Raw genomic sequence first — 120,632 nt, 5'->3', positions numbered from 1 at the left:
ACTTGCCTCTATCCTCTATTGAAGACTCCGTGGTGCTGCTATTCAGCTTCCAGCCCGGCAATCATCAAGGCGCGTGATGAGTGTCTAACTGAAAATGGATAAACATGTATCCTCTCTTTCTTTTCAAATGACCGTTTGCTATTCATCACTCTAATACCTGACAGAAATATAGGAAAATGTCCCTTTGAAGATTCAATTACTGCAGAGAGGGAGAGAGGTGTCTCTCTTTGGCAGGCACAAATTGAATGGGCTATTTGCAGAACAAATTGGTGTTTGAAGTCCTTGCAAGACCTAATAGGTCTGAAGGAGGGACCCGGTAATGGCTGATGGGCTTATCTGCAGAGTCTGGGCCTCTCGTGAGCCTTCTGCTGTCACTGAAACAATACTGCTCTACGGGATAAGACTTTCATGCAGAAATCATCACCAACAGAAGAGGAAACACACCTCAAGAGTAAACAGACTTTTGTGTTTTAAATCAGCATTTATCTCAAAACTGGAGAAACTGATCTCTTGAATGCTAATGTCTCTGATACCTACAGTAGCCTATGTCTCCCACAGTATAACCCACAACCTTTTTATTCCCATTATTCATGTTTAAGTATTTTAACAAGAGTCCTGCATGTAAGTCTATCTTTGGTGAATATCAGCGCACACTAGACCCGAGGTCACTCACTATCAGCTCATATATTCCAGCAAAAGGAACAATGTCAGTGTCATTTTTTAAGTAGGTTGTGAATGAGCCTTCATATAGTAGCTTCACACATGTATTGATATCTAAATAGTTTAAAACAGAGAGACCAAGCTCAGATATTTTGACATCATAGGTGTAAATCATGAAACAAATATTGTCTGAAAATATATTTAGCTGCTTCAGTTTCAAGCTTCTGTTGTTGTGCTCGTCGTCACAACCGCGACGTCATTAAAAAAGTCTGTGTACATTTTCTCTTTTCTATTTGCACTCAGGTTTACACACCTGTGTGTTTCCTGTGAGGACAAGTCAAAATGATCAATTGATTTATGTCTATTGCATCTTTCATACACAGTGTCAATTATGCTATGCTCCATAAACAGTGCAATAAAAAATAGGTTGAAAAATTAAAAAAGAAACTCATTAAAAAAACCTTTAATTAAAATCAGATGAAAAGTGTAAAACTCGACTGGGGCAAAAGTTGAATTCCAGACCACAATAAACAGGAAGCTTGAGACGGAGATTTGTACATGGTCACATTTGATGGTGTGTGACATCATTAGAGAGGCTGTAGCAGACTGAGTGATTACACTTTCTTCATGTTTTATAAGTTTTCATGTGGACAAAGTGTAGAAAAATATAATTTGCCCCTATTAGAGTAAGTGATTTGCAGTTTTAAAATCAATGCAGAGACTTGAAAGTGGGTTTAATGACTCGGTACAAATGGCTGAACAAGTTGTAGTTGTCCATTTTCTGAAGTTTTGATTTAAGGCTGATATTGTATCTGACTGATTTGACTAAATGTAGGTCTCATTTCAACATAAGATGCATTTGTGATCTGACTTAGAGTTCATACAAATGGGGAATTAAGATGTGCAAAACCATTCCTACCTACACTCAACACCTCTGATACAAAGAAAACACATTCTATTTTGCTTATTTAATTTAGTCTGGAGGACATATGCACTTTTCTTTTTTCTTTAACAAACTAAATACCGTAAATGCAAAAAATAAGTAATATTTGCTGTGACACAGGCTGAGTCTGGGGTTGGACTCAGCCTGCATGTGGCTGGTAAACATTGGTGGTGTAAAATTGAACTTCTCAGAGCTGAATCACTGCGAATACACAAAAAGAATATGGTCAGATTTATTATGAATAAATAAATAAATAAAACAATCACATCACATGACATTCAAATGGAGCTTTGGCTAGAGGCTTTATACTTAAAACTGGAAAATTGTGGGAATAGCTATTGAAACATCAAATACAGTCAGCATTAATACTCAGATAACTGCAAAACGCTTCAAAACCATCATCCTCATTTAGCTTAACTGTTGCATTTGATTTAAGGAGTTTTAGGATGATTTGAGTGTGAATTATGAAACATGTTACAGTTGTCATCCATGTCCACTGAAGGTGATAACCACAGAGGCAGAACATGCACTCCACTTTCACCTTCCTATTAAACGACTGTCAAGCCAAAGACGCCTCTGAGTATCAGATTTTAAAAAAAATAAATTATCCTTTAAGTTGATTTGGGGTTTGATTTTGCTTTAAAGTGACCTCAGTAATCCACATCAGAACAGCACTGTGTCATGCTACACTAACGTTGGCCTTTTCCATTATGAAATCCGCTTGGTTCCATTAAGCTGTTTACTCTCTCACTCTCTCTGTCACACACACGCACACACTAAACACACATCCATTTACACATAAAAACACACACATAAATATACATAAGCTGTATACATGTGTGCACACAGATCCAAATTGCTCACTTCAAGACTCAAATTATTAAAAAACACACATTTTACACATAATCCATATGTGAAAGTTTGCTTTGATGTGGCAAACCGGAGTGAGGGCTAATGGATCTCACACACAACAATGGAGCACACTTAAATGGCATGTCTGCCTGAGGGAAATCACTTTGCCTCAACTCCAGCTCCTTCCTGCTCTCACTGGGGAGTCGGCTGATGCACCACAACTGGATTACTTATGATTAGTCACCTTGTATTTATTTGTAATTAGTTCATGTCTTCATTCTGCCGCACGCTTTTGATTATCATTTACCTCAGTGTGATTGGGAGATTTTTAGGGCAGACTAAATGTTGTGCTCCTCGTGACTTTAATTTTAAAATATCAGTTTCTGCTAAACTAATTTTCTGTCAGACTGTATCAGAAATAATAAACACAACACCTTATACAGGCTTTATTCATGGGCTGGGAAGAAGTGTTTTTTGTCTGGACCACCTTGAACAGATGTCACTGCTTACATAGTCATGAACTGACCTGAAAGCCTCGACTGAATATTCAGACATCATACTGTAGCTTTACTGTCCTGCCTTTTGTCACAAGCTCCTCCCATTTCAGAAACTGTTCTCAAAGTGGAACATCATCTTGGCACCACAGGTGGCACTATCCTCTACATTAATGGATCTAATTCAGTGATGTTTGGCAATCTGAGAGCTTTGTGGCACAGTAGCTATGAATTAGTTGGTTAACAGTATATAGCTAGCCTCTGTGCTCTGGTACAAAGAAACTACAACCACAGGCTTGAGTATTGAGTATTCTTGGTATTTTATTTATTGGTATTTTCTTGGTATTTTCTTTTCAGAAAAGTTTTAGAGAAACCTAATGTTGTTTTTTGGCCATGCTAGGTTGTATTTTTTTTACAATAAAGAAAAAAGCACACACACCAGAGGGCGGAAGTCATTTTAAAATTATTTTTACTAAAGAAAGTGACAAATTAGAGTGAAGAAGCAGCAGGTTAGCTTTGTGTAGCCTATAGCAACAAGACAGGGGAGGAAACAGCTAGCCCCTGTAAATATGAAGTCCACCCACCTCCAGCTCTACAGCTCAGAAATGAACACTGAATAACATGAGAATGTTTGCGATCTTCGTGATAAGCTAAGCTTACAAATCGCCTACATTAAAACATCATAAGTCAGAATGGTGCGAGAATATTTCCCAAAAATTCCCATAAAAATCAATGAGCATCTGGCTCATTTAACATGGTTCTCTCTCTCTGTGGTTAACTTTAGCCACTTTAGCACAAAGCTAATGTTGTCTGTAATTCAAAACATGTATTATTGCAGTACTGCAGCTTCTCATGGCAGATTCATTTCAGCTCATGTTTCCTTGCATATCATAAATAGCGTGTAATTAACCATTTCCTGTTATTTCCTATATGGAACTTCCATCAAATCATCACTCAACTTTCATTTCTTCATTTGTTCCTTCATTAGTTCATCCATCCATCTGTTTTCTTGGCCACTCTTGATCAGATTTTGCCAAAACCTGTGAAAATTATGCATCTCACCATCGTGTTCCAGCATTTCTGTAATTACGCTGATTAGGTCCAAGGGGTTTTGTCTGTTCCTTTGTATCTCATAAACCATTTATCACGTTTTGACAAAACTTGAGCAAATTATGCTTCTCAGACTGAACTCAATTTTTTTTTTAATTATAGGCCTATTGATTATAAGGATTTGAAGGTATTTTCTAAGTCAGCAAGAAAAGCCCAGTTGCAGGCACACATAATTGAAAAAATGTATTTCTGGAAAAGTAACATCTGGCAGGTCTAGGCCAACATCTACAAAGTCCATACATGTGCGTGGTATTCAGCAGGCCAGCATCCAAGCTCTCAGTGAAACCTGAGGCCACTTAAAACACCATAATGGTGTGAAATGCGGTTCATAATTGTCTTGTCTCAGCCCACCATGGAATCAGCAAACACCTTAAAATAGTGCCTTGGTTGGGGTGCTCAGTTACTTAGTGGGGTGTTCGATAACACAGAGAGGGACATGCAAATATTAGTAAGGCAATTATTGGCAGTCATGTTTGGCCTAAAGTAGCAGGTAACTCTATCCTCTCCATTATGTATGCTGTGAACTCTGGTGCAAGGAGCACTGTTAAAGCTTTGCTTTTTACTGTTAAAAGGCTTCTTACCTCCTGACGAAAAGAGGCTCACTTTACGCTCAGACGTCCTTTGCAGTGGAAATGCACTCATAATGCAGAGAGAGAAACTAAGCACCTCCTGCCCTCAGGATTCTAATCTACTGTGGAAAATGTAGTGCAGTTGTGTCTCTTTAAAAATAAACAACAAATACCCGAACAAATCAATCTGTTCACCTATAAAAACATATCTTGGATTTCCCCAAAATACATCCAAAGTATCAGTTTCCATTGTTTTTAAACTGAACTTCTATGTCATTATGACATCAGGGACAAGTGTTATGAGATTAGGACATTTAATCATTTTATAAACAAGTAACCTCATCATCTTTATTGCAGGAAAAAATAAAATACACAAAAAGAATAGGAGCACCTCTTCCTCTATCGACATTAATGTTTATTTCACCAGAGAATATTACAAACATGCAGGCTGCTTTTGTAAGATATTAGTGAGCATAAATACAAAGGAAATAACATTTATGTTATGTTTACACACACACACACACACACACACACACACACACACACACACACACACACACACATAGAGTTCTTCTCTCCTTTTACTGGTTTGACTCTTGAAAAGCATTCCTTGTTCCATTTTCTCCCATTCTCCTCAAGAATGTAGTAACAATAATAATGCATTAAGTGGGCTGAGTACTCTAAACACTCAGAGCTTCCTCTCACAATAAGTGCAGAACCAGTTTGCCTGCTGTTGAAAGCATCTTACACAGAGTCTTACAGAGAGTGGAGAGTTCACCCCTACACCCCCACCCCACTTCTTTCTTTCTCTCTCTCCCTCTCTCTCTCTCCGTCTCATACACTCACAAACACACACAATAGACTCCTGCACACCGTCCGTGACTCTGGATGATGAAACGAAAATGCTGTCAGACTCGGAGTCTTGCACTGTCCAGTGAATCAGAGGACCTCAATGTGTGATATCATCGTTTATGTGCAGGCGTCCTGTGATGCCATGCAGAAATAGTCCCATCTGAGTTTCAGTGCAAATTGTGCTCCTGTCTGCTGGAGCCACCAGCATGGCGCAGCTCTGAGCAGGGGGTTAAATCCCCCATAAGAACACCAAAAGGTCACCAAATGCTGTTGTTTATCAGACATCCTAAAATGAAGCGCTGAGTGGGTATCCTGTGGATTGATTTCAGCCCCTCTGTGCCAGCAGCTTCGCAAATGCACCATAATGTTTACCCCAGTGCTCCTTTTTACACAAATACTGCCTAAAAATAAAAAAGGGAGTAGAGATGTAATATTTCAGGGAACTTCAATAATTGATTACCAGATGTGTGATAAAACAATTAGTTGATTCATTTTTTAAGAAATGATGCAACAAAGCACACATTTTTCCATTATTGTGTCGTTAAAGTGTATTAATTTGGTACTGATGGTGCAGATGGGAACAGGGAACAAGGAAAAGACAGTGGGGCAAACATTTAACAAAAGTCCTCAGAAAGAATCAAACTTATTGCAATTTTGTGACCCATATGCCTGAACCATTTGGCCGGCAGGGCATAACAATAACAGAAGTTATGCTGACAAAATTCCATGTCTCTATATTGTCAGACTCATGAAGGACTTTTTTAAATTCAAAATTTCGGGGGGTGGGGGTTCCTACCAACTAAACCAACGGTACAAAAATGTAGCCCCAATACTGCTGAAACTTTTATCCACTAAAACTAATTACAAATTATTAAGTCCATCAGTCTGTTTTTTTTTTCAAAAACTATAAAACTTATAAAACCTATCTCCTCCCACAATTCGCTAGAGAGCTGTCCTTCACAAACGATCCACACAGATTTTTGATTGATCAAACACTGAGCCTACAGTGCATGAAAATGTTTGACTGTAAACAGTACTATAAACATATACCATCCAATTCTTGCTGAATCCATTTTCAATCCTTTCTGAAAAAAATTACAATATTGTGGAGTCATGGTTGATGAAGTTTGGCAAATATCAGAATTTTATCTCAAAAACTGAAATTTTGAAAACATTTTGAATTATGCTTTCATGAGAACAACTGCAGTCAATGTAAGAGTGGTATTTATTACAGTAAACATCACATTTTCTCTTGTGAAGCAAAACACTTTGTTAAAAACAAATCACCAACATTTCCATGCTGTCAAGATGCAATTTATGTATTATCAGCTTTTTGTTTAGATAACAGAATTTCTGACATTTTGACCATTTTTTAAATCTGCCTTGACAACTACTGCCTGTCTGGTGACTCGAGTCTATTTGTGAGGCCACACACCAGGATTCACATCCAGCCAATTAGCTCAATGAGTTAGGAGCTGTTTCTTGGTTTTAGAAGTTCTGAGTTCAAGCCCTAGCAATGATGATGACAGATCAAAATACCAGATGTCCTCAATTGGAATCACAAGACAGCACACCTCTAAATTTCAAAATTTTGAAAATTCATAACAAATCAACCATATATGCTACAGCTTTGGAACTTTCACTTTCAAATTGCCTAATTTTGCCTAAAATGGCCCGGTCCCGACCATTGCTGTAATTTATGGCTGGATTTTCCATTCCTGCCATACAAACATGGCGGCGCAAGATGGCGACTCTCTCTAAAGCAAGACCCTTGCTATATGTATCTATAAAAGAATAATTATAAGGCTACGAAAACCAAACAAATTTTATGTTATAGCGATTATACACTTATACAAGTACATTCATGGGTAGTTTATTTAGATTTTGCCAATTAAAGCAGAAGTAAGCGATCCAGTCGTTTTGGCTAACTTCTTGTCAGCCAATGGAGTTAGCAGTCCCCGCCCTCGTCCCTACATCACCACATGCACGCGCATCCCTTGGCTGCACAGAGAGGACCGCCCCTTTATGCCGTTCTCTCGCCTCATTGAATAAAGGTTGTAGGATACAAGGAAAGTTTTCTCCTTGGCTTACAGCAGAGCAGAGTGACTGACAGACCCGTATTTCAGACCAAACACTTTATATAAGTGATTGCTGTCGGAAGATATAACTATTTAAGACTTATATTAACACAAACATTCCGCTTACTTCTGCTTTAACTTTGTCAATTATTACACACTGGACCTTTAACCAACACTTGATTTCTGGACAGTGGGCTGAACTGTGATGTCAACAGACATGAATTTGGTCTGATTCATCACATTATGTGTGACTTTCTGTTGAAAAATTCTGTTGATAAATACAGAGTGATGGGATAACATATGCTTTGAACTAAACACCCTTTTTAAATAAAAGTGTGAAACTGCATTATTTTTCAGTTATGCTTCCAGGTCAGACAAGAAGCTCAATAGCAAGTAGAAACAATGAATTCTTCAGAGTCTACAAAATTGGAGCCATTAAAGAGCACTAAATCAAGTTTCCAGTTGTCTCAGCAAAGGACTGTGATTTGGCATTATCTTTGCAATTACAAGGAAGGGAGTAGGATCTGTGTTAGATTCCTCTGTCTATGCCCTTTACACACACACACACACACACACACAAAGAAAGAGAGAGTGAGTGAGTGAGTGAGAAAGACAAGCACTCCAGGGAGAGAAAATATACCTGAGGGATATCCTGTGTCTTTGATTTCATAGCGCTACACTGCCAAAGTCCTAAATTAACTTAAATACCATAGTGGTTTAAAAAAAGAAAGTGGGGGTGGTGTGGCATGTTTCAGGGTGTGTTCATCTAAGTTGAGTTATGTCTGTTAATCATGGATATTTTTTCCCAATGTGTCATCCTTTTGCTGCAGTTGTCACATTATATTAAAGGAAGTACATCATGGATGTAATGCACAACAGATTTCATAAATACACATGAACAAAACATGCAAAGACCTGAAAGTGGGATTTCTATTCATCCTCCAGTCAATGACCTATAAATGTAATTATGGGACCAGTTCAAGCAGCTTCCCTGAAGAATGTCCTGTACCATCACTTCATCGCCTCAGAACTGATGCTTTTTTTTTTGTTTTTTTGGCATTACAGCTCGTTGTTTCTTCATATGTCACAAAGATTCAGAATCTGCGACCTGAAACAGCCTGAGGAGAGCGACTTCACAGGCAGTTTCCTCGGGGACTAATGTGTTTTCAGAGCGGCGACCATCTTTTTCCCTGTTTAATGAGCTCAGTCATAAATAAATGCATGGCCTTAATTAGCCTGCGTGTGGCGGGGGCACTGGAATTAGTGTGGAGCTGTGGAGATGGAGGCTCCATGCCCGAGTTCTTCTGGAGATGGTGATCCGGGCGTGGGGAGGTGGCCTTTGAGCAGATGCTCTCCTCACTGTCTGCTGGTTGAGGCTTCCATGACTCCCTCTTTCATCTAAATCTATTAAGCTGCTTCGCACCAAGCTCTCCTTGGCTGGTGAAGGAGCTTATGTTGGACAGTTGGCCAAACCTGGATTTTTCTTTTTTTTTAAGGTGATTAGGTCAGGATGATGACATTTAGTTGTTACATTTTTTTATTTGAACGGCTTTGTGTGATATCTAATTTTGCTATCAAAGTGAAAGAAAAAGGAAAACAAAATTTCTTAGCCCAAAAATTTCTTGTACAATTTTGGGTTCACTTTAAAGCTACCTTTGGAGTGATGATTGTGTGATTGTCTTAATTCTCTGTATAAAAATATCCACCAAAACTTCAATGGTGCAGTAACTATTGCATATGTGAAAACTACAAACATATAGACATATAAATAGCTAATTTAGGCTGATTATATGTTGTAGTTAAGGTTAGAATGCATGGGTTCTCCCAAGTTGAATGTCTGCGCCTTTCTGCATGTCTGTTTTTCATTTTAAAGCTCCATGTGTGGCTGTCATCAGATTTTTATGTCTTAATTATAAGCTGTTAAATAAAATATGAACACAATCCACAGTAACAATGAGAAAATGTATGCTAAATGTAACATAAAAAATATATTACTTGACTTCAACATCAGCTGAGGTTGATTCAAACAGTGATAGTTGTTAATGCTGTGACGACAATCAAGTTAGGTGTTACAGTATCTATACAAAAGCAAAGTTGGTATTTTCGCTTTTTACTAAATTGGTTTCACAGCTGACAAAAAGAGGCATGGTTATAATCCTAGCCTAAAGATAGCCTGGTAGCTCCCACTAATGCTAAAATAATGCTAGCAGACATCAGCATTAATAGAAGCTCCTGCATCCTTTCCGATAGCGACTCACAGTAGCCTCCGATCTGCCCTGTAGACACAACGCTGCTCAGAGGGCACAACATGAACGCTTGTGTTATGAACCTCTTGTGCTTTATAAAAGTCTGTGCTGCTATACATTTTTGTCAAATACAGTTGAGTGGTGTTGAGAGTTGTCAAGTGGTGGTCCAGAGGTGAGATGAGGATGTGGGTGAGCAGCTGTAGGACCATGTACAGTATGCAGGTTAGGACAGAAACATGACTGACGTGGAGGAATGCCGTTTGGAGATGTGGTGACTAACTCTGCTCTCATGTTGCACTCTAAGTTACAGTGAAGCTATGAGAAGGCTGGAGGCTCCTCTCAACAAAGACCTGAATACACACACACACACACGCACACACACACACACACACACACACACACACACACACACACACACACACACACACACACACACACACACCCAGCGATGACTAACCAGCCTCCCTCTGATGAAAGCAGGGAGAGGCCAATCATCTCTCTTGACCAGAGCATTACTGCTGTTGACCATGTAAACAGCTCTGGTGTAGTACTCTTTGCCATCTCACCGCACATCAACATTTGTCCAAAACAATTTGTGGAGAGTGGTCCTGGATCGGGATTGTAAAAATACATTAGGAACAGACATTAGTAATATTGCCGGGCCATATGTGTGGCAGACCACTGAGGTCACCTGACACTGAAGGTCACCTTTTTCAGTTCAAATTATTAAGTGCTTCCCCTCTAATCAGATGAGACGTCCCACATGCTGCCTGTGCACATAGCAACCAGTTTATTTATAGGCTCCAAACTGAAATGACCAGTTGGTTTAATTTAATAGTGAGCAATAGGATTATACATGGAAACAAATTACCTAAGTGGGGGTACTCACTACCAAAATCTTTTAACAATGATGGAAACCACGGACATGATGTCTCCCAGTATTATTTCATTATTGGGTTTAGCCTCTGCATCTGTCAGCTAGGCCTGGCTTCTGGATGGGCCCAGCTTGTGTCCAGACTGACGCACAGCTGCTAGCAGGCTCACAGAGACCCACACCCCAGCCACCCCACTCTTTGGGGTTATGGAGGGGAAGGGCAGGGTCCTATCCCAACAGCCACCACAGACTCAGGCCTCTTTCCCCAATTTCAATTCAATTTCATAGCCCTCTATGGTCAAAAGAAACAAGCTGGATGTGGAGGTTTCACATGTTTACTGCACTATCAGAACCAACAGCGACTTTATCTGTAGATCATGTTATCTGTTATTGTGTCTCCCACATGCTCCTGCGAGGGAACAGAGGATCCAGTCTGACGCTGATGCTCTTAAATGTGAGTAAGCGCAGACATTATTTAATCTGATGGACTACAAGGGGCCAACATCAGCATACGAGCAGAAAGCTTAAAGATGTTGTAGTAAACCATTTCTCCTCTAAAAGAGTTGTGCTGGTGACAAGATTTTTTTTTTTTATGAAGGAATGCAATTAGATTTCAGCCTTAATATCTCAGAGGCTGTCACATTCTCAAACTACTCTGCTATGCTTGCCAACTGCAATCAGAAATAACTCTGTCCCTTCAACTTAATGAAAAACAAGTACTTGGCTATAAACTTGTAGTCATCCTCTATCCAATCACATTGTCTTGAGTAATTAAAATGATTAGCTTAATTAGCTTAATTAACTAAATTTGACTACAGGACATGGCCATATGGTGAAGAAAAACAAAGATGGGAGCTAATTAAAGTTAAAATAATGCAGGTTTTAATTAACTCAACCCTTAGGCATCAACATTTTCAAATTTATCCAAGCTGATAATTAAAAAGTCCTCTTGCCCAAGCAACATTTCTTCTCTGAGCTAATTAAATCTGGAAATAAATTAGCAACATGACGCTCCAAATATTAATTCCTGCTAGAAGATGACTTCACTTTCTAATGAAATTAATTAGCTGCACTGGACCCTCAATCAGATGCCAGGCGCTGTCCGTGAGCATAGACCTCATGTAATCTAGCGCTGGGCTAAGGGCCCGAGGGCAGAAATTTACAATTGTAATGAACACTCTTTAACTGTGTGTCTCTCTTAATACACCAAATGAACATGTAGATCTATTTATGCCAAGGGCTCCCTCATTTATAAAGGAGTGGTAAGACCAGCTAGTTAAAACTTTCTTTTTTTCAGAAGAATGTGTAGTGTGAGAGAGCACATAACCACATAGCTGCCAAAAGCAATGCCAAGACCAGCTTCAGCAGCCTGTAAGGTTCCACAGGCTGTGCCTGTGCGTATGCCAGCCTATTACAGAAGACCCTCATGAATTCACCCCCCTACACTCTCTTGGCAGCTTAAAGGGACAACACTGTGGATATGGGGAGGGTGCAGTAAAATGTATCCGTCTGCATTTTCAAGTCCTTACTGTCCCCATTGCCCATGCATATAATTTACTGTATATACTGGGGCAGTGTTGTAAAACAAACTCCATCATCCACCATTATGGCTCTGTTTAAACACATGTCTGCTGTGTGAGACACCTTATAAATCAGCAGTGCTATGTGATCTCATTTTATATTCTGATATATTTTTGAAGACCTTATAAGACTGATTTTAGCTCTGAGTATAAAATAAACACAGATTACTGCATTGGTGGAAAAGCAGGTTACAACATATTCAAACAGATTTTAGGATTATGATTATGAAGATAAGATCAAGATGAAATTTTAATGATCCCCATAGGGAAAATGCATAAAAATAAAATAATTACAGCTAAATCCAAAAGTTCTAGTGTGCAGCACCACAACAATGAGTCAGGTACAATACTTTTTATGGTAAAATATTTCACAAGTACACCATGTACTAGAACCGCTGCAGTAAAATGACGGTTAAGGTCAGCTTTATAATAAAGGCATAATTTGAATTTACACAAATAATTCATAGACATACACAGCACAGTGGATGCCTCGTGTTTCTTATCACACAGGAGGAAAAATGTCATTCACAGCCCTGTGATCTGAACTGATGCTGTCTGTAATAAGATAATGTGCAGGCACACAACGGTAAAGAACAGACTACACTAACCAGGAGTGAATGTGCACACCCATGTGCACAGCTGTGTCCACTTCCTTGTTAGCACACTGCTTTATTTTCAATAATTAAGTCAGGACAAGTCTCAGGCTCAATGACACTGATCAATATGATGCACTCTCTATTATTCAGGGCGCACTAACCACATCAGCAGTCTGACACACAAACAAAGATGCAGCATGTACAGTAGGTGGCTCTCCAGAGGCTGTACCACGTCCCCGCTCACATGCTTGTTACAGCCTATTGGAAAAGTGCAGCATGAAGGGCAAACCATCATTTCACTATGGTGACAGAAGATGCTCTGGCCTTTGTGTAGAGCATGTTTTCTCTCCGAAAAAAAAAGAAAAAAAAGCCAGCAATGCCTTTAAAATTGAGATAATTGTGTTTACTGGGCACAGAGTGGCTTTCAGTCTGTGCAGACAACAAACTATGAAGAGAAAAAAGCTGTTCTTTTGATTCTGTCAGTTTTTCAATAATTAATGCTCTCCTCTGGCAATTTTGATCCAATATGTAAATAGTTTCTCATCCCATTATGCAGAGCATTGATGAATATGACAAAATTCCAAGAGATGACAGTCCAGCACACAGTTGTGGGCAAACATTACAATACACTAATGACCCGGGCCTTTAATGTCATCCCATCTGAGACATTAGAGAATTTGAAATTAAAGGTACAGTTGGCTCACACGACAAAGTGGCCCTCATCTAAGTGGAATACTCACATCAGTCAGGATGCAGCCATGATGCGCCCGAGCTGAGTTTAAAGCTAGTTATAGCTCACATCAAAGGAACGTCATCATGCCCAACAGCTACCCTTGCCATTTGGATCCCACTGAATCCGATCCTTTAGTTACATATTTCAAGCTATCTCTCCTCCAGCTTCCACGCTTAAACACCATTAAAATGGAAAATATAGTGTTTTCTGCATCAGCCCCGGCCTTCGTTATTTCACAGACTTGTCCTTGTTATCTTGATCGCAGTAAACAAGCAGCATATACTCCTCTGAATTCTCGGCTCTAGTGTGGAGTTGTCTGACAAAGTGGTCAAGAATGTAGACACAATTAGTGCTACAAAGAAATGTCTAGATATCAACGAGGTGGTGCAATGACCTTTAAAACAAAGGATTCTAAACACTGGGATCATAGAAATGCACCGGCTGCTACCATAGGGGCCCAACTCATTTATTTCAGGTGGTTTTCATATGTTCTGCTTTGAAGAATAATAAATCTCAAAGCTCTAATCATGCCGCTCCAGGCTGTGATTCTTCCTTTAGATATTAATAACACAGGAAAATGAAGAACTGTCAGATTGGGTCAAATGCATACACAGCTTTTAGACAAAACTGAAGCATCTGATGGTGATTGTTTATTTGATGTTCATAGACCTGCGTTCCTAATTATCCTGCTGCGGATTATATTATAAGAGAGATTCCGCTATTTCCTCTTCCCTTTTTTTTGATGCAGATTCTCTTTAAACTAGTTCAACAGAGCATGACTGTGATTAACTTTAAAAGGTCATTTAAAATAGCTTTCAGGAAGCATGTGATGAAACCTGGTTGAACGTTTCTAAGTGATGTACTCGGAGATGAAGACACTACACCAGTCCTGCTCAGCGACCCCAAAAATACACTTTATGCTTTAATAACCCCTGACAGCGTACAGGAGTCTTCTCCAGACCTCCTGGCACATGTACCTGCAGAAAAAACAAGCCGTCTTTGGACAATAATACATCAAGATTCCCTTAAATGAGTCTTAACATGTCTCCAACTGCACGTTTTTTGACCTACCTCAGACATGAAAGGTTAATCCATGACAGGGTTAAAAACCTATCTGGCCTTTCTGGTCACATAACATCCCAATTACTTTAACAATCTCACAGTGAATTGGGGAGGGGGTGGTGGGCAAAGAGATGGGAGAGAGGGAAAATACAATAGATAAAAGTCTGTCTCAGAGAAAAAGATAAGTTCTTATCTTAATCTAATGACTCCACAGCTTTAATTTGTCAGACCTGGCTTGCCTGGAGGGAAGGAAAAAAAAGAGAGTTTCTTGTACACAGCGTTAATAAGGGACATCTCTCAAGCCTCAGTGTCTGTGAGCAGCAGAGAAAGGATCATCGGCGGAGGAACATTCAGTGGCAACAGCGAGATGTGCTTCATTCTGTGGATGTAGTTTTTTACTCCTGCTAACAGTTGCTAATTAGCACCTCATCACCCTCCAAGTAGCTCCATACTGTGGAGATGCCAAGCACAAAGTATTTATAACCCAACTCCAGTGACTGAGGAGATAAACAGCTCCGTGTGGCCAATGGCCAGATTAAACATTTTGCTATTGAGCTGCATGATTCTCCGCAAAAAAGCGAGATCCATAAAGAAAACATTGCCCTTTAGATCAATTTCACATGAGCTCAGTGCTCCGCAGTTTATGAGTTGTCACATCATCATAATACGTCTTTAAGATGTTTTTTTAGTTGTTGCTTTTCAGACAAACAACTAATGTGTTAGACCCCTGCCACTGCTAAGGGTGTATTCATTTATTGCATGGATGGATCCCTTTGGAGTCAAACCGGTAAACCTGGCAGCGTTGGTGACATGCTTTGCTAACGCAGCTACACAGGATCAGACTGACGTAAATGACACGAAGGGGAAAAAAAACAAAAAAAAAACATGCCTCTCGAGCTGCAATTTCTTTGATGAGACAAAGAACATAGAATATGAGCACTGTGTGAGAGCAAATCTCAATAGATTAATTTGAAGTGTTCACTGAATTGTGATTCCTTTTAATTAATGATAGAATTAACTGCTTTGTTAATGCGTTCCTGGAGGAAATGAGCTGCTGGCAAAGTCTGCAGCGAACAAAAGGAGGACACATCTCTCTTGACATTTATACAAGTCTAACTTTGCCAGTGTCAGGGTGCAACAGCTCATATTGGGTGAAATTTGTCTTGAAGGAATGTTTTTCTGCGCTGTTAGGAGACAGTGACTCCACATCACAACTGTGTTTGAAATCAATAACAAACTGAGAAGAACTAGTGTTTTCTTGGTAGCTGAAGGTGAGACATGTTTACAGGGGTGTTGCTGTCGTTTTATAATTGCACTCATGTTGGTTGTTGTAAATTATCAGCTTCCTGCTTTTGTGGTCATTCTGGTCGTCATCGCTGTTGGTAATGATTATGTCAAGTGAATCATGAAAATGTGAAAATGTGCTAATAATGGATTGCTGCCCAGTCGGCCCTCTGCTAAACCACGCTATTGTTGTTGTTCTCTTTGTCGATGCAAGGACTAGCAGGCTGTACTGAACAGAATATAGACATGAAACATGCATCAGTATTAATGTGATTCCTATTACTCCTAGGGATTAATAAAGTCTTTTCTATTCTATTCTAACGTGAGGGAGCATTTTGGATTCTACCCACAGACAGTACATAAAGATGGACGTAATGTCTCTCTTTAGGTGAATCACACAACAGCCCCCAGGAAGACACAGTAGAGCTGCAATAAGCCTTTTATAACAAATGCAATAACTTCTTAATCATCATTCACACTGGATACATCCCTGTTTATTAGTGTATTTGTTGTTAACAAAGGTGTGTTCTACCAGCCTGTGAAACCAAATGCAAATTTATTATTTATAATCTATCATCATTATCATTATAACAATGCCACCCACAGGTTTGTGATAAGAGGTTTTGAGGCTTCAGAATGGGCTGGGCCATTGTTGCCATCTTGGCAGCGCCTGACTCCGCCCATAATTCTGGGTTTATCTGTCACTTAAAGTGGCCACAATCTCAATTAGAATAAAAAACAAGTGAGTTAAATAAAAGTTCACCCTGTTCAGTCATGATGAATTAGTAAATTAACTATAGAGGCCAAAACTGTTTCTGTACCAGGCTGTAAACATGTTTACTTCTGCTGTAAAGTTGGACATTTTAACGGGGTGTAAAACTTTTACACTAACTGTATGTAACCTGAACAGCATGTGCGTTGTTTCCTCTCCTCTCATCTTTGTAAAGAACAAAAGGCCACATGACCACGACGTTTCATGTTTTGACAGGCGTGTGCTGGGTGCATGCGGAAACCACACGTCAGTCACACAATGTATGCAACAAGGATACAACCTGTGTCGCTCATGCTGTTGGACTTCACTGTGGCGATGTCAACAAACACGACCAACAGGAATGATGGAGAAAAGTAAATGATTATCCCTAAGTGTCTCCCCATTGACTCTAATTTAAAAGGACACAGGCAATTTGAAAACCTTTTACAAGTGGAAACGGAACTTTAGCACACAAACACATGTAATGCTCTGTAGCGGTGTTGAGAGGTGGATCTTACACTCACACAGGCTGTGAAGTTGCTGCAGCAGAGTGCTTCCCCTTACTAAATCTCAATGTTCGCTTAATTAAACATGGCCTTTGTGGCAAATGTCTGCATCTGCTTTCCTGTTTGGCGATGCACTTCTGACATCCAACAGTCTCCACTTCCTGATTGCCCACGAGGGAATAAAACAACACGATTACAAGGTAACACTTAACACTACATGCACCTTTAAGACAGATGAGTGTCTAACAGAGATAAGAATTATGAATGGCTTTTTCCAAGCACCAGAGTTGTTTGTATTAGACAACGACGAACAATATATATATATATTTATATATGTTTCACTAGCATACATACATGAACTGTCAGCGCAATGAAAAATCTGCTGTGTTAAAAGCATCTGACAACAAGCACATAGTTACAGCATTTTATTTGATTCACTTGTAGCAGCCTTCAAAAATGTAAAGGAGTTTTCCACACAGAATAACCTGAGAGTTAATAATGCATCAGTGTACCACTTTGACAACATCAGTACTCTGTGTGCTCTCTGGCAACAGCATAAGTGGATGTTTGGAGTGGATTCCATGTTTCAGAACATTTTCTTTTTGACAGTGTACTTTGTGATGATTTTGTGCTTGGGAAAGACACAGAGACAGAAAATCATTGAGATTTCAGGAACAGTGATATTGGAAGTGGAATTGAGTGAGTATTACAGGCTACATCCCTGCAGGAGCTTTTAACACATACTAAATTACTCTGCGTCCACGCCCATGCTCGATATAAATCCATCAAAGGCGAGAGTGTGTGCGTGTGTGTTGGGGGGTGGTGGGGGTACTAACACAGTGCTATACAGTATCTTTTCATCCAGTCATTGTAGGCATTTAATGAATTATTTGAAAAGTGTCTCTCCAGTGAGTTTGGCTATGCATCCTTTAGTAAGAGCAGATTTTGAAGCAGCTTGTTGCTCAATCCTGTGCCACCGTGTGTAATAGGACGGCCCGCTGTGCTCTATTAAAAGGACAGGTGACCCTTGTAGCGCCATATAATTAAAGGAAACTGGCATGGGATTTTAAAGCAGGAAAACCACTCCTCCTTTTGGACCATGATTTGAAGACGGTTCATCTATCAAGCTAGGAGGAGCACATGTTCACGTAAATGTCACCTTGTGTGAGTAGTGCTACCCCCACTGACCCTTCTAAAATAATAATAATAATCATTTAAAAAAGACAATAGCTGCATATTCTATTCAAGAGCAGGGCAACAGGGCATCCATACGAGCATAATATCACGGAGCAGGCGAATCCGCGCGCAGGCCTGTCGGGCATGATGTACGTAGTGGACCGGTATCTTCCCCACCAGAGCTCAGATTGTTTTGATATTTTTATTAGCATGTCCTCAATCATAAATCACCTCGTGGAAGTGAGGCCAATCCCTCCTCTCCGCGCAGCATCAGATTACAGGTAGAAGACAAAGTTATCAGACACCTTGCCACGTGTCTTGTGTTTAAGCTACAACACTTCTTCCTGTATGCGCGCATAAAGACTTAAATTCAGTTTACATTCAAACATTAGAATAGGAGCAGAATACAATATACATAATATTATGTAAATGGGCTTTTTGCCATATAGTAGCTGGAATAAAGAAGCAGCCTTCTATCCTTCATCTGCTTTTATCAAAGCTGGAAACAAAAGCAGTCGGACAGGCAGTAAGCACTTCTCGCAATGTCAGGATTTGATGTCATATCGCTTTAAATAACCTCGGAGGACATCATTTTGTGTTATTGTGCATCTTGTGATGTTATCTTCTCAAAAGAGACGTATTAATGCATTGTTTAAGCACAATGCTGTGTCCATTTGCATCACAATAAGACTTCTTTTTACTTCTCAGCAAGCCAGCCGAGCAGTGCCCTCCGACTCAGGCCGAGCAGCAGCCGAGCCTTTCTGCAGCCACACACATTTTCATGTCATACTAAGTTGCCAGTGTGCGCAGAACTGTCAGACTCTCTTAAAGGCTCTGGATGCTATGTGTAATTCCTTTAACACAAGGCCATGCAGATATCCTTATCATTGTTGTAATGGCGTGCTCATGCCACCCTGCATCCTGCAAGCTTGCACAAGGCAGCTGGTAATTCATTTAATTTATTCAACTCGACCCGTGGTGGATCAGAGCGATCCGCGCTCGTGTTGTGTTGACGGCCAGAATACATGGCCGGACACACAACAGCCTTCGTCCTTCAGAGGTGATCCCAGGGTCATATGTGATGCTATCACAGGCCAGAAAAACCATCATTTATGACTTCCTATCTGCAGCTGGGGACTTTCTATCTGATGCTTTCATGGAGAACGAATGTAGGAACACGTGGCAGAACGAAAAGTCTGGATCACAACTTTGACGGCTCTGTGAAAGACTATAGAACTGATGTATTACAGCTAATCAAGGTTTTTTTTTTCTCCTTTAAACTGAGTCCTCACTTGATGAAAGCATTTTTGCCCACCATTACAACAGAGCCTTTGTTTGTTTAATATGTAAACACCATCTGTATTTTGTTTAATCCTCCTCAACAGGTAGCCAACTCTAAAGCAGATCTCCTGTCACTCACAACCTAGGACATTTGGCACTCTGACACGCTGATTCAGATCTGTGTGTTGGTGCTTCAAAGCAAATATCTTGTTCACATGTGGTCTGAGGCACTGCGGGTGTGTTTAACTGGATCTCAGTCAGCGCAGAGTGGGAGATTTATCTCTCATGGCCGCTCATTATGAGGTGGACTTGTCTAATGAGCTCTGGTTTCACAAAAGCCTTGGCTTGACTTCAATCTAATGTGAGAGGGGGGAATTAATAAGTTTGGGTTGAGTTTTGCAATTTTTGAAATATAATCAATTTAACACTGTACACTGTGGTGTGCAATCTTACATCTATAATTAACGGTAAGTAGGTATACCTTTGTGACCGGTCTGCTCCTGTGGTGCAGTGGTAACAGACCAACTCACCCCAACCCCCACTGTCTCTGGCTGCCCCTAACTACATGACTTGCTTAAAGGGACATTGTGTAACTTCTCCTGTTATCTATTCACAAAAATCGATTATTTCGTTCAAAAGTCTGTTTTTCATTAATCAATAATCCCCCCCATCAACAAACTGAAGTGTTCCAGTAAGCTCTGAATTTGCCGTTCATATCATTCATATCTACATGGAGCGGGTAAGCTCGGTACTGGCTGCCATGTCGTGACGGAAACCACGGAAACTCAGCGGAGACACTGGAGCTGTCGGCTCAGGTCGAGGTGGCGTCTGTGAGAAGTCACCGCGGTAACGCAGTGAGGAGGAATGGAGCGTTACACTGATGCTGCATTCACCTGCAGTCGGCCGTCGGTAACAAACCAGACGTCATTTTAGTCACAGAAGTCGAGAGAAAGCCGGGAAAACGTGGGTCAGGTCAACAATACGATATCGCCATGACAACATATTGTCACGTATTGTTTTGCCTCGTGCTGACGGACCACTTGTTTACATAGAGGTTTGTTTATGCCGTTACATGCAGCGGCTGTCGTCCGTCTGCCGTCTGCCCAATTTCACGTGAATGCAGCATGAAAAATACGATTGAGTTGCTTGCGATCTACAACCGCAACGCTAGATGGGAGTCATTTCTACACAATGTACCTTTAATATGAAGGTAACATAATGTTGTACGGGACGTTGGTCTCTACATTTAGTTGAAGGCAACTTATGTTACACTTCCCCATGTTTTAAATGAAGTGTTGATTCATAAGGAGATACAGTATATTTGTGGTTTTAAGAGCCAAAATCTCCTCTCTCAGGCTTCTCTTGGGAGCTCTAGTGACAACAGGTCGGTGTCAGCCAATCAGAAGAGAGGAGGCTCTGACCCCGTCTTCTAATTGGCTGATTGTTTTGGCTGACGGCTGGCTCTGAGAAAGTAAATACTGCAAGATGTGGGGCATGGCTAAGAGTGTTGTTGTAACAGAAGACCTGAGAACTTGTTTTAAGGCTCAGGTTGTGTGCACCTGTGGACTGAGGTTTTTGATACTTTCACAGCATTTACATAGAACCTAGACCTGATCTATAATCAAACAATACATGGAGATCGACGTGTATGGAGATTCAATATAAACATCCATCTTTTTACAACATGATAGCGTCTACCAATATATGAACTAATTAAAACCAGCTCCAAGAGTAAAATGTTGTATTCACATTGATATCAATTACAGTATGTAGACGATCTACAGAGCAAAGTTCTGTTTGATGGCAAGATAAAAGGGTGAAAATATTTTAAGTGAAATGTACACCTCAAGTGATGTTTTGCTTCTTTTAAAGAAAATTGGCCAAAACATGTTTTGTGGAGGCCCCGTCCATGGAGGCACATCGCTCAGCTTCAGTACAGGTGCTCCCAGCTGCTTCTCCAAACTGCAAACAAAGCGATCTGGATCTACAACAGATAATAGTCACGTACAGACTGTCGATAACTACCTCACACAACCCCGTTCATTATTTTGGTTGTTATTGCAATGCTGCTGTTCTGTTGACTAAATAATTCATTGACTAATTGTTTCAGCACTTGTCCTGCTCAGCTTTACTTTCTATTGTCTACATTGTCACATGATCTGCTTGCCTGAGCCAGTGATGAACACCGACAACAATCATTCAGAACATAATGTGATAATGCGTTGATGGCGGTGACACGCTCACATCACAGGCAGCTGTAGCTCAGGTGGTAGAGTAGGTAGGCTATTAATCAGAAGAGTGGCAGTCCAATCCTTGGCTCCTCTTGCCTCATCCTTGGCACATCCAAATTCTTCCAAATGTGCAGATATGGCTAAAATGTCTTGGACAAAATCAACTCTCAAATAAATTAGTTGTAGTGTAAAGAAGCCTCATTCCAAAATTGTGCACCTGGAATCAGCGTGCTGTGGCTGCCAGACAGGAAGGTAAAAACAGGGGAAGGTGTTGAGCATTTGTCTTCAAGGATGGTCTTGTAACCTTTCAGTTTGCCATTTGCGGCGACGTCCTGTCGGTGGGTATAGATGTAAGAGAACCCACTGGAGGGGCGCCCTCCCTACATGCCCACCTGCCTCTCTTACTGCAGTCTGCTGTACCATGTGGAACCCCAGATGTTGCCGGCAGAATAATCCACACTCATACACTCATGAAAGTGTCCATCTGGCCCCTCACGCACACATTAAGCCCCGGAACCATACAGGCATGGGGACACTGGGAGGCCTCTGCAGGCCTGTTATTGTGGCATTTACCAGATACAGCAGTGAGATACTGCTGTACGTCTTCTATTCTGTCCATAGAAAGCCAAGGCTGAGGTAGTGCACAGCTGAGAGTCACTTGGCTGTGACCGAGAGGTGAAACGGAGAGGGACTGGGCAGGATAAGCCTGCAGATCTCACTGCTAGCAGAGCAGAGCAGAGTGGAGTGAGGAGGATCTTTTTACATTAGCTGTGCCTCAGGCACATGCAGATAACAGCAAAGCTGCTGCCTGGCAGGAGAGGCACCAACACTACAGCCCTGCATCACAGCTGGCAATGTTTATCCAATCAAAATAAAAGACTGCTTTTTGATTTCAGGCTTTTCTTTGCAGAAATGAAAAATATTATATGTATTTTATTTTGACTAAATACAGAGAGACCTGAAAATCATTCAATATAAACATCAGACTGAGGCCCGCCTCACTTTTTATTTGTTTTCACAAAAACTTCTTAACAACATAGTGGTTGAATTACCGTTTTCAGGAACACAACAGTTCATTATTCAACAGTATTTAATATACAAGATAGTTTCCTATGGAGTGCATTTATTTTATTTACAGTAACTTCCTAAGAAGCATTACAGGGGCCTTACAGGAGGTCTCCATTCTGTGGCTGTGGAGGGGTGGGTGAGCGACCCTGATGATGTCATCAGTTCATATCTGCTTGAGCAAATAAAATACAAAACTAATAGCCTCTGTTAACAGCTACTGGTTGCATTGTGGGTAAATTAGGCAGTGTTTGTGGAGTTTGACACATTTTCAGAACAGCAGGTCAGTATGTTTTGTCCCCTGTGGCGTTGCTTTTGACCACTATTCCAATGAAAGTACAGAGCGAACAGTACCGTCCTTTTAATTCTTTGAGTGAATCACAATTTAAAGTGAAGCATGTTGGTCATGCAGGCCCAGAATAAGGGGAACTCTACTACACCAAACACAGAACTGGTATAGATGATAATGATGTGCTCTGATCACCTGAAGCTCTGTGATCGCTATAACCCAATCAGTTATGTCTGTCATTAACCTGGTGGGCAAATGTTACTACTACTTATTGGAATCATTTTTCTCTATGATAATGATATTCCATAAAAAGACCAAAGTCTCTGACTCTCCAGCAAATACTGTGCCTGATATACAGTATCTCACCTGTTCCTTCATTTCCATTAACATACCTGCCATAGTTCATTTTGACTCCACTGCCGCTGCAGTGAAGTACTTACTCACTAGTGCACCAAATGCGCGTTAACAGTAGAAAACAATCCCAAAGACAAAAACCATTTACTGTGAGTTAAGTAATATTTACAAAAATCAGCTGTTTGGAAAATAACTGAACCTGTGAATTGTTATTCAATAAAAAAACAAAACAAAAATAGAACAGGTCACTGCTGCAATCTGATGCATTGTCAATTTTGGTTTTCACATTGATTTTGTGGTTGAATATACAGATCCTTTAGCCAAACGTTTCAGTTTCGCATCCTCAGCTATATCATTTCCAATACTTCTTAAGTGCACAAGCTTTATGACTACACGCCTGAAAAATGTTGGCTACGTCGAATATGAACGTTCTGTCTGATATACTGAAGTGTAGTGCGGCTTTGCATCTCTCTCAGAACATGCAGTAGATGCAATGGGAAAACTGCTACATTTGAAAATAATCCATAGACGATATGATGCTAATAACATGAGGGCTACTTGTTGGCACTTTTTCCATTTGTATGATAATGGTTTATGTTTTAAGAACTAGTGTCTCGCTGGGAAGCTTTACTCCCATTTCTGAAGCAGCAGTGGGACAGACGTTGCTCTCGCCCCCGTCCTCGTCACCACTTCACAGGCTATTCAATTAGCAGAAGAAGCATGGGAGATGGAGCCATAATGGAGCTGATGAGATGCACAAGGACAGGTGACACTAATCAGAGCGGCGCCCCATTGTCTCTGTGTGGGCATCATTAAGGATAGAGAGTGATTTCAGGCTTTTTTTTCTCTCTGAGCCTGAACACACTCATGCAAGCTGCGTGCATTCTCTTCCTTATCATCAATTTGCAATATGTGAGAATACATCCACTGAATAAAGTGTAAGGGTGTGACACAGAAGAAAACAAGAATATTTGACACCTCAAAAACAGGTTTTAAAGTGTAAGATCTCATAAATGCCACACTGATAAACAGATGTGATGTTTCCAATGGCTGTTAGACACATCTCATACCCAAAGGATTTTGTCTGGCCCTCTTTTCTGTAAAATCCCTCTGTTAGTGGTTCAGAAAAGGCTGAGACATCCACTCTTCAACGCGTCCACTCGACTGGGTGAGCCCGCTGATGAAGCATGACCTGCCGCAGCTGAAGAGGCCTCAGCCCGATCCCTGCGGCCCAGACTCGTTCTGTCTTCCTCCGAGCCGCGGGCCCGGACGATGAAGGAGCTGTGCTCAGCCTGCCGGTAGCGGCTGCTGAGGTAGCTGGCCAGACAACTGACAAAACACAACCAGTGAACAAACATTAGGGGAGAGAACTGACTCAGATATCCAGGGTCTGACTACGTCATCCCACACATTTCTGTCTTCCAAGTCCAATTAGGTACATTCACACTTCATCCCAAATAACTTTGTTAGTATAATAACATAATCCTAATCTCATTATTAAATCCCTCTCCTCCCATTAACTGAGTCTTTAGTGTATGTGGGAAACTACTGCTGAATCCTGAGCACCGCTTAGCTGCCTGATATGATGTGACAATAGAGTCTGGTCTGGACCCAGTGTCTCCAAATATTTAGGAAGAGGACATATTTTCTATGTAAACCAGGAACTGATGCCTCGTTCAGTCTCAAGGCCACTTTAAAAACACTCCACTGGGTCTCAGGAAAGGGCACAGGTGTCCACATAGGGGGCACAGGCACATCTACTGTCTTTTATGTATTTTCAGTACATCAGAGCCCTTGAAATTAAGATAATAGACAACAATAATGATTTGGATGAATACTATAATGTAGTGCTTCGTGTCTGCATGAAGCTGTCTTTCTCAATATTTAACGAACCAGGGGCATGACCAACCCCTGATAAACCTGCAGTAACTTTTGGACATTTGGGGACAGCACACCAAGGTGTCAAATGTCCCTGACATTAAAACCTAGTGAGCTGCCATGGTGAAGAGGTTAGTAAGCATTCAGGTTAGCCAACAAATCTAAGTCCAATTGTTTTAACTTTTAACTCTACTTTGGTCTCCACCAACCATGAAAAACCACCAGGGCCTGTAGGTGTTTAATGCTCTGCTCTGTATAAGGTAGTGTTCAGAGCTTTTTCACTGAAAACAACACATAAAATCAAATCAATGAGCTGAAACTGTCAGGATAAAATGTTTTCCTCGCAATACATTATTCTAAATGTAATCTTTTCGAAGGTATTGTAGGGAGAAAGTGGGTATTGGGATCTATTTGGATTTGATGGTTTTCCACCACTGTGACAATTTCAGAGTAGACTAAACTAGATTAATAAACGGAGCTGGACCAACATTAGCGTCATTTGCAGTCATATTTTCGGCCACCTGGTGAGTATCAGGCCAATGCTCACTCTATATTTAGCTCTATTTTTGGTCTCAGTGATGTGTGGAAAAATATCTGGATACCTTCACCGTTCATTGTGTAGTCTTGAACATTATCTGTGTGCTGGGCTGTGATGAACAGATGCTGTGCAGTGGGTTTTTAGAGATTTCAACAACACTGATTTGAGTGGTGGGATCAACAAAACTTAAGATGAGCAGAAAAAACAAAACAATGAGCTGGAAGATGGCTTAGAAATCCATGAGGTAACTTCAGAGTTAGGTGATAATTCCCTATTTTGTGACTATGAGCGACACTTTATACACACTGAGATTTCATCCTTTGTTGATTTAAAAACAGTGAACAGAGCAGCTTCAAGTTGCCTAAATGCAAGTCATGCTGTTTAGAAAAAACAGCTGAATGAAAAACAGTTTTGTTTTGTAAATTTGAGAGGAAATTCAATATTTGCAATGTTATTGATCAAAGTGTAATCCATTACATCTTTAATACATCTTAGCAATAGCTGCATGTGGGAGACAGAGTTGTTACTGAACATTACCTTCGGCTGATTGGCCAAATGGTTACAAGTACCTCTAATAATTTCCACCTTATGTAATGTGTGTTTAAGAAGTAATGAGCATGTGGACACACTGTGTTCCAAAAACTCTTTTAGTTTTATAGACCCCCAAACACAACCAAATGCTACACAATATTATAAAACCCTATGTGAAAAAAAGAAGGTATAAAAGGTGTAGTGTACAGCCTCCCTGATGATGTACTTAGCTGCTATAGATCATAAAAAATGTGCATATTTTAGTCTCTGGAGACGGTTAAGTGCAATCATGTGATTCTTTATGTTGGTGCACACCAACAATCCTGAGCTAGTTATCATGAGGTTGATATGACTGATGTGGGAGTTAATCATGACAGCTTGACTCTGACGCCATCATACTGTATCATTTTCTTCAATCAGCAGCCACTTAATATCAAGACAGACACTTTTCAGTAATACCTGGCAACCTGTGGGAGGACCACAGAAATCAAGGCTGATGCTCATTATTTCCACATGTACCTTTCCACCTATAATATTCAATAATGCATTGTAGTTTAACAGTGTGACATTTTTGGGAGCTGCTGTTCTGTACAAAGTAAAATGCTGGACAGCAAACACAAAATCCTTCTCCCTCCAGATTGACTGGACGCATAACCTCAGTCCACATAGTAATTGTCTACTGAAGCAAATCAATGCCTCCGATCAGAATTGAAGCATTCTGCTTGTTTACAACATCTATCATTTGTTCTTATCAAGTGTGATCAGAGCAATTTTCCCTCCCTTAATATAGGTTTGATGGGAAAGAGAAAAGCTCAATTCTCTGAGAATTGGAAAACACATTTCTTGTGCTTTGTGGTAACTAAACTGTCAGCAGATAAGAGAGTCCATAGTATCAACTTGTGGGTAATTCATCTTACAATTGTGCTGTTGTGTTTTCATTTGGAACAGCCTGGAAATATGGTTTGAGGCCTTTGCTCAAATGTCACAGCAAATGCTTTGTTCACATGTTCACACAAAGGACAATGTAAAGCTGAATGCAAAATGTGTTTTACTGTCCCCCCCCCCCCCCCCCCTTTCCTCAAATTCACATACTTCCCAGACAGGTGATGAATTAAAGGACAAACCCGCATCAAGTGTCTTTGTAAGGTGCTGGGCTGCCACAATAGTTTCATTGCTCCTGGGATTTATACTCTACCAGTCTGGAGGGGTGGACACCAGTCCTCCAAAAGATATTCCCTCATTAGATGTTTAGCTGATGGTCTGTCCAAAATCTCCCCAACGTGCTCCATTATGTTGATATCTGGTGACTGTGAAGGCCACAACATATGATTCACATCATTTTCAAACCCATTAAACCACTCACTGACCCCTCCTACCCTATGGATGGGAGCCATATCATCCCTTTCTCCACTCATTTTTCAAGTATTTCCTTTAATTTGTCACCCATCCATATGTGTAGTTGTTATTTAAAAAAAACAAAACAAAACAAAAAAAACACATTTGTACCCTTTGTGTAGAGTTATAGTATCTGCAAAAGGGCGATGAGCTACTCGTCCTCAGGCAGCTCTGCAAACTGCTGCAGACAGTAGCGTGAGGTGAGAGAGCAGTGTAGGCCACTTTGTATCATGTCAGCGCTAGCGGTTAGACGCCATCTCCACAGTGTCCCTTGTCACCAATCACATCCTTTTAAACCACCCAGGGAGCTTGACACCCCCCTTGCACACACACACAGACACACACACACACACTCCCTTATCTGTCAATGCTGCTTAAATAATGTAATTAATGACTTAATTAACATTTCCATAATCTATTTTAATAAATCTAACACGGCATAATGAGAGTTTCTAACCTCCAGGCAATGGCATATAAAAATTCACAGTGCGGAGCTGCATGGTCAGGGCACTGTCTCAGCACCGCGACTCCTGCCATGACAGTAAAGGAAGGAGAGGGTGCATATTGTGTGACAGCCTTCTGAAAGGCAGTTCAAGCCTGACAAATGTCATGTGACTTTGTGAATCTGTCCAATAAGAGACCTGTAGAAAGAGGGTCAGGGCTTCACAGATTGTTTTAGAGGTTCGAAATGTTGAAAGGACTTCAGGAGCTCCATAGACTTCCATGGAAATGAGACAGATTAATGTGAATGAAGTTGGTAGGCAGACCTTGAGGAAGAACAAATGATAGTGTTGAGTCTGAACACAACTCAGAGGGTCTATATCATCTTATTTTGTCACCTAAATCCAAAGCTGCAGCTCCCTTATCTCTTCCTGCATGTGTAATGATACAATATCTTTATAAAAGCAGGATGACTTACTGCTGCATCTCAGAGATAGATATGTAACTTAACAGAAACATACAGTAACTATTATCATGCAGTGTTAATCTAACATTCTTGTGTATGTTTTTTATTGTGATAGCCTGTCTCTCACTACTTTATAACTTGTCTAATCAGTATGTTACTGTACACTTAGCTACAAGCCCATTGGTTCCTGCTGAAGATGGAAATTTAGGTTAATTAAAAGAATTTCTTAGTTGAGCTGTGTTTTTTTGTCACATTACTCAAACAGGAGAAAACCGTTTATTGTTGTGAACTATTTTCAGTGGCAGATAATACACATTTGGTTGTCTTTTGCATTATTACCACAGCATCTGGATGGTGTATTAGCATCTAAGTAAAAACCACTATAGTGTGTGTGTCAACTGTAATACAGTTAGTTAGTAAAATCAATTCAGTCAGATTAATCCTGTTCATTTTGTCTTCTTGTTAAGGTTGTTTTTTTCTCGTGTTCAGACAAGGAGTAGAGAGTGTTATCTGCTTGACAGTTTCGACTGTGACTTCAGTCTTCCTCAGAAGTGTCATCAGCACGTCGGATGACGTCAAGCAGGTAACACTCTCTACTTTTTGTCGGACCACAAGAAAAAAAACCCTGAATCAATTCAATTCTGCCCCCAAGTACACCTCTGATTATTGGCAAAATATGCCCCCAATTGATCTGTGGATGGAAGCCTTGTGATCACCTTAAGGCTGACAACAGCGTTCACTATTTAAGCCGTGACACTCTGGTTCTCTTTCTAGTCTCAAATCAAACACTGTAACTAAATCTCTTATTTAAACACATTACTTTGTTTAAACATTTGGTAATGTCTAACACATGTTTGGTTTATATATATTTTTCATCTTGCCCCTTTTTATTTACTATTAAATCATTTAGCAATTATTTATTTATTTTGAATCATTACGATTACTATTGTCATTTTGCAATTACCTCAAATTTATTCAGGCTTGTCCTGCACTTACTCATCTTAGTGAGCAAAATATTAGTCTACAGTGTTTAATTGCTTTACAGCAAACCCAACGTGTCTCTAAGGTGTTGTAGCCATGGTAACTGACAACAGGTACAGTAACAGAGACACAGTGGTTCAGTCACTGGGAGGATGGCAAAATGCTTTAGCCCCCCCTGCCATTAGACAGACATTACTGTATGTTATCATTTCATCAAAAGTCACATGAGAACACAGCACAGGTCCAACGCAATAAAAAAGGTCAGTCCCAACTGTTTACTTGTTTATCTTTGTCTTGAAGCCTGTTTCAGAGATGAACAGGGTGTGTGGTGGGTGAGAGATGAGGGGGTTGTGCCTTACAAGGACTTCCCCCCTGGGGCTGAGGAGTGACTCAGATGCACCCTGACAGGGGGCAGCAGGAGGCTGGCACATCCCAGGCAGCACAGGCACCATGGGGCACGAGTCTGTGAGGCCCACCGATCCTAATAAGGGCACCCACCAACCCTCCTACTGCACCAGCAATAATGTAAGCATCAGCTGACAGCAAACCTGTTCACTACAGACAGATAGCTCAAAAGTTCAGCAAACTTAGGCATCAAACTACATAAATACACTATGTAATGTTAATATTTGTTGTTTATTATTTTAAATGATTCCTAGATAATAACAAAGTATCTCTATTTGAGCAGTAGCCTATAACTGTTAGCATGACAACATAGTTGAGCCTCTTTCAACTCAAACAATGAGCAAATACCTGCAGCTGAGATCAGCCGAGAGTGGAGCTCGTCTGAAGCTGCTGAATGTGTTGTAAACAAACCAATTTCCTGTCATAAAATTACAGCTCGTTGTTAGCGTGGATAAGGGCTTCAACAGCATAATGATGCAGAAGCACATTACCAGTGCAACCATATTTATTAATTACCAGTTCACTGGCCACATTCCTTGCAAAAGCGGTTAAAGGGGGGAAAAATGTTACGAGCCTTGTTGAGTTAATTACAAACAGCCTCTTATTTTAGTTGAGACAAATACTGGAGGACGGACAGATGGAGAACACAAAGATTGAATTGCTATTGGCCTGAAAAGGAGCTAAAGGTTGCATGGTTGTTTCTGCTTAATCTCTACTGTCAACATCATATTTTATGATGAATTACAAAGCAGGGGAGCCTGTCTTTCTCATATAGTTCTTCCTGTCTGTTCGTAATTAAGCATATAAGTATTTTTCAGCACTGTGTTTGAGTTACTACAGTTATAGATTACGTAATCTGTATTAGTAATCTGATTACAGTATTTGTCACATGTTGTTTTGTAATCACAGAGAATTGTTCATGCCAGGAATCTAATTCAGTATTTACAAGTTAGATGTTAATAAAAACAGACTGTTCATTTACTAATGGTTTACAGAACCGCAGGCATTGTTCCAATTAGCAATATCAAAATGGGAAAGAAGACTAAGTGAAAACAAGAGGGGTGGGGGTAGGGGTGAGGGGGGTGCTGGGGGTTGGACAACAGCATGTTTTCAGAGATGATTATTTGGGTGACACGGATGCTCGCCGCTTCTTGTTTTGAAACTCACATAAAAATGAAATATTACTGGAAAATACTGTTTGCATTTGGGAGATGAAAACACACATAAACCCAGAATACAATCATCATTTTAATCACTACTATTCAGACTGTCTTTGGCATGTTGTACGAAGATCAGACCAAGGGCACTTTATCTCTAACAGGTACAGATATGAAGCTTAATAAACACAGAGTTACAATGTAAACACTCACTTGATTAGCAGGATCTCTGTCAGCAGACCAAAGGAGGCTGCTGCCACTTTAAAGGTGCTGGGAGGGGGAGGGCTGGTGAAGGCGGTCATCATGCAGTGAACGACATAAGGCACCAGACCCAGCAAAACAAACACAGTGATCAGCACAAGCCACGTCTGCCACTGGAAGCTCACCGACCGCCATGGAGAACTCCACTGGAGCTGGTACTGGAGAATGACAGAGACACACGATATGCATGTGTGAGTCCTCGTGGTGTTACACGATCACACTGTTCAGCAACATGGTTACAGTTTAACATGAATAAACAGGAATGTAAAACCAAGGACACGATGGGAGCTGCAGCTACGTACATTAACACTGTGGCTCACTGAATCGACCCCCACTCTGTTAATCCAGTGTGCAACATTAAGTCAAAGTTTCACTTTTCTCCAGACTTTGGTTTATGATCAAATACTTTACATTAAATTAAATTAAAGCCTCTGTACAGACTTTTCATTTAGTGTTGATTTTGGCGGCCCCTGTGGCGGAATGAAGACTGCATTTCCCACTGTCATGAAGACGTTTGTAGATTTGTTTTGGAAACGTCAGAAAGAAGACGGGACTTGTTTTTTTTGTTTTTTTAGCAGCGTAACGGACCACTGACGAAACGACACGAATAGTCGCGTCGTTTCGTCAGTGGTCCGACCCGACCATGCCTTCCAGAGGTATAGAATTAGACTACTTAGAAATAGCGTATTTTCACACTGATGAGCTCATTTGCTGTTGTAGGTAACAGAGACACATCAGCAGAAACCAGAGACTTTTGCGTATCCAGTTAAAAGCTCCGTACAGGGACTTTAAGATTGAAATGAAATGAAATAACCACAAATTAGCGATAGCAACCAATCAGCTTCTAGTAACACACCTGCCCTTCTGACATCCTAACATTGAAGAAGTGATAGCAGTTGATAGAAGTTGTTACTTCAAACCTGTAATAACTCAGTTTTCTGAGAGGCAGCAGCAACAAGCTCCTTAATTTCCACATTCAGCTATTACAGATTAAAAGGGACAACGAGGAGTTTTGGAAAAGCGAATTGTTTTCACACTACATTTATGAGCCTCCGCGCGCACCGTAAAATTCTTTGACCGGCGCAAGACGGACTCATGTTTTCATTCATCAATAATTAAAGTCAGAGGTTCAAAGACGATCACACCCGTCGTAGTTCTGACCATAAACGGCGATTCAGCTGCGTTATTCTCATGACTCGCCACAAAACCGAAAGTAAGGAAACGCTGGTCGGCTCGCCCAGCATTTCCGCCACCACTAATAATAACAAAAAAACGATAGAGACAGAACGATATATTTATCGAAAATGGGCCCATTAACAAGTGTGGGTAGCGGAGATTCATCCACATTAACGTGAGACTTTTTTTATAACCGAATAGAAACTCCTCGTTGTCCCTTTAACATATTGATTCATTTGGACTCATGTTTGCATCCACCTGATGAATGTATGTCCAATATACTATCATACTCACTTTCAGCTGGTTCTCCTCTCTAGCAGCTAAACAATAGGCTGACATTCACTAACTATTATCATTTGATTTACTTTATAATATGTAGATTTAAAAACTGACTTATAACAACAACAACTTCAGCAGCTGTGACAATCATAGGCTAGGCTTGTTCTTCTGTTATTCTACTTAGTCTATATGGATGAAACTCTAGATACCTAGTTATGCAGGAAGATGACTAACCACCGTTAATCAGCCAAATGTATCGTCAACTGGCTGAAATAGTTGTTACTTAGGACAATGCCAAACTTCTCTGAGTCACACTTCAAAAACTGCACAAACGCTTAAAGAGAACAACCCCCCCCCCCCAGACACACACACATAACACATAAATGCACAGACAGGGCCATACCCATACATAAAAACAGTAAAGCATGCATGCAGTCATCAAGCCACATGCAAATACTGCCTTAAATCCTCGCCAAATATCGCCCTGCTCTGGAGACAAACCAAACCACTCAAACAGTGTTTGATTAGTGTCTGGAATTCATCTGCAAATGCACACTTGCCTTGTCCTCTTTCATGGCTGCTATTCATTAATTAGCTTCTTTGTGCAACTGAGCTATCCTCAGTGTTTAAGGTTACATCAGGCCCCAGTAAGTGGCTGCCTGATAACAGAATGCATCCATCTTCATTACTCAGCCCTTTCTGTCTAGGCTTACTCCTCCACAACTGAGCTATGTCAGTAGGTTCTAAGGAACTGGTCCATTTCATGCATTCAGATCCTGAACTTTTGCCTCCTTTGATTTTGGTCGCTCTGATTAAATTACCGAGTTTGTGGTTTCCAATTCATATTAGGTTCTTTTGTGGTGATTTTTCTCAAGGTGGAGCAGTGGTGCAGTGAAATAAAAACAACCTTTTTGTGTTTTTTGATTACAAATGATCTTTTTGATAGTACACCAAGAACTATCAGATAAACACTGAAGCCAATTAATTTGTAATTCTCATGCTAATGCCACATCCTGTCCTACTCGGTTAATTGGTTTGAGACTTTGGAGCCATATAAATCAGTAAAAGTGGTCATTTTGGTCTATTAAACCACACATTTTATATATTCTAGTTGAGGGTTAACATTACTCTGAAAAGTAAAAAGCTGTGGATCACATTCAGGTCATAATAATGAATAATTCTATTTCAATTCAATTGGACTAGGGAACTAACACTTCATAAACGATTACATCTGAAATTTGGTATCTATCAAATTAATTATTAAATTCATCATATATAAAATACAACTCTATGTTCAATTTATGGTTTTTATAGCATTTGGCTTCACATTACAAATATATTATGAGCAAATGTTTTCGTTGGTGCACCCAGAGAGACAAATTGTCAGCTTATTCCATCCTTTTTGCCAAAGAAACCCCAGATATTCAGATAAATGTCTTCTTAAACCAAAACATGTGTTTTCAATCTGAGAGGAAATATGAATAGACTCAAGCCCCAAGTTAATGACAGAGCGAATGTGTTGCCACACAATGAATGCCTTCTTTTGTAATTTAAGGAATGGAACCTGACAACACGAGCTTTCAAATGGGGACTAAATGTGGTGGTCAGTCTTTAAGGTTTTGGATGACTGAAAGCAATTGAACACAATTTGGTGACAATCCTGAAAAGGCACTTTTAAATGAAGCTCTTAGCGTCACATCCATCAGTGGGATCTCAGCTTTTAGTCATTTCAAGGTCAAGACACTTTGAATCAGGTTAAAAGCAGCGCAAAATGTTTATTGTATTCTCTCAGCCAAATTAATTATCTGTGAAGAAGCTGAGTGAAGTAGCCATAAGGAGGCAGACCATCACATCTGTCTTGTCTCCACGTGACTCTGCATGGAATGTAAGCAGGTTTTTAGTATTTTGGAGGCAAGTGGTTCAGAGGGAAAAGGAGACGTAATGGTCTATCTATTCCTGGGAAACCATGATTAAAGACACACTATATGAAGATATGTATCACAGGCCTGGCAGACTTACCTGACCCTTTTTGGTCAGGAACACCGTCTTGTCAGAAATTACATCTGCTCCGAAACTAATCTTAAATTCAAATAACACGTGGTAATCCAAACACTGCACTGAGAAGCAAGCCATAAAAGTCAACACTCCATACATTAACCACTGGTTAAAAATCACAGTGTGTTAATTACATCCTGATGTTTTATGACTATGACCTTTAAACACTATACCAATCAATCAATACAGGAGGGAGGCAGTCTATTGGGAATATTTAGATCCACAGATTCTGAAAGTAGGGCACTATTTATCCAAACACAATCATTATTAATAGCCGGACAGTCAACCCAAATACATTTTCTGCATATTTTCCACATTACCCCCTCTCCCTTTAGAAGTACAACCACATACACACTGTCCAGCATGGGGATAATTAATTCAGCTGAGCTGCCACATTAGTACTGCAAAGGGGATAAAGGGACAAATGCAATATTATCCTCATGGTCAGACATGTGTGACCTGCTATTTACACAACTGTACCAAAATAAAATAGATAAAATAACATCAAAAAACAATAAATAAAACAAATCAGCTCCAGTATTGTACTTTGAGATGTAATATTAAGAACGGAATGAACTGCTTCAGAAACAAAGTATTGATATGGCATATAGGCTGGTAGATTGACAAGAAACTTTTAATTTGTTAAACTTTGAGTTCAAGCACTTAATGGATGTTTATAGATAACAGTCAGGTACCACTTAAAATGATGACTTTGTAAAGAATGTGGCCTTGATTTCAGACAGGGATATGCTACCAGGTATCTCATTAGTTAGTGCCACTTCATTGCAGGGGAAATTACAAATGTTAGATCATATCAGATCGCTATCTATGTTGGATGACTGGAGATTTTTGGGGGTTTTGGAAGGCTTTTTTAATAGCTTTTCATACCTATATTTTTACATTTGATACAAGGAAGAATGTTGAAATATTTCAATATTTCCAATTACACATTACTATAGGAATATCATGTATACCTGCTGCAGTAGAGATCTGGATTTGTTTTCGCAACCTGGCTCAGTAGTATCCTTTAAATGGTAATCGGTGTATCGACTAACTTTAGGCAGATCTCCTAATTTCAAGTGCAACACAAATTAACTGTGGAAATGCCAAGCAGCTCCTGACACAGTCTCTTGTGTACATGCTGCCTGTTTGCTAACAACAGGGATGAAGTTCTACTTAGAAGAACCAGACGAGAAAGTCTATTAACTTATTGAGATTAAAAGCCTGATGCCTTCCCTCCCACACGTCCCTCCATGGCCCCATCCCCCGACCGGCATCACACCTCCAAAGGAGAAAGGTGATTGATGAGAGCCATCAGGTAGCTTGGAATCTCTTCTCTCATTAGACTCCTTATGCGTCTAAGCTGTTTCAACACACACTGGGAAACCAAGGCAGGGGGAAGGGTGTAAAGGAGGTGTCCATCCTCTGACTTTTTAAAAGATAAGTACTCATGCTAAAATATTTACTTTGTACATTAATCTCTCGGAAATTAATTTGCCATTATACATTCTCCCTTGGAAAAAAAAAGGCCTATTTTAATCAAGAAGTGTGGTTTCCACTCCCAACTCTTCATGCTCAGTGAGCTTTCCCTCTTGATTCACTCATGGGACTGCTTGGAAATTAATGTTCCTGTGGGAGCAGTGTTTGGACAGTCAGGGTGGATCCTATCATCGACCACAGAGGCTCTCTTGAGCAGGGCTAGCTGGAGTGGTGAAAAGGAAGAGAAAGGATGGTACATATGCATATCCATAACACAGTCATGCTCAATCACATTAATGGAGGTGGGGATTATATACTAATTGCTAATGTATAGCAGCATTACTGTAATGTGCTGCTGATTGCATGGCTGCAAACAGAATGGAGTCCATTCTCTTGAGATATATAACCTCACTGTATCTAACAACAACCAAGATCAACAGTCAGAATCAATGCCCTATATGGAAACAGTTTAACAGTTTGTGCTTGCAGCTGATCCCTGTTAACATTTATACCATGTTTTTTTTGGGGAGTCAACTGAAAGTTTTAGAGGCAGTTTTTTACAATGACCAGCAAATCATTGCAGTGTGAATAAGCAATAATCTATTGCTTGACATTAGAAGCAACCATTTATTAACCAGACATTGAGAACCAGACAGTGAAATGATTCTAGGTATCTGACGAGTTTGGAGGCTGGTGTCTTTTTCTTGGCCTATCAAAAAGAATAACTGTGGGGAACAGATTAAGCTGTGTCTTGATTGGCACTGAACTTGTAACCAGTAACCAGTGCTGTTGCAGAGCGATCTACATTATTTTGTGGGGTTTCAGGTCATGGTAGATTCAGAACTGGCACTACTTCCACAATGCTGAGCCATGATTTGATTTTGGTGCAATGGCTTCTCTGAGTATTGCGACTTAGAATGTTGGATTTTTGTCAGTATATGTTAATTTCTAATATATTTCAAACAGAAAACATCATTAAATGCCACTTTCTCCAAATGCAGCTGTTCTAACACATGCAGCAAAATGAATAGCTACACGTTCTGCAGATGTACGCCCTCACCGCACGCATACAGTGTGGTCATGGCCTGAGACAGTGCAAGGGAATGTGCTCAAGTGTCTGTGAGTGGGTAAGACAGAGAGTGCATTGTGTGAGACAGTTTGTGTGTCAGAGATGGAAAAAGAGGGCGAGTTTGTCTGTGACGGGTGGGGTTTTGGTCATCTGCCATCGGATAAGATATCCTGACAAGGCAATCAGAGAGAAACAAATTCTGCAGCCACACGGGTTCAACTCCGTCGTTCTTCACCCTGATGAGCTTTTGAAAAATGGAGTGCAGTTGAAATTGGTTTTGTATGAGAGGCTTCATATCTGTCTCTTGTCAGGATTATTGCCACCTGTCTTCATTGGCTGCAAAGGTCTGTTAATGAATCTGCCTCTCCTTCTCATGGCCGGAGAGTACGGGGTGAACAGAGCGCCACGTTCCCTCCACAGCGCCAGTGTGTCAGATGTACTATTCCAAATAAATATTCATCTAATTTAGGATAAGGCTACTGTGATGTTAAGCAACATCTCTAATCAGTATCATTAAAATACTACATCATGTCTTTCCACTCTAATTTTATGAGTGAAGCACTTTAATTGGAAATGTAATTTAATTTAGTTAATGAAAGTCCTGGGAAATGTTGTTTGAGGGACACTGATATCTCTTGTGATCAATGAAGCTGCAAATAGAGCTCTTCAGATACTTGCTTCTGAGATCATGTTTGTCTCTGACAGTGAAACCGCTTAGAACAGAATATAAATGAAATGGCGGCAAAATGGCTATTTCATCATTATTTATTACAGAAAAATATGCAATCTTCTATGGGAAGGTAATCCCTGATAAAACATGCCAGCTGATATTAGTAAAGGTAAGTGGAGGCCTGCTGTTAAGAGCACCAGCATTGATTTATTTGACATGGCTAGATTAATATGCCACTGGATACCCATGCCAAGCTTATCAGAGTAAAAGTGTTATTACACAACCATCAGCTGTGGTGCTGTAAATGAGCAGGAGGAAACTGATCTACCAGGCCAGATAGTATGAGGCTGGATGCAGGGACAAACAGCTTGGGCTGCTTTCTTTTGTTGCACGAGGCCCATCGCAATCCCACAGGAACTTGCCATTGGCCTCGGACCTGCAAAGTGTCAAATTGATCAAGTGTTAGCAGGGATTGTCTGCTGCAGAGTGTCTGCACCTGTGCATTCCTCTAAGTGTTGAGATCCCAGCGAATCTTGACATGAAGTTTGAACTTGGCCTGCTGTTTGTGGCTCAGGCGTATCCAGACATGCCTGGCTGAGAGCGGCTTGTATTGTACACACACTCCTGTCACTCTCCGCTGTTCTTTTGGAATGTAAACCACCAGTGTCATACCAGTGTGATGTACTGGGGCTGCACGTTTTTGTTGCAGTGCAGGTGCAGTTTGGAGTGCAGCTCTAAAGTGCTTTGCCAAGTTACAGCATGCAAATGATTCGGAAGAATCCAGGACCTAACTGCATGCACAACAAAGTTTTCTTTTCTCTTACAAGTCTGAACAAAGAAAATCATCGGATAACGTTTATTACATATTTCCCTTGTGAATGCATGCCACAGTACCCTTAATCAACAGCACCTTTACATATGTTTGATTAAAGTAAAAATGAGCTGTTGTTTCTCCAAGGACATCTTTTTATGTGAAGAATACTTTTTCATTTAGCAGATGCTTGTATGCAGAACAGTGTTGTTGCCGCCCACAGGTATAATCAACCAGAAAATTAATAATCATTCTGCAGCACTACAATAAATCATTATGCTTTGGACAATTAATAATGGAGGTGAAGCTTGGGATGTCTGATTACAATAGTTATGATGCATATCATCAATATTTAAATTTAACTTTTCACAATGGAATTTCAGACACCAGTGCACATTACTGATGTTTAAATTTGGCACTGGGGCGGGTCATGGCGGTTGAGGGATGGTGTGTATCTCCATTTACAACCCTAACCAAACTGCTATTACAAAAATTACAGTGCAGCACTTTTTGTAGCTATAAATTTACAGTTGATGCACAGCAAGAACAGGCTTGAGTGGTGATTCGAGGAAAAAAGTATAAATAAAGTGCTTTATGGAGCTTCTCATGCAACACATTCTGTTAGTATAAGTTTTACCTTGGAAGTTATTGAAACAGGTTTGACCATGTACTGTCACGACCTTAATGGAGTTGGTTAATTAGCAGTTGAGTGACACAGACAGTAACTGGTTGGTGCCGCACAGTTTTTATTTTATTTTTGTGCTGAATTTGATGTCATAGATAAAAGCTTCACAAAATTTATGTGGTTAGAAAGAATAGAACCCTGCGTCTCACAAAAGATCTTTTTAAAATCAAGGATTGTATGTTAAGGTGCCCCACAGGGTAGCTGTTTGGGACCCCAGCACTTCTCTTTTCTCAAAGCCAATTTAACAAGATTATACAAAAAAGAAAGGAACTGCAAGAATAGCGAGACTCCACTCCTCGCCACAAGCAAGTATAACTAAAATGAGATTTTTGTATATTTGGCTTTGATGTAATCTCATCACGTTGACCAAAATGCTGATATTGTAGTGGCAGTATAGCAGTTTATGTACTGCATTTGCCATCTAGAGAGAGCCGTTATGCTTTTAAATTTGTATTTCACATGTAAACTGGAGCCTAGTTTTTTCCCTTTGAAAAGTGGAACCTAGTTAGCCTAGCTAGTCACTTTTTTGTTTGTTTTCTTTCAACGTGTGCCAAGCCATCAGTAGCTTTGGCCAGCTTGTGAAAACTCCCAGCAACAAGTAGTCCTACAGCCTTAGTGTGACATGATTAAAATTTGGATGTCACCGATGGGATTTAAAAGATGTAACTATTTTAGTGGCCACCCACACAAAAATTACACTATCAAATGACAGCACTGGCACTCAGATTTTTTTTTTTTCAAATAAAATTGCAGTAAAATAAGTACATGAGTCAAAACAAACAGAGGATTAATGGATTTCTTAAATAAATTACACACCAGCTCCACCAGTTTAAGGCCAATTAACAAAACACCTTCTTTGATCCCTAAAATAATCATATGAAAATGAAAGACACTGCCGTCTACTAGCCGGCATCACCTGCACATGAACCTTAGCTTGACATCTACACATATTCCCACAAACGTTGTCCTGTTGTTTTTCCACTACCCGTGTGCAGACATGTTACACGCTGGGAGGATAACTAACACTGGGTCCACTCAGTTTTGACACCCAGCTCTCAAGAGTCAAAGAAGAAACACTGAAAAGCATGTGGGTCCCATACCTGAGCAGGGTAGTCAGCGCATTGAGTGGACATAAACTTCCTCCACCTGACATGTGGTGGGAAGAGGATTAGTTAAACACACTCAGCCTTGGCTGACTCACAGTTTGTGGAATCACAAAGTAATCTTGAGGCACATTCACTTAGGAGGCAGCTTGATGATCCCAGGCCAGTGATTTATTCATCTTAGGCACGTTGCGAGGCTGTAAGAATTTGTCAAGTTAGAATCCTAATTAAAACTGTTAATCACAGATTCCTGTTTGTTCAGCACTCGAGTGAAATGAAAAATGTGATCAAATTATTCATTGCTCCCTTTCAGACAGGTAAGTCAGCATAGCCCCAAGTGTCAATGTGCTGCAAAAGTTTATGAAAGCTTATGAAGACTTTATACCCAGGGGGCAAAATCCCAGTTTTTTGAAAAACGGACACGGAGCGTTGTAAAAGCTTTGACACCAGAAATGATATCTAGGAACTTCAAGGATTAAAACCTGGGTGGACAACCCGGTCAACTAGCTGCTGGAAAGCTACAGGGGGCCAAAACCCCTTTCTGGGGTCATTTTGCTGGCGAAATGATGTAAATGCAAATATTTAGGTACTACAATGGCATAAATAGTCATACAACTATAAAATTTGGCAGAGAGTATCTTGACACATAGGGGGAGGCATGAAAAAAACATTCTGGGGTTTGTTGCAACTCAATTTTAAGATATCACCCTCAACATCCCAAAAAAGACCAAAAAAAGTACTGTTCGCCTGACAAATTCTCATGAAAATTATTATTTTTCAGCACTTTATGGAGAATATCTATGCTTAACATGTATATAGAAAAATTCCTTAATTCATAAGCTTCCATTTGAGTCCAAGATAGCCTTTCTACTAGCTACTGGAAAGCTACAGGCTGTCTCCAAACAATGCAACACCTATTGTGAAAAACTACATGTTAACTGGCCTGATCAGAAAACATTCTATTTCTGGTCTCCCCAAAGTGAACAGATAGATAGAGAAGACTGTTGGCCACAGCAAGTGGGGCTTTTGAGATAGAAAGGCTATCTTGGACTCAAATGGAAGCTTATGAATTAAGGAATTTTTCTATATACATGTTAAGCATAGATATTCTCCATAAAGTGCTGAAAAATAATAATTTTCATGAGAATTTGTCAGGCGAACAGTACTTTTTTTGGTCTTTTTTGGGATGTTGAGGGTGATATCTTAAAATTGAGTTGCAACAAACCCCAGAATGTTTTTTTCATGCCTCCCCCTATGTGTCAAGATACTCTCTGCCAAATTTTATAGTTGTATGACTATTTATGCCATTGTAGTACCTAAATATTTGCATTTACATCATTTCGCCAGCAAAATGACCCCAGAAAGGGGTTTTGGCCCCCTGTAGCTTTCCAGCAGCTAGTTGACCGGGTTGTCCACCCAGGTTTTAATCCTTGAAGTTCCTAGATATCATTTCTGGTGTCAAAGCTTTTACAACGCTCCGTGTCCGTTTTTTTGCTTTGCCCCCTGGGTATTAAGCCCTGACTTTTTAATTTATTTGATATAGACAGAAATAATAAGTTGACATCAACAATTTAACCACCTGACCAGTTTGGATTTATCTTTTTATGTATATCAGTATAAGTTGAGACATTAAAAAAATCTGCTTCAGGCAACAGAAAGTATCAAGTGAACTGAATCAAAGTGCAAGTTAAGAGATATATAGTGAGAATGAAGCTTGCAGCTTTTACTAAGGTGAAACAATTGAGTGAAAACTGCTTTATTTTCTCACTCATAATATTTCATACAGCTCACACTTGGATTCTTATGAAATCATACATAATAATCTTGCTTTTATACTGTAGTTATGACATCGTCATTGAATCACTCACACTTAATCCACTATTATGCAATATGTTTTGCTGAGCCATGACCTAGACATGCACATTGGCCCTGACCATCTCAACACAGGGAACTGAAGGAAAACCACTGTATTGTTTACAGTTCAGTCACAAAGATGGAGACCAGTGAAGATCAGGGAGTCTACAGAAAGGGCTGAGCAACACAAATGGTAGTATTGCTACCTGCTGTGAAGACCCTATTAAAACAATGTAGACAGCAGCAGGCAGTCACTGTAAAGACCACTAGTAGGCCCCTTTGAAGTACAGTGGCTGCCTGATAACTTCAAAAATGGATGAAATAAAATAAATCAGACAGAATGGCTAAAGGAACCTCCTCATTGTACAGTGGATGGACACTGGTCATTGAAAACAATCTTCACCTCATGTCAGAATGCAGGTTCTCTTTACTCCATAAATATTGAATTATGGTTTAAAAATGTGCTGGATGTTCATGTGCAGCTGTCAAACTAAAGGTGATACCAAGAGTTGTCCATCAGTCTGATTTATTGTCCTGTATACTCCTGCAGGAGACACAACTGGGGCACTCAGAAGAGAGAGCCTAATAAATCTGCCAGCTGATATTAGCTTATCACAAATAAAAGCTACAAATTAACCTTTTAGCAGGGCTGTTGCTGCCCTAAAACTGCGCCTTTTCTTTATAATCTGCAGTACTGACCATGTAGTTTTTAAATGCTGGGACACCATCAACAGATTTAGATTATCTATTTCAACATGAATAAAAAAACATTTGAACACAACATTGAACGAGTAAAGGTTGAAAGACCAGACTTTTATTTTGGATGTCCCACCAAAACAGGACTTCAAGAGGAGATTATAAAGTGGGATCCACCTACTAATGTGCATGTACTGTAAGATGGTAATATGTTTTGTGGGATGTTGTGTGGTATTGCGTCTATCATGCTTGATAAAACTGCGCCAGTTAAAATGTGTGACAATCAGGGTGTTTTTTGGTCTTCCAAAGTCTGATTATCAGTTTATGTGTAATAATAACACACAGTTCCCATGTCATTGTAACCCAAAAACCACTGGACTTGTATTGCTTTATCTTTTTCATTCCCTTCAAGGTCGATGTATCAGATGAGTGAGTAACACCCATTCAGTCAGTCAGTGCATTAAAAGAAAATGCAATACACAAATCAGAATCACCAGAAATGATTGGGTAAATTACTATGATATTGCTTCCTTAGCTTTATTTATTGTATGTTATTTTGAGAATATGATGTTACTGATGCATTTCAACCTAATGAGGTGTGACAATGCTAAATTAGCAGTTAGTGAATAGATACATTGCTCTTTTAACCGACTGTCCCTTTGGGAAGCTGCTGCTGATGGTCCTGTACTGTGAGTTTAGAATTTGAATTAGTAGTGTATTTTTGTGCTTTTTTTGTATCACGTGAGTGCAAACCACATGGACATGGATAAAATGTTAAATGACATTAATATGATGGGAAAAACTTTATTTTTTTGTATATATTTTTTAAAATTTTCATTCTTGGACACTGTATGTTACACTAGTTTAAGATTTGCTTGGATTGAAATAATTGAAGGGGTAACAAATGATAACTGTCTTTAATCGGAATTATGGGCCTTAAAATTAAGCGCTATTGCCTGCTCTGCCTCTTGCTTTATTTGAAATAATTAAGCGGTTAGAATAAATAAAAACGGGCTTCCCAAAAATAAACTGAACATTTGAAAAAATAAATATCAGTTTGTGTATCATGTCATACATTTAATGCTTGCCTCTCCTGTTGATCATGTTGTCATCCTTCACGTAAATCTCTTAAACCTTGAGGGCCCCTGACTCTTTCAGGATGACAAGCAGTAAGTGGTGTCAAAATATACTATGTGTTCCTCCCTCCCATTGTTCTGCATGACCAAAGCCTGAAAGGTCTGACATTTTGAAAAAAGTAGGGAATTGCATGACTGATGGAAGTGAAGCTGAAATTGAAATTATGAACGAAGCATCTAATTGACGGAATTATTCTCAAGTAAAAGGTGTGCTTCATTTCCAAATTAGTCAGACCACATATCACTCAGGTCTTCTTCATCTGTGGCAAATATCTTACTCCTGAGTCTACTAAAGGTTTTTCTACCGTTGTTCTACCGTGTGACAGCCCCGGTAAGTGAGTGGGCCCCACTCTAAAAGCCCATCCAGACATAGATGTGTAGCACTGGTGACCTTTAATTTCATTCAGACTGTGTACAAATGACTTCAGCATAGCCCACTTAAGAAAAAAAAAAGCAGTGAAAGAAAGTCTGCAAGATTGTAGCTACTCTGGGTTTCGGCACACTGGCATTATCTACTCCCTAGCTTTAATGACTTCCTGCCGAGAGGAGCCACGGTGAGAGCCTTGGCAGTCAGACTAAGAATAGCATTAGACACAAGGTTATCTGGGCATTACACTCACTGTAACATGCAATTAACTCTACTCCTCCATTTTCATTACACAATTATTCATTAATGTCAATTTAATTTTATGCATTGTTCTACATGACCAAAGCCTGATTACGGGGCCCTTGCACTCCAATATCCCAAGTTAACTGGTGCCAGCCTCACTTGCAGGCCGACTAATTGCAATTTAGCCCTAGACAGCACCTCCCTCTTTAGGCCCTCCTTAATGGAGCAACTGATTCACAGACAGGTAACGATTGGAAAGACAAAGTGCTTCTCTCTGTGAATGGAAAACAAATGCATTGCTGCTAAGCTGTTTTCTTTGTGATAGCACTACGGTCTGCCCTTTGTATTCAGAGAGGGACAAAAGGTAATATGCTTCCTCAAATCCTATTTGTCTTCAAATTCTATCTCCATATAGAAATAACAAGACCCTATTAAACACACAGGAATGTCTGTACAGCCGGAGCAATGGAATTCAGTTTATGGGCAGATAACAATTAGCATCTGCCATGTCTAAATTATGCTACAATATATAATTTTTAAATTGTAAATTTTGTAAGTTTTTTGTAAGTTGTAAATTTTCTAAACTTCATTCATTTACCACTTTATTCAATACATTGATTTTTTTTCCCCCTTTGGGCCATAAATAATCCTTCCCAATAAATGACCTGTAAACAATATGTTGGAAGAAAGACAATATGATTTGCTGATTACAATTTACTTTTGAATTACCAATTCAAATGGAGATTAGGGAAATTTACATGGACCAAAGGAATGGAATCTTGGGGTGTCTGTAATGGTCTTCAAATACGACCACTTGTTTGGGACTTCTTGAGGTCACTCTGGGTGTCCCTTTAACATAATTTTTTGACATGCAGGATTGTACAATGTTTCTCTGCTGCATTAAAAGTTGGCCCGTTGGCTGCTGACATATACAAGATGAGCCCACACTATGGTTTTTGAAGACAGAGTGAACCTTTTCTGCATTAAACAACACCACAGTCTGTCTTTGACATTATCCAAGTGCTGTTCTTTCCAAAGATTAGGTTGGCTAATGAGGCCAGCTCTCTATCTGTTGCGACACTGGTTCATCTCTGCGTTTACTATTGGTCAGACAGGCATTTGAAATTACGTGTGTACGATTCAAGAAGCTTTAGTAGCCTTACACCGCTTAGTGTGACGCACAGGTTGACAGGAGACAGTTATGGGAAAAAGACTCATTTCTCTTTTAAATCTACTTCATGGGATTGTCCTATGGAGTCTTTGCCTGGTGCTGCTCATACATGATTTTCTGGTCAAGCCAAGAGCTAATTGGCCACCTGAAAACGCCCAGAGGGCATCATTCTTAGGGGACCCCTTTGTTCCTGTTCTTGAAGACATTCTCATAGACTTTATTGAACCAATCATGGTGGTACTGTTGAACCATAATTTGCTGGGCAGCTCACTGGTGAACGATCGGACGGTAGTGTTGTAGTTGTAGACTATCCATTCTAATTATCCATGCTACAACATCAAAACCAATAAAACTTGAATATGCACTTTGTTTCATTACTGTAGGTCAGACAATACTGTTAACTGATTGTCTGGCAGCCAGCCAGGCTGTAGTGTATCTCCTCACCAAACAGGACTGGTACACCTAAGTCCAATGAGACACTGTTTATAAGGCCTGGTGGACGACTGTGTCTGGAACAACTACGCTAAGATCAACCCTTTTCTTTTATCTGGGTCGTGGCTTAGGACAGAGACTAATTTAACTGGGCCTCCAACAGGGGATACTGACAAATTGTGGTTGGTGGTCAATGTGGCAGCAATCCAGATACCTTCTGGTGGACACTAGGAGCAAGGTAGCTGAAGAACGCCTTGTGCACCTGGTTGGACTGGATGAATTCGATCTCAGCAGAAAAGCTGGAAGTTCAGAGCTGTAGAAATTAAAATGCACTTCAAATATTTTTTTTTACCATGAGCTAAATTCTCCCATTTCAATTGTATAGGGGGTTTATAGGAGTGTCAGGCTTACAGATTCATCCAAGTAGCTGTAGAGTCAAATATGAATGCATTCTGTCGAGGTTAGCTCAACATTTACAAAGCATAACTTTCTTTATAGCATGTCTAGATTTGATCAGTCATTTTTAGAATTATTTGTGGTGGTGGTGGTGAGTATGATAGCTCCAGCTGTAATTGTCTTTATAGCAGAAGAAATCTATTTATTTAAATATTTATTTAACATTATATTCCTTCACACTGCTACTGCATGTCTTCAGGGCGGATAGGAGGCTCAAGCTGGTCAGCATGATAAATTCAGTAGAAGATGATAAGGAACTAATAACATTTCCTTTAGACTTGTGAGTAAACTTACAACAAGCTTCTTTAAACTTGATGCTGAGTTGCATGTTATGTTTTGGTTCACTTACCTATACTAGCATTAACACCAGAATCCAGATGAGGAGGATAAATAGTTAATGGAGTTTTGCAGTATTGTGTTCAGAAGTAAAATGTTGGACAGGTGGAAATTTCAATTGGCTGGTAGCGCTAGTTGAAATGTCAGGCAAAAAAAAGCTCATTAGGATTCATCCTCTGAGGACTCAGTATGGCTAAAGCAAATATAAAAGGAAATCCTTTCAGTCCGTCCCTATTGTTGAGATATTTCACTGTGGACTCAAATGTTGGACTGAGGGACAGGCCGACCGACATCACTATCCCCAAAGCCATGTTGGTAGCGTGGTTAAAAAAGGCTATGACTGACCTTTCAGTTCCATCCATCTGATGGTAATTAGGTGCTACAATCCCAGTGTTTATGAAGGTATTAACACAACAACTGTTAGGGCTTTTCCTCCCATCCTGTCTGTGTCCTCTACAAAGTCTTTCACAGCAAGCAGTGGTGTTTTTGTGCGATAACTACTATACTACAACTATACTAGATATTTAAGAGCAGCGCATTGTTTCACACTCTTCTGTCAGGAAATGTTGTGCCTCATACAATAATGGTAAAAAAAAAAGATAAACCACATGGGATCATTTTTTTATACACCTGACACGGAACACATGATTAAAGATGGCAAATTTGAGGGTCACCCCAGGCCAATTGGACCTGTCTTTCATGCACTGATTCACATCAAAGACTCTCAGGCAAGACTCCTCAAGGCATACAGTATGTGATCAAAGCCCTCTCCTCTTTGTAAATTCTATTTTATGCTTGTTGTTCATATTATGTCTCAGAGTAACCATACAAATCCCATGCATAATTGGAAGGGTAAAAAACATTTTAATTCTTCCAGAACCATGTTCCATGCACAAAACAAGAAACTGTTAATGTGAGATAATGATTAATGTTCTTCATTGTTGATTGACCATTGAAAAGACTACTCTTTTATTCTTCTGTTCAGCAGACTTTGTAAGCAGTAGGGCAGCAATTATTGCTCATTTTCAGACTGGGAATAATCAAGGCCTTCAAAAGAAAATTAGATAATAAGCATATAAAATATGAAAGGAAAGGAACAGCCAACTAGAGTCTTCACGCGGAATAAAAGAAGATGTGATTAGCATGGCCAAAGGTTTACAACATTTTGTTTGAATATAATAGATATAATTACTTTCACATTGAATTGAATTCATTTCACAACAATATATCTGAATGAGGTGAAATATGTCTGGATTAAAAGTGTGATATTTTTTTGTTCCATGTCTTTGCACAGAGTGAATGTGGACTGTATTGCACTCTGTTGTTATTGTTATTATTTTTATAACCACAGAAAAGTCTTTTTAAAAGGCATGATAATGAGATTAATTTTTTTGTTGCTCTTGTATCAACATACATGTCCACATGGGCGAAGAAAAATATCAGTCAACATGTACGTGTCTTTATGAATGTGTGTGTGTGTGTGTGTGTGTGTGTGTGTGTAATTCTACATGTATGAATGTGTTTAAAGGGTTCCACTGACCTCACAAGAGATTCTCATCTAATCAACAGGAGTGCTCTTCATGAGGTTTGGTAAATTTGCTTCTGCCTCGTACTTCCTCTCACATGTAGATCCATTTTAATTTAATATCAACACTTCAGATATGTTCTGTGTTTGGAAATAAGCCAATTAACGTGTGCTAAGCTGCTTTTTAACACATCTTCCCTCCTCAAGCACTGATTTGGATCAATCAGTGCAGACCTGCTATTACAAGCCTTATTACAAAGCCTTACATATAAGAAGCTGCTGTTTCCTAAAATCTGATGGTTTACTACAATGGATGTCAGGAATATCATCTCAGTACATCTTTGGTTTGACAAATGGCATTGTATGAAGCACATGTCATCTGGTACACTCATGAGAGTAATATGTGAATAATAACACTATCCCTTCCTACTTTAACAAACTATTCTGTGTAAGAACAGTTGATTATACGCAACACCTCAGGTCAATACCAGGTTAACAGAATTCTGAGGAGCTACTGAGTACTGAGTCCAGATAAATTCAGCAACTAATTGCTGATTCATAGAAAATCAGTTAAAAGTAAATCTTAATCAAGGACTATAGAAGATGCAAAGTTACCAAGAAAGTTAGAGGAGAATATCAATGCCTCATACTTCTGTTTTTAATGTGAAGCCAGGGCCAGGGCCAGGACATACTGTAGATTTTACCTCAGCATGGAGAATTGAAAGTGAGAGTGGAGGGGCTATGAAGTTCACAAGTTCAGACATTACCCGAGAGGGTGTGCTTTAACGAGGTTAGCTCAACATTTACAAAGCGTACAGTTTATGGCATATTAACTAAAAAAATGGTCATTTAATTGTTCTACAATTTGAGTTTGGCAGCTGACAGAAAAACTCTACAGGAGGTTGATTTAGTTTGTGATTTATTCTCACGAGTAACATAACTTTTCTAAAAAAAAAAAAAGAATCCATGGCTGGTTACCATGGAGATGGATACAACATGACATGGTGGAGTAATATTTTTAGTGATGAGTCAGGCATGCTGTCATGCTGAGAGGTGCTGCTTGGTCGGAACTACTTGTATAATATTTCTTTAATCCATAATAAATTGGGGCTTTAAAAGGATAGTTTGTGGTTATGTGCTAGTGAGCAAAGTGAGTTAACAATATTATTATTATTATATTATTATTATTAATAACTAATATATAGTACAAAGAATGTATGTATATATATATAGCTTATTGTGGTTATTTAAATGTAATACTGGAATTTGAATTTCAAAAATTACTTTATTGAATTGGCAGTTTAAAAAGCGTAATTAGTCTACATTCCACTTAATCACTTTTGTCATGAAAACAATGATATGAAACATCTCTGACGTCATTTTCCCCTTTTCCTAAACACATATTTTGATTTGTCATGTTAATGACAACAATAACAATTGCTCCGATCTATTCAAGTGTCCAAAGAAGCGATGGCAGTGAGGCAGCATGCAACATCAGGACTCTGGAACTGAAGCAGATAAATAAAATTACATTGTTTACACTTGTGCTGCAAAACGCGTTCCATGTTCTCAGTTCTCATTTGTCTTCTCTGTTTAAATGCAAGTTAAAAATAAAATGCTTAGTGTATGGGTTGTGGTTGCTAGGGTGGTGCCGTACAAAATAAAGCTAATTTAGCAGACATAAACGCATTCATCATGACTGCAAATGTTGATTTAGAAAACAGTTAACACTCTCTGCTCTCTAGTCTATGCACTTCATTCTGTCGACAATTGTTGTGCCATCATCACCTTGGCTGATTGGAAGGGATTGATTAACAGATTTGTGCATCTCCCCCAACTTCTAATTTCTTTTTTGTCATTTAATTAAAACCCAGTTCTCTTCACCTCTGGCTGTAGTGTGCAGCAGTATAACGAAAATGAATGAAGTGCAGCCTGAGGGAAAAAGCGCTCCTCATAAGATTATAATTGTCAAGACGAAACTCTCCTAAACAAGCTTCAGCGAAACAAATTTTCAAACATGAATTAGATTGAGAGTGCATCCCCTTGTACAGTGAATACATGCATACGATATTTAGTTATTGTTGTATTATTAATTCAGGCTATTAATCATAAATGCCACTGTAAGTGTCTCAGAAAATGAGACTTTTTTCATAGATTTTCCTCACTTTCTTAATCCATAATTCTGAAGTGTCTGCATAAAATACACACACACACACAAAAACACAGAAAAAATATTTTCATATCAAACCATAAATACACTAAGATGTGTTGCTCCTTAAGATGCAGTGTTCTTGTAGTGCAGAGTGATTTTCTGGGTAATCAAGACAATAGGATAATTACAGCCAGAAGAAAATGTGCAGCAGTTAAACTCAACAGCAGCTCATATTCTGCATGTCGGGGTCTCTGTACAATTAATGGACGTAAGGGAAACAATTAGCAGAAGCGCGGTCGACTGAACTCTCTCTGTTCTCAGCTCTCCAGTTGGAGTGTTGAGATGGCTCCTCTGATTGTCCACTGAGGGTTGTTTACATTTCTTCCATAGCTCCATTTAGTTTCCTCTGACAAGGTGGAATAAGTGACTTGGCCATGATGGATGGAAGCACCTGTCCTAATGGTGGCTCAAACTGTGCCCACTAGTGCACAATACATTGATAAATTGACAACAGTTGGGACATGTTCTGCTCGCACGGAGAATGAGGCTACTAGGACATCCGACCGCTCACTATGTTTCCGTGTCAGCATTACCAAACCTCACTCTCTGGAAGTCCCCAAACAGCTGCAATAGAGGAATGAGCGCGCAGAGGGGTATTTGATGATTAATGTTTGATCTTTGTCATTGCCAAGGAATGAAGATGACACTTAAACTGAAAGAGTTTCAAGGGTCTACAAATCAGAATATCCACAATATTCTTAAACCATTTTAATGTGGACCAAATGAAAACCAAATGAAGGTTTTGTGATGAATAAGATTGATTGAGATCAATCAATAGATTTCTTTAAATTAGAGATTCTTCGTCTTAGTAATGATTGAAAAGTCCGTGCTGATCCAAATTTGGCTTTGAAGTTGCACCAATCTGTGTATTTATACTAACATTGGATCAAGTTATTTATTACAATAACCAAGGTCTTGAGACTCAATGTCGGTGTTTCTTTCTTTCTTTTTTGTGTTTTATTTTATTTTCAGCTTAATTGTTTTGCGTTTCCACCAGCAGCAGGCAACTGTTAGCAAAAAAACAAAACCTCAGTCAATGGAACTCTGAGGATTTATCATCTTGATGATACTGATTCCATGTTCATTAACGTTTGTGGTCACAGCCTGTATACTGACAGCATCTTTAACAACAAAGCTGAATTGTCTCAGGAGCTGGTGGAGACCAAAACAGAGCTGAAATGAGACTGAATGTGTGATTTATGTTTGCCAGAAGCAGAACTTTTTCCGTTATTACTAGATGTGTAAAACAGCTATTTGCTCATGGCTATTTGGCAATATAATTATCCTCCTGAGACCCGAGTTTTGTTCTGGTGTGCATTTTTTATTTCTCCTTGCTATCTGGGATAAGTAGGACCTAATAAGTACAGTACCTAAAGTTTGTCTTTGTACAGGAAGTAGTTTTTGCAAAAAATGATGTCCTCATATGAGGACACTGGGACTATCTCAACATAAAAAAACTGTATTTGCTGTTTGGGACCAGAAGGGAAATTTCAGCTTTCTACAATAAGTAGTTCTCTCAAAAATCAGTGTCCTCATACGAGGACATCGGGTCGAAAAACAATGACTCCTACTGTATATAGAATACAGTGACATATGGAAGTTCAAAGGGGTCTTATTCTAAAATGCCACATCAGATTGGCCTGATTTTTTCTGAGTGTCATCCTGAGGTCAAGTACTATCAGTCTGAAGTGGAACGGTCAAGTAATAACAAGTAGTTTTAAAGAAATGTGAATCCTCCTGAGACCCTGCATCCTCATACGAGGACATTATTTTTTGCCTCTTTGCACCATGATACTCTCATTTTTAAAAACTTATCTTACCTAGTGACTTATTAGCCACATTTAGGGACACTGCCTGTGCCATCTTGTGGTGATATCACAAAAAAAGACAACAACATGTTACTTTAATAACATAACATAGTCCCAACGTCCTCAAACGAGGACGTGACATTTATTGATGTCCTAGTCTGCTACTATTACTAAAATGTGTCAAATTTTAATGCCATATGAAGACAGAGACATTGTTGTACATAAATACACTGGTTTCATTCATAAAATTTGGATTTAATTCTTATCTTGGTCTTTTATCTTCTGGCAACTGCCATAGAAGGCTCCGGCTGAAATTCCCGCCATTTTTTTCCCCCAAAGAAATTGGTGTAATTTGTGATATCACCATAAGTTGGTGCAGGCAGTGTCCATAAATGTGGCTAATAGGTCAAAGTTTTTAAAAATGGAGTATCATGGTGCTAAGAGGCAAAAATGTAATGTCCTCGTATGAGGACGCAGGGTCTCAGGAGGATATACACACAATAGTGTTTTGTTTAGTGTGTTGTTTCTCCTGCATGCCTTCCAAATGACAAGCAGACAAAACAAAATAAAAACAAGTTAAATATGTCAAACGATCAATATGATTTTTTTTGTGGTGAAGGCAGACTCTTCATACTGCATTTATGTTTCTTCGTGGCTTAAGACATCGTCATGCAAAGACTAAGTGTTTCCATAAAGAAATTCAGTTCCTCCAATAATGACTCAGAACCTGCTAATGGTTGTTTTAAAAGCTCCAGATAGTTATATAATCTGTATTGCTGACTATCTCCTATACAGTTTATAATGAGTGTTCAGTTCAGCTTACGCCAAATGAGACTCATAAAGCTTCCTCTGGCATCCTCCCTGCTGTCTGTTTTGCCTTAGTGTGATATAGGCTCCATAACAATCAGCACCACCCTAATTATTTCTGGCACTCCAAACTTGCTCCGAAGGAGAAAAGACCAATTTGAGGCCTTTAAAATGTCTTAACCTTCTTTTAAAGAGCCAATTAGCCAGCATATCTACCCATGAAGCCCAGTATTACACTATTTCTGTCACTTCTTTGGAGAGAAACCTATTTTACACTGTTAATGAGGATACTTTGCAGCTTGCATTTCAAAGTCACTTTGTCTTTCAAGATCTCCTGCATGTGTGTCAACAACACATATTCTTCATTGAACAACAAGCTCCAAGATTTAAAGTGTGTTAATAGTAATTAATACAGAGGCCAAACTCTGAACGCATATCCATGTGGTACAATAGCAGATGCCTTTACAGACTGCAGCAGGTCATGTTACAATGAGAGAGGTCAGCTGCACATCAACCTGCTTATCACCCCTCATACTGACTGAGTAACTTGTGCTAATCTAAATGAGGTTATTTGGAGAGGCCTGTCTCTGCAATTATCTCACATCTGCAATAGTTTACTTGGGTTACTCAGACTGATTAGTCAAACTCCTCAGGCCTTATGTGATTAAATCCAGATGTGTTTGTTTACAGCTATGAGACCTTAACAGAAAAAAACCACATATCTGTATATCTGTTTAGCAAACTACAAAACAGATCTCCATTATTCAGAATGAATTTACACAACTAATCGTCTATTGAGATGGATCTGTATGGTGGGAGATTATCTCATGGGGAGCGCAGAGGAAATATTCATAATCTTCCACTTTTACCCGTGATATGTTCCAGCCTTATGCTATAATACGTAAAAAACACTTTTTTCTTTTCTTTTTTAAAAATATCCCAAGTATTCAGACATTTTGATCAGAGATTTGAAAATTGCCTCAGGAGCTTCCTATTTACTTGATTCAACTTAAAGATGTTTCTGATTGGATGTGAATGGGAAAGTCTCCAGAACAACAACCAAACCATGAGGAGGAAGGAACTGCCTGCTGAGCTCAGAGACACGAGTGTGATCTGGGCTTTATAGCAGTGTGGTCAGACTAGAACCGCTTGTCTTGTAAGCAGGAAAACCTTTACAGAAAGGTTTTTGGCTAAAAAGATGAGACCAAAAGTGAACAAAATTGTTTGGCCTTTGGTCATTTTTGGAGGAAACGAGGCATGTACGTAGTTTAGAATCTCCATCTCCACACAGGATCATAGAGGTCAGCCAGGTCACCATCAGGTTCTTGGTCATCTCTCTTACTAATGACCTTGTACCCTGAATCCTCAATTTGAATAGGTGAGAAACTCACAGTACTGCCATGCACAGTAATAAGCAGTAGCCTTGACCTCATGCTTTGGTTTTTGTTCTGATGGTCTGTATCGTGTGGAAACATTCCAGAGATGATCGAGAGAAAAAAGAGGTACATTTGTCACAAGAGCAGGTCTTAATGTGTATTTCAGTGTGATATTTCAATTTATCTTTCAATAGATTCTCTTATATTGGGTTATTTATTAGAAAATGATGGGTGAACACACACATTTTAAACATTTTGGCTTTTAACTGCAATTACCAAAATGGGACAAAAGTGAAGGAGTCTAAAAACTCTGTATGTAATATTAGCCGCCCCACAGGGGATGATTTTTGTATCACAGTAACATCACATTTGGAGCCATTCTACACAACACATGACTCATGTTTGTTAGTCACTTGTCTTATGGAAATAAATGCCATAAATGCTCTCATAACAGTTAAAGCTGTTGTCAGTTGGCTTTGTACAGGCCTGCATTCAGCTTTGTCACACATGCGTCACTACAACCTGCTGCGCCTTGGAGCACTTGACTTCATACATTCACCCATTTTCTGCACATTCTTTGAACAGATCTGATTTATTTGAGATTTGGAATAGCTTGAACACAAAATCCTGTCTTTCAAATCAAATCTAAAAAAAAAATCCTTATTGATTTATCAAGTGAGCCAAACACCATTGAATCTTATTTCACATATATGACTAGTTTACAAACAGCATACGTCTGTAGATAAACTGAAATAATGTCTCAACAGATTGGACTCATAGTAAGAGCCGTTTAATACTCCTTCAACTTGCTGACAGAAAATGTGATAAATGCAGTGTTACGTGACACTATAACGCCACGTCCAAAGCTTTACCTCCTAACGCGTTGTTATACAACATACAGTATGTTGTTATATTTTGTGTTCTTTGTGTACTTTATTGCTTTTTTCGGACCCCAGGAGGAATAGTTGCAGCTAATGGGGATCCTAATAAAAAGAAGAAACAAGAAACCCACCCAAATGCATGCACCCTGTGTCCAAATCACACATGATCACGTAGTCATGCTGTGTAAGATGGTGCTGGGTTGTTTTTTTTTTTGTCTCAGGCAGACTTTGACTCCACAGTTAAACTCTGAGATTTCCTCTTCTACATTTAGTCATGGAAAGTTTAAGTCTCCTTAGTAACATACAGTGACATTTTTAAATGGAAATAACAGTTGCATAACAGATCACATCACATCAGAAAATGGCAGAGCAAAATTCATCTGCATGTCCTTTGAGAAAATATAGCTAATGTGTGTTAACAATTAATAAACTAACTTGTTTCTGACATCTGAGTACTCAATCAAAATGGGTTTCTGTCACAGTCAAAACTGTCAAACTGTTGCTAACATGACATAAGCATGCATTCTAGAAATATCCTTGTATCATTTATCTGTGTGCCTATTATCTGGAGCATCCCATAGCCAGGTAATGGAGAATTTAAGGTCACATATTTTATACAGGTAGATGTAGTTTTTGATTATGAAAAACACAACATACACAGTCCACAGAAAGATGCTTAAAGCCTGTATTCAATAACCGAGCCTTAAAATAAGCTGAGAGGACTTCTGTAGCATTCATGATGTCACAACAAAGCAGCCATCACTCTCAGACATGCCACAAACCTCACCCCAACCTGGCAACATTTTATTTTCCCTGAACTCACCTCTATTGTCATTTTCATTTGTCAGAAAACAGCTCCAAAGAGAAGTTAAACCACTGTACATTCAAATGGTTTTTGGTTCTTAAAACTACAAATACATCTTCTCATGGATCAACACTTTCAATAGACACAGACAAAAGACTACAGAATACAAGTAGGTTGTGCCTGAAAATACAGAAGCCCTAGGTAACTAGAAAACCTTTTAGCTATTTCTTAATACATGGTGGTTTTAATTTGTCCCAAATTAATCCCTTGATTACAATGGTTCCATTGAGGTTCATTTTAAATGTTTATGTCCAGGCCTTAAGCTAAAAGAGATGTGAGGCAGCAAAGAGATCATAAGAAAGTGAGTTAGTTTTTTGTTTTTATCTCCGGACTCTGCTCCTCACTTAACACACACACACACACACACATTTAAACTAATGAATGTGTAATTGTTTTCCCCATTTTATGAAAAGTTTCAATAAAAGTGCAATTTTCAGAGATTATAAAGGATTATATATTTATATATATTATATAATTATTTTATTTTTAAGAAAACTTGAGCAACTTGAACAATAAATACAGACCAGAGCCTTTCCAAACCCAAGGGAGCATGATGCAAGAAACATTTTATTACCTTGCTGCAATTTTATCTACAGTATTAAATTTAATTACAATCAGCACAGTGTCATTTCCCAAAACTTGCTCTCATAATGGATTTTGTTGTGAATTTTATTCATTTTCCACAATCGGTACAGAGGTGTCATGGTGTCTCTGTGTTAGGCTTAGAATTACTGCCATCCAATGGAAATCTGCAGGTGGGTTATGTGTGTGAAATCAAGAAAAGGAGAAAGATGGAAAGAGTGTGTGTTTTTTTTTTGAGGGGGCGGTGTTTGTGTAATTTGAATGTCACACATAGGTTTCACCCCCACCTGCCCAACCCACCTTCAGCCTGAAATCATTTATAGGCCTACAGTATAAACAGGCTGCCTTGACTTTTGTGATGTTGTCATCAGCTTAGCTTAGATGCTGGGAATCATTGGAAATTTTGAAAAACACACGACAAGCTTTAAAGTATCACTAATTCATCCCCTGAGCTTATCATACCTTTCACTTTTGTAAAGCCACATAACCTACATGATTTCTCACTGTGTCAAACTGTTTAAGCTCCAGCAATCAAACAGCATGCAGAGGTTCGCCTTAAAAGTGAAGAAAAAAAAAAAAGATATAATAAACAGTGTACGTATGAGCGAGGTGTCCCAGCTTAGTAAACCAGCGCTGAATGAATCAGAGCGAGAGTGGAGGTGATCGGCTTTCTCACTCACAGGTGCAGGGCAAAAGTTGCATAGTACAGGGCTAGACAAAAACAACACCTAAAGGCTGATCTATTTTCTTGTTTGGAAGTAATATGAGTTCCTACATACCGTCTCGTGATTTAAATCAAGGTCATTAACTGTGATGTGTTGGAGGATGCAGAAATTGGGACATTAATCCTGAGGAAATAGTTATCTGCCCGAAGAGGTGTGATCAGAATGCAATGGGACTGGATAGTAGTGGATGAAAAATGTGACAAAGTCTATGTCATCAGACATTATCTTCCACAACTTTGGCACATAACTCCTGAACTCTTCAAGATGTCACTGAAGGAGGGAAATCTAGGACCATACCTCTTGTTCCCAGGAGCCTCATTTTCTCAGCTATTTGCATTGCTGAAATTCTACCTCTGTTGTGGGCCTACTTTTCAAGCAGAAGGACGTGTTAACAACAGGCTTTACTTGCATGTTAGGTAAGAATAATATTAGTATCACAGAGTTATGGGCTTGTACAAGCGAGGCAAGCATTTCTTATTTCTAATGTTTTATTTTGTCACATATTCATAAGAACCCTCAAAATCTCCTCATTTCTGCATGCTGACAATGCAAACTCCTCTGTATTATACTATACTATGTCATATACCGCCTATTTATTTACTGCTATTTTAGTATTCAGTATATTGTACATTTCTACAGCTTTAATTCATACTTTATACAACATAGTGCCACAGACGCATGTCTTACTCATCCAGATTCCTTCTGTTTTTTTTTCTTTTTCCAGATACTACAGATAGTAGCACCTTACCAGATCACTATAATATCAGCAGTAAGTTCACAAGCTAAAATTTCCTGATATTGACCAACGATAGAGGAAGAGCTACAGTGTCCAATAAAATGACATCACTGAGGACAAAATGCCTGAAGGGACTAAATGAGCCAACACAGATAAATAAGAAACTATAGCTAACAGTTCACCGACAAGTCTTATACAACAGTAAGCCTCTGGCCCCACCTCTTTCTTTCCTTCTTGTAAACATATAACATAAGAACCCTGGCATGTGGCTGACACCTTTGCCACAACTGGAGGCCAACCTGGACAGTTTCCACAGGAGAATTAAGGTAAATAGTTCCTATGTGACCTGATCCAGCAAAATGAGTCGCAGTGACCCAAATTTCAAAATTGAGATTTTGGTATCAATGGAAAGAGGAGAAAATAAGCTTTAAAATGATACCCTAGTCAAAGTCATACATTGGATAGTTTTTAAGATATGGCGATTTTAATTATGGTCTTCCACTCACTGCTTTCAACTGAAAACCTGAGAAAAATGCGTTCAAAAAATTTAGAACGTCTCTGGTTTAAAGCCTTCCGTGAGTCTGGCGTCTGTTCAGTACCATGTGATTACACGTACCTTGTAGAGGCACCGTTCAATGACCCTCGGAAAGCAGAGTGTATCTATTCAGATGCTGTTTACAGCTCGTCTCTATCATAAACGGTTCAGAAGATATTTCATGTTTAGTAAAACATCTGCAAGCGTTAGCATGCTACGTTCGGTTTAGCATCGATGCTAACGCTCGGTTTAGCATCGCTGCTACCGCTCAGCTGAGCATCTGGCCCCGTACTACTGTGATTTCACGTGGCTACCCTTGTTGTCATAAATGCACCATTCAAGGACCCTCGGAAAGCGGAGAATCTGACGATTCAGATGCAGTTTACAGCTCGTCCCTATCAGGTTCAGAAGTTATTTAGCCTAATGTTGTGCTCCTCTCTAGAGGGTTAAAAGTTGTAAGTCAACTTCAACAGTCATTTACGTGCCTTTCCTCAATTATCTGGACTATGAAACTTTGGGAGATTGTTTTTGAATGTCATTTCTTTGAAATTAGCAAAAAAATTTTTTTTTGAGTTTTTATTGATTTTCCACGTTATCAGCTGATTATCTAAAAATAGAACGTTGCGACTTCCGACTCATTTCGCCAGAGCGGGTCACCTATATGTAATCCAGTAATTCCATGTCACTCAACCTCCCTGTAGTTGCTGTGGGGTCTAAAACTGGGTGCACTGATGCACACATGATTTAGGAATCCATTCTCGCACAAGTTATTGGTGAGCAGAGACTTTCCTTTGAAAAGCCCAAACCCACATTCCCTTTATTCACTGATGTAAAAGCTCTCCTCAAATGATTTGGATTCACTGTTACCTAACGATGAGCTGAAAGCAACATGAAGCATGTTAGTTACCGATTCCTGTTAAACACCAGATTAGTCAAATGAAATCCATTTGCTTGTTCTCCTTACTTTATGTGCATTTGCTGCCTTTAAAATCACGTGATTTCATGTGTTGAATAACATACAGACTTCGCTCTGTTATGAAGACAGTTAGGTATTCTGTGCATGTATTAATTAGACAGGTGCACCTGCAGCTTGTGGCAAAGGTAAATCCCTTTGTTGGGAATTGGTAGTTAAATGAAATGTCTGATAGGTTTAAAGCTGTGTGGATTTTGTGAGGCTAAAATCTTACTCTAAAAATGTAATGGTGCCTTTACATTTCCTACCAGTAGATTCTGTGCTGTTGGTTAAAAAGCAGATTAGATCTGTGTATATAAAATGGGATCCTTCTCTAAATCAAACTTAAATTGTGACCAAAGAAGATTAGTTAAGCTAAACCCAATCTAATTTCAGCTTTGCTCTCCACAGTCATACAGTCATTAGCATATTATGTGACTATAAGATTGGATGATTCACCTTTTACACGTTCACAGATGGGATCATCAAGGATCAACTAATGCATCAGTGTATTTTGATTTTCCTTTTTTCCGGCATTAAGTAGCTTTTGATAAAGTCTTAATTTCCTTACTACATCATTATTAGCTTTTGATACCAACCTGCCATCTGGCAAATGTTAAAGCACTAGCAGATAAGAATTCATAATGAATATGGTTGACTCTATGACAGATTGTAATAAAAGAGAGGGGCTGTGACAATTATCGCAGAGACAGAGCGTGAGGGCATTTGACAATGTGGCAGGCCTGCACTTGCTAATTGCAAAGCTGCTCATACATTCCCTCTATCTCACCAACCATCAGAATTCCTTTATGTGTAATCACATTTTTTTATGTTTCTGCTCTTAAAATCCGACTGTGATGCATAACTTAGATTGTGTATTTAAATGGGTTTTTATTTAGCGGTAAAATCGGGTTCAGTGATATATAACAGAGGACCTATAACACTTTCCCACCTACACATGGTGAGAATGAATCCAAATCGTTCTATTTCACAGCCGTGTCAACTCCTCCCCAGCACCACCTGTCATCGGGATATTTTGCAGCAATATCAGAGGAAACACTTTGGAGAATGTACGAGCTGTGTGCTTTCATCAGTGTCCCTTAATTAAATCTACCTTTCCCCGGGCTCTTCCATGATCTCTGCAAATAAAATACAGAGTAAACACACCTAATTAAAGAAGTTAAAACACAACCCAACCAGGTTCTGTCTCAGTGTCAGTGGCTGGCATATCTGCAGAGGCTCTGCAGTGCACTGTAATTCCTCCTCGGCTCACAGTCAGTGCAGGCTAAAATCATGTGTCATTAGTAAATTACACAGGTGCCAGAATGAGTTTATCATCTTGAGTATGAAAAGCTTCATAATAACCTAAGGAGGTGCTTCTAAAACGGTCCTATCTTTTAAGCTAAATGAACATGCCACACTGATATGAGATTATCCAGCTTTAGAGCAGACACTGTTGCCCCGAGGCCTGCAGCCAGTTTATGATGCACTATTTTCCTCTAATCTTTTCAACCTCAACAAGCACAAGTACAGGGCAAAAAGAAGAAGAGAACAGAACAGAGGAAATGTGTTGTATGTGTGTAAAATTCTACTTTTCTATGCTGTTTAAAACACACTGTTATTTCCAGAAAGAACTCTTTCAGACTGGTTGACAGTGGTGGGAGGGTTTGCTGTTGTAAAGTTCCAGCATGCAACACGAACGACATGGAGGTTTATTTTTTCTCACTCAATACTGACAGTTTAAAAAATAATTATGAATCTGATTTGACTAACAAAAACAAACAACAAACAAACCAAATAAATAAATGAAATTATATATATTTTTTAAATAATACAGTCATCACTTTGAATTTTTCAAAACTTGGATTACATGTTTTACCCATTTAATTTTATAATCATTTACATTTTTTGTAAAAACAACAAAAACATTTATAAAACCCCAAATTCTGTTTTGCAAAAATACAGGGGGGATTCTAAAGGGAAAGTTTACTTACTAGTCACTATGTTGAGTGGGTGTAAAATTTTTATCTCTGAACAAACATGTGTGGGATTTTTGTTAAAGGTACATTGTGTAGGAATTACTCCCATCTAGCGTTGTGGTTGTATATCGCAAGCAACTCAATCATATTTTTCATGCTGTATTCACGTGAAATTGGGCAGACGGCAGATGGACGACAGCCGCTGCATAAACAAGCCTCTATGTAAACAAGTGGTCCGTCAGCACGAGGCAAAACAATACACATGACAATATGTTGTCATGGCGATGTGGTATTGTTTACCTGACCCACGTTTTACCGGCTTTCTCTCGACTTCTGTGACTAAAATGACATCTGATTTGTTACCGATGGCCGTCTGCCCGACTGCAGGTGAATGCAGCATCAGTGTAACGCTCCATTCCTCCTCACTGCGTTACCACGGTGACTTTTCACAGACGCCACCTCGACCTGAGCCGACAGCTCCGGTGTCTCCGGTGAGTTTCCGTGGTTTCCTACCGTCACGCTGCCACTGAACGTAAAAACATGGCGACACGACATGGCAGCCAGCACCGAGCTTACCCGCTCCATGTAGATATGAATGATATGAACGGCAAATCAGAGCTGAAAGGAACACTTCAGTTTGTTGATGGGGGGATTACTGATTAATGAAAAACAGACTTTTGAACGAAATAATCAATGTTCGTGAATAGATAACAGGATAAATTACACAATGTCCCTTTAAGGAATGGAAGCTCTCGACATTTAGTGAGTAAAACCAGTCGATTCACAGAAAGAACTGAGGACATGACCTCATGTGGCTGCGGCTCTGAGTTCAAACCAGTCTAGTCAACACCTCTGTGATTGTCTCAACAAGACTCTAAGATTACAATCTCTAAACAGATACAGTTCTTTGGATTACACAACTATTTACCAAATTCATTTAGATTGTACAGGTGTTGTGTTTCTTGTGTTGTCTTGCCTTGTGCTGCCTCTTGGTTTGTTTGTCTTTATCTGTGACACAACTGGGACAGCTATGTCTGCTCTCACCAGTTTCCAGATCAGAACAGAAGATTTTAATGTGAGTCAGCTGTAAGGTTTATAAATAGATGAGTAGATTAACAAAGTGACTGCCTCTATCTGAGACTGTGTTTTACGAACTCAAGTTGGATTAGCAGTCTATAATTCAGTCCACAGTCCTATAGGCCTGGGTGCATATTTCTCTAAGCAACAGTCCAGCAGCTCAAACACTGTCAAACAGAGAGAGTGGCATATTTAATCAAGATTAAAAGAGAAAGGGCAGAACAGGTGACTGTGAGAGGATCCAGGAAATTTACAGGCCAAACGAATATTCAGAGCTCATGAGACTGATGTTAAATGAGACACAGATTCCCCTTTTCCACCTAAATGAACCTGGTGCTAGTGTCAGTGCTTAGCTGGTTTAACTTGGATGAACATTTTGATGTTTTTTTTTCCTGACCGATTACCAACGCTCGTTAACCAATTATTAACCGTTAACCAGTGAGATTAAAACACTCGCAGGGGCCGGTGTGAAACGCACACACATGCGCTGCAACAGCTGAGCAGCGCCACATCCACTGAGCTCTGGCTCAGCTGATCGGAGCTCAGATGGAGGTTAGATCATCCAATGTTTAACTGTTTTTAGAGCCACTCTGACAACTCTCTGTGGAGCTGCAGGTAAACCAGCGCTTTAATTTTTTTTTTTTTTGCAGTGTCGTTGTTACAGGTGATGCACATCTAGGAGTTTGTTGTCTGACCTTCCTTCACGGGGACTGCGCTGCATTGAGTTTGAGTTTGTTTCGATCAGCAAAAAATAAATAAATAGAACCACAAAAAAACAGTTACACATCCCTCTAAAAGCAGGGCTGCATGGCTGATCGAAAGGGTCAGGGCTGAAGCTACAAGCTTATAGATGCCCTAACCTTTACACCATACATGTAAATATATGTATATACAGTACCTTTACATAAACAAACAAGCATGCATGCGATCTACACCCATATACACACACCTACAGCAAATTCCAAGCAAAAAATAGACATTTAACATTTGTTAAATCATTCCTACCTACATTTAAATCATTCCCCACCTTCAAGACTGTATCTTTCCAAAATGATGATGAGTTGATGACATAAGGAGCTAATAAATAAAAAATTAACCGATAGCATTAATCGGACAAAGTCCTTGTCATCGGTTAATGGTTACGCGGTTAATCATGTGCATCCCTAGAGTGACCAAAGAACCAGTTTGTCTTTCCACTGGCAAGGAGCCAAGTCAGAGCGACACTCCCCAAACAGGTGCTGCTCCTGTCTTTACAGGCCTGAGCCTACATTGTAATCCAGAACCGGAAAATACAACAATACTGGCTAGCCATCTTCATCGTGATTACGTTTTGATTCAGATGAACGCTAGCCGTTGTTTGCCATAGCCTGTAGCTCGGCTACTTAGCTTGGACTATGCTTGCACCGATTACATAGCAGTTAGACAGATGTAATGAGATATTGATTATGTATATCTTTGTGGTGGTTCTGTTGGTCAGCTAACCCCGACCCCAGCCCCTGGCAAAACTGTTTCTTGGCTCTAGACCAGCAGGGAGTTGGTGCTTGACTGGAACCAGTTTTGAGAGCCAGGAGTCGGTGCTGGTGGTTGAAAAGCAAAGAAGTGGTGCTAAGTCAGGCTCTGGCTCCGAACTAGCACTGGAACAAGCTCATTGGAGAATGGGTAAGAGTAAATATGTTGAATAAAAGATCCATGAAGTTCAGTTTTAGTTGCCAATTATAAATGTAGTTTTTTAACAAGGCCTGTGTGGACATGACTGAGATGAAGGACTGTATGAGGCTGAGTGTGTCGGTAACATGCACCAGACTTCATTAAGGCTGTCATACATGTGAAAATACATGTGAAAAAGGTCTCTGCATATCAATTAAGGAAAATATGCAACAAAAGCTCATGATTTTTTTGTCCATACAACCTGATGCCACAGTTTCTGCCACTGCCTCCACTGTAAAACTTTCATGCTGAACTGAGACTCTGATCCATTAGAAAACACAAAGAGCAGAGTTGTTGGGGGCTTACACAACCACAAACCTGTCACCTCCCTCTACTACAGCTGATAGAAACACTACAGGCTTGCTTGATCATCACGACAGCACCAATATCTTCTCACAGAGGTAGATGATTACACTATAAAATGTATTTTAAGTAAGTAGTCAGTCATTCATGTAACACTTATTTTAATGGAAACATAACTAATGAGCAGCAGTTAGATAAAACATAAAACAAATGATCTGTATATCTACGTATATCAATCTTGTGCTCATCAACTACAACATATAAAAATTCTTAATTTAACTTAATTCAAATTATAGAATATTTATAATTAGAGGGATAAAATAAAAAGTATTTTGCAATTATACAACTGGATGGATACAGGAAGTGGCTGAGGTGAGAGGGAGAACAAAAAGATAAACATAAAAGAAGAAAGAGAAAGGTTTATTTGACTACCTAACATTGTTTCAATAAGTATTTACAATGTATTCTCTACTGATCTAAATGGTCAACTAACTATTATTAATAATACACTGTGAAACAACAATAGAACAACAAAAAATCATCCAATTCATAGTATTTCAATATGACATTGTAAAAACAATGACCAATGCCCTGCATGTAGTGGGTCAGAGAGAGGTATACATTGATGTCAATAAATATGTTCTGCAGTTTGTTTTTTGCAGTCAAGTGTCATTTAATTTTTATAATAATCATATTTTTTAATTACCTATTGATAATCAATCTGACTTCCAGTTTGTTATGTGCGTGCACCACCCCGGTACAACACCCCCACTGGGCAGATCAAATAAACAATATAAAATGTTGTCTCCAAATAAAGACCAATATAAAAACTATAATCTGTGTAGCTCAGTCTGTAAACATGTTTGTCAGTGTACTGCACTTCCACATGTAAGACCTCTAAACATGTGACTGTCTGACCATTATCTCTCCAGGAGTTATAGGAGTTAATGAGAGCAGCTTGACAATGTGAGACTACCTGGAGCCCGAGGGCCTGTCGGGGAGTGAGTAAACCATTAGCCCTAGCCCCGGGGCAAATGGCACCTAAAAAGTGAAGAGTTCTGCAACACCATTGTATTCCTCAAGTCTGCATGCAAAGGCTGATACTGTGTTGATATTTACTGGAGTGAGAGGGACAAGCCACTTTGTCCTGCCACTGCCACTGCAGATATATAATGCTGTATACAGTTTGAAACCTGAAGCCACGACTGGTCAAAACAGGCCAGATACACAACAGTGACATACAGTAATCCCTGCAACCAACACACATGCACAGGCTTTTTAGAAAGGCAGTGAGAGTTGATACAGACAAGAGTAATGGGTCTCTCCACCTGTAACATGATTCTGTCTTTAGAAGGAGGCCTGAGGATGGGTGGGTGTACCCACCCTCCGCCCTCCCAGTTGGACACCACTATTCTGCAGCTCATTGTCTTTGTGTGATGGGTCAAGAAGATAAATCCTCTTACCGCTCTGGTTTTGCAAACAGCTACAGAAAAATGATAGCCCTGGGAGCATATTTTTGGCATCATATAAATAAGAAATGAAAAAAGGAGAAATTATACTCCTGAATGAATTATCTGGTTTGTGAGCCAGGTAGGGATGTGCAATCATGGGCACGTGATTCCATGACCATGTGTGTGACATTTTATTTTTACTAGTATTTATTTATATCTGCACTTATAAGAAGTGTACAAACAATTAATAAAAAGGGATCACAAGTTTCTTCCTTCCTGTAAATGGCTGTTTTTCATTAAATCTGCAGGATTTTTCAGATTTTGGTGACCCAGGCTTGTTCTTTTTTGTTGCACCATGGCCAGTTTAGTGCCTGCCTTTGTTAAAGCAGAAGTAAGTGATATATTTGTGTTAATATAAGTCTATATTAGTATAAATAGTTATATCTTCCGACAGCAATCACTTACATAGAGTGTTTGGACTGAAACACGGGTCTCTCAGTCACTCTGCTCTGCTCTGAGCCGAAGAGAAAACATTTATCGTATCCTACAGTTTTTATCCAATGAGGAGAGAGAACGGCATGCAGGGCTGTGTGTGCAGCCAAGGGACGCCGTGAATGTGGCGACGTAGGGACGAGGACTGTTATGGTGCGTTCAAGGAAACTCGTATTTTTCCGACCGTGAAGTTGTACCAGTTCGATCTGGTTCACCGGTCGGAAGTTACGAGTGGCCGTTATAGTGACTTTCACCGGTAAAACAGGTCGGAAAAACACGAGTGGGTTGCCTGAAACGCTACAAAGTCGTAAGTTGTGACTTGAAGCTGTAATTTATGATTTCAAAAGCCTGCCTGGAACGCAGCATTAGCGAAAACGACCGGACCACTTACTTCTGCTTTAATTTTAAATCACTGAAATAAAAAAAATAAAAAAAACTGAATAAAAAACAAAAAAATTTTGCTGTTCCAAAACTTTTGACATTCTGACTTGTATTACCCTACCCTATAAAATGTTTCATTAAAATATTCTGGAAATACTCAGAATTTATTCAGGATTACGTACTTGGACTGTATAGTTTGTCAGACTAACAATTTATTTTCAACCTACTGGTTATGAATGGATGAGTTTGGGGAGTTAAAATGATCCATGAAGTCTGAAGAAAGTCTAAAAAATCTTACCAACCAAGCACTATTCTCATGATAAGAAGTTTGATGTAAGGTGGAAAGTTGAGCTAAACTTTCCAAATCTTAAATCTGCAAAGGTGGTGGATCACCACATCTTGGGTTCTGTTGAGTATATTACAATTACGCTAAAATATTATACACTAAATGAAATAATTCCAAATATGGAGGTGATTTATTACATTAGCTGAGAGCAGTTGAAACCAGCACAAAGGGAGATTGTATGAAGATTATAGTGATGAAATAGTCAAATTTATTATCTTGACAGCTGGATATTCCAATTTCTTTGCCACTGAGCCATGTAGATTTTCCAGAGTGCAAACACGTTTAAGTACTTCTTCAGAGTCAATTAAATCAGATACTAGTTAAATTACCATTTTTATTAACCTACAGGTTCACATTTCTGTAATTTTAATCACTATTGAAAGACTATTAGAACAGCTTTCCTATGAAGACAGAACTAAGGGTCATTTAGAGAGCGGCAGAATTAATCACACAATGTCACTTCAAATCTACCTTTCAATTCACTTTAAAGCTTGCTCTAAGATTTACATGTGCATGGGGAATTATCTGTGGTACGTTAAAGGAGAGATCAGGAGTGGCGATGGGCTGCACCCACCTAAAGCTGCGGGAAACTTGAACATCACACCTGAGCCAAAGTAAGATTATTAAAATGAGCGGTGCACAGTATTTCAGAAGGCTTAGAGCAGGGCCGTTAAATATCCAAAGTTCAACAACTGTCAATATTATGCTACAAATCATTTTCCGTTTTCTCTTTGTACCTGTGGAGTTTTCTCTTCCTCCTCCACTGAGTGTGGTTTGAGCAGCTTCTGGAGTGTGGACGGTAAATAATATACCTAGAAAACGTTAACCTTTACAGTAGTTGTGGTGTTAAGATGCAGCCTCAATTAACAAGAGTAAATAATCCTTGTGATTACTTTTAGCTGGCCTTTATCTCGTACATAACCTAATTAAATGGACCATCCAAACATAAAACCACAACTAATCAAGAGCTTTGCTGAGGCACTGCAGTATGGTTGTGTGGGATTTTAAAAACGCACCAACGCATGTGTGAGCGTCCATGCGTCCCCTTCACACACACACATAGAGAGAGAAAAAGACACACACACACACACACACACACACACACACACACACACACACACACACACACACACACACACACACACACACACACACACACACCACACACACACACACACACACACACACACACACACACACACACACACATTTAGTTTTAAAAAGATTAAATGGACAATAAATAACTTTGGTTTCAGAATAACTTCTCAATTCAGATGAATCGAGGGTGAAATAAAATGAATTTGTCACCCTCTCTGATTTCCAACTAAGTTAATTAAGTTCAATTATTAGGATAGCTAATTAAAAGTACATCTACTCTCCATTTATGAAGGTTGTTTTATTAATTTTGAAATAATCAGACTGACCTTATGATCAGTGAGTTGAGTGAGTTGTGTCTTTGGCCTTTAAAAATAAAATAATAACTGAGTTGAGGAAATACACTAAATAAACTCACAAATACTTCCAACCCGTTTGTACCTGAAGACTGTGTGTGATGTATGTATTAATGTGTGATGTATGTATTAATAATGAGGCAAAATATCATGTAGTGTGTGAAGAAGAGGTAGTTGCTGTATAAGAAAGCTTGCATTCCCATTATTTTTGAAACTAAAATGTGTTTGTATTTAATATTAGGTATACCAATGCTACATTAACATTAAAAGTCAGTGCAGATTATCAACCTCTAAAACTCAGACTCAAACTGCTTCTCTGTGGCGAGTTTAACTTATTTGAAATCTTGGTGTGGTAATATAAGATTTGGTTTCATTGTGTTTGCAGGTTTAAATTGGTTTAAATAGGCCATAGGAAATTGACTCCATTTAATCTGGAGCATTGAAATGTAGACCGTGTAATCAGTTCTCGTTCACATGTGGGCCAAGATAAGACTGGTTTTATTTGTGTGTAAATCTATCCTGAGAGGCCTCATTCCTGGCTGTGGCTATAGTAAGCCATGCCTCCAAGCTATAGCAGTGTGTGTGTGGACATAACTGGTCCTTCACTTGGGTCCCCACCCTCTGCCTCAGGATCCTTGTGTAATTGAGAGATGATCTGGGCATCGCACACAAAGCATGGTCACACTGCCTCAGGAGCTGAGCACAATAATCTTTGTAACAAGGCGAGGATGCCTCTTCCTCTCATGGTGGAAGTATGAAAATGTAACTCAAGGGAAGATAATATAATTCCTTAAGTGTATTGTTCAATGAGAAAAAACAAAACAAAAAAAAAAACAGAGGTCACCCATAAGCAAACCAAATCTGACATGTATTACACCTCAGAGCCACAGTCATGTCTGTATATGAACAGTGTTTTCTTTGTTTCAGCAAAAATTTGCAGTGTAATATGAAACGTGTGTGTATTCTTAATCATTTACATCGATATCTATTACTTCAGCTGGGTAGTGGCACAATGCATTATGGAGAAAACTTGATTGCGAGTTGTCACCAGAGCCACATTCCCTTTAATTACAGCCTTTGCATGGATATATATGCATACAAATGGCTTATTTGAAGAATGGATGAAAGGGAGTTCATTTCAAAAACTACAACAAAACCATTTGTTCCCACCAAAACAGCACTCGCTGTATGACAAACGATGCTTTAGTCTTATGAATAATTCTCAAATTCTAAGCAATCAAGTTTTAAAGATATCGTAAATCCTGTTTAAATGGCCTTATTCATTACACGGCAGAGATGGGAGGGATACTAATAAAGCGTTACGTCTGAAATTGTCACTGACTTCATGCGTCGCTGGGAGATGTTCGGCACAGAGCTGATGTATGGTGCGACTGACTGTATGGTGATGGAAATGTCGCTGTGGCCTCGTTAGCATTCTGCTGTAACCCTCGGGCTGGGGTGTCAGATTCTCTCAAAATTTACAGCTCAGTTTGGAACCAAAAGATTCTGCGCATAATGGCTGTGGGGGCCCTTATAATGAAAATACTGATCCTCACTAGCAAGGTCTGCTCTGAGGACAATGTTGATTAATGAACAGCTACATATGTGAAAGGTTAGCAGTGGTCAAAAACAGCAAAAACTTGAAGCTGATATAGCAGACATTTACTGCACTTTCTGTTGGTTTGCTTCCTCACATTACTTTAAATGGGCTCAGTTGATGAGACAACCAAAGCCCTGTTGGGTCTGCTGCTTATGTATTATATGCACTTTTTAAAGCCAACAAATCATTATCATGAGACATCTATCATGTTGTCTCAAACCATCCAACTGTAAGCAGGAAACAAAACAAAAACAGTGTTTACTGATACAAAAATCTGTAAAACCGAAAAAAAAAAATGAAAAAAATGCTGTTGATAATAATATAAATAATAATAATAGAGTATTTGATGGAAATGTACAGCCATAAAAACAACCATTGTGGTATTAAAAAAAAAATCTTTTGTTTCGCTGCTAATAAACCCTGAACGTTACACAGACCTCATGTAATTGATACTGTAAATTAAGTTTACATTAAATGAACACAGGCTTTTAAATGATCCTGCATGCGGTGCTCTCCTGTACTTCTTTGAATGTCTCATTCCTGGAGCACTCTGCTAAGAAGGAGAGAAAATGTGAATTACAACTAAGCTACTTAACCACAATGAATTAAGGCCGAACATTTGAAAATTTGATACTGAAATTACTGTCATTATGGTGCATTATGTCTGAGCATAATGATTGCTTTGGCGCGGTTTGAAGACAAAGGCAGACTCCGGGGGAAAGTATAGTCAGAGGAAAAGTTGATTTCATGGCTGTTAATGATATGTGAACTTCAAACCTTAATTTTAGCAGCCATCATTTCCTGCCATTTCACAACTCGTCTTTTGTTAGCTACCTAAACAGTAACGCATCTGCAAATGATTTCTCTCTCTCTCTCTGGACAAAGAGTGAGCCATACCCACAGAGATCTACTTGTCAAACAGAAGAATAGCTCTTTTCTCAGCTCATGTTTAATTTGTAGAGCATGCTTCAATGCACAACAAATAAAAGAGAACATACTGTAGAAGAAATGCATAGACTTTTAATCTTTCATCACTAATAGATGGATGTGACAGCAGTAAACATTTTAAAACCGTAGGCATCTTTTAGAAAAAGCAGGGATAGTAAAATCTACTGTCCTTGTGCAGGGCTGTTTTTGGCGTCTGCTGTGTTTTTGTGGGTACAAAGTTTGCACTAAACGTCTAAGGGTGTTGACAAAGAGATGAATTGCATACCAAGAGAAGGGACCACACAGTAACTGTGACCATGTTTTCCTCACAGCTGTATTATCGACCTACCAAAACAGACACATGGAAAATGGGACCGACTTTGCCTCCAATTTTTAGGACGTTTCCTTGGTTGCAAACAGTGTGGGAGACCAACTGGAGATGTTATTAATTCTCCATCAGTTTCAGTTTGGCTGCCTGAAAGCCAATTAAAGGAGAACTTAATTGAATCAGCCTCAGTACCCTTCTGAACAGGAACTCAAATGAATTGTGCTTGGGGATGGATGGCAGGAAAGGAAAGGAGGCCATGGAGGTTAAATAAAGAGGCTAAAATTACGGAGAGTCCAAAACCCAATCCCAATTCCTGCCCTTGGCCCTACCCCTCCATTTTGTAAGCTCCCACAAAGTATAGTATGTTCTGTCTCTATGAATGATGACGGGGTGATGGTCGTCTTGGCCCTCAAAATGACCCTGCATATGAGACATTGTTTAATGCAGAATAAAAATCGAGTTTTGGAAGAAAACTCAAAGACCACTTTGCCAAATAAGTGGTGTCCCACTTCCAAGGTAAAGGTCCTGCTGTTTGTAGCTTTGTTCTGAAGGTCCACTACTCCGGTGAGAGGGTATTCGCTGTTCAAAAATATTGATTAAAGACCAAGCCTCAATGATGGAAATTATATATTTTTAAAACTCATCCACAAAAACCAGATTGTAGTTTTGCCTTTTGTCTGCTGGCCTTGTGCTCTTCAGTCTGAACCAGAAAGAAATTCCTGTTCAAATTTTGTTTGGTATTTACATCCAATACAGATGCTTCATTGAACCTACTATTACTATAGAGAGGAAAGGGGGTACAGCTTGACAATTACACTGAAATTAAAAAAAAAAATAAAATCTTTGTGTATATTATGTAAGCATAAAGAACACAGCACTGAATATCTGAGATCTGTCCATGACTCAGCAGATGTTGATATAAGATAATAAGCTTCCAATTTCCAATGTGCTAAGTTGCAACTAGCAATGCACTTGCAATATTTTCACTTAATTTGTTTGCTAACTTCCACTTTCTGCATGAAATTTAAAGCTGTTTTTGTAGGATATGTGGTATCACCAAAATGTATAACACAGACATTGACCGGACCTTCTCCAATCTAGAGAGAAGGCGTCTTAAAATACAATGACAACAAATGTACAGACTAACTTGCTAGGTTATTTCCCAAGTGACATAACACAGACACTAAATATGAGAGGAGAAATGTTAAGTGCACAACCTTTTCTAATTACCTGAATTAATTGGCATTCAAATTTAATTTTTTGAAAATGTGACCATCTGAAAACTTTGCAGCATTCATTAGTTCGCCCAAATGCTTAAAGGGACAGACGTCTTGAATCACTGGAATCAATAATATAACACAAGTGGGTTTGCACCAGTGGTTATAGAACATATGATAATGACTATGTCAGTAGCACACCATGTAAACATGTCTCTTAGCAGCTCTGGCTCTTAGACCTCAGTCATTGCCATTGGAAACACGCTCGCAGAGGTTTGAAGACGCGGTTTCCACAAATCCATCCAAAAACAGTTTTATCCCCGTTTAAAACTGGAAACTTATTCACAGTAGGTGCAGTGTCAACAGAGTTTATATTTCCTTAAATAAAAAGCTCATGCCAGTTCAAGAAAGTTTATAAGAAAGTGACAAAATCATGTAAAATACCAGAAGAAAGAACACTATTTCAAGAGATATGAGGAGAAAACAATTTCTGAATTTGTGTCCATTGTTGAATTGAAATGGTTCACTGCTAACCATCCTACACATGTGCACACACACACACACACACACACACACACACACACCAACTCACACAAACACATGTACTACCTCAAGGCCATGCTCCATTGTCCTGGGAAAGCCATGAGGAGGAATTCCTTTCATGTGTCATCTCCTGTCACAGCACTGTCCTGACAGAGGCTTAGTGACATACGAGAGGCCTCGGCAGAATGTCCTGCTTTTAGTCAAATGAAGAGTCTGGCAGCTGCTGCATTCATCAAAATCAACGGATAATCTGCTTTCCATATAAAATCATGTGATGATTAACATTTTTTTTCAAAGAGGGGGATGGGAGTGTAAATGCTTGCACCTTTAAGGAGACACTTGAGAGACGTGGGGCGGGGAAGGTTGGGGAATGGTGTCAGGAGATTTTAAGTTGCATGAATGCCAGTGAAAACTAAGATTTCAGGTTACAGTGTTGCTCTGTCTGGACTGACTTCACTGTTTTGATTTGAAATGTCTACTGTTTGTCAACGGCCGGAATATCTAAAACTACAAATCTTATTTGATTCTTTACTATGGAGTATCTCAAAATGCATTTACTTCTAATCTTTTGTTGAAAACAACACATTTACCCCTGGAAGACTACAATCTGTCACTAACATTAAACACTAGCTCCCAAACTGAAACACTCACACATATTCCCTGTCAATGAATGTCTATGTAGAAGTTGGATTTAGAAAAAAAAATAAATGTATAAAATTACACACAACATACAGTGATGTCTACTGTATTTCTGACTGGTAGTTTAATGTAAAAATGAAATGTTGTGTTTCCTATTTGTTACTTAATTCAGTATGATTTACTACAAATCATTTCCATGAGTAATCAATTGTATAACAAATTCTGACATCCTGGAGACCTCTCACTGCCAGAAACTCCACTTTTCATTGAAGGTGCACTGATAAAACCAGTTTTCTAAATGGTCAAGTCCTCATCAGCCTCTGTTTGGTTGCCATGGAAAGTGTCATACACTAGAGAAGTCACTGCACATATGTTTACTTAAAATGAGTTGACATGCTTTTAGTGCTTTTAGTTTTCAATTAGACTCTTGTCTACACAGCAGAGTCGGCATACCCAAATTAACACATCTGTCGACATTTTTCTACTGGCATTGGCAATTAACCAGTTGGGTGTTCATGTCTTTAAGAAACTAAATTAGCACATTGTTATTTCAGATAGACATCATTATTGTTAACGAGTAATGGACATTTTAGATTAGAGTGCTCTCTTTTTGCCATACAATGGATTACAATCCCTGACATTATGTTTGCTGTCATATGAAACTGGACTTGTGAGCTTTACCTGTCACAACCAATTTAAGACAGTCACATTAACAGAACTTGTCATTTCCTTGTGCTACCATATATTGCTAATGAAGCTCATTTTCTAATTCTTATCTAATTTGTAGCAATACTTAATATTCAGGAAAATTACAGGAAATTCAAATTCAAATTTTGTACCCAACGGGTATGGTAGAAGTGAAGCAGCAAGCCACTGGTACCCCATTACTTTTGAAAACAGTTTCCTATTATACCAATACAGCTCCTACAGTTATCAGGTGAGAAACCCCTCCTGGTACCAAGAAACACTGTTTTTTATTAAGTATGCATCATTAGACACATAGTCTGTCCTTCTGACCCCAGCTCTGTGTTGGACAAGGGCTAATCAGGGCCAAGGAAGGCAGCTGTGAATCTCTTCCTCCTTCAACACTCCCCACCAACATCTTCTCCACCGGACTCCAATCAAAGGGAGCAGAGGCCATTAGGCAGCTCTGGACCTCCCTTTCTTTATAATTACACCCTCCTGGATTGACCGAGCACCAGCTAGCCCTTTGCTATTTGTGGTAATTAGTCCAGAATGTGAGCTGTCAACATGCAAAAATCGTGCCAGTAGGCCCACAATGCCACGGCCACCCCCACAGTGTTCAACAACAAGCACCTAGCCTCGGCCACTGGAATGCATTAACTTTCTCTTCTCTTTTTTTCCCTCGGCGACTCATGTCAAATCCAGGTCCCTCAGAACAAAATCTTAATAATTAACTGGCAAATTTTAACATGATTGCTTGTGACACACCTACTCTGGTAATTATTGCTTTGAGGCCATGTGCTAATGAAATTAATGCATTCATTGCCCCAACAAATTAGCATAACTCATACAAATGGCCCACATTTGAGACCCCGTTGCAAAAAGGAAAACAACATGCAGGAAAAAGGCAGCATCATCAACAACAACAACAACAACAACAACAAAAAAGGTTAGAAAATGAAATGAACATTGAACTGGAGATGATATGATGAGCACTGCTTGCTCAAAGTCTTAATGGCTAAAGCCTCTTAATGTTAACCAGCAGTGATTGCAGTAATGCATTACAGAGTGATAGTAGAGCAGGACCAAATGATTATCACTACCATCATTACAGTCATTCCTGATCTACATATACATCTCTCTGTGGACAAATATTAAATGGCCATGCCACTGCAGACATTAAAATGTTATTATAATGATGCATTAACTTACTGTAGCAGAGTTCATATCAATACAGTAGAAGCTTCCCAACAATCATTCTCTAAATGGCACAGCTGCCACTTGCAGCAATCACCAGTCCTGCCACTAACCCCTGTTCGTGGCTGTTTGGTCTCACAGTGGGATGTCTCTCAGACATTTACTGCTTTCCATTAATAATTGATGACGATGCCATCGGTATAATAGACGGAGACAAGTGCAACAGTCAGTTGGAGATGGTGCAAAAGTACAAGAAATGTCCCCTCGTAGGTGAGAGAAGAGCAGGGAGGGTGTAACACCTAAAACGTGTTTGCCTGCGGCCAAATACTGGCACGGAAACAGGAAAAATTGAAAATGGCTCCTATTTAAACAACACTGACTTATATTATCACAGTCCAGGGAGAGTCTGCAGGTCAGCATGACGCTTTTGGTTGTGTTTCCAAAGACTTTCTTGAAACATCGAGGGGACCTCATTTTGAAAATAGGGGGGAATCTGTTAACAACATCATTCAAGATTCTCTAAGCTCTGATCCAGAGTATTCAATGCATTGTGATAATGTATGACATTTTGAGCTAAATTTCCCACATTTGACACTTTCCCAGTGCTTTCTCTGAAGTTACCATGAGAAGATATAGTTGTAGTTGTAAGCATCACAAAGCATCTTGTTCTCCTCTCTCAGTCTTCTCTCTGGAGCTCTAGTAACAACTGGACAGTGAGCCAATCAGAGGAAAGGATGCTCTGGGCCTCTCCTGTGATTGGCTGACTGTTGGCTAAGTGACTGAATCAAAATATCAGGTTGACACTCAAAAAACCTGCAAGATAAATCAACAATATAAACGACAAGAGAGCGAAAGATATAGAATAAAGTTTGCTTTTCTCACGCAATATTGCATAAAAGGAGATATTTGTGTGTTTTCAATTTCTTATGCAACATCCACATTTAGAGATCCCGGGAGGATGTGAATTTGTTGCAACAACTCATGCTAGTTAAACCCCTCCCTTTGAGCAAGAGCAACGAAGACAAAGAAAAGAAGCTAACTAGCCTGGCAAGGCAGACTAGCTGGACTTGTTGGAAAGTGAAAGCTAGTAAGCTAATAAGCCTGGCTAAATACCAACCACGTCCTGAGCAGAACGCAGAATAAACAGCATGATGCGTCCTCCAATTCCTATTTAATGACTGATAACCGATGCTATGTGTGATTGTATCAACCGTCAGAGGATGTATCATTACGACGCCACAAAAGCATGTCTCCTAGCAACCATGACTCTCAAATGTCAGTTAGCTGCTGCTAGGGAGAACCCCCACCCCAATCTCAAATGGTGTTACTACAAATATGTCCACATCCCACGTTACAAAAATGAAATTATATGCACAATTGTTATTGATTATATTTCCCTGTACAAAAGAATTCAAAGTTCAGTTTGACTTCTGCCCTTGGAGCCTAACAACATTATCAACATCATCACCTCCTTCGTAACAAAGTCCAGTATATAGCCTAATGTAAAGACATGGTATACTCTATAAATAAAAAACAACATCACACTCAAGAACAATTGTTCTTTGACCCCAAAAGTAGACAAACACATGTTCCTAGATGAATAACAACATCAGAGACATCACTCACACTAAATGTTTCACTGACTTCCATTAGTGTATGAATATAGGTACTGTACGTGTGTGTGTGTGTGTGTGTGTGTGTGTGTGTGTGTGTGTGTGTGTGTGTGTGTGTGTGTGCGTGTGTATGTGTATGTGTGAGTGTGTGTGTGCATGATTTCATGTTTAAAATATCTTAAAATACTGAAAGGTCGTTGTCAGAGTTACTGTGACATTTTCTTCCACAGAGTGGAAACCTACCATACATACACACATTTTCAACTGATCGCTGTAGCGCAAACAATGAATAAAACACTGCGTAGACAGCTTGTGATGCTTTGACCCACGGCGCAAGCATGAATACATACAACACATCAACACTATACTTCCTAATCTGAGATGGTTAGTAATGTGGCCACCTTATCCAGCATGCAACCCCATCTGTGATGACACATCAGCTCCACCACTTCATACAAATAAACTCACAAACACCAGACACAATGTGTTGACGGAAAATTTGCATTAGGAATGTACCAAAGGAAAGCGTGATTAATTTCTGCTCATGAAATGAATACAGATTTTGTCATTACATGGCTTGTATCCTTTGCCAAATATTGTAATGTTTCTCCCTCCTTCTCCACAGTGAGTGTTCTGCTGCAATAATAAGGAATAAAAGGCAGCTTACAGCTCATAAGCAACACAACTGCTGGCAAATCAGCTAAATCACAGAGCAAAACAAAGACCTGATTGCTCATTAGTATTATGGATCTGCTCTGTTTAAATCTGCTTTGTGAGATGCAGCCACTGTTTAATGACTTAAACGGTGTTTGTTTAAATGCTTGCTACCTACATTTCACACAGTAAGATTAAAAGAATGAGACATCATCAAATATCTCATTGAATTCTGATAATACCTCCCTATTAAAATACACATCAGTACACTTACCCTGGCTTTGCAGATGATGCATCGCAGTCTGTCTTCACTCCCACATCCCTGTAAGTAAATTATATTTTTAAGTAATTTAGTGACAGTGAATGATCAAAACAACAGATCTAAAGCTGAACTTAGTGCACTATGATAACTATGAGTTTGTGTTTTGATCAATAAACTAATTATGTTTGTTAGGAAAATGCTATTTTATTTTTAATATAAAGGTGCATTATACAAAAAAATGTTAATTCAATTACAGTGACACCAACATGTAAAACAAACAGTGGTGCAAAACATGACAACAATAGACAACACACAATTGAAAAATGAGCAATGCAAAAAAAAAAAAAAAAAGGACACAAAATATTGATATTAATTTCCTAAATGCAATAAAACACAATGCACAACCAAACAGACAACGACATTTCACATTGTTGTATTTTCTCTATAGGTATTGTGTTGTTATGTTTTGCACCACAAGGCCTCTCTGCAGATCAGTAAACACACATGTTGTTGTAATACATACACTTACCCTACTGTACCACTTCACATGACAGTGCAGCACAAGAAACAAAAATAAGATGCTGGCAATAATCTTCAAGCTGGTGCTAACTAACTGAAGAACAAGAAAAGCATTTGTACAAACACTAAGTGCCAAATCCACTGCTAATATGCATGGCATGTAGGAGCACATTTTGATCGATGTTAATGGCATATAATTATAGAACACTGCTATTAGGCAATGTGATTTTATAAAGAGGACCATTGCCCCTGGCACTGTGGCCTGATTGCTGTGAGTGTTGAACTAATGAATGTAAACCAAGTCTGTTTGCAATGATGAGAGTTATCAACCCATGAGAGGGAGACAGGGTAAGTGTGTGGGTGTGTGTACGTGTGCAATTAAGGGGATATATAGGCAAGCATATATAGTCAAGGGCATGCTTGCTAACATAAACACACACACACGCGCGCACAAACACAAACACACATATATATCACAAGAGAAACATAAACTCATTCTCTCATTATCTTCTTCATCTGTTGAGGCCTGGTTCGATACTTTGCTCTCTACTCAGTGATATGTTCAGTTAGCAAGTTGTTAGCATTTTCACTGCTCCTCTTCTCACTTCTTTTTCTTGCTGTAACTACAGTGGTTTCCATTTCAGATGGATGGGATTACAAATCATGAAGGGCATTTTTTCCAGAATACCACTCCCTTTTACTTCAATAGAGTGAAACCAGATGTATAAAAATGAAAATTTGTATTTATCTGCTGGGTTAACAACTGTATACCATTACTTTCCAAAAGCCTGTGTCCTTGTTCTGTATTTTCTCAAGCCTGTAGTTGGGCTGGGCAGTGAGACACACCAGGCCACACTCAGCTGGTGCGGTGCAAACCATACAGTCCTCCCATGCCCTTGTACTTTGTGCTGTGAGGGGTTTCACCCCTCTAGGAATGCACTCCCTATAATGAGGGTCAGGGGTCAAAGTGCTGCCGCGCCTGGAGGCCGGGATCTCCTAGGCACACTCAGTCACTGACTCTGTCCCTATATTTAAATCCTGCCTCAGGACATGTTTTTCAAAGGGCATCTCCTAACTAGTTCCTGGTTACTAATTAGTTTTGTGCCATGCTATTTGTCTTTGGGAACCTGAATGGGGAGGGATGGGAAAGAGGGGGGGTCTAAATGAGGCGGTCTAAAAACAGATAGCGTATGGTTTGCCTCAGTGCAGATGATGATGATCATTCAGATAATCCTCTGCTGCAAACACACTGAAGTACTGTAAGTATCAACAGTTATGGAAATTAATGCCAGTACTTTTTTTGCTGTGTTTGAATTCAGCCTGTCTGTTGTTTAGTGACAACATCTGTGTCACACTGTTGTGGCTGAAATTAAATAAGGACTTGGAATTTGCCCTTTTTTGTTCAAGCTGCTTTTATTGGTGGTAACAGTGCATGCTATCACTCCCAGCTGGCTGGCTCTCTCTCGCAAGTCAAATCATTATTGGATTACATTTTCTGGCTTCATAAAATGCGGTTAAGAGGCACTTTAGACATATGTGCATGACCTGCTTTCCAGAGATGGCTATCAGAGCAAAAGTGACAGGTCAATTGCTGATTTCTGTTCCGTAAAAGGGAAAGGGGCTCCCTACCCTGAGCACTCTAAAAGGTCGCACGCTGTCTCTCTCCCACTCTCTTTCCCTCTATCTGCTCTTCCTGCACACAAAAACTAGAGTAGTCTTGTAGCAGCAGCGCACACTCACAGCAGAGGCCGGGGTTCACTCTGCGTATGTGTGTGTGTCCATGTGCCTGCTTCATGAGTGTGTGTGTCTGTATATAATTGTATAGTGGGAAGACACACACTTAATGGAAGTGGCTCTTCACTCTGACATCTGGGTGGTACAGATGAAAGGTCTGCTGTAGCATGTTGTCTACCACTTGTGGAGTATCCAAGTTCACAGGAGTGGATGGCACGACAACAAAGGTTTCAACAACAGACACGATTATCTTGAATGAATATACAGTGACTGTATGAAATTAATTATATAAATTAATAACATATATGTTTTATGTACAGTTTAGTGTGGCACCATACAACTGCTATATATTTTGATGTTTTTACTTAGAGTTGTGCTCGATGTTTACTTCATTTGGAAAGAGGCATTCTGAAGAACCAGAAGTGAACATTATAGAATAGTACAAAAGTGTCCAAGTGACAAAGACTGAAACAAATTTCAGTTCTTCCTTTCTTTGGCTCCTTGTTCAAAACGGTACTCCAGTGATTAAACACAGCAGCAGATTCTGAGATATCCTGTCTTGAAATCCCTACTACTAGAGCCTACATTTCCCACAATGCAATATCACTGTCTCTTTGGTGGATTCTCAATGTCTGGTAAATGCACATTGACATAAGGACAGTGTTTGCCAGTTTGAAACACTAGCTTTTGTGTGAGATAATTTTTTTTCAAGCTCATTTAAAGAGAAAATACATTACACAACTGTTTTCTCAGGCTGACAAGGACTTTCCCATCACATCACATTAAGCAAACCAACCTCTGTATGTATGTTTTGCCTTCAGCTGGTTAACTATAACAACATAAATGCAATCATGTATTTTCTTTCCTTGGTTACGTGGGGGAAACACAAAACAAGCTAAAGACTTTTATATGATATGACACAAAGTCAAGTTTCTAGTCACCTGACAAGTCCAGCATTTTAGCTGTTAAGAGAACAGTAAAGTTATGAGGAAAAACAGCTTTGCAATTTAATTAGATTAGTGATGTTCACTCAGAGGTCAGGGATAATTATTGGAGACAATTGACTCTTTACACTTTACTCAGTTGTTAATATAAATGATCTATAAAAAAAAAACAATTAGTGCAGCTTTAACCTTTAGTATGAATGATAGGACATTTAGTGCTTCAGGCATTGCTTTTAGTAACATAATGTGACTAGTATGATAGCCTTTAAAGTAGCTGAATAGTAATTACATTATGTAAAACAGAAAAGTGCATTCATGTATCATCTGTCAATATGGAGAGATTTTGTAATGTGACTGGATGCAGCTGAGATTTGTAATTGTTGGTGGTATGATTTCCATTTCCATAAGAGCCTCTACCACCTCTTCTGTTACTTTGGGCTTTCACTTTTTATTTCTGGGGAAAATACTTGGGTATACAGAAGTGATTATACAATTTTACTATCATGGCAACAGCAGCAGCAGTTGCTGGGAATTAATGATGGAAGCGTAATTAGCATGAGCTGCAATAAGCGCCAAGATTGCACAGACAGAAATCCATGCCACCCACTGAAACAAACATTTCATGTGATGAGATAAATCTATTAGTGATCTTTTGACACCAGTGGCCGCTGCGTCAACACAACCCCTGGTTCAAGGAGCAATACGGACGTTAAAGAGTCAGTTTGCTGCAGGTTGGCATGTGTCAGGTGCATGATATCGCTCTGGATTTTTGCCAGTTCATTATGACGCACCTCTCACTGTTTCAACCCCTGTGTTCCAACTGTGTAACGATGACGTCTTATCATTGCTAGCAACCCTCATTAAGACTAATTGGTATTGCCATTTGAAAGGTAGCTCATTAACTTGAAGCAAACAGCAATGTTTTGTCTCAATAAGGAATGATCACATGGCAAACACATTTGTTCACCATTAGAAATCCAACCCAGACATTTCCCCCCTTACCTCTCACATTTTGACAAATGGCTGATTAGTTTAAAATATATATATATATATATATATATATATATATATATATATATATATATATAGAGAGAGAGAGAGAGAGAGAGAGAGAGAGAGAGAGAGAGAGAGAGAGAGAGAGAGATACAAATTCAAAATATCAAGGTTCCCTACATGGAAAGTCTCTCTTACCCTCTGGATCCATGTGGATAGACACACGTGATGGGCAAGTAAATTCTTGCAGTCGCAGAAATTCCTCAGTGGGTCACTGGCTTTAAGTTCAACATCCCTGCATATAAAGCACTCTGGTGTCTCTGCAGAAGAAGAGGAGAAGATAGAGGTTATGAACACTTTAGCACTGGCTTTACATCACATGCTCATTGTGTCATTGTATTTTCTTTGGTAAAAGACCTTTGCAAATATTCCTACTTACTCTACAACTCATTTGGTATTGCAGCATTAAAGACTGTAGAGCTCCCATGAGCATTAGACTTTTATTTTCTTCCCAGAGGGAGAGTGGCAAAGTGTATCTGTGCTTTAAATGTAATTGTAACAGGTTGACTTTTTTGACAAGACAATAAACACAACGGTGCAGATGTGAGGCCGATAATGAGAAATAAGATTCAGCTATCTATTTAGTTATTATCATTGCCTTCCTGGATCATGTGCATTATTTGATATGTTTTGTTGTTGACCCTGCCAAGTCAGTGTTGTGTGTCATTGTGTTACTTCAGATGATGTCTTTTACTTTACAGACATCACAGACCTTAACCAGGTCACCTGATGGTTTGCATTACAATTTTGAGTATTGTCCTTGGTAAGCTATATGTAATAAAGAAAATACATCTAATCCTTCTATGTCATCCTCACAGCAATTATAAATGGGCCAGTCTATTTCATGACTTTTACAATCTGGAGAGCTATTTCAGCAGAAAACATCTGGCTATGTCCTTTAAAGGTGCATTTTAGTTGGGTGATTGTTCTCTGTGGGTTTGTCACTGTGAACAGACACAGCACAGGTAGCAATTTAACCCATTATTAAGATAAATAAAAAAAATAGTGGAGCTTCAAGTGCCACATAGCAAACCATCCAATCTATCCTGATATTTATTCCAGTTAAAGGGATACTTGAACCAAAATCAATAATTCACCAATTTTCTACTCACCGTCATGCCTAGGAAGGGTTTGGAGAACTTTTGGAGTCATCAAAATGCTTTTGGAGTTCCAGGGGGGGTCCGGCTGGCAACAGATTTTCAAATAATGGCGGTGGATAGTGCTCACTTTTGAATCGTCCAAAACACACACTATGAAACATCCAAATACCAAAATTAATTTGATCTCCGTTTTTAGTCTTGTTGTAGCAGTAGCTCCCAGTGGCTCTGTTGAAGTTTGTGCGCATGCACACAAACATCAACAGAGCCACTGGGAGCTACTGCTACAACAAGACTAAAAACAGAGATCAAATAATTTTTTTCTGAACAACTTTTTCATGTGGCGGCTTCAGGACACTTGGGTCAGTACGGACAAACAGTATGGAGGTATCTGGATGTTTCATAGTGTGTGTTTTGGACGATTCAAAGGTGAACTCTATCCGCCGCAGTTATATAAAAATCCATTGCCAGCCGGACCCCCCCTGGAACTCCAAAAGCGTTTTGATGACTCTGAAAGATCTCCAAACCCTTCCTTGGCATGACGATGAGTAGAAATTTGGTGAATTATCGATTTTGGGTGAAGTATCCCTTTAAGTGAGCAAAAATGATGAAACGTACCAATGGGACGGAAGTGTTAATATTATTAACCACAACCTAACCTGCAACCGCGTGTAAACAACAGTCACTTAACGATTACGCCGCGCCATGCGTACGTCAACATCGCTAGCTAACATCGCTTAAAGGTCTTAACTCATTGAGTGCCAACCACGTAATTTCTCGTTTTACGTTACCATGCGTTGAGTGCCAAAAATGTAATTTTACATTTTTTGCTTTTTTTTTAAATTATGAAAATAGACACTTTAACACGCCTTTATGTGTACATTTGGGGACTCTACGATGAGCAGAACTGAAATAGATGACGATCAAAAACTCATGACAGCTCATGATCTGGAAGTTTTCATCATAACTTGGCTTTTGCCAACGGAGTTCTGCATGTGGATGCAGCGCAGCTGCTCCGCTCTCACCCGCGAGGCTCCAGCAGCTCGGAGCCGAAACAGGAAGCTCTCAGCCGACAGTCCCGCCCGGTCTTCATCTGGAGCAACACCGTGTCCTCCCCAAGGTCCTCCCGCGGTAAAATGTGATGGTCTCTGGGCCAAAGCAGGCCACCGGCACCGAACCGTACCACAGAAGGACCGTGACCACCGGTGGGGCCGGTGTTCCTGACCTGCTGTGGCCGAGAGACCATCACATTCCGCGCCGAGAGGCTGTGCCACGGCACGGTGCGTCTGTGTTACTGTTGTTTAGTCCAAACTTTGTGCAAAATTCTATTTTCGAGTAAATCTGGAGTGAAAGTGGAGTCGTTTTTTTCGCATTGGATAATGCAGGCATAAATTATGCACCATGTTGCTCACGATTCATCAGCCAATGATATCAGGATCCGTCAGCCGACAATCAAACGTCTCAGAAAAACGAGGAGACTCGTCCACCACCACTGTCACAAACTCTCCTCCGTCCCTACTCCACTCTCCTCCTCCAGATCCCTGTGGTCCATCACTTAGCCTAGCTAGCAAAGTTAGCAAGCCATAACGTAGCAAATCTACAAGCTAACAGTTAGCTACGTTAGCTAAACACACTCACACACACACACACCAAGCTCGGTCCCGCCCCAAACATTGAATATCCCGCCTGCTCGATAACGACCAATCAAATTTGTTTTCCTTACTCCTTACTACTACTACTACTACTACTACTACTACTACTACTACTGACAAACGGCCATTGAACACCGTTAAGTAAACTTCAAGATAACCGTTTAAAGGCGCCATTCTTTCCGCAGTTACATGCACATCCATCGTGTTCGGTTAGGCTAATGTGAGTTCAGGCCAGCAGGGGAGACAGACAGACAGGGCACGGGGGCATTCGTGCTTCAGCACGGTACAGAACAACTGGCCCTAGTGTGAGTGCACCCTAACAGTCTTTTCAGGGTGCCATATCCCTAAGGATTGACAGTATTTTTCTTGCTATCATCAGTGTGACACACTGATGAAGATAGTAGGCCTACACTCACTTGATTTCTACATTTTCCACCATTTCTTAATTGGATATTTTGATATTTCTCTCTAATTAGTTCATAGAATCAAAACAGCACTTTGTAAAACTTGTTAAGCCTAACCTGGTGTAAGTCTGCATTTTAGCAGGAGGGTGGAAAGAAGGATCTGGAGTTGTTAATTGTTAATGACAGCACATTGGCCAAATTCCAATCTGGTCCCGACACACTCCTCCCTCCTCCCACCCACTCTCACTTTGCACGTTCGCATTGAGGGTCCGCCACATTAAGTGTCATTCCAAACCAATTACCCTTAAGAGGGGATGGGTTATAAAGTGCTCCAACATTGTGTCTGCATCGATGTAGGTTTACAAACGGCAAGAATAGTGCAGCACTGCTTTGAGCCCAGGATGGATGAAATATCTACATATGTACTGTAAGTAAGATGTTGCCTCACATCAAACCCACATTTATTCCACTAATCTTTTGTGTTGTAATTACAAACAAACAAACCATTGTGCCAAAGGAAAGTTATCATTTAAATTCATATTTATGAAATTACAATACAATTTCTGAAATTTAGGTGACAATAAATTTCCTGTTTCTGTTGGAGAAAGGTAACGACACCCCAAAGCTTGCTGGTGTATTTATACCCTCCCCCTCAATTAAGAGACCCTCCACAGCCGCGAGTGTGACTCCACAGAGAGTAACTATCCATCACAGAGTGGGAGGTATAGAGGGCCAGATTGGAACCAGGCCATTGTGATGGAAGCATCACAACTTGCAACAGCTGTTTTGAACCGAGGTAGGTCAAGCAATAAAATGATCCGTCCTGGTTTAAGTAAGAGTGGACATACAAGGTAAGCAGCAGTGGAACACATGGTGTGTCTGAAACTAGGCAAAAGTTTGGGGTAGCCACAAGATTCATCTGATGTGTTCTATTGTGCTGTTATCAGCAGAAACTTCACCAATATCCTCAACAGTGATGATTCCCAAACAAGAGCTTTGACGCTAAACAGTGGACAGTAGCTGGGAGCCAGATTCTGTTGGTTTCATCCCATAAAAACACAGCAAAGACTAGCTGTCATGCGTGCACTTGTCTGAATGGGGAGTAAACTGCTGCCTCAGAAGCTCCTGTCTCTTTGGGGGCTCTCCTTAAAACGCATTGCTTCAGGTGAAAATCTATCTTCAGCTGAAAACCCTTTTAATCAGAGGGTAGGTTTTTAATGTAACCCATCAGAATCTGTGTAAGCGGATTTTATTACTGACCACGCATATATCTCTGCTTGCATTAATATCTCTGAGACAAGCTGTAAAGTAGAGAAACCAGATGAACTTTTTTCTCAGCACTCATTTTAGCGAAGTTAAAAATCAGGAATTCTGAGATAAATGTGTGCTGTCTGGTCTGCCATTTGCTTTACCACCCTGTTACTGACACAAACCACCTGGCCTAGAAATGGAAATCATTCAAGTGAGGCATTCTCCTAATTCTACTGGGTGTCAAAATTTCTATGTTTGCTTCCTTTTCCGTCTGCCTGTCTAACAATATATCAGATTTAGTTGGTTTTCACTCATTGTCAAAATAACTTTGTATGTGTGGAGGAGTTTGAGGAAAATAATGAAGCCATGCAGAGACATACCTATAGACTATGACAGTCTAGCTAACAGCCTGTCTGTGTGTTTCAACAGCCTGACCGAAAATATTTCCAAAGTTACTGTGATGGCAGCTTCACCAATTATACCCACAAGTCATTTTTAACATTTCATTCCTCCGAATCTGTACTGCTTTTACGGTCATTATGGCAAGCCCCAAGGCACTTCTGGAGCTAAATAACGGCTGCAGTGCTGCTGTGAAAATAACTAGAAAACAACATTACAACAGAGATGTAAACATGCCGCATGTCAATCGTAGCCAAGCTGACAAGTCTGCATGATCTGTGACTCCCATAATTAACTGTCAGCGGTGTCAGTGTTCGGCAGCGTTTCACATGAAGGTGAGCACTCGACTAACTGGCTGAAGTCACCCTCTCTACACGATTTAACAGCTAACAAAACTTCCTGTGTGCAGCAGCAGCTCCAGGCTGTGTTGTTTCCATACAGGGTGACGATGTACTAAAACAAAGTTTGTCAGTTGCAGACACTGATCTCCTGCTATCACAGAGGATAATACCAACACCAACTCTGTCAAGAGCTCTGTTTATACTACTTGACTGTCTGAAAACGGCTTTCACTTTCACTGCTGTGCTGCTACTGCCATGGATAATACGGAACACAATGACAAAGGCCTACCCTTTCATCATCACATCAACCATCACCTCAACAAAAGCAGTCAAACTGAGTGATGTCATTTGATGAGTTTGAAACCCTGTACAGTATATCATACAGTATACCAATGAGGGAAAATGCCAGATTGGGATAATTTAATTGTCTGTTGCATTGCTAACGACCTCATTAACAAAAGAATGATGGGAAATCAGCATGGTCTGGGCGAGGAACCGCCTGTGTGACAGCCATCTGGCTACAATGGGGGGTGGGGTTGGGTGGGGGTTGGGGGACTGGTAAGCTAACACCACGGCCGTCAACACTTCCAAGCACAGGCCTAGAGCACCTCTAGATGGAAGCAGGGATTAGTGTTGTGCTCTATAATTCACCTTTTATTTTGCTGCGTGCACCAAGTCACAAAATGAGATGATGAGAACTGATAGGAGTGAATATTAGAGACATCTGCCCGGCACTGAGCTGCACCTTTTACTTAAACCAAAACTCTCTCAAAGCCTAAAAAAAAAGTCTCTGATTATCCACAACATTCTCCTGATCTTTTAACAGATACGAAACAAGGGAAAAACAAATAAAGGACAGGAATTTCTGCCTGGCCCCACATTTATGAAGTGTCTAAGAATACAGAATACAGGCATACACTTTGCCCCAAACTCCTCAGGTTACTGAATTTGACAAAGAAAAAAAATCATCAGTTGTTGTGACCAAGACTTAAAAGGGTGTGTTAATGTTGATCGCAGTAAAATAGGCATGGTTTAAACTGTGATAGCTCAAATATTACATCAGATAATTCATTTACTTCCACAGGCTGGATTCAAATGATCAATTATCTACTTAAAATCACTATAATATTTGAGAGACATGTTCATATTACAATGCATTTCCCCACAACCTGGGAACAGATAACTGTTATTTACCCAGCTGTGGGAACACATTAGTTAAAGAGGAGTCCATCAATTTAGTTTTTTTTTTTTTTACCTACATGCAGTCAGTGGTCTTGAAATCAAATGTCAAAATCAAACCAGCACAGGCTGAGATAATCTGACTGTTCGGCCCAAGTATGTGTAAAGCCCCAAGTACTCTAGATCTGTTCAATTCCCTTGATATAGCTCAAAAATTACATCATCACGATGTCGCCGGGCTTATTTTTTAGACCTTTTCAGATGGCCCTCCAGAGCCACTGAAGATATCATACAGACTTAGTGTTATCACAGCCAGAGGAGTGCTCTCTGTGACAAGTAAACTAAACTCGATGGGTAAAATCAGTGGAGTGCCCCTTTAACAACAAGTGTCACTGAGAGCGGCACTGGAAAACAAGACCATGATCTCCATGGAGAGATGCTTGACAGGCCACAGAGGGTCTGCAACATCACTGCCCTGCACTGTTACAGATATTATAGAGCAATATTAGGGCTGAGTGAAGGTACCTGCTGTTTTAAATTCTATGTACTATATGTGCATTTTTACTTATTATAAACACAATTACAAGATAAAAGTTAAATATAATATGCTAAGAGTTTATTAAATGGCTAAATGTGAGTATTTGCAGGTGTAACTGTATTAGGGACCAGTGCAGGTATAAAAAGAAATGGTCATTGATTTTCACCATGGACACTGCACCACATCCACACTCTCTGTCAGTGAAACAATAGAAAAGGTCAAATCATACAAATATCTCAGTACAATAATTGATTCCAAACTCACATTTTAACTCAGCAGCGAATACCTTTTCTCCAAATGCCAACAACACCTCTTTTTCCTCGGTAAACTTTGCCAACTTAAGGTTCATCAATCAATTCTTGTTGCTTTCTACAAATGCTTCATTGAATCCATCCTCACATTCAACATAATAGCTTGGTTTGGTTCAGTCGGCATCTCCCACCCGAACAGTCTAAACTAAATAATCTAAATCAGCAATAAAATCGTGGCCTGGGAAAAAAAAAACACCTAAAGTCCCCCTCCCGCGACCCTTTTTGGTTATTTTAAATCCAGCAGCTCATTAGCAATGCGCCTCTGGAGGGTGGGCGGAGACTGCGCTGCTCTGCACCCGCCCAGCCACTCCCTCGCTGGACATTTAACATTGTACAATTACAGATTCAGCGCATTTAGCGTAAAACTGCACACTGGGATTTGATCCCAGACTGGAATGTAGTCCTTGCTCACGGTGAAAGCTGCTCTACCAGGTGAGATATACCTGTTATACCTTAGCCTTTCACCTCTGAGCCAGATGCAGAGCGGGGCGGGAGCTTGTTGCCCTCCCCTGGAGTTGTGACACGTCAACTCCAGTCTCCCTGAAACTGCCAGTTTGCGTCTGCCATTGGTTCACAGCAATTTGAAGGCAGAAAAACTCAGAAATGCAATTTTGCACTTCCTTTTCTGCTGATATGTCCTCTAACATAAGAAAAATGCCACAGGAACATGTGAAAAGCACGAAAAACACGATTTTCATTTTCAACATCTACAGTACATGAGTCAGGAGAAAAGGGATACAGACTGCAACAGACACCACACACACAGACACAGATTAACTTATAACTTCTTTTTAACTGTCTGTTGTATAAACGTGTGTACATATCTGTGTTTATGTTGCCATGTCTGCCAGCTAAATATGTGTGTTTATGTTGCTGTTGTCACGTGGTTTGCTGTTGTTATTGTGTTGTGTGTCCACACCCGCACCGACACTCTTTGCAATGCAGTTCCTAACAGAAAAATAAAGTGATTTTGATTTGATTTGAAAACCAGGCATTGACACAATTCAAGGACACGCCTCCTTTGGACCTTAATGAACTTTTGTACATGACAATTACTGTTTATTGTATTTTGTTTATAAAATAAGAACCAAAACAAAGCACCTACATTTAGAAAAAGACTAACTGTTTTTCGTCTGCTTGCTGCAAGGGTTATATTTACTTTACAAACTTTTTTACCCAACTGGAGTGTGTTATGTGTAAGTTGTTTTATAACAGGATGACTTGAACACTAACATTTAAAACCATAACTGTCTGAAATCTTCAATACATCATCAGAATTTGTAGTTTGCAGCTGAGAATGTCATGAAACAGCGGCGACCCTCTCCCTCCCAGGAGTAATCCTTCTCCCACTGAGACTCAGTAGGATGTGTAAACAACTCTCAAGTCCTACTCTGAGGTAAGAATGTTTTCAGTCCTACTAACTTTTTATTCCCTGTAGGAAGTCAGAGACATTTGGCAGTCACAGGCCCTGTGTCTCAGTGAAGTAACATCTGGGTGGCCCAGAGAACGCCGGCATTTCAAGATAAGAAAAAGAGGATTTCTTCTCTTTTATATTATGAACAAATCAATCCCAAAAGGAGAGCACTGTAGAAATAGCAAATAGTCTCCAGGACAACACTTACCTATGAATAAACTTCTGCATGATTCTGCTGAAGACAGTGGTTGGTAATCACTGCTCATGTTTCACTCTGCTGTGGCTGAGAGACGACTTTTTCCACCCACTGCTGAGTGCTTCCAGATACCAGCAGTATCCTCCACTTCCTGTTCACATTCCTCTGCCTTCGCTCGCACGGGTTATACCAACATTTACAGACAAATTAGTCTGTCAAATCCGAAATTGTACAACTTTGTATCTGCACTTCCTATCACTGTATTCGCTGTCAGCTGATCGCTCTGTGTTTCTGTTTGTGAGGAAGTTGTGAAAGTGAGCAGCCAATCACAGCTGCACTCTGGGGCACGTCAGAACAGGAAGCCAAATGAAGGAGAAAAAAAACAAAAAAAAAACAAGAGAAGCTTGCCAGTTAGCCTCATGTATTCTGCGTCAAGACTAAAAATAGACACTGTGGGTGAGAAATTATATTCCCTTATATTATAGTGATAGCACAGGGGAAGAGTATTTTGGTCACAGACACAGGCAGAATGTTGTTAGGTTGGAGAAGTTGTGTGTCATCGAAGGGACTACTTTCCTAAAAACAACGCTGTGTTGCAACAAACCATGATGCGTGCCCACGGCTGGGAAATGACTAACAGATTTTGGAATGCCCCCCCCCCCCACACACACATATTTCTGCTGAAATATTGATGGAAAGTTACCAAGCAACAGTTGTGGCATTTATTTGTTCTCCTACTAGTCAATATCTCTATCAGAGCTGTCCTCTGCCTAAGCTGAGTTGCCATCAGCCTATTCAAATAAATACATCAAACACAAATAACTACTTATTCCTGTATCTTATATACCAGAGCACCTTCAAAACCAAAGTTGGAGTGTACTCTACAGTGAACTGTTTTCTTTTTTTAATTTTAGCTGTAGGTCACAAGACACTAGCTAATTATAGCTCATCAAATCTGCCCATGACAGCTGTCACTTCAGTTTCTAATTGTCTTATGGGGGAAAAGTTTCAAAGATTCTAAGTGAGTACAATGTTTATACTGTCCTTTAACTATGCCTATAAAAACACATGACTTCTCAGGTTTGTCTTTATACAAATGCAAAATCTCAAAGTCCAAACCTTCTCCATCAAAGCACTGAGCTCCAACTAAAAGAAAACTTGGAGTAGTTGGGGATGGAATAGGTCTATACTCTGCCTAATTAAATGGCACGTCTCCTGCTATTCATGAAGAGCACTTATTAAAACAAGCATTCACATCCAATCCACTAGATAAATGACTTTACACCAAGTGCCATGAAGCCCATTAAATTGCTTCTTCAGAGATGGATCAGGTCCAAACACACAATCAAAGGATTTGACTGGGATTATCTCAGATTAGAAACACTCAGGGACAAATGAGGAGATGACAGGATATCATACATTGAAAGGATAAATTAGCAGTCACATACCAGACCAAATTTGTGATGGGTGTTAGGGAATAAAGAGCTAGGGGGGTGGGTGGTTGAGTGCTAAAAAGCGAGGAACAGCTCTTTAGTTTTTAGTAAGACCAATGATACATGGCCAATGTAAACCACAGTAAAAGCTTTTCCCTCTCCCTCTAAAGCCTCCTGCCATGTAAATAACATCCACATCAGGGAAGAATCAACCAGCAAAAACCACAAAATGGACAAAGTGTCTTGAGAGAGATTAATCTGTTAGTTTATGACCTTATGGTGTTGCTGTGAAAAACAAGCTTTTTTCAAACACCATGATACACTGCTGTTAGAACATCTAGTATGAGTTCATTCTCAGGTCTAACAAACAGTCTGAAGTAATTGCTGCTCGAAGTGGAGCTAAACTTAAAGGACCATTCTGAGCAAATTCAACCTTGGGCTGTAGTTTCTTAATATTTTAGGTCTAAAAGAAGGATTCTGAAGATTTTATTATGCAGTAGTTTTGTCTGTCCCCGCATCGCCACAGCAGCGATGAACCGATCTTACGCTGTTTAGGCTGTTTACATCCCACAAAACGTCAGATGGCTATTCAAACATTCACCGAGGGGTTTCTTTACTTCAAGAAAGCCGACATATTTTTGTAAACGGAGCTGTAATACAAAGTCTCGCGTGAGAGTCACGTTTACGGCTAACTATGTTTACAGGCAGAATAAACAACAGCCAGACTTACTCTTACTGCTACGAAGACGTTGTGGCTGTGAGTTGATATTCCTTTGTTGATAAAACAAACGGGAGCTTCAGACAACCTGTAAACGTAGTTAGCTGTAAACTTGACCCTCACGCGAGACTTCGTGAGACTTTGTATTACAGCTCCGTTTACAAACACGCTTGCTTGAAGTAAACAAACCCTCTAATCTGTGAAAAGCCATCTGACGTTTGCGGTTTTGAGAGATGTAAACAGCCTAAACAGCGTAAGATTGGTCCGCTCCCATTCATCACTGTATAATAGGATAATATGGCGAAACTAATAGCCCCAGGTTGAATTTGCCTGGAACTGTCCTTTAAGAAACACAGTGACATGCCCCTTACATCACGCAACAATCTTGGAGTTCATATTATTATGTTATACGTAGTTTACATATGAAGACGCAACAACGAGACATACAGGGTAATATATTTGGTCAGTCAACATTAGTTTGATAATTTTGGTCAAAACGGAACATGTCAACAGATTCATTGTGAGGAGAAGCTGAACACTCATCGACTCCTCACCGCATGTGAGCCACATGGAAAAATATTGATTACTGTGGATAAGCTAAGCCTTCGGCAATTCCTTTAAAAATTGCAGTTCTACAGAATATGCAATAAACCAAACCATCTTTAACCAAACATATGAGAATTGCAAGCTTAATTTTAAAATCAAATGTAAAAAAAAAAGAGAATCCTTTTTGCACGGCAGATATTTCAGTTCCGCCCTAATTTGAATATTTAAAAATAAAGTAAAGCAGGTTTAGTGCTGATAAAACACTTTTCAGGAGGATAAATAATGTAGGCAGTGGTTAATGTTAGCATGTACTTCTTTGCATATTTTAAAAGCAATGAGGACCACCACTCTATGGCATTAAACTAGAGCGTTGGCTTTCCCTCAGACAGCAATAAAAGGTATTTTGAAGGTTTTACACATTAAAGAAATGTGACCTATGAACTCAACGTAATCTTCTCTCATACGCTCACTTGTCAAGCTTCTCTCCTTTTGTGCTATGACTCGGTGGCATGGACAGTGGGAAGTAATACCGTACCTGCAGCGACTGTTCAAAGTTGAAAATCTCAGTTCATCTGCTCTTTGATCTGTTTCATAGTCTTTAATGATGAATGATGTGACTGACAGATTTTCTTTGTGTAGGATTTCATTTGAGTCTCTCTGCTCAAAGTTCATAAGTTCACAGACTATCTGTTAAACGGTACCTCTACAGTCCAGATTCTAAGTTTTGTACAGTTAGAATATCTTTATTCCTCTGTGCTTCAACATATTTGATCTGAAAAGTATTAATATTACCTTAAAGTGATTGGTCTAACGTCAACCTGGGAAGGTTTATGTCGATATACTGTACAGAGAACTGAGGGAGATACAGCCCTTTAATGCTACTCAAATTACAAGGGTTCAAAAGTAATTGGATACTTGGCAACTGACTTTTTCTTGGGCAGCTGTTGTGATTCCATTGTCTTGTACAAAAGAGCAGAAGATATTGCTGGGGTTTAGCAAACCGGCCAAAATCTTTCAGAGCGCTGGTTGTTCAAAAACAATTATGGACATTCCATAAAAGCAGGTGTGTACTGGAAAACTAGAAAATGGCAAACAAGTTAGTCCACAAAGGACTATAAGTCTTGTGGATTAGCAGAAAACTATCTGCATGACAGCACAGCAAGTCAAGAAACCTCTCAAGGATGTAGGGCAGACATGTTTTCTCATCAGCAAATCAATTGAAGACTTCAGAGGATTCACCACTGGATGCCGTCCAGGTGAGCCTCAAAAACAGAAAGGCCTGGTGGCAAATACAAATCACATCTATCAGAATGAAGGGGAGAAGAAAGTGTGGAGGAAAAAAGGCACAGTTCATGATCAAAGGCCACCACCCCATCTGTCAAACATGGTGCTGGTATGACTTGGTAGGGCTGTCAGTGGAACTTGCTCTGGCATTTATTGATGACACCATGTCATCATTCAGCAGATCAATGATCCTACACATGTGGCCAGAGCAGGAAGAGAGCTTTTAAGGGTGAACAGGTGGAATTTCCTCAACTGACCCCACAAAGAGCAAGAGCTAAAGGTGGCTGCAGTAAAAACCAGGGAGAGAATCACTCATATTCTGTTTACAAAAACATCAAATATTCCTGAATAGGTGTAAAAAACAAAACAAACACTGAACCATGTGGTACTGAATTGTGGATATTGATTGTTAAACTGTATTTTACTTTCATGTTTCCGAGTTGTGGATTTTTTGGGCAAGCATCAAAACAGTGACGCGTTTGGTACCCTACCTGGGGTATCCCTCCCTTAATAATATACCAGAACAGAAATATGGAACGAGTTACTGATAGTCAGATTTGCTAGTCTAGCCTGGACGCATCAATTCCAACAGTGATATGTTGTCATTTAAATTTCTGTGTTGATGGTAAGAAAAAGAAGCAGATTGCTTTTGTAAAACACCGGGATGAACCAGGATTTAAAACAGCCTCCAAAAACAACTAGGATTTACTGACAATAGTAAGGAATGAGGTTGTGGGTTCCTCTGGCTCAGAATATGACTCTGGCTCTGGTGGCTAGACAATGTATGTCTGTACTGTACTTTGCTGATGTGGTTTGTGGATGAAGTCATGTTTCTTTTTAGCATAAAGTTAAATGACATGGATGTGGAACTGTTCCCGATACCAGGTGTGGTTTCAGTGTCTTCGGTGGATACACCCCCAGTGTTCCAGACAGGAGAATATTGGTTACATTTCAGTGTTTTATATATTTTGTAATGTTTTTATTTATTCAAACAAGGTTTCAAATATCTCATGGTGTTCTATAGCCCATTTATATGTGTTTTAACAAAATCAAAACTCTCAATAGAATCTAGCAATACAGTAGCGCCATGGAGGATACAAAGTGTTGGACGTTATTTGTGGGTCAGACTTCAGGCAGTCATTGACTGCAAAAAATGTCCACAAAATATTAAATATTTTATTTGATGCCATGTGTGTCTTTTGAACCCATAAGGCAAGGCAAGGCAATTTTATTTGTATAGCTCGTTTTTACAAACAGTTTGTCTCAAAAGGCTGTAAACCTTGACTACTATGTAATGTCAATTTCTGTAACACATTTCTTGCAATATTTGTGGAAAATCTGCCTAAATTGAAGCCACTGGGCCCTTGACAGAATCAATGCATTTGTTGAAGTAACAACAAAAATGTCTTTCCTGTCCAAATACTGTCTGCACTGTATATATAGATATTACATTTTTGATGAATTATGGTCAGAATCCAGAGGATGAATGGAGCAGCTGTTAAAAAATAATTGAAACTACATTTTGAAAACCAAAATATTACACCCCTCTCTAACAGGATTTACAACTAATTCAAAATATAGCCTACTTGATTTTATTGAGTGAGGGTCTTTTTTTTTTAAGTTTCTCTGAACATTTAAACAGACACTTTCAACAGCAAACAGAAAATGTCCTAATATTGAAAGTCTTGATCCTTTAATTTTTGAAAAGAGGATAAGAATATTTCTGAACATGTTTGTGGACACAGTGTTGAAGCTGCTGCATGGATGTTAACCTCGACAGCAGCTGACTGACATTTCAAAGCTGGCATTTCTCTGACACACTGTGGACTTCCATGGCACATTTTACTGGAGCATGTAGAACTGTATAACCCATAAATACTGGTACAGGTTATTTTTCCTCCTTTTTCAATGAGCCTCAACACTGTAGCACTCATCCGTCTGGGCATTTAGGAGGAGTATATCTTATGTTTTTGCATCTGCACAATATGGACACTATAGAAGTAGGGTAGCATATTCAACTCAACTTACTGGGTTAACATCAGACTCAGTAGAGACAGCTTGATCTTGAGTTGGCTTGAATTCAAAACTTTAAGGGTTTACTTCTTACTAAAACACTGCCTCCATCACACATTTGAGAGCTTTTCAATCCATTTGTACCTATTCACCACTTTCCGTAGAACGCCGCTGGGCGTCGCCATGACACTCAATTCACCGACAAGTCGGTTTCGCACTTCTGTCTCACTTCAAGCAGAATGGAGCTAGCCTAGCAGTCTGTCTTAGAAGTGTTTTTATTATTATTACAAGTTCATAGAATGTCCTCCGGTACGACATGTGCTGTTGTTGGATGCACAAACAACTCAAGGAAAGTTAAAGATTTTATGAATGGAGCCTGTAACGACCATAAAGCCAATCGCAAGAGTTGTGGATTTCTTTCTTTATTTTTTGCTTGTCTGCATCACCTGTTTAATGCGAGGTGGAGATTACGCCGCCGCCGCATCAGCTGACTCCTCTGACTGGCGGAAAACGTTTAATTGCCTACCGGTATGTTGATTTACACAGGTTACACACCGCTACGTAGCCACGACAGTGATCACTGAGGGTGTGCGGTGAGCAGTGTGCATCAGCTGTTTAATGCGAGGTGGAGATTACGCCGCCGCCGCATCAGCTGACTCCTCTGAGTCAGTCTGACTGGCCGAAAACGTTTCTCTACCGGTATGTTGATTTAGGTACACCTCTACGGAGCCAGGACAGTGATCACTGAGGGTGTGCAGTGTGCATCAGTCCACACACTTGAAACTTTTGGACCGTTTTGAGCGCACCATCCTGGCTTGTGCTTCTTTGAATGTCGCGCTTTGACTCCCGGTCCCGTTCACTCCCGTTTACATTTTTTCCCGTCACGTCCCGATCACGTGATTCAAAATAAATTGACTCCCGAATCCCGCGGGAATCCCGATAAAATGTCAGCCTCTATTGTGGATGTCCGGTTGCTACGTTAGCCGCTAGCTGTTGCTACGTAAACAACCGACTTCCGGGGTGGTGTGACGCAATGGATCATGGGAAAATAAAGTGGTGAATACTCAATCTAGCTAACGTTAACTGTCTGTCAGTCATGGTGATGGGTAAGCAAGTAACCCTCTGTATGATAAATAACAGATGGCGTAAGCAATGGCTGACACTGTTACTTCCACCTGAATTGCTGCAAATTTGCCACAAGTCCCCCAATGTGAACAACCATATAAGTCATATATTTCAACTCCCGCGATAACAGTCATATACCCCTTTCCCACTGGCCAAAAAACCCGTTTAAACCCGCTAACAATCGGCTTTTGGTGGCAGTGGGAAAGGCGCACAGAGTCAAACGACTCGGCAAGCGACGCGGGTTAAAATCGCCTTTAATCGGCTCGGCTCTGCTCGGCTTGCAGTGGGAACGCCAGACCCGCGTCAACCCGCTAATTTACGTGATGACACTGAACGTTACGTGACGCTACGTCATCGCGCCGGTCGCGTCTCATGTCACGTACCAAAACAAAGCTCTGCTCCGCTCTGCTCTCATCCGAGACTGGGATCAAAAGATCAAACAACACTGACCAAAAACGATAGAAAAAAAGAAAAGAAAAGAAGCGACAGTCTGTTTAACTGACGTGTTGCGCCGCGGACGTCCGTCATCCGGCCGCAGCAGACTCTCTGTCCTCCGCGGTCCTGGTGCTCCAGGTCAGCCAGCCAGAGAGTCTGCCTCGGCGGACGGACACTCCGCGGCGGGCGGCTATGGCATGACTGTGTGTGTCTCTTGCACCGCGGATGAGAGCGGGGCGACTGGTTTATGCTCTGTCTGATCCCTCAGCGGGGGTCAGACTCGGCTCATTTTGGTCAATGGGAAAGGGCGGCCAAATGCCGATTGATAGCGGGTCGACCCGCGTTTAAAAAACCTGCGTCGACCCGCTAATTTTAGTGGGAAAACGGCTATAGATTGTCTCTAAAGTTGTGCCTCTACAGTATGGTGGCAGCCATGCCGCACCTAGGTTGTCATGGTTACAATAATAAACAAGCAGGCTATACAGAGAGAGAAACTATCATTGTCACCATGGTAATGGTTATAGCTTGGTTAGGTTCAGGTGCTAAAACTACTTTATTAGGTTACGCTAGGTTTCTGACATCATTCTACAACCACTAGATGTCATTAAAGGTACTGTAGGGGAGGAGTTCTTTTTCTGGAGCATTTTTAACTGTATTACTTGAAATCCTCCTCACACCCCGATTGCAACCAATTAATTAAATGCTTTTTCACAAAAATGAAAAATGTCAGTCACCTGTGGAACCGACACCATCCAATCATTTTGAACACCATGAAAGAATTCATTGGATCGTGATATTAAACTGCCATCTGCCCCTCCCCGCGTACCCTAATGCACTAATTGCACGCATGCTCAGAGTCTTCAACCACATTCGGGCAGAAAAGAACAAGCATTGGGCGTTCCTTTGCTCTGTGGGCGTGGCTTCAGAGTCTGAAAAATAGAAACAAATAACTAAGTCCAGTTGCTTTCGATTTAACCTCCTTTGAAATACTATGACCTGGGCAAATGAGAATATGCACCGGCTTAAAATAGAAAGGGGTTTTGACTTTTCAATTGTTTTTTTTTTAAATGTAGCCTGCTCAAACCGTTTTTCCAGGATCTCCTACTCTACCGTTAACTGGATTTTTACAGGATCATGTGGCATAGACATTGTTGTCCTTCTAAAATTCTGCAACAAAAAATTCACAACCCTTAGAGAACTAATACTACTTATACTAATACAGTATAAGGGGCACCATTACTGCAGAAAGAGAGATGAAATTAAAATTGTCTTATTTAATTACACAAGTCTAAACAAACAAAACGTATATGGAGATCTTTTTATCTTAAATTTCAGTTTGACTTTATACAAACCCCCTAACAATATCACCCACCACAGACACATTCTGTACTTCACATACTGAATGCCTTTGATTATTCCACTTGATCACAGCTTTAAGATGTCAGCTGCGTTTGAGATAGGGAGAATTTGTCATTGACTGCTGCCAACTTTCTCTCTGTCATCCAATTTTACTGCTTTGATTTACAGCAGAAGCTGACAATTTCAGTGCGAATGAGGGCGTTTCGCAGACACATAACTCCATATCTAACACCTTCTCATAAACAATAAACTGTAGAAGTTATTTTGTTCTTGTCTCATCCTCTACTATTAACAAGCCTTTGTTAACAAGCACTGCAGGGAACAAATTCAGATCTTTTGGATTATTCACTGTCACCATGTTCTAAACCAAGGTCACACGTTCAAGGTTTAAATATTCAGACTTGACCATGTAAAGCTTCTAAAGGTAGAGCATTTTCACTCCATTAGAGAAGGGACAAGCATAATTATGAAAATGAGATAAGGGAGAATCAAAATGACCTGATTGAAAAAAGAGAAAAAGTCCTCCAGTGCAGAACTTGGTTTGATTGATTCGGAGCAGATGAGCCCAGGGCTCCACTGTTGGCAGCCCAGGGTTCATGCTGTAATGATAGCTTTATAATTAAGATTAAAGACCACGGAGCACAGACAAGACACTCGAGTGGTGTTGGGGGCTTCTCCAATGACACTGGGAATAATTGGAGAGAAGTATCTACAATCCCTACCTCCCCAAAGAGCAGGAGACTGGGTATCACAATATGCAAACACTGGATGTGACTGACAATGGGAATGTGGTTTAAATATCAAGAACGCTGAGTGCTTTTAGACTGCGTGATAACTCACAATCTCAGTGTCACTTCAGGATCTAAAGAAGCAAAGAGCATGATTTATGTATTACTGTAGTGTATATCTTTTTTTAAATTGAAGCAAAAGGCATGTGTTAAAAAGCAGATTATGTGTGATTACGATGATTCACTCCTTACATGGGGCAGATTGGGGAGCCATCTGGGCAGCAGTTCTGACTGAGACTGACTGACTTCTGTTACTAATGAGTTGGGCAGCATGAAAAGAACAACCGCATTCTCAACAACTTCCTTCCTTGTTATACTTCCCAGTGATACTTTTACACGTTTTCTGAGGAAAGCATTAAGGTAAACCTCCCCGTGTGGACATCCTTTGTTAAATAACATTTTCAGTCAGACGCCTGCTTTTCAGTGTTTTTCTGCAGCTTGTCAAGGTTCATGTTCAAAGTGGCCATCATTTCTCACCTTCGCTGACATCTCCTATCTGATGAGGGTGAAGTCAAGTCGCTTAGATGACTAATAATCATATCAAAGGTGCCATGTCATGCAGCAGATTTAAATAAGAGGGTTTGGGGGAGCATTTGCATGCATCTATGTGCCTGGGCTAAGAGGCTAATGTCATAAAGTACGGCGCAGACATGATTTAATGTAATCTGTCATGTCATATGCTAATCTTCAGTCCTCTAAGTAACATACTGCATGTTAGCGCGGGGAGATTTCAAGGAGCACTACAGTAAGCAAGAGCTGCAGCCCTGCCTGAGACAACCTGCAGTATGTGTGTATGCTGAACTTATTGTGTTGATACTGTTACAGACATCATTTTCTGCATATCATTTGAGTATATTACTGCTTAGTTATGAATTATTTATTTATCATATTCTTATTTTTGTTGTTTCTTTTTTTTCCTTCTCTTGGCGGTGTCTGTTTTGTTAAAATTTGTTAAAACTATGTTTTCTCATCTTAAAAGACTCATATTATATTGATAGACAAGAAAATAAGTGTTCCGAGTGTTGCAGTGAGTGTGTTGAGTGTGTGCGTATACATGCGTATGTATATGCACATTTTGTTACTGAACTTTCAGCTTGCATGCATCTGTGGAGGACCCCTGTCTGCCTTTATGACCTTCAATTATCTCAATAGACTGACAGATCTGTGCAATCGACTTTAAACTCTGCACGTGTTCCTGAGGACCCAAGGAGTGTTGACATCAATTTTCAACATTACGTTGAAACATGACACTAACTCAAAAGAAAACTTTAAACTGCACAACTGGCGAGTGTACACACATGCCTGGGTCACTAAGCCATCAGCCAGACACTGAGCACAGCAACTTTCTACTACTAGGAAAGGTTTCATGCTGCCCTTAATGGGGCTGATTATTTGGCCTGCATTAATCCACCTTCCTTAAAGGGACAACGAGGAGTTTTGGAAAAGCGAAGCGTTTTCACACTACATTTATGAGCCTTCGCGCGCACTGTAAAATTCTTTGCCCGGCGCAAGACGGACTCATGTTTTCATTCATCAATAATTAAAGTCAGAGGTTCAAAGAGGTTCACATACCGTCGTAGTCCTGACCATAAACGGCGATTCAGCTGCGTTACGCCACGAAACCGAAAGTAAGGAAACGCTGGTCGGCTCGACAAGCATTTCCGCCACCACTAATAATAACAAAATAACGATAGAGACAGAACGATATATTTATCGAAAATGGGCCCATTAACAAGTGTGGGTAGCGGAGATTCATCCACATTAACGCGAGACTTTTTTATAACCGAATAGAAACTCCTCGTTGTCCCTTTAACAGGTGCAGTGCCCATTCTTTTGAATGGGCACTGCACCCACTCTACTGGACAACACTGGACACGTGACATTTGATGAAAGTGTGCTAGCTCAGCTCAGCTGATCAGAAACAGTTCATTTTTCTACTTTTTTTCAGACCCTCTCACACACACCTCTTATCTCTGCTGCATTGATTAGAATAAAAAGGTCTTCATTGAGATGTGTGTTTTGTCTATAATCAAAAGCTTTTCAACATTTGTTGTCTTTACAATCACACAACCACAATATAGTGACCTTGTTTGCTGTGAAGTGAACAGTGTCTTTTTCACTTCATAAACAAACCCTGGTAAAGCAAATGTTTAAATCACTTGGAGATTTCTGCTGCTTTTTATAAAAATAAAAGCATAAGCAGCAAGACATTTACAATATTCTACTCCGTCCATGATGGTGATAATTTTGATTGTGTAGATGGATCACTGTTGTGGCTGCTCAGAATTTCAAAGCATCCTTTATCATTATATATACGTATACTGTATACTGTATATATATATATATTTTGGCTTTTTTACCTTTAATTGATAGCACAGTAGAGAGAAACAGGAAATGGGGAGGCAGAAAGAAGGGGAATGACATGCAGCAAAGGGCCGCTCGAGTCGGGATTCGATACGGGTCGGCTGTGGCGAGGACTACAGCCTATGGGGTGCCTGCTCCACCAACTGAGCTAATCGACGCCCCCAGCAGCCTTTATTTTTGTTAAATGTTTTCATATAAACCAATGAATAATAAACTCTTACAACACTGGTGCACTTAGATGTTCATCATTTGCTGGATGTGACCTTTTTCTTGATGGGGTTAACATTCATTCTCATACAAAGTGCAATATTCTCACACTTCTATCATTGGCTGGCAGTACACACGGTGGGAGGAAAGAGCTAAATTTGGTCACAAGTGGCACCACTGCCAAAATACCAAAGAATGAAAAATAAATTCATTGGAGGAAAATGTCAGGTAGGAAGCTGTGAGAGGGACTTTGGAGGTCTGACAAGACACAATTACAGACTGGCCCCCCACTGAGGACTGGGATGTGGTATTTTCATGTCGGTAGTCTCTCAAGTAAGCCCACAGCAGCACGGCACACCCCTCTTTGATCTGTGTGGAGGGGGCGTCTGATGCATCCCTCTCTCACTGCTGATATAGTGTGGGAATGAATGTCAGGACAAAGTCAGCAAAGGGCTACCCCCCCTCCCAAACGCATTCCCAATGCACACAAGCATTAAAATGTGTAAAACTGCATCACAGTGAGCCTTCTGTCTATTGCTGGTGATCTTTGTAAAGAAAGACGGACCCTGTGAATAACTGTAAATGGTTGCATCTCACACATTTGACTTGGACATAATTGACTATAATATGTATTATGTTGTTGTAAAAAGTATAGTCTTGTGTCCCCATTAGAATTTTCTCAAAATTTAGCTTGTAACATAAACGCTGTGTATCCTGATATATACAGAATATACTCTCATCTAATAATCTTTCCAATTATTCATAGCCTGAAGACAGCCTGATAAATTGCCTGTGGTAATTAGAATGATTAAGTGAGAAGTGCAAAATGGTAATTTATCCTTGCATGACAGAGTTAAGTAAACCTGGGTATAAAACCTGCCTAATTAGCTGTCGTAAGATAGAGCAGGATGGTAAACCAGTGAACAGGTAGTTAGAGAATGAAGTCATTTATTTCACACTTGCCAGATGGCCTCCTTCCCTTTTTCTCATCCTGACCAAAGCTTCTTATACGTTACACTCATTTCATATAACTTTAGACGCTGTCATAAAATATTGTTACAAAAACAATATATACAGTATATTACACACATAAGCCATACATGGAAAGAAAATTTTAATATTTTATGCAACTGGAAATCAAATGAAATTTTATGACATTTTTTCCTAATGTTGAGGTAAAAATATCACTGCATTATTTTATTTTGAAAACATCTACCTAGAGATTTTTATATGTTCTCAATTACTCCCCAAAAATGCAATATTTAACAATGTTCAATAGTGTTTACAAATTTAGATTTGGGAATTCTACACTCAAACTCAACAAACAAAAAAACTTGTGACCCAAGCCAATGTCGCACTTGTCAGTGACTCCTCATCCTCACAATATTTTTTCATGAAAAAGTGGCATACGGGGCGGTGTTTAGCTCAGCTGGTAGAGCACCCTGTCTCTCTGTCAACTTGCAAAGAAAGAAAAAGTGACATACTGACAACTGTTATTTGAAAAAACATTTTCTATTGTAATCATCCAAACATACATTTAAAAACTCTTCTCCAATTGCATTTATAATTGCATTCCATAAACTTATAGGGGAACTATGCAAGTCTGCTTGCTTTTCCACTGTTTTGGTTACGCTACTCTCGCCCATGTGCATTTGCTGACAACGAAGCCGGCGAAAAATCAATAAATGGAGCGGTGGATAACGTAACAAAACATTACGGGTTACGGAGCGTGTTTGTGTGCGGTGTGCAGAGACTAGAGCTGGGCCAGGTACTACACTGATGTTGCAAGGTTTTCAGCCGTGAGACGCCAGGTGGAAGACGAGCCTCCATTCTCACTCATAACAAGTCACAAGTCATGTAGTTAATGATCACAATTACTCCGGAGCTTTTTAATTAAGCTAAAAATGTAGCATAGCCACGGGAGAAATCCTGCTTAGTTCCTCTTTAATTGCCATCTAAAAATGTATGAATATATGTCTGTCTGTTAATCCCATAGATCTGTTCATCAAACTTGCCAGGTGTCTTGCCAATGGCACAACTCATAAATTCAAATCCAAATCAAAATGAAAGAATGCACATATTCCGTTCATTTTGTGGACATTCATCGTCACCGTTTCTAAAAACTATTTTTGAATTTAAAGTGTTGTTGTGGTCTCAGATCTGTTGTGGTAAACACTTTTGTTTTTGTGGACTTCATTTGTGATTATCATTTCATTTTACTCAAATATGACAGAACTTTTTTTTTGTGAAATTGTAACACTGAGCATTGAAACACAAAAAAAACACCAACACCTAAAGCAGGCACATTTTCTGCAGGTAGTGCACTAGTTCAAATGATAAAACAAAAACACTGGGTTCACCTGGAAGAATGTAGGCCTCTCTCTCTCTCCCTGTCTTTCATGTCTCACTCGACTGTACTGCCCAGAAAGATAAATAAATAAATAAAACAGCAATGTGTTTTCAGGTTAGTTGGTCAACTCCAGTTTTGGTTTCTTGTGTTGTCAGATGAGAAATCCCAATCTTTATTTGCCTCCATAGTGTACATGGCTGATCTTTAAGCTAATTCATTTTTATCTGCTGATTAGATGATTGTTTAAAACCTTCAATTATTCTGTTTATCTAACACAGCCACTGTCATGTTTGATGCAAGAGAAAAGCCAAGTGTGATAAATTCAGCTGTTCATTAACATTTATCTTCTCATTTGTGTCCCTGAATACATCCCATCTCAGTCTGACAGGCCTCTCCTCGGTTCAGGTTAAGCTCTCTTGTCCTGTCTTGTCATTGATGTGAAGTTACACAATAAGTCCACCACACAACATGTCGCAGTCAATGCACAGCTCACAGAGACATGCACAATAACCTTTCCCAACATCGTTTATCTCAGCACGGGTCTGTCACATGCTCAACAGCATTACATGTGACACTACACTTGGGGGCAGATCTCTCCCAAATATGATTTTAGATGATTGAAAGCTTTTTGATTTAGAAGTGTATTCTCTTAAGCTAAGTGCTCTCAGAGACCATCAAGGAAATTTAATTGCCTCACTTAGAGAAAAAAGCAGGTTTTCTGACCCAAATGATATCAGATCTTAACATCTCAATAGAAACACATGGAATTGGATGGTCAACTGGGCGCCTAATGTCATTGGGAAATGCAATTTTCTGATGGCATTTCCTAAGTCTGTCTCACCGAAAGCACAAGATTGATCAAAATCTTAATGAGCCATTTTCAGAAGTGGACTTTGGCTTTGGCTTTATGGTGGATTATAGAGCCAAACAACCATGAATGTTGACCTTATAAATGGAAAGTTTCTATATTTGAAAAACAGTCCGCCTGACGTGATTACCCAGTCACGGCGCACTAGTACAAAGGATTCAAATTCTGGTTGAGGAGGAATGGCTGGAATATTCTTCACACGGAAGTCATCCACCTTACAGGCACATGCTGTAAAAGCATAACCAAAGCATCATGCACAGGCACTTTGTTGTAAACTTCTTAATGCAGTGATAATCACTGCTCTGGGCTGATTGGTGTGACTCACCCATCTGCGCTGGCTCCTCCGTTGTCTTTGATGACAGATCTAAACACAGCACAGAAATTTCCCACATGCTACCCGACATGACGTGGAGTCCAGACGGGCCAGCAGCCTGCTGCTGGACACAAATGCTCACAGGTGATGCCAAGCTGAGCTGGATCATCCCAACCTCTGCATACAAGATGGAAATACTATCAGAGTCCAACACACCTCAGATAAAAACCAGGGGATTGTATTGTATAAACAAAGAAAAGAAGTATTCAAACACAGGAGGGTTATTATGCTGATTATGGGTCAAGGATGCAGCCGTTTCCATCAGGCCATACATTCAGGTTGTTGATATTCAACTAAAAGCAAAGTATCCATTCCAACAAACCACTCAACACTCGGTGCCATTACACTTCAACTTCACTTGGCTCCAGAAAACAGCGAACAGCAGCAGCAGGGCAGTGTTAGCTGCTGCTGTCATCAAAGATGTGCTGCAGCCCATTACAACGCCTCTGTCACATTTATTTTTGATCACATTCATTTATTATTTCCTGTCTGTCACTTAATCATTTCAACATTACCAGATGTTGAAAAAGAGAACTGGACTAATTGTTTGTACTTCTGCTTGTTGCTCTGACTTGAATACATGATTTGAAATTCATTATTATGGAATTAAAAAGGGACAGTTTTGGCTCTTTTCTTATCAGGTTTTCTTTAACTCATTTCTTTCATGACTGTTCTTACATACCACAGCTGGAAAAAGGTTGTTTTTTACAAGGAACTAAGGAACTAGATGAACTGAATATAGTCAATAGCCAAACACCTACATTGATATTGTGAATAAATGATAAAAACCAAATAAGGTGTGCATAGAAGAAGAAAGGCTGAAGGTTTGGCCCAGTAAACATACTAAGTGAGGGGTGGGTGGGATTGTTGATTGTCTGTCGACTACTAAATGCAGGCAGCAAGGTGAAGAAGAACAAGGCTTTTAGATATTATGATAATATGCAGCAGTGTTCAGCCACTCTATCCACTCAGTCCAGTGGCTTTCCATTTCATGCCTGGCATTCAGTGAGTGTTGTTATAAACTGGAAGAACAATGAGCCAATGCAAACTTTCAGATGGGTGATTATGAGCTTTGTTGGTGAGGGTCAAAGGTTACATGCATCTGTACATATGTTTGGTTTTGGCTCTAAATCATTTGTTTGCTGGCACAAATATTCATGCAGCACTGACTCTGCCACTGCCAACAAAAGCCATTGCCTCATTGTTAATAACAACACTTTAAATCTCTCTGTCGGCTCTTTGAACTGTTTCAGCATTGACTTTATGGAGCTAATTTTGATCATTTTCATACAACAGTAACAGATGGACCAGATCGCAGTCCATCCATCTTATTATTGGGCTCTGCTCATGCTTCCATCCAGGAAAAAAATATCAAATGACCCCCTTAAAAGATTAACTGTCCTATCACAGAAAGCACCAATCAGGTCTCTAGATTAAACATACATTCCCCATGCTGTCAGTCTGTGAAATCATGAGATTAGTAATGTCGGCTCCAAAACCAAAATAATACAGATTAAATTATTTGATTTCTCAAGCTTATTTTCATCTCATTTCCCATTCCACATTCCCCAAATGACAGATGACTTTCAAGGCCTTTGTTTGAGTATCAGGTAGATATAACCCGGCCCATCAGTTTAATATTTTGTTTCACAGTTTATTGTTGCCTTTGGATGGAGCAGTGACCCCCCCAGAAAACACCTTACCACTGTGCACCAGTGAGGAGGCTACAAAAGATGAAATAACAGCATTAACAGTTATTTCCTCTGCAGACAAAGTTAAACAATAATATGTATACCTGGATGTCTCAAACAATGGTTTTAATGACCAGCTGCTCTTCTTTCTCTCATATCATATTTTCTTCCTTTGAATTTGTTTAGTATGAACAGCTTCAGTTTTATTTGTAAACTGAGCAACACAACATTATTGTGATCTTTGCATTATGATGTTTACAGACTTCCCTGTAGATGAAGATAAGCAGGAAAGTGCAGTCTCACTGAGTTCATCCCAGACTGTCCTTGAGGCTTTGAAACTAGATCCATTTAGATTGTATAGCAGAGTAAAGGAATATGGCCTATAATAGCTACAACGGCTTTGTAGATAATGATCAAATGAAGAGGTCTTAGGAAACCCAGCTTGAACCCCAATGCTGATTAGGATCCAATAATCGAGTGAGGGGGGAAAAAAATCAAATTAATTTTCCATCTCCGTCAAACTTATTATTTTGTGATTTAATTTGATTTTGATGAAAAATTATTCACATTTTATTTTTTATTCTTTACAAAGTCTTAAGTCAGGTGCCAAATAAGCACATTTATGTTTATTGGCCCCTGTCATCCACAGTGGCTGACTATGAGGGGCTACTGCTGATATACTGTATGTTGGTAAAATGTAAAGTATATTAAACATGCATTGGAAACCACTCTTTTGAAATAAAAATTGAATTGAACAGAATTTGATAGAAGCTTGTTTCAAATTGACATATTGTTTTTCACTTTCAGTTATATTTTGTGTGTTCTTATTCATAGGACTGGTTATCTTATGTCTTATTTTTAAAATTATATTTCTATATATTAATTCATTTGTTTTTCTGTATCAACATGATGTCAAATAATAATAACAATACTGACATGTTAATGACTAAATTATAGAAAATAACCTTAATATTTTATTTGTCTATGCAGGTAGAAACTCACAGCCTCATCATTTCTCAGGAACCGATTCTAGACAGCAGCTACAACAGACAGAAACATGTTTTACCTCACCACATAATTTACACAAACAAAAAAGTGGTATACTATTCATGAACGTAAAGTAAAACTGCTCTGAAACACAGTCTGAGACGACTGAACGCTTTAAACAACAACAGCAGTCACACAAAATCTGATTCAACATGGATAAAATCAAATCAAGGTGTAACAAATAGGACAGTGTTACACCAGCATGTTCCTTTAGAGTCATCCCAGGACTGTAAGGCCTACTATGGCGTTTGTTTGCCATGGAGTAATGAACTTGCTTGATTCACTAAAACCGAGCTGCCACCGCCACACTGTGACAGCAGAGCTCACAGCTGCCTGGGAAATAAGATAAACTATTAGCAGATGAAACAGAGCTATCGGTTCCATCTCACTTGAATCAGGAACTTGTTTGCCTCCGCACAACCTTCAGGAAATGCACGGCCTCGGCTGCTCCCGCGAAATGACGCCCAGACACCGAGCGCAATTAAGCCCTGCGTGGCATGGGCAGCCATTATGTATGAAATCAAATTACCTTCATTAACCTGCCAAGTTGGCTGAAGGCGTCACTACCCACTGGTTCTTTCTCCGCCCTCACGGAGGAAGATGAATGACAAACCAAAAGAGGTGTAGCATGCTGATATCCCTGTGGAGTTCTAATACAACATCCCCTCCCAAAATTTTCTAATGCATTCATACTCATGGAAACCATTTCTGCTGCCTGCACCACGTATGTTTTAATGTTGCGAAATGAAATGCATTGCTTGAAAACAATATTGCACAGTATGAGATAATTAGCTCTCCTGGCTTGACAAATGGGCCAATACCTATGTGCATACATGCTTTTAAGTGCTGCATATCTTGCCTTCATGAATAGGCATTGTGCTGCATCCCCAGTTGTAATACATATATTTATTGCCATAACTCTTAATGCCTGAACAACGGCTGCACAGAAAAAGGCACAGCTGAACTGCCCCATACTGACAAATAGAATACAGTGAATAAAGATATGGGATCATAGAGGAAGCTTACAGCCACATCATAGTCATGGTGATACAAGAAGCTATTTTCTTTTTTGGAAAAAAAAAGAAAAAAAAGAAATATATATTATTTTTATTTCACATTATTATTTTTTACTTCTACTATAGACTTCATTTTCCACAATGGAGCATGTCCAACAGCATTGAATTCACAATCTTAAAAAGGAGAGAAATCTCCTCACAAATGGTTATTTCTCATAGGAAAACAAGAATCAAGTTAACAGCAAAATGCAATTCTGTCTGGTTGCACGCATAATCATTTGGCCTTATGTAAAATTGCCAGCAGAGGCACCAAGGGAACTGATATTTGTGGTGACTGGCTATCAGAGGCAGCATCAGAGGTAAGTGATTCTATTTAGATAGATAATAAATATGCGGTCATGGGGAACCTATATCCAAAACCCACATAATGACTTTCTGCTCTGGCTGGAGTAGGAGGATGCCAATCAGTCTTTACAATATTTACAGCAATTTGCTCCCCGTCATCCTTCTCAGTGCTAATTCTATTTCCTCTTCATTACGAACACCATATTTTTAATGAGAGAGGCCTTTTCCCGTTCTAAATGTCTCCTCAATTCTCATATTTATCAATCACACAGAGGCTTTTAGGCTGCAGACACACGGGTATCACATGGTGAAATCAGTCTTGAATTCCACTTAGCCGGTGCACTGACTGATTGGGGAATTAGCTTGACTGCTAGTTTGAGTGATGGTCATGTAACAGCTCAGAGACAAGTATATCAGAAACACATTTGAAGTCCAAAAACTGAAAATGTTAAGAGATAAGTCTGAGGTAATTTTCATTCATTCTCAATTTTTATGCTTTTCTATGCAAATTCCCTCAAAAAATTTGGATTCCATGATAACTAATACATTATGTATGAAAGCCAATGATGTTTTGTCTGAATTGAGTTATTGCTAACAACAATTTTTGTACTCGTGCCACCTGGAGCTGGGCGATGTATCACTATAATATAATATCCACAAATGAGAGTAGATATTATCTGGGATTTTGGTTGTTGCAATATTGTGATGTAGCCTAAATGTTGTATTTTCATGGTCCTAATGGCTGCATTACAGTTAATGGAACAATTTTCCTTATTAGATTCCTCTGAATGAAACCAAACATGAATCCCTCTACCTTCTTGGTCATCATATCAACCTTTTCTGATGATCATTCCCAATACCTTTAATATCTTAGGAAAGCACTAATAGCCATCTCTAAAACATTGTCACACTAATGGAATCAGGGTGGTGAGATCTGGTTTTGTCAATAACATGAAGCCTAAATGCCACCAGCAGGTGAAATTGTTACTGTAACGATCAAAACCCTGAGTTTGGATAAAACACCTACCTAAAGACATGAATCTTAAAATGCCGTTTACCAACAAATGTGCCCCACAAGCTCATCCTCGACAGACTGTAGTGATCTCTCAGCTACAGCTGGCTACTGTGAGTAGCCACACTGACAATGTGATCATTTAGGAGCTGAGAGCTAAAAATGAAAGGTAAGACAAGGATTACACTGTGTACAGTAGATAAGGTAGAAATGCACTACAATCAGCAATCTGTTGTTTGTTTGTGTAGCCCAGCTCAAAATATTTGCCATCAATAACTGTGACTGTATGAATATGAAGCTGATTACAGAGAAGTTGTGATACTAAGTGTGAATTAGGGATGCACAATAACTCTTTTTTTCCCACAGATAAATTCCTGCTTCTCATAACCGATGCCGAAACTGATACCATTTTTAACAGTTTATCTGAGGTTAAGGGTAGGGTCTGCAGACTTAGCCTACACAAAAGAAACCCTGCTTGATCATCACCTACAGGCTTCTACTCACGTGTGGTGATGACTGTGTCTGCGAGTGCCCCTCTCTCCCTGTATTTTGATGTTTTAGTGTGGACGGGACGTTTCTGGGTGGAGTCATGTTTTCTTTCCAGCAATTGACAGAGCAGGTGAAGTTCCGTGCAGCAGTTTAAATGTTTTTTTTTAGTAAAGATGGATGTAACATTATAATTATAATGATAGTAGTTGTAGTAAAGACATAGTTTTTTACTTTTTGAGTTGGAGTTTAGCTGTTAACATGTGGTGCTTTTCCACCAAAAGTTCCAGGGACTTTTGGGTTGGGGTTTTGGGTTTTTTTTTTTTTTTTTTACGAACTAAAAGGTTCCTGAGGCTCACTGTCCTCTGCGTTTACACTGATGCCTACTATACAGTCCCAAGGAGATTATGCAAATGACTAAATGTAGCCTACTAGTCTTAAAATTACAGTACAGATACAAGAACAAAATTTTCTTCTCAAACAGGACAGCGGAGCGTGCTGACACTGTGTAGACCAGGACGGGTGATCAAGTGTGGGTGAGAGACTCCTCTCACCCACACTTGATCACCTGTCCTGGTGAGACTGGGCTGGAGCATAAACCAGCCGCCCCGCTTTCACCTGGTTAGGTGCAGAGATAAGGGGTGGCTCTGAGCCGATCAAGAAGGCTGAGGATCGGCCGGCCAGCCGGAAACACTGTGTTGACCTGTGGCGCACCACAGAACCACGGAGGGCAGCAAGACCGGGACCTCGGCTGTCTTTTCACGGACGTCCGCCGCAGCGAAACCTCCCACTCCGTGACGAGCGGCTGTGGCATGACACAGTGTTTCTCGAGACCAGGCTGACCGACCAAGCCTCGGTTCAATCAGTAACTTTCAAAACAGTGCACTGCATTGTGGGTTGGTTGTGTGTTGCTAGGTTATGTGGAGTGTTGCATTCACTTTTTGAACAGTTAATTCTTGCAAAATGTGTTTTTCTCTGGTTTTTTTTGGCTCAACCACGAGCTGGGCCACTCTGGTATTGCTTCTGGGCCACATGTGGCCCGCGGGGCCCCCATTTGAATAGGCCTGCAGTAAGCACTCCTTTTAGCTTTGTTTTGGTCATGGAAAAAAGTAGCCATGTTCATCACTTCGCTGCTGTCCATAGATATATACACGTAGATGCCGCATTCGGGCTTGTCAGGAACGTCATCGCGGCCTCCATCTTGGGGGGGAGTTCCTATGGTAAAAACCATAGATGTCGTCATGCATGTCACGAACGGCAGTACGAGGTAAAACAAAACATAACAAAATCCCATTCACCTTCCCCCCAAGATGGCAGCGGCGGCGACGATCCGTTCCAATGGGCAGCAGCGTCAGAGGCGGCATCTACGTAAGGGATAATGTATAGTTCGGAGGTTGTTATGGAGAAATAAACCCCGACAGGTTGTATGGAACCCCGACGCGAAGCGGAGGGGTTCCATACAACCTGAAGGGGTAATGTAACACAAAATAATGATAAAAAGAGATTTTATTCATGTAAAATTAGACCGTTGCTCGGGACGCCGCTCTGACCAGCGCAGCACAGAAAAGAGAAACTATGCAGGATATTTACTTTATGTTTCATTTTTACCGTCATTAAATAGCTTCGGACTAATAGTGATGTTAGATAAACGACTTGTAACCTGTTACAGGGAGAGTGGAGGCTCCTTATTTCCACATCGTGGCTGAAAAGTAAACTTGCATCAGAACCTCTGACCGTGTCACAGCTCCTCTCCTCTCTGTAGCTCCGCGACACAAACGCACCCCATAATCTCTTGTTTATGACAGATAGGACTACACAAAATACACGTAACGTGTATGGTAATCCATCGATCCACTGTTTGATTATCAAAGGCTTCAAATGCACGAACGGGAGGAGGCTCAGCAAAACAGCGGCCGTGACCGGACATGCAGAGTCGGCCGTTGCTATGGAGTCCCTAGCAACGGTCCGCTGTTATATCTATCGCTCTGGCTCAGCGGTGGTCTATCGAGAAATAAACACCGCAGAATATTGGTGATTGACCAATCAGAATCGAGTATTCAAGAGAGCCGTGTTCTAAGTGTATATATCTATGGCTGCTGTCTATCAGTTGCCAGGCAACCAGCCAATGCTACAGGAAGTTACTGCTGTCAACCAAAAGACAACTCAGCATATACGTAATTTCTGCTTTTTTCCTTTTTAATTTCACTTTTAAATAGTTTGACATATTCATTTGCATTTGAATATTTGTCTGTTCATGTAAAGCACATTCAATTCTACTGATGTATAAAATAAAATAAACTTGCCTATTATAAAGTAGTTGGCCGCTCTTTCACTGCACAACAGCAGTGTTCATGTCAATACAGACAGCTTTTTACAGCACTGTTACCTTTAGGGGTAATATGTGAGTCCCTCACTTCATAAAGGATCTGTGCTGGACAACCTGAGAGTGTTTGTGGGGGAGGTTGTAAGTGTGTGAAAGAAATTCAATACTTCATACTTTTACCATCTTGTTACAAATGATTTCACTGCTGAAATGAACGTCTTTAGAATTTCAGCAGACACGTGGCATCACGGTGACTAAAGAAATCCTGAGTAGTGTGTCACTGATTGACTCTAATAGGTTTCGGTAAGTCACATTTTTTCCCCTAATCAATTACTCTCATTTATTTAGTGGACCATAACTCTATTTGCGAATGAAAATCTTATTCAAAAGACAAGAAAAATTAGCTGGTGGGTGCTGAATTGTTGGAAAAGGAAGAAAATGAGGTGCCTAACCCAAAGTGACATTTACAAATTACCTGTTAATTTCAACTGGGTTGAGGGATGATAGGACTGAATTACACTGACAGGAGGGTAACTGGGTAATGAGAGCTCAGTCTGTAGTGGCCAAATAAGTAACCTGCACTTAGAGGGAAAGTGGGTTTATTCCATGTGAGCACCTGAAGTATTTTCAGCTCCCGTCTGAACTGTATTCTGTCCACACCCACCTGAGAGGCTTGTGCCCCCCTCCCCTCCCAACTACAATCTACTTTTGGTCCAATTAAGTGGAGGTTGGATGATGAATAGTTACAATCAGCCTTGTTTTAGAGGCTTGTGCTCGGGAGGATACTAACCATGCAGAGAGAGTGCGAGAGAACGTCCATGTGTCAGAGTGCAAGGTGAAGTGGTGAGACTTACAACGGTGTCACCTTGCATCCGTCCCTGCTAATGTCTGTTGAAAAAGTCCCTCCCAGTGCTGAGACAACAAGGCACAAAAACTGGTGTCCCTCACCCTCACCCTCCCTTCCCTCTCTCTCTCCCTCCATCCCCTCCTCCCTCCCCCATGCCCCGAGCAAACATTAGGGAAGAGAAAACAGCGCCAAGTGGAAACGGGTGACATTTGAATTGAATACCTCAATAATGGATGCCATCTCGCTGTAACCTCCATTTAGCTGGCAGAGCCGTAGCGGCACAAAATCAAGACGGGATCCCTCAGGTCAATGGAAACAGAGGACGTTGGTTAATGATGCCTGTACTGCTTCCGAAAGCATCATGCTAGGTGCAAGAGAAGAAAAAAAAGCCTCTGTACCTATTAGCAGTGGGGAAGATGTACAGTTCAAATACTTTTCCTGGAATGTGGATGTAAACAAACCCATAATCCCTAGTTTTGTGCTGTCATGTTTATCAACTTCTCTCATAGGTCAGTAGTTTCCTACCCATGTGTGAGGACGGCAGATAGACACAGAGAAGGAAAAAGAGATAAGGTCAATTAGGACCGTGTGCTGATTTGCCTTAAAAAGGTCGCCCAAGTCTTCACAACAACCTTCCTGTTGTAAGATACTAGCTGGAAACTCCTTAACAATCTCTGCTGTGGTTGTACGGCGCACTAGACTCCACCCTGACCTCTTTAGAAAGGCCCAGCCTCTCCATCCTCACTCTCGTCTGACCGGAGAAAACTAATGAGTGTGAGGCTGTGGGTAAAACCTAATGGGGCTCAGTAGTTTTTGCTCCAGGCTGACTGCTGAAAATGAACATTTAACCACAGCTCGAGTAATTGAAAAAATGACAAGTGGTACATACAGGCCATCACCCCACACAAACACACGCGCACACACACGCACGCACACATAGCGGCCAAATTATTCTGATTATTTGCCACCTCCAGATTAGAAGCGCCTCTCCATGCTGTCACTTACAGCACCAACCAGCAGTAACGTCAGAATGCACAGGAAGAAGCAGAGATGTGGAAGTAACATCAATTAAAATGAGACTGCTAGCCTCTAGTTATGCCAGATATGGAGTAAGTACAGAGAGGCATTATCTTGACGTTACATAGACTTAACTGTGTGGAAGCAAGCTGCAGTAATAATAAGCTCTATCTTTCTATGAGGAACCTTTTTAGGAAAAAAAGCACCAACACATGCCTGTCTCCTTGGAAAAATAAATAAAAAATGGAATGCTAATGGAGCTTAACTTTGCTCACAGCTCCACCTGCTTGTCATTTATCGACATTGACACTTACGCTTTCTGAAAGTCAGAGATGAATTGTGGTGAGCATATGCTGTAACCCCTGACCCCGCATTACATTTACCATGTGGAGTATGTTAAGTTACACATCTCAAAACAGCACATTGGACCACTGGGATACAGGTGACAAGAGACACAGAAACAAGACATTAATTATAAATTAATACATAATACTAAGTGAAATAAATTAAAGTCCATGGACTGTGTGTTCAACTGCTGAGCTTTTGATATTTACCAAATCAAATACTAAAACAAAGACTATGATGGTAAAATAAAAACCATCAAATACATACATACACTGAACATAATCAAGTGAATGCTAGATGATTATGTTTCAGACTGATTATTTGATTGATTAATTTATTGTTTATTACCCATTGTTACCTTCTTCTTAAATCCATTTCAGTTTAAGATGTTTATATACATTACTGTGCGTAATAGTAGGGAGCCAATCACAGACCTATGAATAAATCATTTGATGAGTGACAAGATTTTGCTGCGATCTTGAAACAAATGAAACATAGGTCAATAACATCTGTCATGTCATGTAACACCACTGATGCGTCCTCTCCGATGCATAATGGCCATGTCCACTCTTGTTCACAGCCTGCACGTACAGGTGTGTAGCAAGGACACAAATCAATACTTGCTGAAACACTATAATTGCAAGTATGAAAATACAACTCTACAACAACTGTAGAAGAGGAGAAAGTAATAATATAAAAAGGAATAAAATTTGAAGTGTGACACTTATTCAACAAAACAAATACTTCTAGTAAAAATGTGTAGAGGGATGTTTTTCTTCACTGTGCAGACGTGCAGGTACGTTCCATTTTTCCTATTAGGTTGTTATTACAGACTCACTAACATGTACACAGCTGGCTGTGGAGGAGCTTATTTTACCCATTTTTAACTAAGCTGGTGTAGCTTGGTTAAGGTAGCATACAACAATTTCATATTCAAGTTTCCATGCAATATTCATTATATTTTATGTTCTCATATAATTTCAATGTTATTCTGCACAGTAACTTGTAATTACAGCTGAAAAATAAATGAAATGAATAAAAAAATCCAATATTACCATCTTAAAGTAAAAAGTAGCAAATCTGAATAGTAATAAATGGGAGTACAGGTCTAAATGCTATATTACTGCAGCTTGCTGACGTGGCTTTGGAGGCTAATGGCTATATGTACCTATTCCATAAGTACCTTAAAAAGAAATACATTTAATATCCAAACTGATATGTGACACCCTCATGTTAAAGAAAAATGTCTTTTTTACCCACTGTTAAATGTAACTATACATATAAATAATGCATTTTAACAGTTACATCAAGTGTGCTTTGAATTGTTGCTTTATTAGTTGTGGACCATAAGAAACTGAGTGTCTCAGGAGGTAGTAGTGATTTCAAATATTCAAAATAGGACTGATTAAAGCTAAATTATTATCTCAGACATTAACCAGATTGAACATGAGCAGGAACACTGTGATCCATCATACTGGTTGAGCATTATCTTAAATGTCCAATGGCTATTCCATTTATGAATGTTATGCTTGATGGATGATGGCAATTAACAAAATTCAATCTCTAAAGAGTTCTCAGAATTTCCCCCCCACCACACACACATTTAAACACGCACTCATAGACAGGGCAATACCTTGTTTGGTGTGCCGTCCTTCAGTAAATTTACCATATCATTTGAATCACGCACTCAAAGCTTAAGAGGAATTACTGTGCTTTCAGAGACATTTTGAAACATTAGCTGAGACAGATTTGATTGCTAACCTCCTATCACAGTATGAGTTATTTTAAAGATGTTTGTGCAGACCTACACTTGCAATTACCAGCAGTTAATGGGGGCAGTCTCACATTTTACACCTTGATCCAATGAAAACAGCTTTTCTAATGAATGTTTTTTCAGTCTGAAACAAAAGCTCTTTCTTCTTCCTGCTAAAATGAAACCTCGCTTGTGATTGCCGCTGCATCTGTTCAGGTCTCTCAATGTCTGAATCCACACTTTCCTTACAAGAACACCAGGTCATGCCTGATACTTAAAGGACAATTCCGGGCGAATTCAACTCTGGGGTGTATTTTCATATCATTTTAGGTCTAAAAGAATG

The 120,632-nt window shown here is 39.8% G+C and overlaps 1 protein-coding gene across 1 annotated transcript; it reads right to left on the bottom strand.

Moving 5' to 3' along the window:
* Positions 1-21,558: 21,558 nt before the first annotated feature.
* LOC146988343 (uncharacterized) lies at positions 21,559-92,824 on the bottom strand. The gene is made up of 5 exons (XM_085773551.1): positions 92,557-92,824; positions 83,901-84,022; positions 79,525-79,572; positions 31,592-31,797; positions 21,559-24,915 (listed from the first exon to the last, which is right to left on the bottom strand). Exons 1-5 carry the CDS (start codon positions 92,612-92,614, stop codon positions 24,708-24,710), a joined length of 642 nt encoding a protein of 213 aa, XP_085629677.1. The 5' UTR covers positions 92,615-92,824; the 3' UTR covers positions 21,559-24,707.
* Between the last annotated feature and the right edge of the window lie 27,808 nt (positions 92,825-120,632).

Source organism: Trachurus japonicus, chromosome 4 (genome assembly GCF_045865225.1).
Source record: "Trachurus japonicus isolate A0001 chromosome 4, Traja_1.0".
NCBI lineage: Eukaryota > Metazoa > Chordata > Actinopteri > Carangiformes > Carangidae > Trachurus > Trachurus japonicus.
This window is presented reverse-complemented; position numbering and strand designations above follow the sequence as displayed.

Bases quoted from the DNA above. Each gene is read 5' to 3' on its own strand.
- LOC146988343 (XM_085773551.1), bottom strand. From the start codon at position 92,614: ATGAGCAGTGATTACCAACCACTGTCTTCAGCAGAATCATGCAGAAGT. The intron at 84,023-92,556 runs GTAAGTGTTGTC...CTTCTTCTGCAG, and splicing joins ATGCAGAAGTTTATTCATAG to AGACACCAGAGTGCTTTATA. The intron at 31,798-79,524 runs GTAAGTGTACTG...GTCATTCTCCAG, and splicing joins GCATCATCTGCAAAGCCAGG to TACCAGCTCCAGTGGAGTTC.